General features: G+C 43.2%; 2 protein-coding genes and 2 long non-coding RNA genes across 6 annotated transcripts; 1 reads left to right on the forward strand and 3 right to left on the reverse strand.

Annotated features, from left to right (window-relative positions):
• Positions 1-267: 267 nt before the first annotated feature.
• LOC140702150 (uncharacterized) lies at positions 268-18,951 on the reverse strand. Of its 3 annotated transcripts, none has more exons than XR_013538644.1 (3): positions 18,812-18,951; positions 10,999-14,890; positions 268-8,327 (listed from the first exon to the last, which is right to left on the reverse strand). It is a non-coding gene; the product is annotated as an uncharacterized LOC140702150 (long non-coding RNA). The 3 variants fall into 3 exon arrangements; XR_013538645.1 differs by lacking the exon at positions 18,812-18,951 and adding an exon at positions 15,215-18,801; XR_013538643.1 differs by lacking the exon at positions 18,812-18,951 and having other exon boundaries at positions 10,999-18,801.
• Positions 18,952-19,778: 827 nt separating this feature from the next.
• LOC110083471 (hepatocyte nuclear factor 4-beta) lies at positions 19,779-45,037 on the forward strand. The gene is made up of 10 exons (XM_020801941.3): positions 19,779-19,914; positions 26,665-26,836; positions 29,071-29,165; positions 30,668-30,774; positions 34,827-34,982; positions 36,432-36,519; positions 37,607-37,759; positions 38,647-38,883; positions 39,969-40,088; positions 41,769-45,037. The coding sequence occupies exons 1-10, from the start codon at positions 19,797-19,799 to the stop codon at positions 41,903-41,905; spliced, it is 1,383 nt and encodes a 460-aa protein (XP_020657600.3). The 5' UTR covers positions 19,779-19,796; the 3' UTR covers positions 41,906-45,037.
• ZDHHC7 (zDHHC palmitoyltransferase 7) lies at positions 44,457-67,401 on the reverse strand. The gene is made up of 8 exons (XM_020801939.3): positions 67,059-67,401; positions 58,974-59,055; positions 52,211-52,533; positions 50,864-50,988; positions 49,899-49,995; positions 49,183-49,264; positions 48,248-48,378; positions 44,457-47,361 (listed from the first exon to the last, which is right to left on the reverse strand). The coding sequence occupies exons 3-8, from the start codon at positions 52,514-52,516 to the stop codon at positions 47,185-47,187; spliced, it is 918 nt and encodes a 305-aa protein (XP_020657598.1). The 5' UTR covers positions 52,517-52,533; positions 58,974-59,055; positions 67,059-67,401; the 3' UTR covers positions 44,457-47,184.
• A 29,745-nt stretch (positions 67,402-97,146) lies between these two features.
• LOC140702192 (uncharacterized) lies at positions 97,147-103,925 on the reverse strand. The gene is made up of 3 exons (XR_012081271.2): positions 98,696-103,925; positions 98,062-98,144; positions 97,147-97,860 (listed from the first exon to the last, which is right to left on the reverse strand). It is a non-coding gene; the product is annotated as an uncharacterized LOC140702192 (long non-coding RNA).
• Positions 103,926-144,179: the final 40,254 nt, after the last annotated feature.

Here is a 144,179-nt window from a genome sequence, read left to right on the forward strand (position 1 = left end):
TAATACTTAGTGTTCAACTGAACAAATCAACAGCAAACAAACAACTGTCGGCAGCCAAGGAAAGAGAGGGAAAAAGCACTCGGCAGAGAGGGAGAGCTGTTTTTGAATTCAAAGCTGGAAGGAACAATCAGTTGGTGCTGGACAGGTAATCACTCCAGTCCCCTGCTCCCAGTCACACAAACAACACAGATAGCATGTAAGGCTTCAAAGAAAGCTCCAGTACTTTTAAAGTAACAATCTGTTAATGAAAGAAAGGGGAAATGTGTCTTGGTAATGAAGATCAGGTGAATTTTATTGAGTTGTCAAGTAACACTCAGATTTCTTTCCCTCCAAAGCACATTTGCCTTTCCAGAATCCTTCCTTAACAAGAATAAGAGCTTTCTAAAAAGCCAGTAAAAATAAACTATGTTTATTCCATTCCATTCCATTTTTATACCACCTTTCCATTAAAAACAAAAGTACTCCTTGCTTCCATCAAACATCAGCGAAAACATATGAAACAGCATCACCATTAAAACCACTGCATTATTCAATCAGAATAATTTGGGAAAAAGAGAGAGAAAGAATAAAATGATGTGTTTCCACATCTTTTCTAAAAGCAACAAGAGTGAGGAAGCACTGAAACGGCCAAGGGAGTGCATTCCACAATCCAGGAGCAGCACAGGCCTGTGTAGATGAGGGTGTTTCTGAAAATGGTGCTCTCTTTAATTTGTTTTAAGGTCAAAATGCACAGTGTAGCCCAAGTTCAACAAAGACCAAGCAAATGTTCTAAAAGAATAGTATGTGTTGAGTGGCTACATGGCTGCAGACCGGAGCAGCAGGAAAACTTCACAGATGACATTGGAAAATAAGTGAAGATCCGGTCTCATTATGACTTCTCATCCCCTTGGGTAATTGGTAGCCTGGACTTTCTTTCCTCAAACGTCCCCTCTATTTTTCCAAAAGTCTTTCATTATCTCTATTGTTAAGAATGTGTGAACTTGCTGCATGCTTGGTGTGATGCCTATCAATTCAGAGTAGCCCATAAAACAACCTGCTGCAATGGGTTGTAGGAAACATCAGAGATGATTAAGCACATTTCCAGCTCTTGATTTATTCTCACATCTCTGGCAATGTCCCGGTGATGCCCAACAGATGGCAGCACTCATATTTCTCTTATTCATGAACGCTTTCATGAAACAACCAGGGAGCTTTGACCAAAGATGGAAATCCTCATTCAGAGACCCTTGGCTTTCAAGACAGCTAATGTACACCATTAAAAACAAATAAGAATAATAATGCCATCGTAATAAGAAATACAACCATCACAATAACCAACGACCATCCAAACAGTGTGAAAGGTAAGCTAAAGATGAGTCCTCGCCTCCTTTCCAAAAATATTCCAAAAAGATCAAGAACCAGAGGTGATTAACTCAGGGGAAGAAATAACTTCCTGTGTGGTCATCAAGTACATTTCCACAGCTGATGATATTCTCAGGCAACTGAAATGTAGTAAAGGTAAAGGTAATTTTTGTCCAGTCGTGTCCGACTTTAGGGGGCGGCGCTCATCCCGCTCTTCAAGCCATAAAGCCAGCGTTTGTCCGAAGACAATTTTTCCGTGGTCACATGGCCAGTGTGATTTAGACACGGAACGCTGTTTACCTTCCCACCGAGATGGTACCTATTTATCTACTCGCATTTGCATGCTTTCGAACCACTAGGTTGGCGGGAGCTGGGACAGGCGACGGGAGCTCACTTCGTCGCGTGGATTTGATCTTACGACTGCTTGGTCTTCTGAACCTGCAGCACAGGCTTCTGCGGTTTAGCCCACAGCTTAGTGGCTGGAGAACCAGAGGCTGGGAGTTCGATTCCTCATTGGGCCTTCTTGACAAAGGTTGGACTCATGATCCATAGGCTCTCTTCCAGGTCGGCAGTTCTAAGAAGAAGATGATGATTTTTTTCTAGAAGGCTCAGGAACCTGGAAGTAGGGGTTAATATGAGTCTAACAGAAAACGAACACTAAGAACATTATTTGACGGAAGCATAATCATTGACCAGCTATAACATTGGATGGCATTATTTTGATCTGCAAAATTCTAGATGGGTAATCTTGTATAATTTCCCCTAGTTATCTCTTTGACTTACATCCTGCCTTTCTCCCACTGCTTTTATTTACGTTGTGGGGCTGATGGCGTCATATGGCATACATGAAAGCAACAGAATTTCAGCCGATCAACTTGTGCTAAACGGTGACTTCAGGATGGGCCAAAAAACCCCAGCATGGAATGTTGACGATTTTGTCGCTGTACTGAGACAAGGAGAATGTCGTATGGTTGGGAGGAAAATACAAATCACATCAATATTGAATCCAGTAATTTAGGTCCTAAATTATTTATTAATTATAAAGAAACACAGAATTAAAACTATTTAAAAATAAGTTTAAAAAATACCAGAGAGATTAAGAGAGAGAGAGGAGTTGGTTAACTAATCAACGATCTCTGCTCATTAGTCTGAGTATTTTGGAATGTTTTGCATAACAATTCATGAAAATTAAGCATCTGTAATTCCTAAGAGTCTAAAACTGGCTGAGAAAAACAACTCAAAAATGCTGCCTATTTGACATTGTTTAATATCTTTCGTGGTTTTCTTTTTTTCCTAGAACTGACAAGTCAGGGGTTGGGCAGGAACCATTATTTAAGTGGGCTGAACTGACAGACAAATTATACTTTACAAATAACCGGTCATTAACAGTAGAAATCCACCAGCGTTCCAGAGACGAGATCCTGGCAAACCTTTGTGGCTGGGCAGTCACGCTTGCAAACAAAGCCCATGATTTCTTTCCACTGACCAATCAGAAAACAAAGAAAGTTAAACTAGTAGGGTGAAGAATTTCTGCCGTCATCTTCATGTCTGTCTTTCAGCATTCATGACTTCCATCCTGTAATGAAGCATGGTTCCGATGGCCTAATTCCCCCTACAATATGGATTTCACTTTTTTTGGGGGGGTGGTGGTCTGTAATGTAGAGTCTTCAGATGGAAAACTGATAATCATCACGTGACTAATAGGACCTAAAATTGTTTGAAGGCAGATCTATATCCATCCATCCATCCATCCATCCATCCATCCATCCATCCATCCATCCATCCATCCATCCATCCATCCATCCATCCATCCATCCATCCATCCATCCATCCATCCATCCATCCATCCTGTTGCAGAGGAAAGATCTATCTTTTATGGCCCATTTTCAAGATGGCTATTTATTTTGGGTACTGATGGGAACTAAGCTACCTTTCCTCTTTCCAGAAATTTGTTCCTTGGCAGTAGTTCATTCATCTCCTGTTATAAATGTCCAGCTGTTCCAAAAATTAATCTGGAGACACAGAGTGTGGGGTGTGTGTGAGTGAGGCTGGAAAAGGAGTGCCTAAACAATCCCTCCGCTCCCTCCGTGGGCCTCCAGAGATGAAGGAAGAGCCCCAAGGAGCATCCTTTTGAATGCGTTTGGATTGAAGCTCTTTTGGCAAGGTCTGTGGTGCACAGATCTATACAAATGGTCTTCTTATCTCTGACACAGCGACTCACAAGCCCTCCTGTTTCTAATTGCAGGCTGGCAATTTCCCCAGCTGGGGAAAGAAGAAAACTAATCCGTCTTACAGATGGCTTCCTGATTGAGAGCAGGGAAGTTTGAGGAGAAGAGAGAGAGAGAGAGAGAGAGCTATCTCCGTACAATTAACTACTACCGTTCCTGTTCTTAGCTCCATATAATCTCTCTTCCACTGTGATTTTCAAAGAAATTATCTTCCAGGCAAGGAAGGATAATGCTTCATGATATTGGGAGCCTTTCATTGTTGATCCAGAAGTTGAGGGAGTGCCAAGTGCACAGAGTAAAAGGTGCAGATACCCCAAAAGATGAAGAAAACCCACCACAAACTCTTGAAAGCTCATGTTGTTAATACTGTCTTCCTCCTCTTTTGTACTCTTATCTCTTCCCTCTTTGTAATGCTAATTCAATAAAGAAATTATGACTTCTGTGGATGTTTTTCCTACATTTAACTGTGGGACAAACGTGCCAGTGGCCTTTACTTCTCATGATATATCACCTGACCTACTTCCTTCTCCAGATGTGCCCTCCAGATGTGGTGAAGCATAACTTGCATCCTCCCCAAATGAGCTTTGAAGCCAGGAGTCAGGGTCCCTGCACAGTCAGGTGGGAGAATGCTTCCTGGATGGTACCATTTGAGGTTGGAAGTTGGATTGCTGAAGGCTTCCAGTACATGAAAAATCTGCTTGATGTTGAACTTCACCACAGCAGGACACCCAGATAATGGCATATCTTTACTCTCTGGCAGTGTTCTACACAGATTGCTATAAGCCGCCCAGAGACCTTTGGGTAGTGTGGGCAGCATATAAGTTGAATGAATGAATGAATGAATGAATGAATGAATGAATGAATGAATGAATGAATGAATGAATGAATGAAGGAATGAATGAATGAAGGAAGGAAGGAAGGAAGGAAGGAAGGAAGGAAGGAAGGAATTATTGATGATGATGATGATGATGATGATGATGATGATGATGATGATGATGATGATGATGATGATGATGATGATGATGGAAACTATTGAACCCTATTTTATGATGGAAACATACAGAACTTCTGTGGTTCAAATAGTACTTTCCCAAGACCTGTTGTCACATTAAAAATCATCACATGATCTTCCAAGAGCATCCACATGAATTTTCACGGTGTGGGCAAAGCTGCATAATGGTAAGCCCAGCCTCTTTCAAGGAGGCACAGTTGGGGTATTGAACTCCCAACCTCTGTATATTAAAATAACAAACATACTGAGGATTCTAGGAAGACGTATCCCTTTTGCCCCCTCCATAAACACCTACATTGTTTCCTTAAGGGTATAGAAAAAAAATATCATACATACAATTAAAATGCCAGTAGAAACAATGACACGTATTCCAAGATTCTACTGCTTCCCAGTCTTTGCTGTAGAACAATTCTATTGAAGAAGACTTTGACTGCATGGTTTTGATGTATGTATTTGGCCTTTGGATGTGCACCTGGAGGGGGTGTGAACAGAAAGATGCTGGCTGGATCGCTGAGAGAGTTGGGTACCTGGGTACACAGACAAAAGTTGGGAGTTCAATATCTCACGGTATCTTTTGAGAGAAGAAACAGCCTGTGAGGCTCTGGGGAAGCTGCATGATCCCACAGTGACCTTGGGATATGGGAATAGGAACCCACTTCTGAGTACTCTGTGCCTAGAAAACCCCGTGGAAAGGTCACCATAAGTAAGAATCAATTCGATAGCACAATTATTATCCGCTTGGTTGTCCTGCCGGCAACGAAGTGTATTTTGTTAAATTCCTTTTTATCTTAATTTTGATGCATGTAATTTCAGCAGCCACAAGAAAAGATGAAATCAGATAGGAGGTCAGATTTGGATCTCCTGGACTCATAGCTGTACCCTTTGAGGGAATTTGAAAATGGGCAGAAAGTCATAAATGCTGTACAAAGTGAGAAAAGAAGGACATCATAGAGATAGTGGAGGAAATACTGATAATAGAACTGGGTACCCTTTTTTTATGGAGAATGAACACTCCAGCCATGAGCTCAGGCTTGGGCTGAAAGAGGTTCTCCACCTTCAGTCTAAATCTTTCTATTGTCCCAACACCTTGTTGTTGTTTAGTTGCTTAGTCATGTCCATCTCTTCATGACCCCAGGGACCAGAACACGCCAGGCCCTCCTGTCTTCCACTGCCTCCCAGAGTTGGGTCAAATTCATGTTGGGAGCTTCGATGACACTGTCCATCCATCTTGTCCTCTGTCATCCCCTTCTCCTCTTGCCTTCATACTTTCCCAACATCAGGGTCTTTTCCAGGGAGTCTTCTCTTCTCATGAGATGGTCAAAGTATTGGAGCCTCAGCTTCAGGATCCGTCCTTCCAGTGAGCACTCAGTGTTGATTTCCTTTAGAATGGATAGGTTTGTTCTCCTTGCAGTTCAGGGGACTCTCAAGAGTCTCCTCCAGCACCACAATTCAAAAGCATCAATTCTTCAGCAGTCAGCTTTCTTTATGGTCCAGCTCTCACTTCCGTACATCACTACAAGGAAAAACCATAGCTTTGACTATTCGGACTTTTGTTGGCAAGGTGATGTCTCTGCTTTTTAAGATGCTGTTGAGTTGCTTCACCACCTAGGGTGAAGCAACTCACAACATCTTCCACCCACTGGCTGAATTCACAATTGATTCATCTTCTGGCCACTATAAACGTCCACTGAGGCCGTTCAACTACAAAACCCAGTGCAATCATTCCTACCTTCCCAAGTGACCCAATAGTTAATGGAAGAATTTCCTTTTTCCTGAGCATCAGCAGCTTGCCAAATTACATTCCTACAAACTGTAGGAGTTTGTTAGTGAATGGCATTACTCAACAAAATGCCTTTCTCTTGAAAATATACAAATGAACGGTCATATTCTTGTGGTCTCATGGAAAGTGCTATTAGAACAAGCCGTTTCTCCCACAGCCAAAAGCATACGGTTTCAAAGGAACCGTTCCTTGCCAAAATCCCCTCGGTTCCGGGGGTCTCATCATGCAAAGTGGTTACCATGGGAACAATTCTTTTTCATTATTATGCCTGGAGTTTTTTCTGAACCACTTTAGAAGTGGATATGGTTACAACAGTTTCAGGAGCAACAATGGAAGCTTAGAAAAGAGTAAATCCCTTCCAGATGCTTCTGAAGAGTCCTCTACCTTTCTGGCAAAGGAAAATAATTTTTGGAGGGATTCTTAATCTCCTTCCCACTGGCCTCATCCAGCCACCTGTTATATGGTTATGATTATCATCTTCCTCAGAAGCACATGTTTTAGAAAGGGCTTCTCCTTTAGCATGTTAATGAGAAAATTATGTCGGTGGAGATGTACATTGGGCTTAAGGGATGGCTGGTGAATTAATTTTCTTTTAAAATTCCCAGTGGAATGGATGCCTTTGCAATCATGCTTAGAGTAGGCCCATTAAAATAAGTGGGGTAAATTAGTTATTCTAGAGCTGGAAGAAATGGCGAAGGTCATGTGATTTGCCTTGTGCCAGCCCTGGAATCTGAAGCTAGAGCTTCCCCAACCTCAATTTAAAAACCTCTAACACAGGAGGATCTACTACAGGAGTCCCCAGCCTTGTGTCCCCAGATATTCTTGGACTGAAACTCCCAGAAGCCTCCACCACTAGCTGTGCTGTGCAGGATTTATGGGTGTTGTAGTGCAAGAACATCAGGAGGCCCATGGTTGGGAACTATTGATCTACTACCTTCTAGACCAGTCCACTCTACTGTCAGATAATCTGTAGCACCAGGAAGTCCTCGTAATTTGAGATCATTGGTTTGATCCTGCTTTCTGCAGCAGTGGAAAGTTAATTTGTTCCATTTTCCACAGCTGACAACCTCTTCATATGAACAAGCCATCATTAGTAATACTCAGTTATTTGTTTAAAAGACACAACTGGTGCATTTCAAAGCAAGCAAATAGTCCCCTCCCTCATACCTTTACTGTCTACCTGTTTTGTTTTTTCTAAATAAGAGTGAAACTATACAAGGGAGAAAACATGGCTTGATTCACTGTGTATTCACAGCGTATCGAACTGAGTTTCCCCAGGTGAATAGCTGGAGCTGTCCAGACAATAGTTTGCAGGAGGCAGCAGGGCAAAGGCAAAGCGCTCCAATTACACAGACATCCAACAGCAAAAGCTGCCTTAAGGTGCTAACAAGGTGCTAACTGGCAATGTTTATCCTCTTTCTCTCTTTGTCTATCTAGCTTTCCTAAACACACCCGAAAAGCTCTGTACCAGCACTGAGTCTTTTTAAAGGGTGCCAGTGGAGCAACACACAAAAAAAGATGATTCCCTACTCAAAAAAAGATGCTTCCATGAGCTTTCTTTTTCTTTCTTTCTTTCTTTCCTTCTTTCCTTCTTTCTTTCTTTCTTTCTTTCTTTCTTTATTTATTTATTTATTTATTTATTTATTTATTTATTTATTTATTTATTTATTTGACTCATATGCCACCCACTCTACCCAGAGGTCTCTGGGCAGCTTACAACAATACAATAAAAAGATAAAATAATTAAAATACAATTGGAATAGATACAGTGGTGCCTCGTATTACGATGTTAATTCGTTCCAGCGAAATCGCTGTAGAATGAAAACATCGTAAAGTGAAATTAAAAAGCCCATAGAAACGTATTAAAACCTGTTTGATGCGTTCTGATGGGCTTAAAACTTACCGTCCAGTGAAGATCCTCCATAGGGTGGCCATTTTTGTTGCCTGTCTTGCGAGGAATCTGTTCCTAAACACAGTGGGGAGCCATTTTATTTACCCAGTGGCCATTTTGAAACCGCTGATCAGCTGTTGGAAAATCGTCGTTTTGCGAACAATCGGTTCCTGAAGCAGGGAACCAATCACCGCAAAGCGAAATTCCCCCATAGAAAACATCATTTTGTGATCACAAAAGCGATTGCAAAAAGTTCATCATAATGCAATTTCGTCGTTAAACGAAGTGATCGTAAAGCGATCCAGATCTGCCTTCATTTATGAAAAAGCCCAAAGACTCAGTTCACACAAGCAGCTGGCTTACACAGCTACAGGAATTTTGCTGCTCTCGTTCTGGGCAAATTCAAAGAAATTGCCAACATGATCAACAAGAGTGAATTGGGCTTTTGGAGAATTCCCTGAAAAAAGGTTAAAAGGGGAATCTGCTGTGGATGGATAAAGCAAACATGCTTCAGGCTCAGCAGACCATCTTTTGTAAGGTGCCTTCCTCCCCTTATCTTTTCTAATAAGGCAACCTTGAGACAGCTCATCCCTGTAATCAGACTGTGCAAATATTGCCATGCAGGAACCAAATGTTCTCCTGCAGTGTGGTGTATTTTTAGAGAATGAAGGTTTTCGATGACATCTCCCCCCTTTCTGCTATAGTAATGGATATCTCTATGAATAGCACTCACTATACCCTTTCTTGTAGATGTGGGCTGAAGGACATAGCAAAAAAGAGAGGTCCATTTAGAAAAAGCTCCTGCAAGCTCAAGAGCTGAGAAAAGAGGAAAGGGCTTTCTGAAAGCCTCTACTTCCAGGACTTCCTTCCTATCACATGCCCCTCGGACCTCTTTTTCATTTTTGCTGAGTATCTTTCTCTGCACATGGCCAAATGTACCCTCTATCTATTTTTCCATGACCCTTTTTGGGTTTGCAAGTTCGCAATGTCATAAACGCGATGGACAAGAAAATAGAAGACCTTTAAGACACCACCTACACAGACCTGCGTAAGTTCTGGCTTAATTCTCATCTAAGTTGATGGTCTTTGCTCTATATATTTTTTCTCCGGGCTTCTACATGTGAAGATACATCTCTGGCACTGGAGGAAAATAAAATTGGGTCGTTGTATATGAGGTGGCTTCAAAATCTGGGGACCTCTCTCACTTCCAGCTGATGCTAGGACTCACTGGTTCCATGCAAAGGGGTTGTGTTTGTCTAACATCAGTGTGCCAGAAAAGCAAGGTTGAGGGAAGAGGACTGGAGAAAGAACCAGTGGGTCAGTGAACTTGAGCCCATCATGATCTCCGTGACAAGTAAAAGACCAGCATTGAGACTCATGGAGCTTCTTGTTGCAGAGGCTACAGAAGCAGCAGCGCATGGCCCAGAAATAAGTTCCTTGAGAGGATGAGGCAAGCCTTCTACAAATCCCAGCAACACTAGCTTGAAAAAGCTTTCCACATGCCATTTAGAGGAGGCTCCATGAGCCCAAAAGCCTAGTGGGAGTGGTGTCAACCCCTGTGGTTGTTGGGCACATATTTCCACTTACTGAGATATCCAAAAAATATTTTTGCCCCATCTCAAGGTTGCCAGAAGGGGTGTATGATGCTGCTCCAGTTTAGTTCACATCTGAATAATAGGTTTTGCCCAAAGAGCCTCCTGCCCTTCTGGAGACAATCTGACCCCAACCTTGTCCAAGTCCATGCTGGTATTTGTGCATTTTGTGCCTTACCACTGCGGTGAGAAAAACTGGTATATGGCTGTCACAACTGGGTGACTTCTCTCAGAGACAGGACCATACAGAAGAAGTCTTGGGGTTTTTAAGGTTCTTCTCCTTGGAGTTGACTCCAAGTGTTCTCCTTGTAAGCAGCCAATCCTTTTGATAACCCTTTCCCACTTTTAATTGCACGGTGTCTTACTTTTTTTTTTTAAATGTTTTAAATCCTCCAAGTGCAAAGGAAGTATTGCTTCACCCCATGAGTGTCCCTGGTCCCTTTGCTCTGCCCATAGTCACTTCAGATATGTATAAATAGCCCTGATTTAACTAATGTTTCAGCTGAATAAGGCTGAATACAAGCACATCCCCAGTTGCCACATTAACCCATTAGCTAGGTTTTACAACTGCTGGATAGCTTGGTGGTTTAGATATCTGGCTGCAGAACCAGAGATTGGGACTTCAGTTCCCCACTGTGCCTCATCATCATCTTCAAACTGCAGAGCTGGAAGAGACATGATTTGTATCCTGGGCTCATTTTACCTGGATTCCTCTGAAGCCTATTTTCACAACCTGAGAAACAGCCCTGGTTCCCTTCACAATGCCCCAAGTTGGAACCCATCAGGATTTCTCTTAGGAAGGAGTCCCCCAATCTGAAATCACTAGGATCTGGTCTTACGTGTCAGCCCTGAGATCTCAAAGAATAAAATGACATTGACCTCATTGAGCATCTCTTGATGGTCTTGAATATTCTTACTAAAGTAGATGTGATAAGGTGTGCAAATGCAATTGAAATCTGCTGACTAATGAATGGATCACTGGTGGGTGAAGGGACCCCCATTTTGGGAAGAAAAGTACGGTGGTGCCTCGCTTAATGACGATAATCCGTTCCAGGAAAATCGCCGCTAAGCGAAAACATCATAAAGTGAAATAAAAAAACCCATTGAAACGCACTGAAACCCGTTCAATGCGTTCCAGTGGGGTAAAAACTCACCGTCCAGTGAAGATCCTCCATCCGGTGGCCATTTTCGCTGCCTGTATAGTGAGGAATCCATCCCTAAACACAGCGAGGAGCCATTTTAATTACCCAGCTGCCATTTTGAAGCTGCCGATCAGCTGTTAGAAAACATCGGTTTGCAAAGAATCGGTTCCCGAAGCAGGGAACGGATCATCGCAAAGTGAAATTCACCCATTTAGACCATCATTTTGCGATCACAATTGTGATCGAAAAAAGATCATCATATAGTGGATTCATCGTAATGCGGGGCAATCTTAAAGCAAGGCACCACTATAAAGAATTCAGGGAAAGCTTGAACCCTGTTTTTCCAAAAGATTGAGCTACCACACGTAACCTGCCACGATCACATCTTCTTATCCAGAATCTACAACTTGTTTGCTACGTAGGTTCTGAAAACAGCGTTTCCTCAAAATCCCTTCTCATAAATCGTCTCAAAACAAATTTGTTTTGAATCCTCGGATTAGTTTGCTGTCTAGGAGTCACATTTCTGAGGTTGAGCAACTCATTGTAAGAAGTCATCCACAATATACATCACGATCGCTGGTTGGCGCCGCTTCCCGCCCCATTAGAATCTACACCACCTCTGTCAAATCCTGGCCACGGTCGTACTGCAAATAAATCAAGAACGACACAAAACAAGAACATAATTTTGTTGTCAGCTAATTTATAGCCCATTCTGTACCGAAGCCTCATCAGAAACTATATGTTTTATGACAGCGCTGTGTCAGAAAAACAACCACCCAATAAAGGCCAGGTTTGATCGTGTTTAATAATTAAACATGACATGTCTATTAATGATTATACCATGGGATGGTCAACACAGAAAACCGTGAATTGAAAGGTCCCAGTTTGACAAATCGCTGAGGGTTAAATCATCTTGTTAAGTCTCCACCCTGGTATTCTTGCACTTTATTTACTTAATGACTCTTTTGAACTACTGGCTGAGTGGAGCTCTATGAGTGGCACCTAGTCTGTTAAAACATAAAAGGTAACAATAATGTAATAAAACAAGGAGCAAAGATAGCAGAATATAAAAATGAGACCAAGCCAGAAGTCCAAAATGAAACATAAACCAAAATTAAAATCAGCTGCGGAGTAAGTGCATAAAGAGGCAGAGTGTAATTACAGGAAATATGCATTTTTCTAATGTGTGATTTGACCCTCAAATATGTTGCTTCTACATATTTGAGGGTCAAATAACACACTAGAGAAAGGGGTATTTCCTGTCTTTACATTTTCTGTCCAAGCATGGAATTCCTTCAAAATTCTATGCCTAAGCAGTCTGACCTGCAAATGATACTACCTTGCGGTGGCCAACCACAAAGCAACAGCAATTTAATTTGCAATGTATACAATTGAGCAAGCCTGTGCTGGGATAACTAGATGGCTTTTATCTCTCAAGGGAACTCTGCTTCTAATGACATGCTAAGCTAGACTTTGCACTATCTGTGGGACTGCGGAATGCAGCCCAAGGAGAAAAAAACTAGGTTTACCAACACATCAGATGTGGTGGATATGATGTGCTGGATCAGATGTGGCAGTAAATCTGCTTCTGGACCATACCATTCTAGACACCTTCTGTGTGTGGGGAGCTGACATGGCTGAATGCTCTCCTTACGCATGTGAAAAGTTGATCTCACAGCTGATTGGCACTTTGGGTCAGATTTTGAATTACACCATTATAGTGGTGCCTCGCACAACGAGCGCCCCGTAGAGCGATGAATTCACTCTACAGGGACATTTTTTCAATCGCTAATGTGATCGCAGAGCGACGGCCCCAATGGGCGAAAATCGCAGAGCGAAGGTCGGTAAGCGGTTCGCTTACCGACCTTCGCTTTGCGACCCACCGATCAGCTGTTCCGTGGCTTCAAAATGGCCGCCGGAAGCCCCAAAATGGCCACGCGCAGCATTTTCGTGCCCTTGTTAAGCGAGGGGAGGGCGCGAAAATGGCTGCTGGCCGTAGAGGAACATCTCTGAACGGTGAGTAAAGGAGCCTTTTGGAACGCATTAAACACTGTATTAAACATTGGTATGATGTGCCATCTAGGATCTCATTTCTTATCAATTTAAACTCACCAGACTAGAAATACCAGGGTCCATGAGCCATGGATTTAATGTGGTGTCAAGCTGTTCTAACTATATGCAGTGTACATATTTAAGGTGCATTTTTTTTAAAGTTTAATCTGAGAATCCCCAAGTTTGGCTTCGTTACACAAGGGAAGTTATTTCTAAGAAAGAACCATGGCCGCATATTAATCTCATGTCTCAACACCTCAGTGTATTTGTTTATTTATCAAGCTATGTGGACAGAATATCATACACGGAAAATATGTTAAAATCTGGACCATTTCTGAAATAACTGTACCCACCACATCAGCTCAACAGTGAACTTGAATTGCCTGGTGTTCCTGAAATACACATGGTTTCCATTGATGAGATAAATCTGTCTTTGTTCTCGGAATTATTAATCCTCTGAATTGCATAAGATTATTTTGCTGCTTATTCATTCATCCTGTTTTCCCTACAGAGAGAAAAGTGATATCTTGGCTTTAAATGTAATTGTCTCTATAGCTTATATGGGAAAATAAAATCTATATTCCAAGCAATGGTAAATACTTAATTCGTGGCATCTTCACCACAGCATTCAACACCAGAGTTTTCCTGGCCCAGAAGAGTTTATATGGCTCCGTAAAAGGGTCATGTTGTGGAGCTGAATCCAGTGTTAGTCCTAGCTAAAATAGGCCCATTGAAAGCAATGGAATTCTGTTACTTTTGACCAAAACAGTCCCATTTATCTCAAGGGGTTTAATCTATTTGAGATTAGACCTAGGTTTACCACTTGACTGACAATAATGATAGTGGTGATGATGTTCAAACAGCAGTGGTGGCGGGGGTGGTGATAATGTCCAAACATACGAAGAAAGGAAGAAAGAATGAGAAAAGTTAAATGGTGGATGAAAAAACAATCTGCATTAATCAAAGGGGTTTTAACATGTTTATTCAATTTGTAGTTTGCAAGAACATTAACAAAAATGTAGGCACACAATTTAGCTTTCACACAATCAGGAGAAAACTGTGCGTCAGACCTTAAATGCACATCTACACATTCATAGATATAACATATGCATATAAATACCCATGGATGTAATACCAGAATTTGGGAAAGTTCCTCTTTTTTTCATTGGCAACACTCACTATGCCTAACCAATATGGTCACATTAGCTGGTTGACTGTAAGACTTGTAGTCAAGACGAGAAGGTCTTCCAAGTTCTGAGTGCTGCATACAGAGCTGTATCGTACCATCTACACACATCCTAACATACAGAGAAATGATAGATTTACCATGGCATTTTGCCATTCATATCATGCCTTCACTTTAATGACGGCTTTGCTAGCAATAGGGGAGTTCGAGCAGACATGAGTGGGATCTTTGTGGCTGTGAAGCAACATCTCAGGAATCTCTTCCGGATGAAATACAACGCAGGTCCTCTAAAAAACGATACGATTGAGACAAAGCAACCAATTGCTCAGCCATCTGGTTTGGGTAAATATGTTATGGCTGTCGTTATAAAATTAGACTCTAATGATTTGATTTCACACCAGTAATTACCACCCTGGCACGCTGTTTCTAATTATATGTTTTCCCCAGAGACATCTTTATGGGCTTCTGTATTTATGTGATTCCTTTTATTGAACGACAAACTCCTTGATTAGGGGGTCAGGCTGATTTTCTTCTTCCAGCCATCATCTGCAGAATATAAAGTGCTGTGAACAGGGACGAGAGACTCTCTACGGCATCCACGAAAGGCGGAGAACATGATTCACTAACCTTTTTTGGATCCTATCATTTCCATGTGGCGATCACTATCTGAAACAGAGATTTTCAGAGAGTTCTTAGCTCCCAGCCAGCATGGCCATGACAACCAGATCTTTGAAAGAACTGGGTGCGAGGAATGTAATTACTTTGTACCTTGTTACTAGTTGGATAATGAGTTATGTAACAATAGTAGTTACATTAGTTTGCAGTACAGTGGGACTGCTATATCTGCAAGGTCAATACCCACAGTTTCAGTTAACTGCTGCCTGAAAATATTAAATAAAACTCCCCTAGGAATACGTGTTTCCAAGGTGTATTACCAGAAGTGACCATGAGGGGGAACAAGAGACTATGCTATATATAGTGTTTGCACACCTGTAGTTTTCAGGATCTGCACTGGGGCTTGATTCCCTCCGCTGATACTGCGGTCCTACTGGAGTTATAACAAACATTAATTTGTTGTATGATCACATTTTAGATGCAACAAGTAACACAAAAAATACTGTGATTGATTGATTGATTGATTGATTGATTGATTGATTGATTGATTGATTGATTGATTGATTGATTGATTGAATTAATTTGTACCCTGCCTATCTGGTCCAGCAGAAGTTACTTTCAAAAGTTGCTTTTAAAGTTCATTTTAAGGCACTTTCAAGAGTTTTCCCCTGCAGGTTTTATGCCTTTATCTTATTCATCCAAAGTAGTAAGGGAATTTTACTACTTACTTATGTTTAAAATTTGGGAATCTTAAACGTCCAGAAATCCTGTGGTACTGGGGTTCTGGAAACTGAGTTACAGACAGAAGTAAAGTTGAGTTTGAAGGAGGCCACCGTATGCTAACACATGATGTGTAGCCTCCCAAACTATGGGTATGCATGAATTGCAAAGCAGAGCTGAAAAAGCCAAAGTAAAAAGTTGTAGTAACAAAGAACGGGTGCTTCTATGGCATTGTAGATTTGATCTTTTCTCTCTTTTTTTAACAGATGCATCATCTGCCTTTTTTACGGCTGCATGGCACTGTTGGCTCACATTCAGCTTGTGATCTAGAACAATTCCAAGAGCCGTCTCACTTGTAGTATTAATGAGCCAAGTATCCCCCATCTTGATCCGCCCCCACCACGTGTAGAACCTTGCACTTCTCCCTGTTCGATGTCATTCATTGTTTTCAGCCAAGTGCTCAAGCCTTGATCTCCTTCTTACAAATTCATGACCTTTAAATCCGACTTGGACCAGACAGTTACTCTAAGGAAGGACATCTACAAAAAGAAGATGATTCTCCCCCTTCAGATGGAGCACTGTCCCCTCTAACGGAGGATTACCCCATCCCCACATCACATGTTTGAAAACTAGATGTTTGTGTAGAGATAACATATAAAGGTAAAGGTTCCCCTTGACATTTTTAGTCCAGTTGTGTCCGACTCTAGGGGGTGGCGCTCATCCCGCTTTTCAAGTCATAGAGCCAGCGCCTGTCCGAAGACAGTTTCCATTGTCACGTGGCCAGCATGACTAGGGAACACTGTTTTACCTTCCCACCGAGATGGTACCTATTTATCTACTTGCATTTACATGCTTTTGAACTGCTAGGTTGGCAAGGAGCTGGGACAAAGCGACGGGAGCTCACTCCGTTGCATGGATTCGATCTTACAACTGCTGGTCTTCTGACCCTGCAGCACAGGCTTCTGCGGTTTAGCCCGCAGCACCACCACGTCCCGTAGAGATAACATATGATGACCTCCAAATGTCTGGCTGTAATGTGTAGGTTAGGCCTTGGCTGACCATTAAGCATGGGATGCATGCCAGGGCAAAGTTTTGAAAAGTGATGTTTAGGGTAGGCTTCCCTCTTTGAAGATCCTGAGCCCCCACCCTTGTATTGATTAACATCATGCTAAGATTTAGTCAATAAACTTTTATGGCCTTGAAAGAAGCCACAATGATTGTTTTTAAAGTGTCCAACGTCCTTTATATGTTTACATCTTGGAATGCTTCTGTTATGCTTGCCTATATGCTCCCAGCATTCCTGAGGAAGAACAACTTTTCCGTTGGCTGCTCTGAGTATGGAAACATTTATATCATCTTGAATTGTGAATGTTTCATTCCTGGACAAAATCTAAGTCATGTTGTTGCTGTTTAGTTGATAAGTTATGTCTAACTTTTCGTGACCCCATGGACCAGAGCACGCCAGGCCCTCCTGTCTTCCACTGCCTCCTGGAGTTGGGTCAAATTCATGATGGTTGACATTGTCCAACCATCTCATTTAAGTCATATCCAGTCTAAAAGAACAACCGAGGAGTCATGGGGTCAACAGAACACCCAAAATGCGGTACTGAACAGAAAGCAGTAGACTTATTCTGGGACTTGAGTCCTACTAGCATGGCCATCCTCCTTTCAGGAAGACAGTCCTTCATTTCAATGGATGTTTCAACTTTCTGTTTAATGGCTGTCCATTCTAAGTCCCCCATTGAAAGAAATCAGCAGCCTCAAAGCTACCTTTCTGCTTAGCTGGACACCCAAATCAGCAGGCACATAGGTCACCTGTCAGTGAGAGGCTATCAAGTTCTCTTTCAAATGCAAACATAATTTATAATAAGCCAGATGTTGGGAGTTTGATTCTCTGCTGCGCCTCCTTGACAGGGACTTGATGATGTATAGGGCTCCCTCCAACTCTGCAGTTCTAAGATTATTATTAATTCTGTGTCTGTACATATAAATCAGCATATACCATTTTATGCAAATGAGTGCCTTTCATCATCTTTCTTTTTTGTTGAAGAACAGTGGCTGTTTCATGGAGTAGAGCTCCCTTCTCAAGAAATCCCTCAAGCTCTTTTAAAAACACAGATTTCCTAGTTGGTAGTATCCAAGTTCAGTCAGACTCATGACGAGAGCGGTGAGCAAAATCAGAACTACTAATTAACAGCTAATTGAGCTGATGTTGGAAGCCCTTGGTACATAGTCCAAGGATAAAAAAACATAAACTCTTATCTTTCCAAGCAGTCATTTGTGCTTTGCTTATTCTTTTCAAAGAAATTATTGCACAACTTAATTATGTTATATCTTACACACCACCCATAAAAGTCAGTCAAGTATTCTTATGCAAAGCTAGATTTGGGGGGGTGTCTTTCTTTCCATTTTCATGGTCCCTGGGAGCAGAGCAGTTACAGACAGTCTGGTGTGCTCTCACAGTCCACAAGCGAAAATGAGTAATATGGAGAGCTATTCCCATTGTCTGACACGTTCCCCATCTCAGTTATTTGTAGGTCTGAGAGAGGGACTCTTCTGAGGCTGAGCGTAGGAACCTCCAGCCAAAGGGAATCCAGTTAGAGGACTAAAGGGAGGTCACAAGAAAGAAAAACGAGATGATCTCAAACTTTTCAAAGGCCGGCTTTGGCTCATTCCATTATTTATTTTGTTAAAGGCTTTATTAGGTTAAACGGGGCCTCCCTATTAATGGGGTTGAACGAGAGTTCAGACTATTTCCAAAGAAAGCTGTTGGCAATCCTTTTCCTTTGGCCCTAAACCATCCTTCTGGAGGTGGCCTCTCCTTAGCTATGTCAAGATCTTTCTCTCTGGAAACACTCCTCTACTTCAAAACACAGAGTTCAAATAACAACTTAAATCATTCAGTTTGTCCATCACAGTAATTTTGAAAGTACACTCACACATTACTGTATAGCAGAGAGGTCAAACAACCACTTAACTCATTCAATTTTTCCATCACTGTAATTTTGGTCAAACATCCACAGACTGATGTACAGGTCTCCTTACTTTCAAACTGGCTCAGGTGTAATTGTTGTGAGTTTCATATAAAAAAATTCCACACATACTCTCCATGTAATTTCAAAACTGGTCACTGGCAACATTTGTTCAATAACGGCAATGTATTCCCCCTTGCCTCTTGAGACTAAATCGAAAGGCTAGTCCCAACTAGAGTAGATGCATCGAATGAACAGAATGACAAAGGAATTGACTTACCATTCAACAATGGATTCAGTGGGTCTACTCTATTGACCCCACTGCTTGAATTCTAGTCTTCTTCTTCCATTAATGCGCATGTTGGTAGCACACATGAGCACATGTGAAGATTGGTTTTAAACCGGTAAGGAAGCCTGCAGTTTCCGCCATGTTTATTAGAAGATCAAACAAGGATCAGTAATGGTTTCTGCAGAGGCATCACAAAAACGCTTGAAGAAGTGAGCAACGTGTTGACATAGAGAACAGAATTTTCAGTAGGATATAAGTTCTGGTTTAGGTCCAAAATTACATGGAGTTAGCCCAGACCCACTGGGACTCAGTGGATTTATTCGGAATCTAGACTTGACCCAACTTTAAGCTTCCCAAACATAAATCAATTCAACACCACCTTCCTTGTTTTCTCTGTCTCATTCTGGATCATACATTCAGTAAAGGCCTTTGCATCTCTCAGATTTTGCACACAGCTTCAGTCACTCTTTGCAAGTGTGTTGCTCTCATGTAATTTCCCCTGCTTGACCAAAAATGTCCTTGTCAACCACAGCATGGTGGTACCGGTGGCATTATTATTATTATTTCTTCTCCATAGATGAAGAAGCAAACCACCCTTGTGAAGAAAAAAGCTGCCTCGGAACATCTCTCCCAGCCTGCACTTTTCAAAAATGTTTGCACAACGACTGCCATAAACCACATGCTATTGAACGAGGATGCAATCTTAGTTGGTTTAGACCAGGCCTTATCTTTCATTGTATAATCACCATCCAGGGCATAGACCCATCAGGAAAGAGAGTGAGTGAGCAATAAAGACTAGGTCATTTCTACCTTCCAACCTTCGGATCGTGTTGGGAGGGCGTGTTGGTGGGAAGCTAGGTAATGATTTGTCACGCCGAACGCCTGGAGTAGCCGTCAAACCAATTCTGCTGGAAATGCTAGCTGTGATTGACAGCAGGGTCGCGGGGGGCCTTTCTGCTCTCTGTTGACAGTAATAATGAGGCTTTCTCAAAGCTTGATGGACATGGAAATGCCAGACTACAGTGAGTCCCTTGACTCCTCGTACACCATGTTGGAGTTTGACAGCTTGCGGGTGCTGCCCACAAACTCATCAGGTGAGGAGATATTTCTATCGAGACGCACGTCGGCCTCTGTTACCTTGGTCCAAAAGTTGCCCTCTTGGGTGGACAGGGAAGTGTGGGGTCGAAGGGTGGAAGGCGTCACTTCGGCACCTGTGAACTCTTGAAACTGTTTGGAGTCGGAGAGTTAGGGGGTGATGGCGCTTATAATACAGCTTAGCATTTCATAGTCAATACATGACCTGAATTGAGAAGCATGTAGTGTTATGGTGAAAACCGTAACACGAAATTCTAGGAATGGCTATATTTGCCCCGACATTCCTGCTTTGTAGGGTCTCTCAGTGCAGCCAAATATTTAATAGCATTGATAAGGATAACTATTGTTTCTTAAGCCTGGAAGTATCTGAGCGCAATGTTTGCGATGCATTTATCAAAACAATATCCTGGATCTCCTTGTGTTTATAATATGCTATACAGAAATGAAAGTCAATGCAAGACAGTGGCCAGAAAGCATTTATGAAAGCAGGAAGGAAATCTCACCAAATAGATGCTTTATATGTTCTATTCTGTTCTGAATTATTTTTCCATCAAACTAATTTCTTGGGGGTGGGGGCTAGGGTTTCACTGTTCCTCTTTGTTGTGAACTATCTGATGCTTCTGTTGTATACGTACATTTAAACTTCATGCAGAATTGAAACTAACTGCATCTTTTCCATTCCATGGTCATTTGGCCACAATGTTTATCATTATTCCCTTCTATTACCACCATTTAGCCCTTAAAATGCTATTGAACTTTATCTTGTCTTTAGAATCAGACAGAGGCACAATTTTGCAAATATGAAACCGAAAATAGGTTGTAGGCAAGAAACTCGAAACTGATGTTTCTTTTAGAGGAACATTTCTCTTATCCTTACAGCTAAAAATGTAACTCCTTCTCAAGCAATAGGGGAGGAAACTCAAGAATTATTTCCTTGGAGAAAAAATGGCAATTGTTTTAATACTAGTCTTGGAGAGATTCTTGCTTGTGCTTGATGGATTTTTGCACATTTTGGGGGGAAATGAGCTGTAGTGAAAAATGTGAAAAAGGTTGCCTTCTTGCACAAAGTCACAAGAGCCATAGCAAAGGTTGACTTGATTGTGACATTTATGACTTACGTTGTTAAGTCCTGATCTGACATTCTATCCATGGTACCTCTCTAGTTTCTCATAGGGTTCTTTTTAAGGAAGGAAGGAAGGAAGGAAGGAAGGAAGGAAGGAAGGAAGGAAGGAAGGAAGGAAGGAAGGAATATTCTAAGGTTGTAGTAAATCAGCAACCATTCATTGAACTTCATTGAATGAATGAATGAAAGCTTGATTTTCATCTATGGTTTAAGGTGACTTGATTGATCTGACTATAACACTTTGAGTTTTCAACTTTCATAGACGGGGAATATCATTCTCTCTGTTGAATGAACTGCCCACAGACTCACTGTGATTTTGAAATAAGCCTGTATCCCAACAAAGTTCATGTTGTAGTAACGCTAGGTTTTTTGGAAAGGTGAAGGCTATCTCACCTGGCATTGTCCTGTTTGCTAACTTGTTAATAAGTGAACCAGCCTGTTTAGGAACTAGATGTTTTGAAATTAGCTTGTTTGTCTTAAGCAAGCACCCTCTTGGAAAAAAAAAGAATTGTTGAAACAGCTTTTAAAACATTTGAGTGAAAGCCGGGACATTTCCAATTAGCAAACATATCCAAAAGTAGGAGGTACATTCAAGAATGTGATGATACCTGGCCGTGGAGGAAAATTCCTCTCTCTCTCTCTCTTTTTGGTGCTTAGGGAAAGTTAAGAAAGTTGTTTACTTGAATGGGAAAGGAGTTCACATCTTTGTTGATTTTCAAGCTGATCTTGGGGAAAAAAAGAAAGATATAACTCCATACTCTTCTTTAGCATTTATAGAGTGGGGCTGGGCAGGTATCAGACTAAGGGGATATTATATTTTTTTAAAAAATGAATGCCTTGAGGTCCATCAATCACCTGAAGACTAGTGAAACCTCCTGAGCTCAAGAATTTGGAACCAGTTTTGAATAGGGCTGTGCACATTTCTCCTTAGTCTGTCGTGCAGCTTAGGACTGTGGAGTGTGCCGTGATTCAGACTGGAGCGGCTGATGCCCTCTTCAGTTTTACTTCTGTCTTGGATCGGAATGGATTTGTATATTTTGCAAAGCCAATGAACTGGGAACCCAAATGTTTATAACCCTTTTTATTTTTTGCACACAGGTACAAGGAATTTGGATAGCAAATTTGGTAGTAAACATTCTGAATATTAGACACCAAGCTTTCTGCAATAGACACCTTAGGTTTGCTTGACTAGACTGATTTAGGCCTGGTCTGTTTTATATCTTGGATCGGAATGATTTGTAAATTTGCTTTGCTTCACTGCCAATGGAATCTGTTCCCTTAGCTTTCATATGCTGTAAGCTTTGCATAAAAAGATCTCAATCAGGCCAATTTGGTTTCAAATTTGTGATTTGCTCAAATCCTGAATACTCAGTTTTGAGTATCAGAACTGAACACAGCCCACATTTCCTCCAAACAATATATGTATGGCTCCCGAGCTACCCTGAAGTTTCATCATTTTCACTGCACGACAATAGGCAGCATTTATGTTATTGTGATGCTTGCTATTGTTAAATAATTGGGGCTTAGAAACCATAGGAAATCTACAGATCACTCCACAATCTAACAGTAGATCCAGATGGTCTGTGTTCTGCCCACTTCTGCAAGTATTCACAAGTTCTTTGTCCCTCTGGGGCAAGGGATAAATTAAAACTTCACTGTTGTAATTGAGAAATGGGACAGGAGAGGGAAGAATGACTAGAGTTTGGAAATAACTCAGTAAAAATTCATTTTCTACTCTCAGTATTTTTTTCCAGCAGTGCCTTAACAATTTGTTAATCCAAATGACAAATGACAATATTTTATCATTTCTTGCTTTTCTAAGTCATCGTGGTAATTGCATGCAATTCTTAGAGAAAATTGGTGTTTTTATGATTTACCTAATTGACAAACAAATGAATTAAATTACAGAGACTTAAAGATTAATACACTGAAATGTACCAATGAAAGGTTCATGTATTGGTGCTACTGCGAACAGTTCCAAGCTCTGAGGAATAACCCACAGGCTGGAAAAAGAGCAGTGATGCTTGGAACAAGTGGTCTGGAGCAGTGGTGGGAGGCAATAGGCAGAACAATAGCCCAGCTGTTTCTCCCTCCTGACTTTATTAGATCTACATGCAGATTGGTAATCTTAGGCTTCCTTCCTCTTTCCCTCTCTAAGGATCACTCCCCATTTCTTCTTTTTGCTTCATTTTTGTTACAGAGGCAAATTTGTAGACGTGGAAGCCCACACTAGGGCCTCCTGCAACCAAGTTCAAGAACCTTTCCTGTGCACTATCTTAAATAATTTTTCTACCTTCCTTCTTATTAATTGGTTTCAATATGATTACTGTCCCAAGATCTGCGCTAGGCCTCTGTTAGTAAGAATACCAAAGAATCTTATTAGAAATTTATGTCTGAACAAAATTAAGGCAAGGATCACAAAATTGGTGGAAGGAACTGAGCTAATTTTGTCAGCTTCGCTTTCTGCCTTCCCTCTAAAGGTCTGTCCAAGTACTTAGCCAGTTAAGCTGGAAAGTGCAAGACAAATCTCATTAAATAGCAGTGTTTTAAATTGATAAAAAAAAGAGATGTTGTTGACGTGGTGGGGCGTTTGAGGGAACGGCATCTCTTATCATGATAGAGATCACCAACACTCTGTCAGCGGGGTGTCTGTGACATTGACACAGACGTATTCTCCACAGCCTGCTCCAGGTCATTGGCTGAAGAAACAAACTCATTTAATTTCTTCCCAGATGCAACATATCACAGTTCGAGCACTGGGAAACTATGTTACCTCTGAAACGAAAGCACACTGCAGAATGAAAGCTATGGGATCTCATTTTGTGTAACACATGTACCACGTCTGTTCACTGGGAAACACTCATTCCAGTGGAAGCATACTCTCTTGGAGGAAATCAAAACATGGTTCACTGCAATGACTAGGAATATAAAGAATGCTCACTAGGAACAACCCGTAGAAAGAGCAGTGATGCATTCATTCAACAAGTGGTCTGAACCAGTGATGGGAGGCAACAGCCACTGCAATAGCCCAGCTGTTTTTCCCTCCTGTCTTTTCTAGATCTATATGCAGATTGGTAATCTTTTTTTGCAATAAATGAATAAACATATCTTTCCTACCATTGGATTTTGGTATTCTAACGAATAATCAGAAACAGACTGAATCACACCCAGTATACTCAGTATGGTAACACACCCAGAACTTAGGGAAGTTATTGTTTTTGGACGAAAATGCCCAAATTTTGAGCTAGCAAGGCCAATGGGAGTTGTAGTCCAAAGCAGTTGCAAGGTATATTGTTGTGAACAGGACTACACTAAAGCAGTGTTTTTTATTTCTCCTTTACTTTCCAAATGGAGGCTTTCAAACTTGAGAAATATTCCTTCTCAAGTCATATTCCTGTATTTATTTTTCTTTGGGTACAGTTTTAGCTGCTCTTGTCTTCCTCTCCTCTATAACCATTTGCACCTACCTCAAATCATATTTTCCTCCAAGTTGCTCTTTTTTTATTACTTTTCTACTTGGCTGCAAGAGTGCATTAATTGGAATTGCTCGGACATCTGGCTTGTAAATAGACCTTATGACAATGTTCCTTTGCTTATCCTAGTATTTCATCCATCTCAAAAGTTCAGCGCGACCCTTAGAGGAAATGTCATTCAAGGTCGCAGCTGCGGTCTAACCCATGGGTGGTCACCGGTATGACCAAGTTAAACAATGAATGCTTATTGTAAAGAAATGGTCCAAGAAACCAACAGGAATTATTTTGGAATTTACAGAGCAGATGACGAAGGCTTGTCCAGAGAGCCAGGAAATCTTATTGCTTTTGGTCTTGCTGGCTGGGAGATTCTGGGCATTGTAGTCCCAAACAATAACTTTTCCAAATTCTAGGTAGGTCACCATATTGGGTATATTCCATGGCCTGGTGCCATCACTCAAGCAGCATTGACTGATGTTGCCAGGGGATTATACATCATAACAAAGATTCAGTTATAGAATGAGTTGATGGGATGCAAAGAGAAACAGGAAATTGACTTAGAGCTACCATTTTCACCAGTTCCTCTATATTCTTGATACCATAACATTTCCCCCAAAGAATAATTCAATTTTGAAGATGAAAACTAAGGTGTTCCTCAGCAGTCTGAGTACGGGCAGCTTTCTCTCTGTTGGGTGGACATCAACAGTGAAGCTCTCACTGTTGTATACTGGTGTACAAGGTGTCACATTATGGCATTCAAAACTGGGTGGAATACTCATCCACGGAGGGGAGCATACTAGCTCTGCTCTCTCTTGATCACTTCTTATGCTTCCTTGAGCAAGGCAGTGAGTCTGACAAGGGACAGCCTCTGTTATCTATAAAGCCTCTTCATAATGCTGGGAAATCGGACTCCCGGCTCATGTGGGCTGCTTCCATCCTTAGAGAGCTCTCCTTCCAACGCATCACCTTCCACACACAGGATGGGAAACAACACTAGAGATGGGGAGCAAGCTAGATTGCTCACATCCAGTGTCATAGCCATGGTGGAGCAACCAGGGCTTCACCTCCTGGGACCATGGCAAAGGCATGCTGTACCAGATTTCCAAGACAGCTTCAGCAACCTGATAGATCAATTTAGGAAAAGACAGGTGTAGACCAGGTAGAGAGAACTGAGGACAAATCCCTGTAATACCAGGCCTTAGTGAGGTGGTGGAGGGAAGGTGTATCTGCACCTCTGTAGACCAGGCTCCAGAGGAGAAGAAGGAAGCCTTCAGCAGATGTTATTTGGAAGTTGAGTCATGGCAACTGGACTTCTTTCTTATTAGGTTGAAATGTTTTGCTACTCATCCAAGTAGCTTCTTCATTCCTCAGACTGAAGAAGCTCCTTGGAGGAGTAGCGAAATGTTTCAAACTAATAAGAAAGAAGTTCAGTTGGCATGACTCAGATTTCAGATAACATCACCTGGACGACTGAGAATCTTCACAGATATTCAGCAGATGTTGTTTCTATTTGCAACCAGTAGACCTGGCTTTCTCTTGCCACTGTGCAGAGCAGGTGTAATTGGCCCCAAAAAGACCACACCTCCAGGTTGGACGTCTATGGATGTGTCCCGTCAGAGGGCTGGTCGAACCAGGCCAAGGGTTAGGAGTTCAATTCCTCTCTATACCCGGTAGGAGACGAACAAGCCTGTGTCGTCTTGGCCAAGCTGGACGAGTGTCCCTAGAAAGAAGTAAATGGGCAACCCTTCTGAATTTTACAGACACACAGACACACAGACACACACAAACAGACACACACACACACACACACACACACACACACACACACACACACACACAGAGGGAGAGGGAGAGGGAGAGCGAGGCCATGTGAATTCTGCTTTCAAATCAAATCAAAACAAAATGGAAGACTTTACTTAGCCTGCTTTGGCTTAGATGGCTAATTAGCTTGTTCCATCAGTTTACAAGGACTGGACCTATTTTTGGACTATAAATCCCAGAATCCACAGCTAGCATGGCCATTAGTCAAGCTGACTGTGGAACTGGGATTTACAACCCAGCTCCCCACTCCCAAACCCATGAAACATTTCCCATTGTCTTCCCAGACAGGCCTTGACCTTATCAACACCCGGATTACTGCATTTTTCTCTTTCCAGATGCCATCGCTTCCGAGTTGGGCAACAGCACTTTGCTCCTGAATGGGGTCCATTCATTATGTGCCATCTGTGGTGATCGAGCAACTGGGAAGCATTATGGGGCTTCCAGCTGTGATGGCTGCAAAGGGTTCTTCAGAAGGAGTGTCCGCAAGAATCATGTCTATTCGTGCAGGTAACTCTATGGTTTGGAAGGGAATGCTGGGAAATCTCACAGATTTCCCAGGCAGAGGTCTTAAGCATCCACAGTGACCACCAGTGTGGTGGTAATGGCCTCTTTCATCTGCAGCCTTTGCTCTGGCTTAACCATTATTATTATCATGTGCCATCAAGTCAGCTCTGATTTATGGTGATCCTTTTTTTTTCCTAGATAGAATACACAGAAGTGGTTTACTGATCCCTTCTGGGTGTATCCTAGGACTGTGCAGTTGCCCAAGGCAATATATATATAATAATATAGATATCTAGTACAGTGGTGCCTCGCTTAACGATTGCCCCACATTACGACAAAATCGCTGTATGACGATCTTTTTGCGATCGCAATTGTGATCGCAAAACAATGGTCTAAACAGAGTTTTTCCACTTTGCGATGATCGGTTCCCTGCTTCGGGAACTGATTCTTCGCAAAACAATGTTTTTTTAACAGCTGATCGGCGGTTTCAAAATGGCCATCAGGTGCTTAAAATGGCTCCCTGCTGTGTTTAGGGACAGATTCCTCGCCAGGGCCGGACTGGCCATCTGGCAATTCTGGCAAATGCCAGAACGGCCGGTGGTCAGAAGGGCCGGTTCCTGCCTCAGCGCAGGGCCATGCTGAGCCCCCCTCCCCAAAAGAGAGTGAGCAAGCGAGAGAGTGAAAGGGAGTCTTCCCTCCCCGCCCCCTTGCCTTGCCTCCTCCTCTTCCTCCTCCTTCCTCCTCCCGCCCCCTCCAGCTGGGGCGTCCACCCAACCTCCCCACCCGGCCCAAGAGCGTACCCGCGCCCGAGGGGGGGGCAATGCCGAGGCCCGGCTCCTAGTGCGGCGGCGAAGGCGGGCTCCGGGCGGCGGAGGTGGCGGCCATGGGGACGCGGCCACTCCGCCTCCCTCCCGCGGAACCGGCGGCGGCGCGCTTTGTTCGAGGCTAGCGCGGGCAGCCGAGACGCCGCGGCTTCCCGGCCCTGCCTGCCCACCGGCTGCTCTCGGGCCGCGGCTGGTGCTGGTGGCCGGCCGGAGGGTCTGGCCGGCGCATCCCCCGCCCCGCTCGCTCGCTCGCTTCCTCGCCCTGGCAGAGCGGGAGCGGCGGCAGGAGAAGGAGGAGGAGGCAGCCTCACCTCGGATCCTCCCCCACCGCCCCCCCGGCCCAGCCCGGCCAGGCCCGCTGCCCGGGCGCCCAGGTGGCCGAGAGCACACGGTGCCTGGACTTGTCACCTTCGCCGGGCGCCCTTGGCCTCTGCAAAGGGAAGCGCGCCGCTGGGGGACGGGAGAGGGAGCGGGCGCCTCGGCCGGCCTTCCCCAGGCGGGCGGGCGAGGAGGGAAAGCCAGGGGGGGCGGAGAGGGGAGGAGGAGGAGGAAGGGGGCGAGGACGGGGAAAAGAGCAGAGGGGGGGACTGGAAGAGGTGAGGAGGGCCGATCGGAAACTGGAAGCCGAGAAAGCCTCTCCTCCCGGGCAGGGGTGGCCATGCTGCCTCCCAGGAAAGCCCCTCTGACGAGGCTGGGCTGAAGTTTCGTCGGCAAGCCCAGCCTCGACCGGAGGGATCCTGACCCGGTCCCGGGAAGATCAACTTTCCTGGCCAGTTTTTTTTTAAAATGAAAATTTCCTCATCAGAGCTGGGCTACGCTGTCTTTGTTTCACCGTCCCCAGAGAATGTCACAACCCCGCTTTAGATACGAGTTGCCTTCTTATCCTGCTCCTTAGGATGCGCTGCGGCAGAAAAGATACACTCCTCTTGCACAGGGAGGTTCTGTTTATTCATTTCGTTCATATCCTCGGCTCCCTCCCAAGTTTTATCCTCCTCCCTACAGCCCTGTGAGGTAGGCCAGGCTGATGGCGAGAGCACCTCGCTCAAAATCCCCCCGGTGCATTTCAGGGGTCCATAGGGCCAATCCTGGCCCAAAGCCAGGTGGGCCTGTGTGCTCTAAATGCCAGGGCCGATTTTTGGTCCCAGTCCGGCCCTGTTCCTCGCTATACAGGCAGCGAAAATGGCCGCCGTATGGAGGATCTTTGCTGGACGGTGAGTTTTTACCCCATTGGAACACATTGAACGGGTTTCAATGCATTTCAATGGGGTTTTTAATTTTGTTTTATGATGTTTTCGCTTAACGGCGATTTTCCTGGAACGGAGGTTGAGAGTTCGATTCACCATTGTTCATCTCAGAAGAGGCAGCCTGTGTGGCTGTGGGCAAGTTGCACAGTAATTCTCTCTTCTTCTACAGGTTCAGCCGACAATGTGTGATAGACAAGGACAAGAGGAACCAGTGTCGATATTGCCGGCTGAAGAAATGTTTCCGAGCCGGAATGAAAAAAGAAGGTAAGGGACTTTGGGATTTACAACCCAACCAATGCCAGCTTCAGAGTCCCAGGTGCTGTGTTGTATAGATACTTGGAATTGTTAGCTGTCCATTGGGAATGGGTGAGTCTTTATGAGTCACGCTGAGTTCCACATCAGCAGATTCAGATGGCAACACTGAATCAGAGATTGCTTTTATTGAAAATAATAGTGTCTTTGGTCTAACCAAAACTGGTGGAAGTTTCTCTCCAGCCTATATGGAGGGCATTAAGTATGGGGTCCTAGATCAAATCAAGCCTGAACTTTCTCTTGGGTGTGTGGATGGGAGATGAAACTGAGGCTGCTGTACCTTGAGCAGTCCATGAGAAGTCAAGACTCGCCGAGGGGACAATGATGTCAGGAAAAGATGAAGGCAGGGGGAAAAGAGGAAGACCAAATGTGAGATGGCCTGACCACAACTTTGAGTTTGCAAGAGATGAACAGGGCCATCGAGGACAGGGCGTTTTGGAGGTTACTCATTTGTAAAGTCACCCAAATTTGGAGGGGACATGATGGCCTGCAACAACAAGGAGTGCAGGATTTTTCAACTCATCAACCGAGCACCCTAAATATTAAACTGCAACCAAACCCTCACCATTTCCCCCCAAAGTGTCTCCTTCCAGGGAAAGTTTTGGAAAGTTACTGATTTGCTGCCTTTGACGTGGGAGTAACTGTGCTGCAATCGATATTGATTCTCCCTCTCAACCTGCTGTGGTCTCAAATTCCTGCCCCCGTCCCACCCCCTTGCCCTCTGTAATGGTGCCAGAAAGAGACATTGTTGGGCGCAAAACTAGGCCAATTGGTTGGATGCCATTGCACTGCGCAAGCTTTAGGACATGGAAGGCATTCCGAGGTTTTCCAGGACTTCATTGCAGAAGGCTCACCAAAGTTTGGATAAGGCAGGGTTTGCTCCAGGAAATTTCCAGGGCTTCTCTTTGTATTCAATTTCCCACTCTGCTTGTTTGCATCAGGAAAAAAAGGGATATGTTTGCTTCTCACTCTGCAATCAAAATAGATCAAACATGCCAAAACTCAACTCTAGCACAGAAGGTAATCTTCTTCTTTTCTGTGTAGCTACAGAGATTTAAGCATATGACTCAGCATGAACCTGGGTCAATGTTCTCTCTGCCTTCCTCCCCATGTGCACAAATGGAGCAATGTGTAAACTCTTGTTTCCACTGAGTTTCCGTATGATTGGCTGCACAAACTCCATGAGGAATCTCAATGAGCCCATTCACACACACACACACTGCTGAACTCCCAAGGCCACTTACACTGGAGAGGTGAATTGAGGCTCTGTCTGTCTTGGATTAAGGTCCTGAGCAGGGCCTATGTGCATAAAATCTAGCATGTGCAGGCCTTCCTAACCCATTTGATTAAAAAAGGTCACCTCATTTCATCCCCATCAGTCCTAATTCCACTACAACATGATACAAGCCAAGCATTTATCTGATGTGCTGCTGTTTCTCTCTCTCTCTTGTAAGCTGTGCAGAATGAGCGTGACAGGATAAGTATCCGGCGAAGCAGCTATGAGGACAACGGGGCCCTCTCCATCACTGTTCTGACCCAAGCAGAAGCAATGGCACAGCAGGTAGATGAGCACAATTGTCTTGTCTGAACAACCTCTGACAATTGGAAGGGTGGTAAGGAATTTTGCCAGGTCTCAGGGTGCTGGTTGAAGCATCTGCTAATTGTTTCATTGGCTCCACAGCTGGGGAAACAAATCTCCAGGTGACTGGTGCTGAGGGAGAAGAAAATCTGGGGCTTTAAAGTTTAGAGACCCACTGGGACCTCTTGCCACCCATTCTCAGCTGGTGCCTCAAAGCTGAGTCCACTGGCTCAACTTTCCATGTGCATTCCACTTGTGTAGTGTCACCAAGTCAAAAAGCCAGGAGAGAAGGAGACTCAGGACACAGCTGACCAGTGTATGTACTGGAGTCCACCGTGTCATTTGGAGCAAAGCAGGGAGTAAAGCACCAGCATGGAGACTTTCCAGCCTTCTTGTTGCACAAGCACCCACCCATATTACCACACTTATGTATGTTGTTTTGCAATGGTTAACAGGGCAATTGCAAAATGACATCACAAACATCCTAATTCTGTAATACCACAAGGATGTCACAGGGCCCCACCTTCTGAAATCTTACAGACTGCTCCCTCCTCTCAAATAGTCTTCAATGTAACTCCAGTAGCTTTACCAGTTCCTTTACTTTGTCTTTCCAATTTTGAGTGGCAAAACATGGGGATTTTGGGGGTGTATGTCTTTGTGGGACATGTCTTCTGGGACGTGGTGGCGCTGTGGGCTAAACCGCAGAAGCCTGTGTACTGTAAGGTCTGTAGATCTTCAGCTGTAAGATTGAATCCACATGACGGAGTGAGCGCCCGTCGCTTGTCCCAGCTCCCGCCAACCTAGCGGTTCGAAAGCATGCAAATGCAAGTAGATAAATAGGGACCATCTCGGTGGGAAGGTAACAGCATTCTGTGTCTAAGTCGCACTGGCCATGTGACCACGGAAGATTGTCTTCGGACAAAACGCTGGCTCTATGGCTTGGAAACGGGGATGAGCACCGCCCCCTAGAGTCGAACACGACTGGACAAAAATTGTCAAAGGGTACCTTTACCTTTACCTATGTCTTTGTGACTTGTTTAGCTAGTGAAAATTTATTCCCCTCTGCCGCACTTCTCATCCAGCATCCTTACCTGCCCACTGCTCACTGTGTTGTCTTCCGGTGCAGTACATTAATCCATCCAGCTTGGAATTTCTTTTCTTGGTTTTAAACTGGCTCTTCTTTGACAAAGTTCTTCAGTGAGAGGTTCTGAAATATTATAAGGCCCTGAGTAAGGAAAGGCCAATACTAGAGGGGCAGAGAAAGGAGAATGACTTCATGAATGGGCAAGTTTGAGTATGAGACTGAATGTACGTGCTTTTAAGAACCGTACTGTTGTTTTTGTCTTGAAAACAGTGACTTTTAAAGAAACTGATTATGTAAACAACTGAAATTAGGTGATTGAAATTGTACAGGTGTACTCTCTAGGTTTTCTATCTACACATTTCACTTACATCAGTGGGGGAAAAAAGCTGGGTATAGCTATTTTGACTTTCCCATTGAAGTCAATGGGGAGGTATTGATGATCCAGCTTCCCGAATTCAGACAGATTTGAGATGTAGACTGAATTGAATGAGATCTAGATTTCTCAGAACTGAACTGGGATCTGGCTCGATTCAGCCTCTGAATGGAATCCAAGGATCCACACACAACCCTCCTCACAGCCCAACAGCTGAAGGGAATGGAGAAGAGTTGTCCCGCATCACGTTTTTGAAACTGAGCTTGGAAGTAGGCCTGGAAGCACAGGATGTCCTGTGCCTCCCAAAGAACCGTTCCAAGGGAATGTCACCATCAACCGTGCCAAAAGCCTAGGACTGACTGAGCAGAAATAGTGTGGTCCTCTCCTCCTCCTCCCTGCCTTGGCAAAGGCCATCCATCCAGACAACCAGAACCCATTCAGTCCCACAACAAGGCCAGAATGGAGATTAAAATGTGTGTAGATCATCAGTCCTGTCATAGACAATGGGGCCATCCCACCGAACACCTGTTGGGTACCTTTTCTAACTCTAGTTTAGTGAAGCAGAGCTTTGGAAAAAGATTCCCCAATGTGCCTTAGAGGAGAAGGGGGAACCTGTGTCACTTTGGACAAACTGCTAGGTCTCAAGGCACCTAAGAAGAAGGGATGGGTAAATAACATCCAAGTACTTTACAGCTAAAGAGACATGGTGGCACTGCGGGTTAAACCGCAGAAACCTCTGGGCTGCAATGTCAGAAGACCTGCAGTCGTAAGATCGAATCCACGCAACGGAGTGAGCTCCCGTCGCTTGTCCCAGCTCCTGCCAACCTAGCAGTTCGAAAGCATGTAAATGTGAGTAGATAAATAGGTACCACCTCGGTGGGAAGGTAACAGCGTTCTGTGTCTTGTCACGCTGGCCACGTGACCACGAAGGATTGTCTGTGGACAAACGCTGGCTCTACGGCTTGGAGACTGGGATGAGCACTGCACCCTAGAGTCAGACACGACTGGATTAAATGTCAAGGGGAACCTTTACCTTTACCTTTACTTTATAGCTAGGAAGACTGGAAAGGATCATCATAAGTCAGAACCAACTTGCTCCCAAGTACTTATTGTTATTATTAATAATAACAAAATAATACTCATGTGCTGTCAAGTCAATTCTGACTTATGGCAACTCTTTTAAGGATTTTCCAGAGAGAGAAAAAATACTCAGACGTGGCTTACCATTCCCTTCTTCTGGGGCCACCCTGCCCAAGGCCACCCAAATCAGCTTTCTCCTAGGAGGCACAGTGAGGAATTGAACTCCCAACCACAGCCAGAGACCTAAACCACAGGGCTGACTGAGATCAAAATAGCCAAACACTTGTAAATAAATGTCTCTCTGTGTGTATGTTTATCAAATACTCCTTAAGCATCTGTGTTTTTTAAAATCAATTCTTGCTAGAGTTTTCCTTTTTTAATTTCTATATATCACGGTTCCTAACTGTAACATTTGTTGATAAAACAGTTGTGATCTATTGCCACCTGCTGGAAGAAGCATAATTTCCCATTTGGGCATTATAATGGTGAATAAAGCTAAATGGCGTGATTTATATATATAAAATCATATAATCACCATCATCTTAGACCTGCAGAGCTAGAAGGGCCCCTATGGATTTTTTAGTCTAGTGTCTGTCAAGAAGACACAGTGGGGAATTGAACTCCCAACCTCTCACTCCACAACTAGAGACCTAAATCATGGGAGCTGAAATGTGGGAAGAAGGGAAAATGTAATACATTGAAGTGGAGCAGCTACCTAGTTTAAAGCAGCCTTCCCTAACCTGTTGTCCTTCCAATATGACTACAACTCCCATCATCCATAGCAAGCATAGTCACTGGTGACCCCAACCTCAATATAAGCCAACCATGTTGGCTACAAAAAAAAAGGTCAAATTCTATTTTAGGGTTCATTAACAGAAGTATAGTTTCCAAATCCTATAAGGTGCTAGTTCCCCTCTATTCAGCACTGGTTAGGTCTCACCTTGAGTCTTGTGTCCACTTTTGGACACCACACTTCAAGAAGGATGCTGACAAATTGCAACAAATTAGAGGAGAGAAACAAGGATGATCAGGGGGCTGGAAACCAAACCCTATGAGGAAAGACTGAAAAAATTGGGCATGTTTAGCCTTGAGAAAAGAAGACAGAGGGGTGATATGATAACACTTTTCAGATATTTGAAAGGCTGTCATACAGAGGAGGGTCAAGATCTGTTCTTCATCATCTCTGACTGCAAGGCACACAACAATGGGCTCAAGTTACAGGAAGCCATATTTCAGTTGAATATCAGGAAAAACTTCCTAACTGTTAGAGCAGTACAACAGTGGAACCAATTATCTCGAGAGGTGGTGAGTGCTCCAACACTGGAGGCACTCAAGAGAAAATTAGACAACCATCCGTCAGATACTCCTTGATTTTTATTCCAGCACTGAGCAGGGGGTTGGACTTGATGGCCTTATGGGCCCCTTCCAACATGATTCTATGATTCTGTGAATCTTTGAAGCTGAAGGATGCCGACGTCCTGGCCTTTTATCTTGCAGTATTCAGCTCTCCGTCCTGTGCACAGCGCAGACATTGCCATGAAGAAGATTGCAACCATCAGTGATGTGTCCGAATCCATGAAACAGCAGCTCTTGGTCCTGGTTGAGTGGGCCAAATACATCCCAGCCTTCTGTGAGCTTCCTCTGGATGACCAGGTGAACAAGCCCCCCCCCCCCGGTTTGCGTAGGTGGACTTTCACACATCCAGCGCATGGATGCGTTGAGAGCTAGGCTTTCCTTCTGTAGAGCAGTGGCTGTGCTGATATTGAATGAAGTTCGAAGGTAATGATTTTGGCTGGCTAGATCAGCTTTTCACGGTGCGAGAGCAGCTGCCCCTGCCTAGCTTAGGGGCAATGGGCAGGGACTCCTCAGCCATTGTCTCCATGAATGTGAGACTCCTAGAGGGGCTCAAACTTGGTTTCATAAGGGTTCAGGAGCAAAGAAAGAAGGGGCACCAGTCTTTTCCTGTCCTGACAGCCCATTGAGGGAATAACTTTCCATCACTAATTCTCCTGGCAACTCAGTCTCTGCCTCCTCACTATGGCTTTAACACAGTCCCAAGCCACCCAATGCTCTTGAAGGTCAACTTATGTGGGCAGCTGCTTGTTAGTGTCTGTGTTCCTCTGGTCCTTCTGAAAATGCCACTGCTGCATCTCCAGCACCTTCTCTGGATTCGGACGGGGACTGGGGACCCTGCTGGATGCCAAGGCTTTCACAGACCGGTGGGGCAAGGAGGCAAAGCTGGAGGTCTAAAGATGGGTGCTCCTCCTCCATTCCCTCTTCCCTTGGTGATGGAGACCTCCACCGGAACCTCATCCCAGGGGTTCTCTACATCTATGTAGTCCATGTCCCCTGACTTGCTAAATTTGGGGTCCAGCTCCCCAGCCGCTTTGCCCACAATTCCTCCGTCCATTTCCCCCTCCTGCTCTTCATCTCCCTCCTTTATCCCCACCAACCATCTGCTAGCTGCTGTCCTGTCTCTGCATGAGACCCAGGTCTCAAACTTCCCATGGGCCTTCTAGGGGGCACGGGGCAAGGGCAGATGCCCCACCAGGGGTGCCCATCATGACCCCCTCACACCTTCCTTTAATCCCGGTAAACCTGAGTTTCCCCTCATCCGGTACTAGGAATTTTGGTTTAAGGTTGGTTTTCCGAGCAGCGTTGTAAACCCCCATTTGATCCTGGTAAGCAAACTGACCCTAAGCCAGATCAACTGAGGAGCACTGCTTTGGAGAAACAAGCCTTAGAGCTCCCAAATAGCCATGTAAGGGAATAAGAGAAGGCATGGAGAAGAACTGCGCAGCTCACCTGATTTCCCCAATTGCACCCTTGTCTTGTATACCCTATTTCCAGAGTGGGCCAAATGCATACTACCCAATGTTACAGCATGACGTTTCTTACCAGTGGCTATTTGCTACATCTGAGGGGGGCTACAGTCCAACAACATCTGTAAGGCTGCACATGGCCTGGGTCCAGGCTTTGGATCCAGCACTGAAAATAAGACTCATCCAAACCACATTCTCTGGTATGCATCAGAATACAGCTCCCTTCGCTCCTGAAATAGTTAAATCCTTTTCTTCTCCTTTTCTCTCCGGTGATTGACAGGTTGCCTTACTAAGAGCTCATGCCGGAGAACACCTACTTCTGGGAGTTGCAAAGCGATCTATACCATACACCGATTTTCTGTTATTAGGTAAAAACAGTAATATGAAGTTTTGTTATGTGGAAGACCAAGCGCCCTGTGTTCCCGTCCTATTTTAGATACATTATGTCAATCCATTAGCATGTTAATATTTGCCTTTCTTGCTGCTATTATAGAATTAGAGCCGGAAAGACTCCTCAAAACAGTATTGCTTAACTCCCTGCAGTAAACTATAGCCATTTATAGATCCAATCTTAACAACAAAGTTAAGAAGTGCTCAGCGAGATGGGAAGAAAATCTCCTCTAGTCCAGCAACCTGTTTTCCAAGATGCTGGATGTTCCTGCCAGATGTTTCTTGGAAAACCCAAGCAAAGTTTGAAGACCATAACCCCTTTTCTTTCTTCTGGTATTCATTTGCCCGGGCCCTTTGAAAAATGGAGCTTACGTCATCAAATATTCCTGCTGACAAAGTCATCCTTTGTGTGTTCATGTAATGGGGGGGGAGGGACATTTGGCTCTCCAGATGTTTTAGGTTATGACTCCCAGTGTTCCTTGCCATTGGCCACATTGGCTGGGGCAAAAGAGTCCAAAACATCTGGAAGATGCATGGTTCTCCCCCACTATATAACCATGTTTTATAACTAAGTGTCTTGCCACGAATTACATTAGAGCCAGGGTTTCAAATGCTGGATCTCAAGGAGAGTCACATGAAATTAAAAAGTAGAGGTAAAAGATGTTATCGAACTAAGGCACAATGAAACACATTACAATATTAAAATAACACTGAATTAAAAGCCACTCTAAAAAACATGTAAGCAGAACGTATAGCACCTTCCCTTAAAAAAAAAAAAAAACCTTTACCAAGCATTCCTAATAAACTAAGTGCCCGGAAATTTTCGTTATTGTGTTTGCTCTTTTCTGCAGCTCTGCTACTTCTGTTCCATAAAATGGGATGACCAGAACTGTGTGTTTCTTTTCCACAAGCGGTTGGCAAAAATGTTGGCATCAAATTTAAAAGTCTGCTCACTGTTATGCTGATAAAATTGGCCCATTTAAAACAAACACCAAACCTGGAGCAATGTCTGGACACTGGTCAACAAGCTCAGCCTAAAACCTTCTCATTTCTCTTCTCCTCCAGGAAATGACTTCATTATCCCCATGCAATGCCCAGAGCTTGAAATTGCCCGTGTGGCTACGAGGATCCTAGATGAACTAGTGAAACCTTTGCGAGAAATCCAGATCGATGAGAACGAATATGCCTGCCTTAAAGCCATTGTATTCTTTGACCCAGGTATGGAGTGGGAGGTTCTCTCGTTTCATTTGTGAAACCCTACAGACATGGCTAGCCTTTAGGGTCAGTTTTGTGGTTGTGATCTCTTGCCTTGTTCAGATGTCGATTGAAAAGACGGATGCAGGAGACAGAGGCCAGAATCCATGTTTTGGGATTATTTATTTTGCATTTAAATGGGATCCGGGTAGCCCTACTTTGTCAAAATACTCTCGAAGCCCATAAAATTGAAAAAAGAAGCAAAATGCTTCAAACTGGAAACAGAACTTTGAAAAGTAGAAATGGCTCCTTCTCTGATAATTTTCACATTTTCAGTGATCCCTGATGGGCCCTAGGTGTTGAAAAATGTTCCTACTATTGACTGTTCAAAGCAGCCTATTCTGACTCAAATATGATACATTCCTGCCCAAATCCTTCTAAAATGCTTTTAAAAAGCCCTTCCAAAGTAACTTTTGACAGTAGTACAGTGGTGCCTCACAAGACAATTGCCTCGCGGGACGATTAATCTGCAAGATGATTAGTTTTTGTGATTGAAGGTTTCCTATGGACGATTTTCGCAAGACAACGATTTTTCCCCATTGGAACACATTAAATAGATTTCAACGCATTCCAATGGGGAATCGCATTTCACTAGATGACGTTTTCTATGGACGATTTTTGCAAGCTGATGATTTTTCCATTGGAATGCATTAAATGGATTTCAATGCATTCCAATGGGGAACTGCATTTCGCAAGACGATGTTTTCGCAAGACAGCGTTTTTCGCAGAACGAATTAACATCGTCTTGCAAGGCACCACTGTATATTTATCATGCCCCAAAGTAATGTTGTTCCTCTTCATTATGTTACTTTGAAATGTACTGACCTTAGCCACCTTCTTTTTCCTGCCAGATTGCAAAGGCTTGAGTGAAGCCGGAAAGGTGAAAAACATGCGTTTCCAGGTCCAGGTGAACCTTGAAGATTACATCAATGACCGGCAGTACGACTCCCGAGGGAGGTTCAGTGACATTCTCCTGCTCCTACCCCCACTTCAAAGCATCACTTGGCAAATGATTGAACAGGTCCAGTTTGTCAAGCTCTTTGGAGTGGCCAGAATTGACAGCCTGCTTCAGGAGATGCTTCTAGGAGGTACAAAACGGTGTAGGAAGGGGATCTGTCTTTCTTCTTCAAGCACCTTAAAGATACAGAGAAAATTGGTGCAGGCGACAACTGGAAGATTAGAGGAATCTCTCTGTCTTTTCTAGTTTTGTGCAGACACCGTGCGGCATGTAAAGACGTAGGCAGGGCTAGACTAAAACGAGTTCCAAAGCCATGGAGTGGATCTAAATAAAAGATGAGTGGTGTACGCTGCATGCAGAAAGAAAGCTTACTGAAAATGGCCAGCTAATTCTGCTTCCTTCTGTTGTGGGGCATTTTTAAAGCCTCATTTTCATTGGTTGATACATAGAGGCACCCCAACGAGTAAAATCAGTGGGGGGGCGGAAGATGTCACATCACATTATTTTGGACACAATATCCTGCCAAACACCAAAGTTTGCTGGGATTTTAGTACACATTTTTTTCCCTCCAGGTGAATTGGAAATGTGAGTTTATTGCTTACGACCACAAAGACAACATATCTCGTTTAAGGGCTGCAAATTGAAAGGGTACTCTCAAGAGAGGCAGGATACAATGCCCCTAAATGGAATCCTAAATGATGCATTATTTTAACACAGAGACATTGCAATGGCACCCACTGGCTGAAATTCTGTTCTGCAAATCACAAACATATACGCAGTCAGGATAGTTAAAATACCTGATGGCCCAGAATCTTATTATTTATGCCTATTGGCATAAATCAAAGTGCATAAATCTCATGCTGCTCATGAAGATGCCAACGCTTGCGTTTCTTGTCATGCACCATGTCAGGAAACTAGAGTACAACAATAAATGCAAAGGCTGACCTCTTAAGGGGTGGCAATTCACCATCAAAGTTTGTGCCACTTGATTTACACTGGCAGGTGTAAGTAACAGGATTTTGGCCATAGCGCTAAACTGCTATAATGGTCTAGTGTAGTATGCAATCGAATGTGCAACAGAGCAGGAATGAGCTTGGGGCTGGGCAAATGAAACCCTGGTTGGAATTAAGTGTGATCAATTTGCAAATGAGTGGTCAACCTTAGTTTTGTGCTTGCTGACAGCTGAATGAGTTGGCTTGCTTTCTTTTTATGCAGGAACATCCATGGAAGTGCCACAGTACCCATCAGGGCCTTCTGGCCTCAGCATAGAATCTCTTCCAGGACACATTGTGCTACCCAGCAACATCAGTTCTGTAATTCACACTGTTTCAGTCTGTAAGTGCCCGGTTTCCCAGTTGTTTTGCTAGGGAAATGAGTTGAAATGTTAGCCTTTTTGGGTTAGGGCAAGCTTCCTCTTGACATCCAAATAATCAAATTCAAGTATGCAAATATTGGAACACTTCTGAAACTGAGAATCGAACACACAGATGGTAGGGCACTTCCCACACTGTCATCAGGCTTTAGAATCCAGGTCTTTGATATATTAGAAGAGATGGCAAATACAAGACAGATGCTTGTACCCAGATGTGAAGAGCCAGATGCACATTTCCCAAAATGTACCTATTGTAAAAAAGAAGGTTGAGCTCCCAGAAACTATAGATGCTGAGGTTCAGATTTTGGCATCTTGTGTTCAAAGGATCTTGGGCAAGGAGGCTAGGAATCACATACATGTGCAAGCGCCCGTGCACACACACACACAGAGTGAAACACACATCACACCCGGTGGTGTGATTCAATAGAAGGCAGATTTATATATCCATGGGAGACTGAAGAGTTTGTGTTTCTGTTAAATCCAATTGACAGCCACAGCAAGAGTAGAATCAATAGGACTTACACAACTATTTATTTATAATACCCCATTCTTTCTATGACACTGTTCTAGCTGGATGTCACAATTGGTTTTAGCCAAATGGATCATGTAGTTGTTGTTTAGTCGTTTAGTCGTGTCTGACTTTGTGACCCCATGGACCAGAGCACGCCAGGCCCTCTTGTCTTCCACTGCTTCCCGGAGTTTGGTCAAAATCATGTTGGTTGCTTCAATGACACTGTCCAACCATCTCGTCCTCTATCCTCCCCTTCTCCTCTTGCCTTCATCCTTTCCCAACATCAGGGTCTTTTCCAGGGAGTCTTCTCTTCTCATCAGATGGCCAAAGTATTGGAGCCTCAGCTTCAGGATCTGTCCTTCCAGGGAGCACTCAGGGTTTTGATTTCCTTCAAAATGGATAGGTTTGTTCTCTTTGCAGTCCAGGGGACTCTCAAGAGTCTCCTCCAGCAAATGGATCATAGCTCTGTGAATTTCCAGTGTCGGGAGCTCTACAATCCATGTAGTCAAAAGATGGGGTATTTTTGCAAGCCAAATTATGTTTTTCCCCATCCATTTCATCATCAAACTACTGTGAAGAGGAGTAAACATCAGGGTTTTTAAATCTGTTTTTGATCTATTTCCTGAAAAACATAGCTAGCCTTTTATCACACCATACTGAGAATGCCACTGAGGGCACAGCTTGAAAGTAACCAGTAAGAAATATTTATAATTGTATACCATCAAGTCACTTCTGACTTAGGGTGACCCTTTCCAGGATTTTCAAGGTGGAGGTTACTCAAAAGTGGCTTAGCATTCCTTGTTCCGGGGGTGCCCTGGGACTGTGCAACTTGCCCAAGGCTACACAGGCTGGCTTTTCTTCCAGAAAGCACAGTGGGGGGAAATTGAACTCACAGCCTCTGGCTTGGCAGCTAGATACCTACCCCAAGAGCTATCCAAAACCAGTGTCAAAAGTGTGGAATATGGATGGGCTCCTCAGATCACATGGGGGGGCATTCCATGAGGCCTGGAAGGCACAACATCATCCTTGAGGGGTGTTGCACACTTTGAAATCCCCCTGGTGTGGATCATATATAAATGACATCCCATGAAGCAGGGTTGATTGTACTCTTCTGCTCTTTTCTTCTCTGCAGCTTCTCCTGAAACATCCCTTCCTTCTCCTTCCACCAGTACTGGCAGTGAAGACTACAAGATGGGTCCAGCCCCTGGATCTGAAGTGCCTACACCACTTTTGCCTCAAGCAATTATACCTAAACAGGAGATTCTTTAAAGAAAGAAAAAAAGCCAAGCTCAAGACAATCAACCATAAAACTTTCCCAGCCTTTAAGTCCAAACAGCCTGGTTCTCCCATCGCCAAGGGCTTTCAACTGTCAAAACGGAATCGTTCAGCAAACATTTGAGAACTTACCCACCGCCATTGTCCATTTCCTCTCCCAACTTCTGTGTCAATGGGGATCAAGTAGAACGCATACACAGAGACTGTTCTCTCTGCTGTGATTCCATCTTCTTTGTTATGCTTTGTGTGTTCCCAACAATGCCCGTATATGTGCAGATTAGGACCCAAACAGTAGGCAGACCCAAACACATACATAACATTGCTTCCTGTGTGAGCTGATTTGCATCCTAGGTTTCTCTGCTGCCCTTCAGTTCTAAGCAGCCCCTGGGAGATTCCATAAACCCAGTGAATGAATCACTGAGTCCTGCTGCCAAAGTCCCAATTGGCTCTAAAACCCTCAAGTAGAATCCACAGGAAGAGATCCCCTGACATTATTAGCATAATAGACAAGAGGTATCATTTCTAGCTCTTTTGCAATTGCTAGGGAGCATGCTGTACATCAAAACTTGGCAGCGTGTGGTTTATTTTCTGTTACACTCCCATCTGTTGTGTCGTTATTGAAGCAGAAGGCAAGGCCGGTTTGGCGAGAATCCAAAACAAGGGGATTGGTTCCACACAGATAAAAGAGCCATTTTGACTGATGTGCACCCAATGCTATTTCTTGTGATTTATGGGGTTTCTCTTCTATTTCCCCACCCCCCTTTTTATTTGGACAGCATACTATCGGAACCTGTCAACTTGTTTTTATCATTTTTAAAAGCTGTCAGTATGTGAAAATAGGTATATGTGCTTAAGATAAATAAACCAATACATAATGGGGTAAACATGTATGATTAGTACTTCAGCATTCCTACTTCTTTTTGTACCCTTAGCGTGTCTTTGTACTGGTATCACGTGTGCATCTCAGATCATGCGGTGTATTAGTTTAGAATGACTGGTCTAAATACAGTGGCTCCTCGCTAGAGTTACCCCATATGACAGTTTTTTCACTAGACATTGAATCGCTATAGCAATTTGCAAAACAGTGATTGGGGGGATTTCGCTGGACAATGTTTGCTCCTTGCTTTGCAAAGCGATTTTCGCTAGACAATGATTTTGACAGCTCTCTCCGCACTCACAAAACGGGTGTTTTCGAGATCTAAGCTTCGCAAGACAGCTATTTAAACAGCTGATCGGCGGTTCGCAAAGCGGCTTCCCTATGGCCGATCTTTGCTAGACAACCATGATTCTTCCCCATTGGAATGTATTAAACAGGTTTCAATGCCTTCCAATGGGGAAATGCTTTTCGCTAGACAATGATTTCGCTAAACAGCGATTTCAGTGGAACGGATTATCATCATCTAGCGAGGCACCACTCTACACCTATTAGTTCCAATGGAAGTAGACCCACTGGTTCAATAAGCTGTAAGTAGCAAAGGGATGTATTTGGCTTTCTGTCACTATAGGGCAACCATTTACAGCCTTTTGAGGCAGGATTTTGCCAGTGTTACTTTCTCCACTGTCTGATTTGCTCATAAATTTGTCTGCTCACAAATAAGTTCACCAGTGACAATCATACATTTAATTCTAACACCAGCAGCGAACACATCTAAATAGACCATAGAGTTACAACCCTTTAAAAATTCACTGCTTGGGATAGGGAGTCACTGTCTGCTATCACTAATAGTAAGAGACTAAGTCTTATAATGTGACAGAATACCAGGGTCAGTAGTGGAAGAGAAGGTGCAGTGAACATAGATCTTGCTAATTGGTTTTTTTTTTGGGGGGGGGCGCTGGGGCTGGGCAGCAACTACAAAAGAAACAGGAGAGGAAGTGATAAACTGCATGAAACAAGATGGCTTGACAAAGCTTAGCCAAGATTGAAATTCAACTTTCCTCTGTTGGAAGAAATACTTGTAAAAGGAAACATCAGGTGGGTATTTTAATATTGCAAAAAACAAAACAAATATAGGACACCCACTCCCACGTCTGTGGACTCAGCATCCCCCCGATTCATTTACCAAATGACCTGAAAATGGCTAAATTAAAAAAAAACAGAAATACATATTTATACATATTTCCAGAGTGTAGAGAACTGGCCACTAGAGGCCATGAAGTGTGTAATGTTCTATACCTCTGTGTTTTCTGGCATCCATTGGGCATCTATTGGTGGTGGTGGGGGGCAGCAGGGGCAGTTTGGAAACATCCCCCTGCAGATACCACAGACGGACTGTACGCAATGGCAAAGAGACAGATGCGTTCTTAGTTCATGCATCTCCATGCGGTAGGTTCAAGCCTTCTCCACTTTTGATGCCAACCAAATGTTTTGGATGACAACTCCCGCCAATCCTCATCACCTGGATTTTCTGGGACTTGAAATTCCAAAGATCTGGAGGCCACTAGGTTGGAGGAAGCTGGATTTGAGAACTTTCATTTGCTTGCTTGTTGAGGTACTGTACATCTCTGATACCCTACCTAACCATGAAGTTAAAACACCCAACAGGACTTCAATTAATTACTTTATTTTACATTTAAAAAATTACAACAGAACAAGGATTTGAAAAGCCAGGAAATTCCGTTTTCATACGCACCACACACACACATACATACACGCACTTGCTAAGTCACACACAGGTTTAGCTGCTTTTAAAGGGATTCATGGAGTTCCAGCAGTACAGTTCCTTGGAGAGCATTATGTACGAAGATTCAGTGATAAAGGCAGCAGATACAGTTTGATTTCCAAATAAGGGGAAGGCGCAAACCAGAAACGGCAAAGAATCTCCTTGAGCTTGCTGCATTTTAAACTTTGCTTTATTCATCCGCTTTTGAGGTTTTTAGTTCCTGTTTAGCAGTTCCTCCAATAATACGTATCCAGGCTCAAAGGAACTGTGAATATATGCATAAGAACGAACTGCAGAATTTTGTTCCAGGGCTAAGAACGAACTGCAAATATCCACCAAGGAAGGCATTATCTGCGTAGACTTTTGTTTCTGAAAGGTGTCTTGATCCGCACATCCAAATATAAGAGTCGTAAGGAATTTAAATTTACATTGACATGTAGTGGTAAACTTGCAGGCTGGAATCCCAAAGGCAGGCATCCAAAGAAACAGAGAAACATGGACACGTGGTGGAGAGCTTGGTATTTTTGTCCTGCTGTTGTTCCTGTTGTGGAAGAAATCAGCCAAACAGCAGTGTATCTCTTGGGCAGAAGAGAGCGTTGGGGTAGAACTCCCAAAATTTGAGCCGAGCCCAGAATGCATTCCCCATAGACATACAATGGATACCAATGAGGTTTTATTTGGGATTCCAGTCACGGAATGGATGATTCTTGAGCACGCATGTACTATGGTGTAAAGAGCAAGAGCCCTGGAATGTTTAAGGCAAGATTCAAAACAGGAGTGTTTTTCGTTTTGAGTATATACGTGCTCAAGGTTTGCACTGAATCTCCCCTTGAATGATGTTAAAAGAAGGTAAGGTGAGAAGGACAAGAGAACCAGTTTAAGATGGTCTCGCTACTGAGCACATTGTTCACTTAAATATCCTTAAATCTCTCACATACCTGGAGGTTTCACTATCTGTACTGGCAGTAAAACAAGGTTTTATGGAATTCATTTTTCTGCCATGGAAGTTGCTTCCGTTCTTAAGACGAGAACAAATCACTTTTCCTTTTCTGATTGTTGCCAACTGTTTTATAATCCTCCTTATCCATATCTTTACCAGCCGAGTACTGTGCTCCATGTTTCTGAAGAAATCTCCAACTCCATATCTGATAATGCCAAACCAATGTAGCTCAATAGAACAGTTAATATGGCATGGCTGAAAGGAGATCCTGTGAAAAATTGGTTTCAGAATGCTAAATCCATTCCAATATCATCAGGAGGGGCCCACGCTTATGTGGGACAGTAGGGTGCACAGAACAACCCTCTCTCTACGAGAGCTGTGCGGAGGGCTTCAACTGGGGAGACAGTGCCATGTCAGAATTGCTTTGTGCAACCTGTGGTACCTCTGCTGCCAAAAGGAACCCAGTATATTTTATCCGTGTGTATGCACTTTGCATGCACAAGGAAGCATCTGTGAAGCGCCACAGTTACTAGCCTCCGGAATCTGCAAGGCTAATTTCTAAAGAGTGTGTTTATAATCTCAGCACAAGCCATTCTTTCTCCCAAAAGAAAGTGTTTTAAGATCTTTTCAGGTCACTGACTAAAATCTTTTCAACACATCTTGTTTAGAACAACAACAGCAAGTTCGTGGAGGTTACCGTGGAGTAAGAGTGTCTTTGCTGGCTTGTGCCATGAAATGCAAGAAGCACCGGAGACTATTTGCTGGATTTACAGCCTTCCCATCTGCAACACACTCATTCCACAGGAAACACCTGTCTTTGGTCCCTCGTTTACTTTACAAAAGGACCAAAGACACACTTAAGTGGCAAAGTATGAGTTCCCATATAGATAGTTATTATTAGCAAAACTGAAGCAAAAATCTAGCCGAGACTATAGGCTTGGAATCTGTTGCACAGTTAGCATTCTAAAATGTAACCTTAAAAAAAGAAATACTGTACTTTCACAAGGCTAAGGAATTGTTTTTATCAATTATCAGTCTCCTTGTATGCTTTTTGGTTATCTATCCATTAATCATAAGCCTACAGAGATATTCGGATGCAGAAATATAGCTCAGGGGATTCTGTAAACAAATTGAACCATTGCATGAGCACTGACTAAAATCTATCGGATCAAAAGAGGATTGGCTTTGGCCGGCCATTTCCAGCCTTTGTACTTCTGTATCATGATTGACATCTGTGCCTCAACAATCTTACATATATAAAAAAGCAGAGATCAACTCTTACAAAAAAAAAATAGAAATAAAAGAGCACACATATTCAATAAACAGGATTCGAGAAAAAAATAAATGCATAATTAGTCCTCTAAAGTAATAAATTACAGTAGTAATTATGATATTTTGGCTTCTTTAGTGTGACCATCCACATCTCTTAGTTTTTTTCTCTTTCTTTGTTATCTTGCTCAAAAGCCATGTGTGATAGTATCCGCTTTATGCTTCTGAGAGTTAATGAGATGCCTGTTACTATAAATGTATAAAACTCTGCTTGCTACAAGCAAAATGTTTCACGTGTCAATCTCTGTTGGTCACAGGTTACATGCGGGCAGCGCTTCTCCCCCTGGCACCCAATAAATACAATATACTACTTCTTTTGTGAGTTCCAGCATGATTAGGCAGGCTCAAACAGAAAACTCAGGACCTCCTTTCTTGGCTCTTAGCATAAGCCGTCTGATTCGAAATCCAGCAAAAGGATTTATCCACAGCAGGGAAGGCTGGCCCCCAAAGACCGATTTCATTCCTTCCCAGCGTAGCCTCCTCTCCCACGTGGGTTTCTCACTCTTCAGCCTTTCGATCTCCTGTAAATACGTTTATTTAGATATAAATTTAGAAAAACAAAAAACAAAAAAACCCTATTTATTTATTATTGTCCTTTTCTCCCCACAGAGGACCTAAGGCAATTCATAATGTGATTTTAAAAAATCCCCGCACAGATTAAAAAGCACAGTGACTTACAATATTCAGATAGAGTTCAATGGACTATAGCATAAAAACAAACCTTAGCACGCAGGGGCACATGGCTAACAGACCAAGTGCCCCCCAAAGGATGTGATGGTACCTATCATGGCCCCCTCCTTTCTATTGTCCTAGCTGCAATCTCTACCATTTTTTTTGCCAGTACTGAGTCTGCCTTCCACTGCTGATCACCTTGTCCACATCAGCCAATCACCCCTGCGATCAATCAGCCTCTCACCATCTTTCTAAGGAAGGAAGCTGCTGCTGTTGAGGACACTCAGTTGTTGTTAATAATAATAATCTTGGAACTGCAGAGGTGGAAGGGACCCTATGGATCATTCAGTCCAGCCCCTGTCAAGGAGGCAGAGTGGGGGATTGAACTCCCAGCCTCTGGCTCTGCAGGGAGATGCCTAAACCACTGAGTTATCCAATAGTGGGTTTCCCGAGGGCTTTATTGACCGCTGCCCTCTACATGTGCTACCAGGATAAAAACCCAGACATCAGGTTTACATCAAGAGAAGGATCAGGGTAGGACACCTTAAGGTAATGAAGTAGCGTGTCTGAACCCCGAAAATGCTGAGTCCTGAGCAGCCAAGCTATGGGTGGCTGCATGTATACAGAAAAAGACACAGAGACACACACAGGTGTATGTGGATGCGTATAAATGTATTCCGTGACGCAACACGAACCACAGTTCTCAGGGCCAATATCGCCATGCACAACTCTTACCGTTTCATCATTGCATATTGAGTGGATCTGGGTGCCAAACATTACTGCAGTGAAAGTAAGGAACAGAAAACCTTCAAGGCACAAGAAGATCAGCAAGATTACGGTTACAGGTGGAGAAAAGTCGCTGCATTCTGGAAGAGAGAGGAGGGAGATGAGAATATTGAATCTGAACCATGTCAGAAGGGAACAATTAAGTGACAGTCCCAATGTAATCAGCAAAGCAAAACATATAGGACCAAATGGCGCTTGATGATTGACATTCAAAGCCCAGGCGGAATGACCAAGGCACACAAATTAGTAGGAAAACTGTTTGCCTGTGAGGAGCCAACATGCAGAAGTCTAGATAGATGGCTTGTTGCAAGATTCAATGTGCTAGAATTTAAAGTGACATGGCAGACCTTATCATTCACACCAACAACAGTTTCTGACTAAGAGGAACATCTTCCTTCATACAAATTCTCCTGACCTTAATAATAATCATCTGCTGTCAAGTCAATTCTGATTGATGGTGAGCCTGTCCAGAGTAACTGGGAAGAGATAGTTATTGAGATGGGAGAGTCTTTTCAGTTGTTGTTCCTTTGTAATCCCCTCCCCAAAAAGGTCCAGAATACATCTTCTTAACTGATATCTTAATTGAAGGCGAATGAATGCCCTCCTTTACTTAAGAAGGCTTCCATATTCTGCTGTTTTCACTCTTTCAATAGCCCTTGGTTTTATTTCACTGCTCTGCTGTCTATTTGTTGCTCCTGCTTGCTTTTGAAATTGATTTTTTCCCTCCTAAATAAGCACATCGTTTCATTTTTATGTGGTCGTTTCTTTTATAGTTTGGTTCTATGGTGCCTGTTTATACCAACATAAAAGCGACAGAGATAGCATTAAAAATAAATGCATAAATTACATGCCGTATTACTAAGGCTACTCAAACAGCTGCTTACCAATCCACTGTCCTCTGACACAGGAGAAGAACTGAAAACCACACAGGATGAGGGAATGAGCTGAAATCAGAGCTATGTACATCTGTGAAGTGAGAGAAAGATTTAGGAGTCAGTTCTCCAAGGCAATGAGCCCATGACTCAGACGCAATATTGAATGTTTCTGCTCAGTGCTTATATATTTCATGCCAGGACTATATCCGTTCACACCCGCACATACAGTGTGTCCATGCACTCACATAACCTATGTGGTATTTTTTTAAAAAAGAACAAAAAACATCTTTCAGAGGGGAAAACCATGACACATCACAAAATACTTTGAAAAATTCCTCTGAGGTTTGTAAGAACAGCTTTGCTAGGCTAGATCCATGCTTTACCTGATCCAAGAGCACATTTCCAACAACAGCACATGAAATGGAGTGAGAAAGATCACAAGCAACAAATGACAAAAACAGCAGAGTCCTGAATTTTGCCTCTCCACAAGTACCAAATATCAAAAGGTTCACTTCCCTCTGCCTGCCCTTGCGTAAGTACTGAAAGAGCATGAGATTTATATTGATTCTCGCCCTAACACCACTGAAAGCCTACACTATGGATTGTGTTACCCATCCCTCTGAAGCAATGCATTCCGCATGTTCCCAACTGACAGACGAAAATCCCAACACTTGTTTAACTAGAGTCATTTAAACCCAAGTAATAGAGAAATCTTTCCTACTCACAGTAAAAAGCACAAAAAACCTCTGGTTCCTTTCTCCTACACAGTTATTAACCCATGGGCAGTGATGGTCCATCTTCCGAATACATCGCTTGCAAATACTGGTGGAGCAAAAAAAGAAGAAACAGCAGAAGTGGTGCTGTATGCTGTGGACCTTTTGCCCCGTGTGACAGAAAAGATTCCATCTTCTCCTAGGAGCTCATGACCATCGGAAGGTAGGTTCAACCCTTTGGCTTGTTCTTTTGTTATTTAGAACACAAGGGGCTCCAAGGTCCTCAAACTAACTTAACCGTCCAGATGACATCTTGGGACCTGACTATATTTGTTTCCTACACACTGACATGAGTATAAGTGACTATTGTACAGTGATGCCTCGCTTAATGATTACCTCGTTAAACGACAAATCTGCTTGACGATTAGATTTTTGCAATGTTCTAATGGGAAAAAACGCTTTACGATGATCGGTTCCTTGCTTCGGGAACCAATTTTTCGCTTTATGACGATTAAAACAGCTGATTGTTGGGTTTCCAAAATGGCCACTACTGTGCAAAATGGGTCCCTGCTGTTTTTAGGATGGATTTTTCGCTATACAGGGAGCAGAAAATGGCTGCCCTATGGAGGATCTTCACTGGACGAGCAGGTATTTTGCCCATTGAAACGCATTGAACGGTTTTCAATGCATTTCAATGGGCTTTTAAATTTTGCTTGACAACAATTTTGCTCTACAGCAATTTCGCTGGAACGGATTAACATCGTCAAGCGAGGCACCACTGTATTGCTTTTATTGTTCACGAATATCAAAGCAGCACTGTTTCTTTAAAATACACGAACCGCACAAGGTTGTGAGCATGAGAATTGTATTTGTATCTCTCCTGTAAATTACCACACTATTCTCCATCTGCCTGCATGGTGCGGTTTGGCCCCTTGGAGTCTAGGTGGAGAACAATACAAAGGCAGCAACACACATACCTGCAATGGTGGGCACGTTCTGGTTTAATGCTGCAGCACTTTGGACACTTGTAGATCACCTCACCTGGTTTCAGCTGCAAACTCTCCATGTATTCTTTTGTTGCGTTTCCTTTTGGAACAGCCCCCTAAGGCATGAGAGAAGGAAAGAAAGACAAGGTTCAGCCGCTGGGCACTTCAGGATTCATTTGCAAAGCCCCAGTGATGGGCACAGCATCTTACTCTCAAGAGCCTAACATGACGAATCCGCTATTTCTGTTCTGGCAGAAGAGAAGATGCAAGAAGAAGACTGTATAAGAATGAAGCCAGAGATAGACATTTTGTTTCCGTACAGAGGGCTGAAGAGTACACGCTTCAAGCGAAAGGTGGGCTTAATTACACATTGTAAAGCATTGGCTATTTGAATGAGATGATGATGATGATGATGATGACAATGACAACAACAACAACAATCTTTGAACGGCAGAGCTGGAATGGACTCTATGGATCACTGAGTCCACCCCCTGTGGGGAATCGAACTCCCAGCCTCTGGCTCTGCAGCCAAAGACCTAAGCCACTGAGCTATCTAGCTGTTGCAAACTTATCTGTGATGCTACAAAACAGAGATGAAAGTGTACATTTATTTTGTTCTCACAAGTGAGAATGAAATATTTCAGATTTTCTCTCTCTCTCTCTGCTGGGTAAGATAAACAACCTTTCTGTGATTTTTTCTTTTTCTTTTGCATTTCAACACCTTTTTGTAAAAAACAACAACACTGTAATGTTTTATTACATAAAAGTCTTTACACAAAATACATTTAAAAAAAAAAATGGAAAGTTTTCATGCATACAAAAACAGACACGCTAATGCTAGTATCCTCTTGCTTTTTCAGCCTGTGTGGCATGATCTGTTCTGTTCACGGTTTCTCTTCCTCCACTGGTCGTGCAAAAGGGATTTCATTAACCCTTTGTGCAAGGAAAAAAATCCCAATTTTTTCCAATGGGGGAATCTCCAGTTGGTGCAGCTGCAAACTAGAGATCACTAGGACAAACATGAAACACTTTGCTGCAAAATATTTTAACAGAAAGGCATTTTTGCCAAGTCTGCCACAAATCACCCAACTAACCAATTTATTCACCCATCCTGCTAGTCTTTCTGCTCTCATGCAAGTGTGAAAAATCACACTTTTGTTTTTTTGGACAGGGGTCTAAGTATATTGAGACATCCTTTGATGTCTAAAACAAGAAAACTCATAAGCATTCATGACATCTTTATAGAGAAGCGCCAAAAGACGCTACCTAGAAATCCTTCGGTGACACTTTTATGCATGTGAGATGGGCACCCCAATGGCAGGGAACGCGGCTACTCACAGGGTCAGTCAGCATCGTTCTCAGGTGAGAGGACAAGGCAAGGATTGCCAAGCAGTTGAAAAGAACCCCATTGATGAGCGAGTACCAAAAATCTTTGGAAGGCAGCAGCATGACGAACGTCACTACGAAATCCGCATAGATGACGAGGAGCCAGGTCATCACAGCACAGACCATCCCACAGCTGTCTCGGATGAACCAGACTCTGTCAGCCATGTCCGACTCAGAGGATGATGAATCGTAGCTGTCATTTTCAGCAAGCAGCGGGTGATGCTCGACATCCCGGAACCTGTGCCCAGATGACTGCATGATTTTCTGGACTGGCCCTGCAGGGAAAGAGTGAAGGAGCGGAGCTGTGACAACAGATGTCAGCTTCCATTATCATGGGGATAACCTACATGGAAGGCAGAGGTTAAAGTCCCATAATGACTCTTTTCAAGGAACAGGATGTTAGCAAGACATTCTGGCTCCTTTTGTACGTTATTCACTCCAGCTGGCCACGTTTTTCCTCTCCAATTTCTTTCTCACATGCAAACGTATTATGGCTGCATGGATAGATATGATATTAGCCCAAGGGGCCATAACTCAGATTTCTTCAAGGACCTTGTTTATTTTTACTGACTCTACAGAGGAGCTCAACATGACTACAGATCATAGAACACATCTGCCAATATTGCTCGTTGCATGTATGTATATATATATGTATTTTAATTTACGTTCCATGACATTCACCACCTTTAACTCTCACCAGTCCACAAAAGGACCATATTGGTTCTCCTCTGGCACTCAGCTACATCAATATTTCCTTTTTATTATGCTTTAAATCTACCCGGACATTTTATTATGCTTTAAAAATACCCGTTGACATTTTTCCTTTTTTCTGTTTTCTCTCTGCATTATCATGTATCTACCATATTTTTCACACCATAAGACGCACTTTTTCCCCACAAAACAGGGGGGTGGAAAGTCTGTGCATCTTATAGAGCGAAGAAAACAGATTATATTTTCCTGTTTTCTTCTCCTAAAAAATTGCTGTGTCTTATGGAAAAGTGCGTCTTATGGAGCGAAAAATACGGTATATCATGTTTGTTATTCCACTTTGCTTTTTCCTTATCCGCTAGTCTTTCTGGATAGTCAGCTACCTTTCCCCCACTTCTTCACCTCACAATACACCATTCTCCATGCACTCTTCCTTCCCAGTTGCCCTCTACCTCCACTCAACCTTTACTACACCAACAGGACAACATACAGACCTTTCACTTTCCCAGCCATTAACAACTGTGAAATCATCTTAGGTTGCAATCATATGCACATTTACAATGAAGTAAGTCCCAGTCAACACAATATGGTTTGTTTCTGAGCAAATATATGTACAATTGTGCTGCTAGATGCAAATGGGCTATCGTTGTTGTTAAGTCGTTTAGTCATGTCCGACGCTTCGTGACCCCATGGACCAGAGCACGCCAGGCCCTCCTGTCTTCCATTGCCTCCCGGAGTTTGGTCAAATTCATGTTGGTAGCTTCAGTGACACTGTCCAACCATTGTCCACATGGGCTATACAACATAACAAAGGCTGGACAAAAAATTGCATCCATTCTACCGTGTACTGAGAGAGAAGAGCAGTGAAAACATAGTAGTTCCCTTCTCAATTACATTTTCAAGGGTTATGTGAGATGTGATTATTCTTTCCCAAATAGGCAAGAAAACATCACAAGGTGTGGATATTTGGTAAATAAAAGGCTACAACTGACATATGGGTTTCATATGCAAACCGACGCTGACTTTGTTAAAGTGTTCATGCAGGACAAGGAAACGAGGCCTCTATCAGACAGAATTTTCATTCTTCAACAAGGTTAATTTCTATTTGGCATGGGTTTATTAAATTCAAGATTTTTAAGTTATTTATAAGTCTGATCAATATTAAATGTCACAGAACATATGGCACATTTAGGTTGATGGGACAAATACTAGCACTAACAGCCATAAGCAGTCAATCCTTCTTGTGTTAACTTTGAAGCAAGGTCCACTGAATTCAGTGAGATGTACTCCAGCAATCATGAATTCATTTGCATCACATTTTTAAAATACAAGGGACCAGATAATCAAAAGTTTAAGTAATTTAGAGAATGCTGGTAACATATTATGAGAATACATTAGACACAGTACAATATAGTGGGAGAAATGATTGAATTACAATCTAAGACACTGTCAGTTAAGTTCCTCACTGCTATTACCTCCGTGATCTAGCAGTCACTCATCATGCCAGCAAAACCGTCTCACGATCCTTCTTTAATACCGTTATTAACAGTATAGGAGCAGGGTGGATTTGATTTAAATCAAGATTTAAATTTTTTTAAAAAATCATTTTTAAAAATCTAAATTGGGATTTAAGTTGCGATTTAAATCAATTTGATTTTTTTCACTCTTTATAGGAGTTTTTTACTTTTCTTTTTTCTTTTTGAAGGCCACAACACCAATCCTATTGCAGAAAAAAACAAGGATGTCAAGTCTGTTGAACATCCAAAAGCACTATACAGATCATTCTAGTCAGAGGACAAATTCAAAATAGGCTTCTGTGCAAGGCGGAGGAGGAACAGGAGAGAAAGCAATTGATTCCATATGCTGCTGGCAAGCAGAGACGGTTGTTCCAAGCGCACACAGCAAAAAAAGTCTCAATTTACACAATGACTCAGCAAAAAGGACACAGCAACTACTTAGCGCTGCACCACAGAAAGATCTCTGCAAGGGGTTGTGGCTCAGCGCTTTCAGCTAGCAATTCAATCTTGGGAGCAGATGTTCACTCTGCTGCTCATATATTCTGGGATTTCAAAACTGATAGCAGGTGGGGAAAAGTTGTCTTCCTCCCATCTTATGAGAGCAGACTGTTCTGGTCATGAGACACTGTTTCTGTGGGATTTATATATTAGTATACAGCATAAATTGGCCTAAATTAAGCTAATTCTAGTCATGTGCTTAAGTCTCCCATGGGAAACACTGGAGAATTAAAGTCTCCCTATTTTAAAATTCCTGCGTTTGCTCAGAAAGCATTATACCCACCACACGTTGAAAAATAGCTCTGATACCTGCTTTGTGTTTGGGTGAGAAGTGGTTATCTGATGAAAAAAGGAGTCAGCTTCTGGGATTTTCTCTTGTTTGCTATCACTTTGTGAATGGTAGTGAACCCAAGAGGGTATCTTGTAGACCATCTTGACTGGTGCCATGGATGTTGTCAACATTACTTTTGCTATGTAAACCTTTGCATCCTTTTTCCTGTTGGCAAGATGGGTGTGATATTGTGCAGCAATACTGGGCTGTTTCCTGGCTTTTTGAATCATAGGTACAGAAGCACAATATCTCACATTCATAAACCAGAGGGGTTTTTTTTTTTTGAAGAACTGAATACTATATGTTGCTTTATAACTTTATACAACCCAAGAATGCAGGAAGCTACCTTATAGAGTCAAATCACTGATTTAGCTAGCTCAGGACAGCATATGGTATAGCTTGAAAAAGTGACAAGGAGTCTGGTGAAACCTTTAGGTTTTATTTGGCACATGCTTACATGGATTGCAGCCACTTCTTCAGATGCATTGAGGCAAGGCTTATGCCAAATAAAATTTTCTGGTTTTTACTGTGCCATGAAACTCATTGTTCTTTTTGCTGCAACAGCCTAACAGCACTTCTGTCTTTTCCCCAACTCCCTGCCAAGAGCCTGAAAAGTTGATTATTTTTTAGACCTATTAGTAACCATGAGCAATCAGCACAGGTCCCAGAACCACTCCATGCCTGAAAAAAGGGGCACAAGGATTATGACTGCTCTACTCTATTCCCGTCTGGTGGGTCTCTGACCTGATCCTTGCCTAGGTCCATGATGGCATTGGTACAGTTCTAGCTCTTTGTGAACACCTCCCATTCCCATGTACAGAGGAATGCAAACAGCAAGGCCAGAATGGTGCTGGCAGGCTAGAAGGAGACCCTTGGCAGCTGCTGCTTCCTCCGTTTCCCCCCCCCCCAACCTCTAGCAGAAAGCCCCAACCAGTTTTCTAAGAGAGGAGCCAGAAAGGGAGCGAGGAACTGACTTTGAAACAAGAATGGGCACAGGCTTCTTGTTAAAAGGATAAAGGAGGGAACCTACTTTTCTCCACTTACCCTCTTTTCTCCCTTCCACCCTTCTTATTCCTTAGATCTGAGGTTAGTAACACTGTGGCCACAAACTCTGATAATTTAACCAATGATTCTGTAGCAGGAAAGTAATACTCAAAGCATCACACATGTGGATCACATAACAACGTTTAACAGATAAGACAGTGATGCAGCTTTATCATATGTCCCTGTAGACTTTAAAATGAACATTTGTATTATATTTGGATTTCTTTTCTAAAAATTAATTTTAAATTCTCACTTTTAAAAAGCCATACAGCATAATTGAAAATTTTAAATATTAAATTTGGTTTTTAACTTATTTTAATCTATCTTGAATTTCTCATTTTGTCTTCATGGACCACACAACTGCTCTCTCAATACATGAATGTTTTGTTGTTGGGTTTTTTTTTTTGGTTTTTCTTTAACTTTGCTGGTGGGAACCAGATGCTCAGTGAACTACTTTTGGTACCCGGAATGGAAGTATAATGAGCTTCATTTAGTTACATATAGTCTAATTAAACCAAAATTATAGCTAGTCACAGGATGGAGGGTGTCGTGATCCTCCAACTATTGTATTTAAAAAATCAAAGTATTATTAGCACACTGCAGCAGAACTGCAGGAATGGCATGAAATACTAGAAGCACTTTCAGTCTAAAAAATCTCAATTGATTCAGAGCTTTTAAGAATCATCTTGGAGAGTTAAACTGAAAGGACAACATGGATTTGGCAATATTTGAGCAAATACTTTTGCTGTTTTCCACACAAATGGTACCTCCCTTTCTCTACGAGCATCAAAATGTAACACAGCTTCACATGGATACATATTTACCGATTTGTGCATTATCACTGCCATGTTGCTGTTATTGTTATCACACGATACAGTAACAATGGACACAAACCAAGTTAGCCAAAATACTGTACAATCAAACAGTATGTTAGGCAGTCCTTGCTAAACCTCTACTGCTGTTATGAAACAGCAAACTACTGTTTCAAAGCAGTGAAGCATGATGTAGATGAAGAACTGAGTTCAGAGTTTAATTCAATGAACAGGTCTCCATGTCAAAATTATAGTTCTCTTCTTCCAAATGTACCAGACAAGTTGCAAGATCGACAGAGAAGGGGGGGGGGAGATTGCATAAGTGCTTGTAACTTGCTAGATGCTAACTTTCTCAAACATAAGAGGGGAAAAAAACAACATTCAAGCATTACTCCTTGGAAGCAGAACAGTTTATACAAAAACACTACTTCCAAACCACAGTTCTTTCAGTGTTTCCCAACCTTGGGTAACCAGGTGTTCTTGGACTGCAACTCCCAGAAGCCTTCACTACTATCAGAGATGGCCAGGATTACTGGGAGTTGCAGTCCAAGAGCACCTAGGTTACCCAAGGCTGGGAACCACTGTTTTAGATGAATCACAATGGTTTTTCTCTGTCTTCTAAAATCCTTCTGTGTCTTACTATAATGTAACCAAGTGAAGCCTAAGCTCTGGATATATTTAGCACTTAAGATAGTTCTTCAAGGTGTTCATAGCACTTCATATACATTATCTTTTTATAACCTCTTACAACAACCTGAAAGGGAGGTCAAGAACACTTTGATCCATCACAGATCAAGGTGTCTCATTGAATAAGCAAGTTTTATAATTTGTACCACAAAGACATAAGCATAGCTCACAAAAATGATGATGTGCTCGAAGTTTGGAGGGCTCACAGCGTGAACAGCTCAACTTGCCACAATTTAACACAGAAGAAAAAAAAAGACTGATCTAGTCAGCATGCTAGGAATCACAGAATTTTTGAAGACCACCCATTAAAAGTTTCTTCACAATGAAAACAAAGCCATGGCATAGACGGGTTGTGGTCCATTGTCTGTTCCAAAACAGAACCAAATTGCCAAGTGCAAATCTACTGTTGCAACCACATTGATGTACAGTGGTGCCTCGCTTAATGAGGATAACCCGTTCCAGCAAAATCACTGTAGAGCGAAATAAAAAAGCCCATTGAAATGCACTGAAAACCCTTCAATGCATTCCAATGGGCTGAAAACTCACCGTCCAGCGAAGATCCTCCATAGGGGCGGCCATTTTCGGTGCCTGTAAAGCGAGGAATCTGTCCTAGAAAACAGCAGGGGGCCATTTTGTACACCCGGTGGCCATTTTGAAACCCGACGATCAGCTGTTTTTAGATTGTCGTAATGCGAAAATCGGTTCCCGAGGCAGGGAACCGATCATCGTGAAGCGGATTTTTTCCATTTAAACCATCGTTTTGCGATTGCATTTGCAATCGCAAAAACCTAATCGTCAAACGATTTCCTTGTTAAGCGAGGCAATAGTTAAGCGAGGCACCACTGTAACATGAAAAAAGAACTATATCCTTTTTAAAAGTCACTTCACAGAAACAGCTTGTCAGGTGGAGGAGACACCCTGCCATGACAACTTGAGCAGTTGTGACTTGTTTCAAGGCGCAGCAACATTGGCAACTGTTTTATTTTTTTAACAGTCCAAAAGAAAGTTTACTCTGAGACCCAAGCACATAACTGTAGACGCACAGGCATTTACATGTTTGTGTTCCTTTTTGTGCCTCCAAGGACAGGCTGGGTGAAAAATCCAGAACAAACACATACCTGACAAGGAGTGGGAGCGTTAGTCTGACATCTTGCTGTTCCTTAGGGCTTGTACGATGCACAAAGTCATATTTGATGTGACCTGCACAGACATAATAGAGCTATTCATTAATTATAATCATGGCATCAATGATATAACACACACAGAGAGAGGTAATCATCTGTGATGGAAGTACTGCACACCCACAGAATGTGAAAGCCGGTGTTAATTTGAACAGAATTTCCATTCTGACCTCTAATTTGCTTATTAAGTTCAAACATCTACATTTCTCCTTTCTCTCTGGGGGGAAAATGGGGGGAGGGACTTTTCATTTTTGTAAACAGAGGTTGCTGCTATGGATAGATGCTATCTGCCATCAGCTGCTTCGGGAAATCTCAAACCATTTGCCCTACCCATCTGTTTCACTCTGTTGTCCAGCTGTCTACTGCCTTTCCTTGTATCTCCCACCCCCACCCTACCACCAGACAGTGATTTCACAACTGAGAAACACAAATAATAGAAACTGTACTTGGAGATGCCTTTGAAGACTGGATGGAAACGTTAACCGATGCAGGATATTGTAGCTAAACTGACTTGGAATATAATCTTGACAGGTTCAGAACATTTATTGTCTATGTCTCTGGGTTCAAGAGACTGTTGTTGACTTTCACAAGGCACCCGGGTCTTGGATATGCTCCCTATCATCATGGTCTCCCTTCTGGATACATGACTTCTGGAAGCAAAAGGTGGTTCAGAGAACTAAAACATGACTCTACAGCACATCTGAAATATTAACCAGGGCTAAAGCAATGTGCCATGGGTAGCATCAAAGCTTGGGAAGTTATAACCAAACCTCTGGTACCAAGTCTTGTCTGAATTTGGAAGCTGGTTAGTCCCTGAATGGGAGACTCACAGGGAGTCCAAGCTAAGGATAGGAAAGAATCTTGCTTAAAACCCAGGGGTATTACTGCCGGTGATATTTGACCACACTGGGTCAGATGGTCTAAGGGTCTGGCTCAGTATAAAGCACTGCTCTATGTGCCTTTCTGGAATACAACTCCCCAAATCCCCAGCCAGGAGGCGATGATACTGCCTGGGGAATTCTAGGAAATGTAATCCAAAAATTAACTTTTCCAAGCTCTGGTTGACATGACCGAAGATTAAATGTTGTGCCTCCATCAGGTTTTCATGTCAAGCACTTAATTAGCTAGAATAGTGGTATAAAACAGGGAAGCTTGACATGACATTAAAAAAAAATCTGGGATTGTTTCTTCCATTGTTTTTTTTAAGTAAATAGTGAGTATCTCCGGGGTTAATGGAAACATGGGAGGGGAAGCTTGTATTGAGAAAACAGTTCAGGGAGGGGTTAAACCACACCAGTCCCACATTGCCATAGTGATGTAACTCCACTCCACCGCTCACTGCTGTTACATACTTATCGAAGCTACAGTGGAGTCAATTGCACATTTCCTGCCTTATCTGGTTGCACCTTCAGCTATCAATGGGATACACTTCCTGAAATCTAAGGTATTTACCGTTATTCCTCTGCTTCCCAAAAGGGCCCCTCCTACCAAAATATGATTACATTAATGCAAAAGACACTTGAATGCAGATACTGGTCACTCTCCATCCTAACTAAGCAAGCAAATGGTTAGACACTTTTAAAAATGTATATATCACTGGAAACTGGCTCTGCTCATTCCAAAATCAGCATCCGCTCTCCCAGAAGAAGGCAAGCTTCTGGGAAAAGAGTCCTCCTCTAGTTCAGGAGAGACTCTTCTGTGGGAAAGCAGCAGTAGCAGCTGCAGGAGGCTCGGATCTACCTCTAAGTGCCCAATTAACCCCCTCTTGATTATTTGTTCCAAGTATTCCACTCTCAAGGTCACAGTTGCTCTCCTAGAGCTAACGGTTGGATTGTCTGTAACTGAATATTCAGTATAATCCTAATGTTACATATTTTCCACGGAAGCTTCCCTTTCAGATGACCAGCTGTACTTTAGGAAAACCAAATCTGATTTAAAAACTGTTACACTAGATTTCACATTTGTTTTACTTGCATTTTTATTTTTACAACACATAATTGTAAGATGCTTTCATTTTTACACCTCCTTCCATCCATAAAAAAACAGCATCCAGAATCAATCCTTTAAGAGGAAGTGGGCAAATGCCACTCCCCTGTTCCGTCCCTAAAGATGTCCAATGGAAAAAAAAAAAACACTTCCTGAACCCTGCATTTCCATTGCAGTGGTTAATTTTTAAAATTCTTTGCAGGGTCCCAACAGTGGTTCCCAACTGCAGGTAACCCAGGTGTTCTTGGCCTGCAGAAACCCCAGCCAACACAGCTAGTGGTGAAGGGTTCTGGGAGTTGCAGTCCAAGAACATCTGTAGACTCAAGGTTGGGAACTACTGATTTAGAACAACACCTAGGCATTTTTGGTAGCCGATGCAGCCACCGGAGGTCATGGGCAGAAAACTGGCCACAGAACTCACTGACGTTGGCCTTCTCTGTTTTAAGATGAGCCTTTGCTGCTCACAAATAAGGAGGATGGCTGTTCTAGCTGGAAAGGTGGAAGAGGGCTACTGGTCTCCTAAGTGGTGCGTGAGCCGCACCATCGTATACGATATCATTACATCATGGAAGGTTGACAAATTCTATACAGCGGTGCCTCACTTAACGATGATAATCCATTCCAGGAAAATCATCATTAAGTGAAAACATCGTAAAGCGAAATAAAAAACCCCACTGAAACGCATTGAAACCCGTTCAGTGCATTCCAATGGGGTAAAAACTCAGTGAAGATCCTCCATACGGTGGCCATTTTTGCTGCCTGTATAATGAGGAATCTGTCCCTAAACACAGCAGGGGGCCATTTTAATTACCCGGTGGCCATTTTGAAACTGCCGATCAGCTGTTAGAAAAACATCGTTTTGCGAAGAATCGGTTCCCGAAGCAGGGAACCGATCATCGCAAAGCGAAATTCCCCCATTTAGACCATTGTTTTGTGATCACAATTGCGATCGCAAAAAGATCATCGTAAAGCAGATTCATCATAATGTGGGGCAATCGTAAAGCAAGGTACCAGTGTATAGACTTGGGAGCCTGCTTCACGTTCTCAACCCCTTTGGGTAGCAAATCCCAGCTACACTGTGTAAGACCTTGATGCCAAAGAGCCCATTCACCTCCAATCCTCTTGGTGGGGGGAGGAAAGCAGCTCTGATTAAAGGAGTCAATTAAGAACCTGCGGTGGTCAAGATCTGAATGCAGACATACTTAGAAGGACTCGACTGTCAAATAGAAAAGCCTCAGCATATCCCACGAACCAAGCGGAAACAACCATGCAACGACAAAACTAATTTCTGAAATAACTCTCAATTGTTCACCAACCTCTTCCTACACATTCTTAGACTGAACAAATTCTGACTCTGACCAAGATCACACAGATACAGTCTTTTTTGTTCCATAATTTTCTTCCACAATAACAATAACAACATTGCCTCAAGTCTATTCTGACTTACTGTGACCTTTGCCAGGGTTTTAAACCCATATAATTGTTTTGTGCCAACACGGTTTGGGCGGAAAGTCCTGCCTGAGACTCTAGAAAAACCAGTCCACTCACAGGAAAACAAGACTGGATTAAATGAACCCATGCACTTCAGTATAAGACTGCTTTGTGTGATTCTTTTTAAAGAGGTATCGCTACCAGCCTCTTTATGAACACTAAAAAGAAATTTCAAAGAATGCTGTGCTTCAAGTGTACATTCCAAAGTACTGGAAGTTGGAACCAAAGCAAGAACACTCATCACAATTTATTAAATTGGTTACTCCGAAACATCAGCCAGATTACTGAATTTTGCTATTGAAGGGACCCCCTATATATTTTATTCTATCAAGGATCTTACCACACTAACAATGTAAGAGCAAGTTATATCAACTGTACAGCCATCACAGTACTTTGCAGTGGTTCCCAACCTTGGGTAGCCCAGGTGTTTGTGGAGGTGTTCTTGGGCTACACCTCCAAGAAACCCTGGCCAGCACAGCAGGTGATGAAGGTTTCTGGGAAATGCAGTCCAAGGACAAATGGGCTACCCATGTTTGGGAACCACTGGTGTATTGAATCGAGTTTCAAATTCAGACTCAAGAAATGTGGGTTCAAATGACAACTTAAACATGGAAACTTGGGGGTGGCAATGAACAAAAATCATCCCTTAGGTATCTCACATACAGTACCTTGGAAAACCTTCTAAGGTCACCATAAGTTGGAATCAGTTTGGCAGCACATAATATATATACTGTCTGAGGGTGCAACTACACTGAGATATGCTTCTCCAATTACTGTGGGTTTAGCACAATGCAAATTGATTCAAGATTTCCCAGCTACGCAATGATACTGTAGCACACTTTTCTCCTAGGATTTGTTTCTTTCTGAATACCTTTTGGAAGGTTGCTTATTTTAAGTCACTCTACACTGCGCTCGTTTTTGACCCATTTTCAGCTGTGTGGATGGCTGTGCCATTGTATTTCAGGGTGAGGCATTCTGTGCTGAAGCCTTGGTGATGTGTTTGAGACGGTGACAGATGCTGTCCCATGAGGAAATCAGCAACTATGCCTGCTTTTCATGCTGTTTCCTTTTTAATTTTTTTTTAATTATTATTTTTAAATAACTTGACTTTAGAATTTCATCATATAGGTACTAGAGTCTTTCTGTCTGCAAAAATAATGTAGTGCTATGCTAGTTACAAATTAACTCTGGACAAGGTTGTTATGGACAAGATCAGAATGCAGGTGGAACAGGACAGACCCCAGTCTATTCATGGTGATTTAAAGAGTGGTGTCATCATCTGCACCAAATCAACCTGGTTTAATTGAGGTTGCCCCATGAGGATGAGGACAGTCACATAAAGAGCATTGATTAATATAATATACTCCAACGTAACTCTCAGATTATTAGGACAACACACCCTAAATTAACTTATCTGGGCCTGAAATAAGAATTCAAATATTCTTTCCTTCTAAAATGTTGTGCACATTTGACTTTAATGGTTTTGCTCTCTGCTTTCAAAGTTTACATTAACAGCTCTTCAGAAAGTGCAACGTTTCTATAATAATGTTTCATTAAAAGAATTGTATCACAATTTCTTTCCTCACCACATTGTAATACCTGTATGTTGATGATACTAAAAAAAGGGAGAAAAAAACCCAGAGCTGTCTCATTTTTGTGGTAGTTCCACTGTCATCATGTTCTCAGATACTATGATCAAAGGACTCTTCTTCATTACCAAGAGCCATATGTGGCTTATTTGGCTCCTCTGCCCTAAATTTTAGGATTAAGGCACTTCTCTGCTCACTCTGTTAGCTGCTCTAGCCAAGAGTCCAAACTCTACATTGAAGTACAGCACGGCAGAACTTAGCTAGCGTTTTCAAGTTCTGCTTAGAAGTTATGCACAAGCTCCCTCTCCACTGATAGTCAAAGCTTACTTCCAAGTTCATACTTATTCTATATTGTATTTAAGTGATCTCGGATGGCAATGCCTTGAGAACAAAGATTGTTCTGAAAAGGGTGGGTAGGGAAGTGGGAACTCAGGAGAAAGACGTGTGTTTTGCATGCAGGAGGTTATTATATTCTGCCTCATGCCTTGGAAACTATTGAACAGACTAATAATTCCCAACCATGGGTACCCACATGTTCTTGGACCACAATTCCCAGAAATACTGGTTAGCACAGTTAGTGGTGAAGGCTTCTGGGAATTTTAGTCCAAGGGCATCTGGGAATCCAAGGCTGTGAACTACTGGAATAGATAGTTTGAATCTAGATCAACTATCATTATGGCTCGATATAATGCAGATTTAAGGGTGATGATTTTTTAAAACCAGGATAAATGAATTAAATCAATCACAGCATCCCTTAATTTCTTCATATTATAGAGAAAACAGCAGGGGAAAAAAGCATGAAGTGGAGGTTGTGCACGGTGAAAGATTTCACTGGCGACATAATCTGGGGAGAAACAAAAAACAAAGAAAGAAAAAGCTAATTGTCCAAGACACTGTGATGATTAAATGTGGCTTTCTGTCAAACTGGATCTCACAAATGCAGATGCCATAGAGACCTGGCTGCAGAAAGATCTGCTCTCTTTTTACACAACCTGATCATTCAACCTTTCTGGAAATCTCCTCCTGGTGCCTATGAATCAGAAACATTTTTTGCCCCCCTTCCCAACCCCAATCTACAGGTATCTCTACTCCAGAGAGAACGGTATAAGTCCTCATATGAAGCGGTGATGGGAAAAAAGCATGATGGAATAATTTCAGTCTACAGAGAGACAAGTTCATATTTCTCAGTAAGGTGGTACGCCTATGTCAATTCAAGGTGCAGAGTAGAACTCACGCGATCAAAAGCAAACAAGTCAAAACACAATTCGCTCTAAAAACCTCTTACTAACCACCACCATCAAAACAGTGTATCTGAAACTAGGAAAGGAGCCTGTTTTCAGAACATGTTCTGGCCTTTTCATTTCATTAGCTAATCCACTCGCCAAAGTGATGACAATTTCACATGCCAATTTCATTTGCCAAGGGATAATTCCATTCACCAAGTGACAATTTGGCCTTCAGATTCAAGCAACAGTTAGCACAGGAGCCCAAGCCCAATTCTTTTTTTCTGCTTGCATTCTCACTTAAAAGCCTACAGTCGAAAAGCAGATTTTCCCAGGGCTCTGGCCTAAGTGATGGTACAGTTTTTGCTATGTGATGGTGGCATTGTCTTGAACTCTGTTGGACTTTCTTTCAAGTATTTATTTATTTATTTATTTATTTATTTAATTTATATCCCGCCTATCTAGTCCAATGGACTACTCTAGGCGGCCAACAACAAATATAAAATACAATAAAATAAAACAACAGATTACAGAAGAATTAGAATAAAGAAACAATAAAAGGGAAAAGAAAATCAAAGATAATCTGGTGAGAAGGCCTGCCGAAACATCCAGGTTTTTAATAGATTCTTAAAGGTGCCCAGTGAAGTAGACGTTCACAGCACAAGAAAGATGTTTGGAAAGCGGAGGGGTGGGTGGGTGGGAAGCAAGAGTAACAGAAGAAGTTAAATGTACAAACAATGGCAGAGGCGGATGGGCTGATCCAGATTCAAATGCTCACACAGTCATGAAGCTCAGTGGGCACCCTTGAGCAAATTGCTCTCTGATCATATAGACCTCGCAATTAGCCATGGCTGTATGAGAGAAGAGAGAACCATATACGCCGTGTTGAGTTCCCCAGAAGGAAGATTAGGATTGAATACTTAAAAAAGAACAAACAGAAGAAACAGAGTCTTCTTTGAAAGGACTACATGCAGCCAAGGTCGCCCAACGAGTCTTGTTCCAAGACTCTTAACCACTGGAAATGTTGGCTCACTGGTCATGTGAGGACCTGGCTCAGGTTATTCTAACCTCCCAACCTCCCACTCCCTCCCTCTGTATGGACCTACCACCCTTGGCATCCCAGCCAGCATGCTAGATGAAGATGATGGCCGTTCTTATAGCAAATCTATAGGGCAGCCCATCCGGAGGGAGGGCAGCATAATCTAAAGCAGGGGTTCCCCAACCTTGGGCCCTCCAGATGTTCTTGGACTTCAACTCCCAGAAATCCTGTCCAGCAGAGATGGTGGTGGTGGTGAAGGATTCTGGGAGTTGTAGTCCAAGAACATCTGGAGGCCCCAAGGTTGGGGACCACTGGTGTAAAGGAGGGGGAGAAACAGGCGCTTGGGGAAAGTACAGGACTTACAGAGACATAGAGATGGGCAAACGCAGGCTGCCTTGATGCTCCAGGACTCCAACACCCATGATCCCCTACTACTGAAACAGCAAGAGCTGATGATGGAAGTTGGGGACCAAAGGAAACCCCTGGGAGGTTCCCCCCCCCCCCCCCGCCTTTGATTCAGAAGGGAAGGCAGGAAGGAGTGGCCTGAAGTGGGAGGCGCCAAGGACAGCCGCGAAAAGGGAGGAGCCCCCCGAAGGGGGCGGGGCTTTATGGAGAGGGCGCGGCTCCTCTCGTGGGCGTGGCTAGCTCCAGCTCCTCCCCCTCCCTCCCTTCTCGCCCCCCCTCAGAGACTCACCTCAGGGTTCTGCCGACCACAAGGCCGGTCAAAGAGGAGGCGGAGGGAGAGGAGGGCGGCGGCGGCGGCCACGGGAACGGCTTCGCATGCCGGCGCCCGGCCCATCCCGGCCGGGGGGGAGGGAGGCTGGGTGGGGGGAGGACGAGCCGTTCCGACGCGAGGCTCGCCGAGGAAAGAAGGACGGAAAGGCCGCCCCGGGTGGAGGTGGTGGTGGTGAGGAAGAGCCGCCGCCGCCGCCGCCGCCGTGAGGGGGCAGAGCGAGCGCGAGCTCAGGAAGGCAGCCCGTGAGGCGCCGCGCATGCGCCCCGCCGCGCGGCTCAGGCCCGGCCCCCGCCAGGCGGCGAAGGGAGGCGTCCGTCGCGTCGCCTGCGCGTCTGGCGGTGCATCCCAAAGGGGGTGCGGAGAAGAAGGAGGAGGACAGCCACCCTACAAGAAGGGCTCTCGTTCGACTCCTAAAATTGGGGGGGGGATTAATTGGATCTTCGCTTTCCAATACATATAGCTAAGAGGAGCCGGACAAGAGATGATCAAGGCTTTGCAAATAAAAGCGGCTTTTCGTTTTTCTCGTGGCTCCTTTCCGACCTTGAGGGGCTGCAGCCCCGCAGCGGGAAGGGTCGAATGGGAGCCGGACGTGCTTTCCCCCCCTCTGCCCAGCGTTGGTCTCCTTGCTGCCCGACCCAGGGCAACTTCCAAGGTCCTTTTTGGCTCCTCTTTGCAGGATCGCAGCCCAAGCAGGCTTGTTGGGGGCTCCGCAAGCTTTGCCTCCCCACGCCTGGTCTGGAAGCCCGGTGGCCCTCTTGGTGCATTGAGTGGCAGGATTAGGAAAAACTCCCTCAAGTGTCAGGATGTTCCACTGGAACCCAGACCAAGATCAGGGGAGAGCTTTGCGGATGAACTGGACTGCCAGGAAGAGGAAGCAAGTGGGTCCTAGAGCAATTCAAGCCTGAAAACTCTCTCTCTCTCTGGAGGCAGCCATGTGGAAACTGAGAAGGCAGGATTATTTGGAAAAGGCCATAATGCTAGGGAAAGGTGGAAGGCAGCAGGAAAAGAGGAAGCCTGAATACAGGATGGATGGACTCCTTAAAAGAAGCCACAGGCTTGAGTTCTTCAGGAGCTGAGGACAGGACATGTTGGAAATTGCTCGTTCATGGGGTCGCCCTAAGTCAAGAGGCAACTTGAAGGCATATAGCAACACAAACGTTATGGAGGAAAATGCTAAGTGTGGTTCCCTTCGGGGCAGAACTAGGCAAAGTAAATTTTTGGAGTAACAGCAGAGGAAGTTGTCATCCAGAAAAGTCACTGTGCCAAGTGTCATCCTTGGGCATGTGCAGAGTATCTTTTCATAAGGGTCCATATCTAGGTGTTGGGGGTGAGAAACCATGGAAACAAGACCAAGCTGTTTTTTTTTAAAAAAAATTACACATCATTGAAAAACCTTTTAGATCTTTCAGCAGCTTGCACTTTGAACAACAAAATTGCAATAAAGATACAGCAGAGCATCATAATGCAGTAATACAGTGGTGCCTCGCTTGTCGACGATAATTGGTTCCGTTGAAATTGCTGTTAAACGAAATCCTCGTCAAGCGAAACGAAAAAGCCCATTGAAATGCATTGAAAACCGTTTCAATGTGTTCCAATGGGCTAAATACCTCAGCATCCGTGAAGATCCTCCATAGGGGCAGCTGTTTTTGGTGTCTGTAAAGCGAGGAATCCGTCCTAAATCACAGCGGGGAGCCATTTTGCACAGTGGGCGGCTATTTTAGAGCCACCAATCAGCTGTTTCAAAATGTCGTCTAGCGAAAAATCAGTTCCCAAAGCAGGGAACCAATCATCGTTAAGCGATTTTTCCCTATTAGAACATCGTTTTGCAATCACAAAAGCGATCGCAAAAACTTCATCGTCAAGCGGTTTCATCATTTAATGAGATAATCGTTAAGCGAGGCACCACTGTACGTACAACACAATAACAGCCTTACAAATCCCACTGAAGTTGCCGTTCTGTAGCTTATTCCTCATATGAGAAAAGAGCAAAAGAAAACCCTTTCTATTTTCTGATGGAGAAAATGGGGAATTTAAAACTGTAGCTGCTTGGGGAGGGGGGGCTAGCTTGCAGTTTGAGAAGCAACGAACAATTTATAAGCAATTTGGCTTCAGTTCTGTTGACCACACATACATTTCATGACCCATCTTGGATTTGTACTTTTTAATGTGCGAGAAGTCTGATGTCAGGAAAAGGCATGCCTAAATGATGCATGATTAGAAGTGAGCAGGTGAGCTTGGGTGCCCCCAAAGGGTCTACTTCCACTGGCGTTGCTAAACCTAGGTGGAGGGCATGCGGTGGAAGAAGGACAAAGTGGGGAAAAGACCCCCCAGGAAATCTCCAAGAAGGAGAATGTGAGGAAGATGGAAGAACTGCTGGGAGCAGTTGATGAGAAAGAAGACGGGAAGGAATGAAGTAGAAGAGTGGTGGGATGGCTCTGGAGTGGAGAAGAGCCAGAGTTTGCAGCAGCCAACTATATTCCCACATCACGGAAAGGGATCGCCTTGGAGGATCTGAAGGAGCCCAGCAAAGCTGAGGCTGGGCAGTGAGCTGATGGAGACACTAGGAAGAAGGGTCCAGCCAGCTGGGAAGACTCGCCCTCCCCCACCAACTCAGCAACATGGTTTACACCTTGAATGGCTGTTCAGATTTTTGTCTCAGTTGAATAAGGACATCTAGGAAGGGAGGCTAAAGATTTATAGACTTTAAGAAGGATTTGGACTGTAAAGGTGAGAGGATGATGGAGGACCCCAGTGAAGACGATCCTGTGCGGGGAACTGAATGGGGGAGAGACAGGGTAAATAATTAGTAATAACATGTGCTGCATATATACTGCCCCATAGTGCTTAAAACACTCTCTGGGCATACAGTTTAATTATGCAGGCTACACATTGCACCCGTCCCGTGAGCTGATTACGACCTTGGAAAGACTGAAGGTTGAGTCAACTTTAGGATCAAACTCCCGTCTTGAGCAGAGTCTTGATTGCAGTATTGCAGCTTAACCACTGTGCCACCACATTCTAATAAATGTTTGCTTGTTTGAATACTGACTCTGGGCCTTCTTTGTATTGACGGGCAACACAGGGGTACCATTTGTGGTTCCCATCTCTCCAGAGGAGACACGCTAGAAATTACTGTTTATTAATGCTTATCTACCACCTACATCTTAGAAACTTTGGGAAGTGTACGAAGTCACCCAAACAAACACTGGTTTTCTTCAGAGCAACCCTGAGGGTTAGGTTAGGATGAGAGAGTGCAACTGGCCAGGTTTGGCCTGTGGGCTTTGTATAAAACTCAGGTTTTGAACCCAGAACTCCGTTTCAAGTATAAAGAGCAACCAAAGAAGAAGAAGAAACTGTTACAGATCTAATCAAGAAATGCAGAAAGATCAATGGTGAGCAGGAGCATGTATCCAATTTCCTAACATCTCTGCACGTCATCTTCCTGTGGGTTTACTCGAAAGCAAGGCCCACTGTGTTCAAAGGGCTTTTCTTCCATCCAGCAACAGGCTCAAGAATTCATCCATTCTGTCTTTCCAACAATCTGTGGATTTCATATGTCCGCCAGGTGGTGCATTTAATCTATACGCGGGGCTGTCCTGGAAAGAAAACTCTCAGAGAAGGCCTGATTTCAAGGTCTCCTGGACTTCGCTCAAAACATGCAGTAATCGTGTATCTGTGCACTATAGTACTTCAGATAATGTTTACGTCATCAGTATTTTAAAAAGTATTTTAAAAAACTAAAAATATGTTTGAAAACTCTCTTACTTAAACTCTCCTCTGTGTGTGTAAGGAAAGCTACCATCTTAGATAAATGGTTAAGTTTTAAAAAAGAGAGACCATTTCTTTGATCAATTATTGTTCTGTATGCCTTATTTCAATTTTTCCCCATATGAAAATGTACCCATTTTAAATCTAAATACTTATGTTTTCTAGGGGTCTAGCTCAGGGAATCTGAAGACAGTATTATGTTTCTTAAATTAACTTGCCTCTGAGAATGGACCCCAAGACTGCATATAAAGCAGATGCAGAATAATGGAGAATTATTCTGCAGTGGCACCCACCTATTTCCAGGATGAATACCTTCCTTACTGCCTTACTTCTTAAAACACTGATAAACCTCAGCAACTAGTGTTCGATGGAACACGGCTGCATGGCTCAGCTGTGGTCCAGATGTTTCCAAATATCTTCACATCTGTTTCTTTCGAATTGGCTGCCCTTTTACTGAGAATAATTATCATTCTGCTTAACGTCTCTCTTTCGCTACCACACATGGAGTGATTTTTTTAAAAAAGAAGAAAGAATAGTAGGAACAGTAGAAGAAAAGCAAATTGAAATGCTCAGTGGATGGAAGCAATTGTCTTATGAGTAAAGATGGGAATTGGGGGGGGCTCTGTGGCTTCGGAAATTGCAAATCAAGGAGGATATGACACATCTTATGGCCGGAACACTTTGGGGAGAGGGGGAAGTGTGTGCAATGATGATTGTGCAAGTGCTTTGTGCCCTCTGGTGAGGCATCTGTTCTGCCAACAGTCCACTATGAATTACATGATGGAACAGTCTTGCTAGCACTGTTTCCCCAACAGCATTCTTGTTTCTAAACCAGTGGTTCCCAACCTTGGGTTCCCAGATGTTCTTAGTCTAAAACTCCTAGAAATCTTGGCCAGCACAGCGAGTGGCGAAGGCTTCTGGGAGTTTTAGTCCAAGAATATCTGGGAACATTGGTCCAATTAAGCTGTGGAATTCATTGCCACAAGATAACAGCAGTGGTTGGCATTCTAGAGCTTAAGAAAGGGATCAAGACAAATTTGGGGAAATTGGGACCATCAACAGATACTGGTCTGCAGCTCCGGACCCTTAGTCTAAGGGGCAACTTTGTCTATCAGTTCTTGGGGAACATGAATTGAAGAGTGATTTCCTCCCCCCCCCCCCCATATTGTGCTTGTGGGCTTCTCTCAACCAATTGGTTGGTCACTGTGAGAACAGAAAGGTGCCCTGCAAATGCCTTTGGTCTAATCCAGCTCTTGATGTCATTGTTTTCATTGTTGTACCACTCTAACAGTCAAGAAGTTTTTCCTGATACTCAGCTGAAACCTGACTTTCTGTAGCTTCAGCCCATTATTATGTGTCCTGCACTCTGGGATGATCGAGAACAGATCCTGCCCCTCCTTTCAAGCCTTTGAAAAGTACTATCCTGTCTCCCCTCAGTCTTCACCTCTCAAGGCTAAACAGGCCCGGTTCTTTCAATTTTTCCTCCTAGGGCTTGGTTTCCGGACCCCTGATCATATTTTTTGCCCTCCTCTGAACTGGCTCCAGTTTGTTGGCATCCTTCTTAATGTCCAGTATTGAGAAGCAAAATCACCTGCCAACTATGGCAGTGAGGAAGAAGGCTGATTGAGAAGTGGTGTGGGACATTGATTTTGGGGCCAAAGCATCCATCCCAAGAAGTATCCTCTCTAGCTAACATTAGAGACAGGATCTAAAATGCTGTGGGTGCCCCTGAGAAAATAAAGTCCAAAGGAAGAGCTGTCTGAGATGCCTGGAGCAGAACAATCTCCTTTAAATTCTCTCCAGATAGCTCAGTGGTTTAAGGCATCTGGCTGTGGTGCCAGAGGTTGGGAGTTTGATTCCTCACTGTGCCCCCTTGATAGGGGCTGGACTGGATGATCTGTAGGGCCCCTTCCAACTCTGCAGTTTTAAGATTCTAAAACTCTTTTCTGCTTGCACCAGTCACCCACCTGAATTGTTTGTGGAAGATATTACTCAGCCTTTAAGTCTGATTCCCTCTCCTAGAATTTTGTCTGGAAGCACACAGCATTCTTACACAAAACGGCTCCCCCACATTGTGTCCAAATCACACCTCTGCAGTGGAAAATTTTTTATGTATTCCGAAGTCAAAACTACGTTAAGGAACAGCTCTTGAGGTTCGGGATGTTCTTCCAAAGACTCCTTCACAAAATGTCTTTACTCAACCAGGAAATGATAGGAGCTGTAAAATTGCATTTTTCTCACCTCGTTAGTGGTTGCTTTGAGATTTTCCTTCCTTGTTTCCGCCCCTTGGCATAGCTTGATCTCTGAATACTGGGCCCTGGTGGTTTGGGTGCCAGACTTGGAAGGGTGAACCTATCCTGCACTTCAACCCTGTGGGTGGGTGGCCTTAAGTGCCCACGTTTTGCTTTCCTGATTACCAGAAATCCATTTATTGCAGCTATTGGGCAGGATTTATTCCAGTCATTTATTGTGACATTTTTCTTAGTTAAGGAAGCATTTTTGGGTCAAAAAAGGAAGGAAGGAAGAGCCAATCAAATATTTTAGAGTTTAGAGTTTTCACAGTTTATATACTATATAAAGAGATTTTAAAGCTCTTTCTGTGTCCTTCCAGATGAAGAGGTCCTTAGAATATTAGTAACAAATGTTTCCCTTTGGATGTATGTAGATCTTCTATTCTGCACACTGGATTCGGATAAATGCCAAAACGTGGCATTTGTGGCAGCTTGGGTCTGCCACAGATCAAAGCAAAGAATGTTTACAACAGATCATTCTGGTAAGATATAATTGAGGCTTTAAAAAAAAGCCCTCCCCCTTGAAAAAGATGTGAGATGATGGAAATGTGGGAAAGAGAAAGAGAAAGCGACAATACATTATCAGGAAGACTTGGGAGTGCGAAGAAAGAGTCTGACAGTGTTGCACACCCGCCACGACAACTTCAGTGCATTCCAGGGTATCTTTGTGTCGCAAGGCTGCAGCTATTTTTTGGTCAAATAGGACCTAGACTCTGGTCTAAGTTATTCCCTTTTCAAATCCTCTCTTTCTAAAAATGTAATTGGGAGTGTGTGTGTGTACGTGTAGTGGGTGCTTGCATTCTCATATGGGTTTTGAGTGCTTAGTGTAGAATCACAGTTTGCTTGAGGGGCTGTCTTTCCTTTCTTTTCTCCCTTTGGTTCCTTCTAGATGCAGAGATGCCAAAGGCCCTGAAATACAGAAGGCTGACTTCAGAATGGCATTGCCTTGTATTGGAATACAAAGAAGGAGATTGGTAGCCGAAGCAGCAGCTTGACGTAGTGCTCTATAGCCCTCCCCTCAACTTGCTTAATCTCCAGTACTAAGGCCTCCTGGCTCCTGAACTAGTAAGACTGAGAAGTCAGCAGAAGCTTAAAAAAGAAAGTAGAAAGAAAAGAAAAAAGCAAAGTGTGCTGCTTATATACCGCCCCATAGCACTTCAAGCACTCTCTGGGTTGTTTACAAGTTAATTATGCAGGATATACATTGCCCTCCCAGCAAGTTGGGTACTCATTTTACCGACCTCGGAAGGATAGAAGGCTGAGTCAACCTTGAGCCGGCTACCTGGGATTTGAACCCCAGGTAGTGAGCACAGTTTTGGCTGCAATACAGCAGTTTAACCACTGCGCCACAAGAAGCAAACCTTGGAGGCAGCTGGCCTGATACCTGAAAAAGTGTATGTCTGCAACACAACACACTGAATCCTATGTTTAAGGTCTAGTTTGCCCTCCAAATTCATGGCTCTGTGCAATTTCTCCCTCCAGTTAAAGCTTTCTGCATTTCCCCATTTGAGCAAGGGGGAGGACGGTTTTCCAGGTATTAAACATGCAGGATACGTGGGACTCGTTAGCTTGGGAAGGCAGCCTCTCTAGGAGAAGGAAAACTCCAATTCCAAACCTCCACTACCTTGTGGCTATATCCACTGATGGAAAAGGCTTCAGGAGTGAACCTTGAGGCAAAATCTGGAGCCGGAGTCCCAAAGGCAGTTCGTGTCGCTCTGCCAACTCCTGCAATGTTGCTGGAACCAGTTGTATTGGCTCTTGCCTTTCCATTGGACTGTTTCAGTGACGTGGAGAGGGGGGATTTGCTGCTTGGGTAACAGCCTATCCTCCATATTCTTTTACCCAGGCTTCGTGCTCTGGAGAGGACACTCCAACTTCGCATACAGCATCGAAGTCCTCCATACAGAGCACGGCACCACAGTCTCTCGAGACTGAAGGATGCCTATGAAATATGCACAAATACTGGCATAGGAATGGATCAGATGAGAGGAACTGCCAGATAGCTCAGTGGCTTAGGTCTCGGGTTGTGGAGCCAGAGGTTTGGGAGTTCAATTCCCCACTGTGCCTCTTTGAGAGGGGCTGGACTCGATGACTGATAGAGTCCCTTCCAGCTCTACAGTTCAAAGATTATTAGTTCAAAGTATCTCCTAGAGGGCCAGCATCAAATCCAGTCCTGTTCCTTGTGTCCTGTTTGGACCTAGATTAGGTGATAGGGTGGAGGTACACTCCTATTTTAACTCTGTAACTAGTTTTCTATGATGTGGGAGGATGATGGCAGAAGCAATTGAAAAATGCAGGAGAGCTATGAGAGTGATCATGGTGTCATCTGGAAACAGCTTATCGTGTTTCTTCACAGAATCATGGAGTTGGAAGGGGCCTTTAAAGCCATTGAGTCCAAACCCTTGCTCAGTGCAGAAATCAAAGCAGATTTGACAGATTGTCCAATTGTCTCTTGAATGCCCTCAGTTTTGGAGTGCTCACCACCTCCTGATGTACCTTACAGGATCTGGAGACTGTACTGTTAACGCATCCTAAAATTACATTGGCCTTTTTTTTGCAGCCACATCGCACTGTTGGCTCATATTCAGCCTTTGATCTGCAAAAATTCCAAGATCCTTCTCACTCGTAGTATTACTTCGCCAAGTATCCTCCATTCTGTAACTGTTCATTTGTTTCCCCCCTGCTCCGACAGCTGTAGAACTTTGCATTTATCCCTCTTAATTTTGATTTCAGCAGCCTTTGACCCTTTTAAGCCTTTAAGAAGCTCTTTGACCTATTGAAAATCTGATTCCCTCCCACCATTATTTTTAAAACAAATCTTCTTCCAGGAAAAGCCCATGCTGTAAATTGGAATAATTTTCACAGATTAGGGGACAATCTGTGATAAATAGTGTTATCAAGCAAGTGTCATTTGCTTGATAACACAATGTCATTGGCTTGATAACACAACAGTGTTGTCAAGCAACTGGCACTGAGCAGCTATTCCATATTTTCCTCCCCAAGAGATGTTTTTAGCAATAGAGAGAAGAGGAGGTGGGAAATGATGGGAGGACCACAAAAGGAAGATATAATTATTAGGTCTCCCTGCAAAATCTGATGGAAACTAGGCATCAAAACCTCTTCTGGGAGAGGCCAAAAAAAACCTAGGATTACACTTTCTTTGATGGATGCTTCTTCTTAAAGGATAATTCCCTCCCTAGCATTTTGGAAGATTCAGGGTGACCTCTAGCGGCTGGAAAGAATGACAAATGCCCTTTTATTTGCTCCAGAAGGGAAAGAAACAGGGGAATGAATGGCAGGATTGGTACTTGAGAAAGCTTAGGGAGGCAAAAAATTCTGAGAAAATTCGCCATCCTTGATAAGACCGGCTATCTTGACATGTGAAGGCAACCTGCCAAGTCAAGTCCTCGAGTTAAGGCTATCTCAAAGACAGAATCTCCCTTAGTGAGCCTGCTTGAGTGTTGATATCATTAGGAGTGTTGATATCATTAGGAGAGGTCTTTCTCTTTATTTATTTAATAAATACTTAAGTTACAAGTACTTTTAAGTTACTTGGTCCCGCTGCTTCACAGGTACGTCTGATGGGGACACAGGTGAGGACCTTCTCTGTCGCTACTCGCAGACTCTGGAACTCCCTCCCACTGGAGGCTAAGCTGGTCCACTCTTTGCTCTCCTTCCATAAGCAGGCAAAGACCGTTCTCTTCATGCAGGCTTTTCCTTAGTCACTGGCTGTCTGAGAGCGGTTTTAAAATGGAGTTGTTTGTATTTTTGTTGCTTTTACATCTTTTTAGTAATGCTTTTACCTAACATTTAGTCTGTTTATTTAATTCTTTTTAGTATTTGAATAATTTACTGTTTCTAGCTTTTAATCCCGTGTTTTGAGTGATGCAAGCTGCCTCGGGTCCTTTCTTAGGAGAAAGGTGGTGTAAACATATTTGAAATAAATAAATAAATAAACAGGTCATTCATCCTCATCTTCAGCATGAAAACGGGACAAGAAGCCCTTTATCTGTTGCTTTGGTTTGCCCAATTTGTGCAAAATGCTTCTGTGCAAACCTGGGGTCTTTTTCCTTACTGAGGCAAAGCACACATGCACCCCAAATACACACGGATGGATGTGCTGAATGACCAAGAAGACACAAGCAAACAACTTCCTCCCTTTGATTCTTAGAAGCGCATTCAGCAAGGCAGCATCAATTTTAATTTTTTTGTGCAAATTGGGGACAATGAACAAAAATGATTCTTGCCAAAGTGAGAACCATTGTTGGTGCTAGCAGAAAATACCTCCTCATCTCACCAGTGAGAAACCATTTCTGGTTTCTCATTCCTGTATGTGTGAATGAGACTGGTGAGGAACGCAATGAGGATATAACGTAAAGCAAAAACATTAAACAAGCAACCTATTTTGAGTAAAAACAAGAGTAAATGTAGAATACAGAAGCTTCTTAGCAGTTAGAAAGAATGTAAAAATGCAAGTAGATAAATAGGTACCACCTCGGTGGGAAGGTAACGGCATTCCGTGTCTAGTTGCATGCTGGGCACATGACCACGGAAACTGTTTATGGACAAATGCTGGCTCTATGGCTTGGAGACAGGGATCAGCACCACGCCCTAGAGTCAGACAAGATTGGACTAAATACCAAGGGGAACCTTTACAGAAGCTTCTACCATTGGCAAACATGCTGAAAAAGGAAACTCACTATCAGCTTCCCATTGGAGAAGAACTAAGAAACTGGAGGATTTCCTTGAAGAAGGGGGAAGTGACTTGAGGGCTACAACCGATTGATTACAGGATACCAAGAGAGGCCATGAAGCTCAATCAGTCTCTCTTCTTTGCTGCTCCCCAGTGTTTTCTCAAAATACAGTGCCTTTCTGCACTTATCGCAGCAGCCATCTTCCAGCAGAAAAACTGGAGAGAGCCAGCCTGACTTCCCTGATAGAGCATTCCAGAACCTAGGAACAGTTAGGGATTTGGGGGGGGGGGGACATTCCTAGATATTCTTTGGAAGGTGATGAGACTGAAAGATCTCCTAAAAATATGACGACTGAGGCAGGCCGTTGTGAGAGGATCAGATGGGACTTAGGGTTGATCTCATAGAGCTCTACTACTTTATTTCTTCCGGATTTAGTGTTTTCTTTTACTGAGTTGCCTTCCTTTCATTGACAACACTCGAGGAGGTCGCCCTTTTTAAGGCATAAGGGAGTATATTTGGCCATCAGTTATGCTAGCAGTAAAAAGAGGCACTTTGAGGGATTCTGCATGGAGGAGATATATTTGATGCTATAAAAAGTGGGGTGGCGGTGGTGGGGAGCATCATTTTTAACATAGTTACACAAGGTAAAGCAGTCAGCACAAATCCAGTGCAACTGAAGTTCATCCTAACGCAGCCATAAAGTTTCACGACGGGCCTTAAATCACTGAGGAGGAGAAGCATTCGAATCTTTGCTCAAGCTCTGAAACTGTCAAGCGTTCTTGCCGGCTCAGATTTCCCTCGGGGCCCATTTGTGTAAGAAACGTTTAAAATCCAGTCATAAATGATGGTTGAAGAGGGAAAGTCCTTGGCTTTATTTATAAGGGTGTATGTGTGTGTGTGTGTGTGTGCAGATCTGGAAAGTACAATTTTGTTAACAAGTGGTCTTTCCCTCCTTTGGTTACAGATGAGATTCAACTCTGGAGGTCGTAGTTAGGTGTGTCCTCCTAAGGGCTGTTCTGCTACTATAAAATAGCTTAGCATTCTGACATTTGCAGTCGATGCCATCAAGGAACACCTGGCCAACCATGGAAGGAGGATCGTGAAGAACAGTCCCCAAGATCTGCTTCTCTACCACCAGAAAGACTGCTTGGGAAGACGTGTTAAGCATCAACCTTTCCTAGATCATCTTAGAACTGGAAGGGACCCTGTAGATCATCAAGTCCAACTTCTGTTAAGGAGGCACGGTGGGGGTTCAAGCTCCCAACCTTTGGCTCCACAGCCAGATGGCTAAAGCACTGGGCTATCCAGTCTTTGATTGCTATTGCTCTGATGCTAAAGACTAGGAGCAGAGGCACCTTGTTGACCAGGAAAGGGGGGGTTGCCTCACCCCAAAATTTTGGGAGGTTCCCCCCAACCCCAAACAGGATCCATCATGAGCTGGGAGCCTTCCAAAGAGGTTACAGTGAATCTTGGAATGTCTGCCCTTTTCATGCCCTTTGCTTTAGCGACACACTTCAGACCCAGTCCTAAAGGGCAGACAGTTGTGCTGATCCGAGTTGGAAAAGTTACTTTCTTTCTTTCTTTTTTTAACAGAAGCCTCCAGAATCACCCTGGCTATATTACTTCAGATTTGGCTGATACCTTTATTAAAACCAGCCCATATTTGCTTTTTTGTTAGTCCTAAGGAAGCTGTCCGTTCAGTGTTGATTTTGGATTTCCCCTTCCGATGAATCAACAATGGCTGACTTTGCTTTTAGATTCTTATTTGTGATAACTCGTCAAAATAAGTCATTTCTTTTGCTTCCTACATTGTTTTTGTTTCATGGTTAAGGTAGCTGCCAATGTCCAAAGGATGGGATAGCTTGTTTATTAAGTGGTCCAATCTGAGTAGTGGGGAGAAGGGATACATACACAGAAGAGCAACATTAGTCACTCAATTACTTGATCTTTTAATAATCTTTAAGGTTTGGGCATAGAATCATAGAATCATGGGGTTGGAAGGGGCCTATGGTCCAACCCTCTGCTCAATGCAGGAATACAAACCAAAGCAGATCGGACACATGTTTGTCCAGTTTGCTCTTGAATGCTTCCAATTTTGGAGCGCTCACCACTTCCCAAGGTAATTGGTTCTATTGTTGTACTGCTCTAGCAGTTAAGAAGTTTTTCCTGATATTCAGCTGAAATCTGGCTAGCTGTAACTTAAGCTCATTGTACGTGGCTTGTACTCAGAGATGACTGAGAACAGATCCTGCTCCTCTTCTGTATGACCACCTTTCAAGTCTTTGAAAAGAGCTATAACCTCTCTCTCTTCACTCTTCTTTTCTCAAGGCTAAACATGCTCAGTACTTTCAATCTTTCTTCACGGGGCTTGTTTTCCAGTCCTCTGATCACCCTTGTTGCCTTCCTCTGAATTTGCTCCAGTTTGTTGGCATCCTTCTTAAAGTGTGGCTTTCAGAATTGGACACAGTACTGTAGATGAGACCTAACCAGTGTTGACTAGTGGGGAACTAGTACTTCACAGGATTTGGTGACTATATACTTCTGCTAATGCATGATTGGGAAAGTTCAGGAGTATCGGTGGGATGGGCCCTTCTTAATTAAAAGCAGAGCCAACCTAAGAAGTAAACACCATGGGATTATTCTCTAATGTCTCTGACAGCTCCACAACTTAGACATTCAGAGCAGTTGTTGACTTGTTTGTTTTGTTTTGTTTTTGGTGTTTGGTATGTGGTGGTGCTGCGGGCTAAACCGCAGAAGCCTTTGTGTGCTGCAGGGTCAGAAGACCAGCAGTCGTAAGATCGAATCCATGCGACGGAGGGAGCTCCCGTCGCTTCTCCCAGCTCCTGCCAACCTAGCAGTTCGAAAGTGTGTGAAAATGCAAGTAGATAAATAGGTACCATCTCGGTGAGAAGGTAAACAGCGTTCCGTATATAGCCGCGCTGGCCACGTGACAACGGAAACTGTCTTCGGACAAAAGCTGGCTCTACGGCTTGGAAACGGGGATGAGCACTGCCTCCTAGAGTCAAACACGACTGACTAAAATGTCAAGGGGAACCTTTACCTTTACCTTACCAAACAACAGACTTGATTTTGCAAACATAACAGCTTTAAAGAATGTACATTTGGAAGGACTGCATGGGATCATCCAAAGATGAAGATAGCCATCTTGTCTCTTTTCATCCAATATGTGTGTCCTTTTGTGACTTGTTTCATGTGGCAGTTTCTAATCCTGCCAAAAGATGGTGCTCTTTCATAGGGTTGAGAAGAAACCAGCAAGCCATGACAATCAAAGTCTTCTGGTGGCATAGGACATTCCTATGATACTACTGCTGACCCAGCCTGGCTTTGAAGGCCACCAGAGAATGACATCCTTCTACAGCCTTCCTAATAAGGCTGTTTATGTATTCGCGAATGCTTTCACAGCCGGGATCGAATGGTTGTTGTGGGTTTTTCTGGCTCTTTGGCCGTGTTCTGAAGGTTGTTCTTCCTAATATTTCACCAATCTCTGCGGCTGGCATCTTCAGAGGACAGCACTCTGTGTCCTCTGAAGATGCCAGCCACAGCGACTGGCGAAACGTTAGGAAGAACAACCTTCAGAACACGGCCAAAGAGCCCGAAAAACCCACAACAACCAAGCCTGTTTTTCTTGCTCTGCACCATCCTGACAGGGACATTTTGTCCAACGTTCAAACTTGAACCTCCAACTTTGCAATGAAGACATGATGCTGTGCGTTGAGTTCACAGCAGACGGGTTGAGAAAATATTTTTCTTTCTTCTGGACATTCTGGTTAGCCCTGCAATTTGCTTATGACCTGCCAACCGGTGGCAAAGCATCTGGGTTTGATGCCCATCATGTGTGTAGCTGGGCAAGGCAGAAATGGTCAGAGATAGACCTCCTGTCATTCATACAAGGTTATAAGGGGGTTGGGAAGGGGGAGAGAATGCACGCTTCAAGCCAGGAAATGGATGTCCAGTCTCCGAGGGACCATATCACACTGTTTCTGTATTGGCTTTGGAGTCCATTCAAGGGTTTGGTTTTAAACTGCGCCATCATCCCTCGTCCCTTCCCACATTCTGTTGAAAATCATATACAATTGCAGGAGCTACATAGCAGAATGACCAGGGGGGCTTTGCTAACATATTTTCAATGGACTTTTGCCTTTGAAACGATCTTTTCTTTATTGAACAGATAATGTTGGAAGTTTGCTGAGTCTTGGGTTTAGCTCAAAGGCAATCTCTTGCTGTGCGGAGATGAGAACATAAATCGTATATTTATTTGAATTTGGGGTGGAGCAACATTTTGAATTGGAATGCCTAGTATTGGCCTTCAAGAAACTGCATTTGCTTGGATAATTATGATAAACGCGGGCTTTGAGCCGAGATGCTCTCTTAATCATGATGATCCTTTCTGTGCTTTGAACCTGTAAAAATAAAAACGGTGGGATGGTAAAAATCTCCAAGCCTTTGTTTTCTTTAGTTCCTCTAGGTTCAGGCTGTTTAAGATCAAGGGAGAAACCAGGAATGCTTGGATATGAATCCATAGGTAGAGTCAATGGAACCAGGTTATGACCAGAATGGAGTCATATATTGTTCTTTTCAGTTAAAAATAAAAGGTTACATTTTTTTCCAGATAATATTTTCACTGGATTGGCACAGTCACTGATGGGGTGGAAGGACAATCAGCCAGATTATCCACCATTTGCTTCAAAGGCTTTGTTATCATTGTGGGCATTTTGAAGGGTGAAAACAATAAATAAATAAAGCCTCTCCATCCATCCATCCTTTTCCTGGTGTTTGAGAACTTGCCTTGCACCCAATGAGATTCAAGCCCTTGCTCCTCTCGCCCAACCTAATGGCACCTACTAGCAACAGCTTGTTGGAGCTTCAGGTGGGATTATTTCCCAGTCCTACCTAGTGATACTGTGGGTTGAACCAGTGATAGAACATGCACTCTGTCACTGGTCTGGACCCCCTGTCCTGATGAGCAAAACCTGTGGCCTTGTTTACAAAGCTGTAACTGCTTAAGGCTGGCTAGCCAATGCTTCAGTGATGCCTTGAAGCAGCTCAGAAAGATGGGGTGGGCCAAGGGCAACCCTTTGCAGGTGTGATCCCTCCAGAAGCTCTGTGTGTGTGTGTGTGTGTGTGTGTGTGTGTGTGTGTGTGTGTGTGTGTGTGTGTGTGTGTGAGAGAGAGAGAGAGAGAGAGAGAGAGAGAGAGAGAGAGAGATTTGGAAGACCTTCCTGGAGTCCTCTAACTCAGTGGTCCCCAACCTCTGGCCTCCAGTTGTTCTTGGACTACAACTCCCAGAACCCTTCATGACCACCTCTGCTGGCCAGGATTTCTGGGAGTTGAAGTCCAAGAAGATCTGGAGGCCCAAGGTTGGGGACCACTGCTCTAAGTCTTCCCTAGTCAGGAAAAAAATCCCAATTGTTTTAAAGCTTCTCCCACCTTGCCCACTTCAGAGGCATCCACAAATAGCAATTTTTGCATGTGGGAGGTCATGGACATCCCAAAACCCTCCAGATTGGGAAAAAGAGAGAGAGAGAGAGACAGAGAGAGAGACAGAGAGACAGACACCTCTGGTCACTTCTTGCTTTTATTCCCCCACCTCCACTTCCCTGGTATGGCCTGTGGAGAGGGCAGTGGACAAAAATGTGGTGCTCAGTCCCACAAACGTCGTCCACCCTTGCCACACAAGCTGTGGCTCTAGGTTGTGATGGAGGAGATGTTTGTGCTGTCCAGAATTTTTCTACGAAGGAATCTAATTCCCGTGTCTCATTCCAAGCAGGCTTTCAAAATGAATCCATTCAGCAAAGTTCACACTTTCCTTAGTTTTTGTGCTCCCTCCCCCAGTCCCCCAAATGCATAGATTAGGCTACATGGGGCTCACTCAACTTAAAAGAAATGTATATGAAAAAAATGGATGCATATTGGGAAGTATTACAAGAATAGCCTTGCATAGCTTTCTCATGTGGTGCATCCTCAGTCCTGTCGGCTGGAGCAACCCACAAAAATTGAGAAATACTAGATAAGAGAATGGTATGCCTCCACCCACCCAGTCTGTTCATGGGTTCTAGAGTCTGGGTATGTTGATTTTTTGAGGCAGATCTCTCAGAATTTTCCAGCCAACATGGACATTAGAAGTTTGTAACTGGTTAGGTCTAACTGTGCAACATCCATTCCATCCAACTCTGTCTTCATTCTACTTTGCCCAGAACTTGGGGAAGTTAGTTTTTGAATGGTATCCAGAATCTCTTTACCAGCTAGTGCTTGGCTTCTGGAATGGCAATCTCCAAAATTCTAGATTTGCAAGCTCTGATGACCCTAAAAGTCAGTAATTGAGAAAATACCAAAAGACTTCCAGACAGAGGTCAGAGTTGAGCTGGTAGTTCTAACTAGAAAAGGCCCATTGAATCAACTGCTGAAGTAAGCACCTCAGTGAACCTAATTCATTCCATGAGTCTTCTCTAGCAGAGACAAGTAATTGGATGTTGGCTTGTGTTGTGCTCCTGGATTGTGGCCACAATAACCCCTCCAATATGGTTTGTCTAGCGTTTGAGAATTGTCCTGTCCCAACCTCAGACTTTTCTCATTTGGCTGTGAAAGAAATCTCCCAGGAAATGGCCTCCAAGTTTTATTTTTAGCAGGGAAGCTGATTTATCAGTCCATTATTATTTGGCCCTCGCATTCAAGAAGAAGAGACTGCTTTTGACAAACACAACAATGGCGTGTTTTTTTTATTTTACGAGAACTGAAGTTCACCGCGTTGCTGTTGAAAATGTGAATTCCCCCTTGCAACGGACAGACAGAGAATCTTACTTATAGCGTTGTCAGGAATGTTCCGTGTATTTTTACATTTTCGTTTGGGTTGCCTGTTTATGCTCTCGTTCCCTCTTGCTTTTAGGCTGAAAAGGCAAGAGGGAACTCAGCAGGCGATTTTCCTGTTGTTAAATGACTGTCTATAATCAAAGGGAAACAACCCGTCCTCCCTTTATTTTCTTTTTTGGAAGCAGATAAGATAGGAGAGGTTATTAATCACGGATTTCAATGACCATGGTGGGAATTTGAAGCTGGGGACGGCAAGCTCCAGCTTTTATACGAAACTTGTCAACATGTACTAGACGGTCCAGATGAGGTCCAGAGGGAGCCTTAAAGCCTCGGCCTGCATCTGGTGTGCAATAAAAGAGCCATTGGCCTCAATGATGTCATCCTTGCGTTTTTATTTTTACATAAAAACAGCACCACCGTTCCTCTTGAGAGGGGCAGGTGGGGACTGAAGTCTTGTATAATGTTTGAGAACGGGATGGGCATTATTATGCACCGCGAGAGCATCTACACGTGACTCTCACACCTGCTTGATACCGACTTGCAAGCCATCATTTCATTTGCGCATGAAAATCTACATGGACACTTGTGATGAAAATCGAATCCTTGTGTTGTGGCAATACTTGTGATGAGTAAATGGATAGCCTGTCATTGTCTCTTCTTTTGATTTATTTGTGTATTTGATTTCTCTACTGCCTCATTAGTGCAAGCACTGCTCTGAGCAGCTTACAAGTTAAAAACTTTAAAATCCCACAGACCTCACATGACTGTATGGACAGCTATTTAAAAAATCATACAACAAAAAGGAAAGAGAGAATAGGGGAAAAAAATTAAAATTTTAACAGCATCCAGGAGACTCAGTTGTTGAAGGAAGCTTTGGTTAGTTCTGATTTCAACAGTTTCCTGCACCTAAAGAGGGAATGAGCCTGTCGTACCTCCTATATTTATTTATTTTACTTATTTATTTCTTAAATTATATACTTCCTCATTAGTGTTGTGCTCCACTCTGGGCGGCTTGCAGTCGGCAAAAACACAATAAAGAGAAGTCAGATGAAAACAGCATAAACCACACTCAAACAACAGCACCAAGAGGCAGAAATTGCGAAATAAAAAAAAAGACACGGGCATATAAACGAGCAAGACAACACAGGAACACCTTAAACAAGGTGGCCGAAAAAGGCCTCTCTCTATAGCAATGTTTTTAAGAGTCTCTTAAATGTTGGGAAGGAGGTTGCCAGATGCAACTCCACTGGCAATTTGTTCCAAAGTGTTAGTGCCACAGCAAAGAAGGCCCTGCCTCTAAGGATGATTTCCTGGTTTCCCATGGAGTGGCAACCCAAAGGATCATGGTTTGGAAGGACCTAGTCAAATTGGTAGGTAACCTTGGGAAAAAGATGCTCTGACAAGTATGATAGATGGTAACCTATATGATTTAGCTAATGCCCACATAGCCATATAGTCCCAAGAGACATTCCAGCTTCACCATGTCCTTGGAATCTCTTGCTCCCCCTTTTTTTTTTAAAAAAATGGAACTTCTTGCATTGCTTGTTATATTGAAGCAGCCTAATGACTTGTTGCTCCCAAAGAAGTTTATTGTGCTTTGTGTCCTTAACGTGTAGCGTTGGCTTTACTGGCTAGAAAAATATCTGGAGGTGTCTGTCCTGGCGAATTCTATTGCACCTTTGAAAATACTTACGAAAAAGGAGGCAAAAGAAGAAACAAAATAATGCTTGCCGGTTGGCTACGGTTGATAAGAAAATCTTCTGCTAAAATGGCTGTGAGGATTTCTCAAAATGCCTTTAAAGGGTAACTTTCGAAAGTCACTAGGAAATGACGCTGGTTATACCAAAATAATTTGGTAACTACTTTTTAATGTTATATTTGAAATACAACTTAATTACTCTCTCGACACCCAAAAAACATAACTGGTCACAAGTAACTGAGTTGCCTAAAACGTACTTCTTTTATTTTAAAAAATGTGGAGGGAATAGTTTTGCTACAGAGAAACCTACAGTTGACTCCGTTCTCTACCTGTAGACCAATGAGGTATAAATGATGCAGACCAGGAAGAAGTGACCCTGTCTGCTCGGCTGCTCCAGAGGGGTAGACCCGTTATCTATCCGGCCATCTCTCTCTAATCGATCATGCCGAAAGGCTGACACATTCCAGCCTTGAGCCAGCCAGAATTCCTGCCCTCGTTGACAATCCCATATTCTTCCTTTTTTGCATAAAATTTACAACCTCCTGAAGCCCCTCTGCACGATAGACCTCCCAAGCTTTGATTCCTCGCTGCGTTTGGGGTATTTTTAATGCATCTTGGCCCCCACAGCTGCTAACAGATTGAAAGAATTACACTTCGCATTAGGTGTTAATGCTTCTGACATTTGCTGGCCTGTTGTAAGAAATTTATGTACCAGCCAGCTGCCCGTAGCCTTGCAGCTGAACTGGGGCTTCCCTCCATCCTTCTGAACCGTCCTCATGTTCATACATTTGCTCACTTACTCGACATAATACATTGTTGAGGAGGGCACATCCTGTACTTCTTGGAAGTCAACCTTTTGTCTTTCCCCTTTTTCTGTTCTTCTCTCCTCCTCCCATCTTTTTTTTTTAAGGAAGAGCCCAAAAGACAGCAAAAAGATTTTTCAGTATGTACCCAATCATTAGGGATAGGACTGTCTGAAATGGCAGCCCCCATTAAATGCATCTTGGGTGCACATGCTTTGCCGAGACAGTCCTTTTGCCCCCATCTTGTAGGCACAGCTGAAGAAACACATAAAAACCTTCTGAAGTGTCTGAAAAATTGGCCAACAGGTGGTTTCAAGCCTTGGCATCTTTCACCTCACTGAGCAGGCATGGAGAACTTCTGTAGCACCTCTAAGGGTCTCCAGAAGAACAAATCACTGAAATGCAACAGAGCTGTGTGGTCAATACAAAATACAAATACAAGATTAGGTGATACCTTTATAGACCACTTAAAAAAAATAAAAGAATCATCATACAATCTGCAAGCTTTCCTGAATCAGGACTATCCACTTCATCAGGCATCTACCAGTGTGAAGTCCAAAAGTTTGTGGCAAAATGGATTTTTCCAGAAAAGTTAGAAATGTCAATTTGAAAGAAAGGCTAAATGGGAAGGTGTGTGTGTGTGTGTGTGTTCCAATCCACAGCTGTAACTTTGAAACAACAGCCCTAATGTAGCCTGCCTCTCCCCTGATTTACATCTAAGAAAGACATAACTGGCAAAATCCAGCTTGCCAAGAACTTTTGGACTTTACATCTAAGAGCAACTTTCTTCCATATGGATTTTGGCAAGATGTTCTATTGTTAGTGAGGTCGTGGTCATGACGGATGGCGAGGCAAGACTTGTCCGCTTCCCATCACTTCTGTTCCTCATTCCTTCCTTTTGAGATTGTTGATCTAGCAACCTGAGTGGCGATTCTCAGTGGGAGGTGTGATGGAAATAAGTGGGATGGCTGTTACACTCCCAGAGGTGGGTCACTCTTTAAGTCCTTCAACTCTTTGGTCTTGTAGGAGTGTTCAAGGGAGAACTGGCAGTTCACAAAGCTTGAAAGGGTTTGAAGACATATATATATATACTGTATTTAGAAACACCCTCTCCAGAGAGAGAGAGACAGAGAGACAGAGAGAAAGAATACATTTGCCATCACCCTGCCTGTCACCTCTTCCTTCACTCAACTCAAGACTGCTTTGCCTAGAGCAGCTGGTGATACAGAATTTGTGGAGGCAGTAATTTTCTGTCTGCCTTTTAGTCTGAACTTCGCAGGAGCTAGCCAAGGTGCTGAAAGCCATTACCAAAATAGGGCTCAACACATTGGGTGGCTCCTGCAAAGTTCAGAGTAATTGCCAGGTTCACCTTCCCCAGATACCTGGAAGCATCTGCCACCCCTACTTCCACATCACCCATCACAAATGGCACCAGCGGTCCCTGGTCGCAAAGTGGATTCACACGTAGTGGATCACAAGTGACCCTGTGAATTTTTTAAATAGTTGATGGTGCTTTTTTATTTCCTCTTTGTCCCTGAGTCAGAAATCACACATGCATTTTAAAGTGCTTTAGTTATCACCTTCTCTCCCTTCTTGCAATGAAATCCTGTGCTCCTGCTCTGTTTAGTGTGTATGTGTGGGGAAATGAGCCATCGATCAACAGGACATCATGTAAAATGCTCTGTGGAAGTTCTGGCTTCAATAAACACTTTTTCTAGTGCAGTAGGATCTATCCCAAGGTGAAATCGATAAGGTTATGAGACGTTTATCCTGCAATCCCTCTGGTTTTGCTCTCCATTGAAGCAGACAATGTTCTTCTTTCATCTTTTTGGTGTTAAGGGTTGAGTGGTTCCACGGTTAGAGTGTTGAATGTGGGACATCAGGATTCCAATTCCCATTTGCCCATGGAAACGAAGCCTCTTCTACCAGGCTGGCTTTGAATAGCAATCAATGGGCTCTTTCTTCTCAGAACAGTCCATGTTAGCCGCCAATCAACAGCTAATCTCTGTGAGCAGCCACTGGCTTGCACCAGGGAAAGACAAGATGGGTGACCTCCCAGCACCATGGTTATTTGGACACCTCCCCTCCCACACTCACCCTCTGCGATAGTCCATCCCCCTCCCTGTTATCATACTTAAGGCCCTGGACCTCGCTGATTTTCCTCTTCCCTCCTCAACGCTCTTTCCTTTTGGACCATGCTGATTAGCTGGCAAACCATAATTTGAAACCGTAAGCTGCTGTGATGTTGCAAATGTAGCAAGTCAATTAGTAGGAGAGAAACACATAGTGCGCCAAAAATTTAGTTTAGGATTGGGCCCCAATGTCTACTTTGAGGTTTGAGTAGTAAATACATTAGGTGTTTTAAAGGAACCACTGAACCTTTAACTCCCTGGGAGAAACAAAGTCAATCTGCACTTGGCATGTCTTTCTGGCTCCTTATTATTCCAGGTGGCTAGGTGTTGGAATTAATTGTCCCTGGTTTTTTCCCCTTTTTTCCTCCCCCCCACCCCCACTGTAGCTTTGACAATTGCCAAAATTTTCCTATCAGCGCGTGACCTATTCTGTTCTCACAGGGTGGGCAGTAGAGAAGGTGGTCGCTCTGCAGGTTTTCAAGCTTCTGAACGTCTCCCAATTATCTCCAATCAGCATGCCCTCCTGCAGATAGCAAACCCCTGGCAGGAAAGGTGATGAGTGAGAAAATAGGTAACGGACAGCAGCCGGGAGAAAACAAACCGGCTGCAGAGGAAAACAGTAGAGACCGATAGGGTGTTTAGACTTGCAAGTAGGCGGTTTCTATGCCTGGATATTCCAGACATCTGCAAAGCACATTGTGAAGGGCTTTTCCCCTCAACCGCCTCTTTTTTTGAGTTTTGTTTTTTAAAAGGAGTCCGCCAAGCAGAGTCTTATGTCTTTGGGGAAGAGGGCTCGAGAACCACACGGCACTTGAAGATGGATGGATGGATGGATGGATAAATACACTATATACAACTTTCTGGAGGGGCTCATCTAGCAGAGTCACGGACCGTGGAGGAACCGTGTTTGGCCCTCGGCGGGGTGTCTAAGCACAGACTTTCCCTAGATGTGGGGAGAAGGCAGAGGTCTGTGTGTGTGTAAGAGAGGTGGGGACAACCTAGACAAAGCTGTTTGCCCGCAAGGTTGTTTCGCAAGCTGAATACCTCTTGCAGCATTTATATATAGCCACCAAATGTATAGTTACCATGGTGGCCGATCAAGTGCCCTCTCCGGTTTTTATAAATTGTTCTGGTGCCATCGGGTTTTTTTTTTTTAAATGCTGTTCATGATTTCAGTCGCTTTGTGTGTTTTTTCTTCTACTCTGTTTTAACTTCTTGTTAAACCACCCAGAATATTGCTTTTGCACTAAGGGGGCCGTATCCAAATAAAGTAAAATAAAAAGGGGCAATGATCGATGGATGTAAATGCAGAGAGAAAAGGGCTTCGCCAACTTTTGAAGCTGATTCTTCAGGCCATGAAAGTGTGAAGAGGGGATATTTTGAGAGGGAGAGCCGAAGCTGAGGCAAGAGAACGCAACCCATCAATGTCGCTTTGTCCTGGGACTTCGTTTATTCATTTTAATTCATTTCTTATACATCTATACAGCCTGATTAGTGAAAAACGCTACTCCAGGTGGTGTAGTCCTAACCCATTCGGAGGAGATGCCCGATGCCAGGTCACCACCTGGATGCCCACTTCAGGCCCTTCCTAGTTTGCTTCCCAGATTTACCTGGAGAATCATGATGTAGCAAATTCTCTGGAAATAAAACACAGTGACCTGAAGCCATGGAGAGAAGTTGGCAGTCAGTGACCACAATACAGTGGTGCCTCGCTTAATGATTACCTCGTGAAATGACAAATCCGCTTTATGATGAGTTTTTTGCAATTGCAAAATGATGTTTAGATAGGGAAATTTCGCTTGGCGATGATCGGTTCCCTGCTTCAGGAACCGATTTTTCGCTAGATGATGATTTTAAAACAGGTGATCGGTGGCCCTAAAATGGCCACCTGCTGTGAAAAATGGCTCCCCACTGTGCTTTAGGAGGGATTTCTCACTTTACAGGCACCGAAAATGGCCGCCCCTATGGAGGATCTTAGCTGAACTCTGAGGTATTTAACCCATTGGAATACATTGAACCAGTTTTCAATGCATTTCAATGGGCTTTTTCATTTCGCTTGACAAGGATTTTGCTTAACAGCAATTTCAACTGAACGAATTATCCTCGCCAAGCGAGGCACCACTGTGTGGGCTTTAAAAAAATGTCTGAGAGTCTGTCCACCTGTGAAACTTGCTATGATCCAGACGGTGCTTTAAAGGTCCTTACCTTCAGGACAATCTATTTTAACTCTTGGTGCTCATTGGTGAAGGCGGAACAAGAAGCTATTTTGCATCTCAGTGAATGGTCTCCAAAAGATTTGGGCCAGTTCTTAAAGAGGAAAGATGGGCTGTTTTAAGTAGAAACACAAACAGATATGGTCCCCCCCCCCCATGCCAAACAGGGCTATCAGGAAACCTGGACAGTTTCAATCTCAGCACAAATATGCTTTCTAGGATCCCATTGCATGGCTTCTGTCATCCACAACAGCCCAGAGGCAGAAATGTGGCTTTTTTGGGGGCTACAGCTGGACTCTTTTGGACTACAACTTCCAGAATCCCTGTAATTCCAGAATCCTGGGGACTATTGTCAAAAAGAGTAAGCTGTCTAAACTCTGTCCATCGTCTGCCTCAGTTTAACAAAGTCGTGCTGAAATTAAGAAGGAAAAGAAGAACAGCAAGCCTGTGGTCACCACCTTCTCACATCCCATTCATTTGTTTCCTCTCCTAATTGGATCTGAAAAAAGGCTACAGAACAAAACAAGATAAAGCAAAAGGCTCTCTTGTGAATGCCGGTGCTACTTTGCAAGAGAAGAGTGCTCCTACCCCCTAAAAACAGAAGGTGGCGCTGTTATGTATCTCATGAGGCCATGTTAACGATGGTTGGCATGCATTAAAAGTTTCTAAACTCTGCCCCCTTTTTCTGCACATTTGAGAAAAGAAGAGTCTAGGGGAAATTGGCGGGGAGGGGGGGGAAGAGAGAGTTTCTGCTCTACTGATCCCTTGCTAAGGGCTTGTTGTGAAAGTGCATTCAGATCTACAGTAGGCTTTGTTAAAGCCTTTGAATAAGCTCTGCAAATTTTCTTTCCCAAAGGTATAATAAATCCCCGTCCTCCTTCCCACAGCTTCTGGCCACTGAAGCAGGAGTCCTTGCTTAAAAACTCAAATGGCCGTCTCATAAAATGGAGGAGGGGGTAATTACCTGTTTCCTACAGCACTATTCGAACAGCCTTTAAATTAGACACATATCTGAAAATTATAAGCAACAGTAAAATACTGTTCCATTTGGAGAACTATTACTATTACTGTTACTGTTACTATTACTATTACTATTCAAAAACACAAGGCACAGTTAATCAAAATGATAAAAAACATTGACTGGTATTATATAACAGATACAAGTGTTAATAAAAATCCTAAGTATCTGTTAAATATTGGCACAGTATGTATGCTGTTCCTAATATTGCTGTTTTTTTGTAGTTCTGATGGTGTGATTTCTGCAGTCTGCAACTGCTTATAGCACTGTGTGAAATTTCTTGATATTGTTCCCAAAGCCCCAATGACTATGGGGACTGCTGAAGTGTGTTTCATCCACAAGCAAGATGTTTCGATTGCCAGGTCCCTGTATTTTGTTAGTTTTTCCAATTCTTTCTTCTTGTTGTTATTATTTATTTATTTATCGAGCTTATATGTCGCCCATTTAGACCTAGTCTACTCTGGGCAGCTCACAAACCGCAGAATAAAAACAATTAATATCAAATAACAATTTGCAACATTTACACAGGACAAAGTAGATAAAGATAGAGATCTTATTGTTTTTGTTGTTGTTACATTCTCAAACATAAAGGGTCTCATTGGGCAAACTGGTTTCCAGTTCGGTATAAGCATCAAGAGCTGCAGAGAAGGAAGTTGAAAATTTGAAGGGTCCAGAATTCAACCCACTGTAGATCCATACCTTACTCTGACCCCAGGGGGTATTGTTAGGAATTAACCAGCCGTCGTTTGCTGATTGGAAAAGCTGCACTTTATTCAAAACAAAGATACCTGGGAGAACAACAGGAAAGTGGCTTATGTATTATTCAAGACTGATAGGATTCATGTGTCAGTGTGTGTGTGTGTGTGTGTGTGTGTGTGTGTGTGTGTGTGTGTGTGTGTGTGTGTGTGTGTGTGTGTGTGTCTGTGCGCGTGCATGAGATGTGCTAGAAATGCAAAAGGTGAGAGCAGGTCATTATATAAAGATCTCCCTCTTTTAACCATGAGCTATTTACAATGTCTCTTTTGCCTGTCCGATAGATCCAACATCCCCAACAGATATGAAGCATCTTATATAATATAATATAATAATCCTAGAACTGCAGAGCTGGAAGGGACCCTGTGGCTCATCAAAGTCCAGTTCCTCTCAAGGAGGCACGATGGGGAATTGAACTCCCAACCTCTGGCTCCATAGCCAGATGACTTAAACCACTGAGCTATCCAGTAGTTCTTAAAGTTATTTGACACTATGGTTGCCCTTTAAGCAGCTCCACTTTCCCTCAAAGTTCGGGGCCAAAACCTCAGACCAGGAGTGAAGCACTGTGATGTCAAAAGCTCAGCTCCTTATGATCTTGTGCAACAAGAAAGCTCATGAGTCCCGGTGCTAGCACATCATTTTCTGCTCAGTTGCAATGGCTGAGACAGCCTGTATTTGTCTCTTTCCCTTACTCAATATTTTCATGTGCTGACATGCTGCCTGCACAATAGACCCAAGCAAACACCATGGATGGATGGATGGATGGATGGATGGATGGATGGATGGATGGATGGATGGATGGATGGATGGATGGATGGATGGATGGATGGATGGATGGATGGATGGATGGCACTTTTAGTCCACCTAACTTAGTGATAGTCTACCCAGGGCAGTTTGTATACTGAAGCAGAACACACAACAACTAAAACAATAAAAAGAGTGAGTACACAAAACCACAGACTAAACAAAAACAGAAAATTGCTCACGGTAGCTTAAGTGAACCAAATTATATACACCATAACATAATAAACAAAATGTCCAGTAGGATAATAAAATAATCTATAGTAGCAGTCACATGAAGGTTTCAAAAATTCACCTGGGATGTTGCCAAAAGCTTCCTTAAATAGTTCTCTCTTTTTAAACTGATCTTCTAAAGATCTGTAGGGAGAAGGCCTGTGTAATTTCTGGTGGAAGTATATTTCACAGCAAGGGGGCCACTACTGAAAAAGCCTGGAGCTTAGTATTATTTTTCTTTATTTGCCTCAGGGTAGGCACCCTCAGTAATGCCACCCGAGAGAAATGGGCAGGACAGGTAGATACTCTTGCACTAGATTCAACTCTTGGTATGGGATTATTCTCTCAATCCACACAGGATTCTTTTTTGATTCTAGGGGCAAGTCCCCGCACTAATTCCCATGCTCAGAAAACAACACAATAGAGCTATGCTATTTTCCCGGACATGACAACACTTTTTAGGTGGATACATCAGTGAAAACCCTTTCTCCAGCCATGAGGAAACACAAACTCTTTGTTCATAGGCAATGTTGTTGCAACACTGCAATGCAGATGGTTATGTTATAGTTAGAGTTACAAAGATGCTATGGTTAAAATATCCAGGGGCTAGACAATACCAGCTGGCTGGATAGCTCAGGGGATAGCTCTGGCTGTAGACCCAGAGGCTGGGAGTTCGATTCCCCAGTGTGCATTCTGGAAGAACCAGCCTGGAGTGGCCTTGGGCCAGCTGCACAGTCCTAGGAGGCCCTAGAAAAAGGGAATGGAAAAACCACTTCTGAATACCCTCTACTTAGAAAACTCTAGAAAGGGTCTCCATAATTCAGAATTGACTTGATGGAACACAATTATTATTATTAGACAACATGGGGAAAACCACCGCCTTTCTCTCTTGAGTTTTGGAATCTCCCCTAGTAGAACACGGGCTTTCTAGACGTTCTGAATGAACACCCATCTCAGCTCCTTCATCAGCCCCCTTGACTAGGCAGGTGCCACAGTGTCCAAATGGTGCACCCTCACCAACACATTTTCGACGGGGATGTTGTTTGCTTTTCACTTCGCCTCCCAGAGACTCAACATTTGGCAGAAGGCAAGGTGTGAAGCAAAACATCGGCCAGCCATGACACTTGGTAATAAAGAAGTGACAAACACATTTTTAAGTTTCAGGGTGTTGGTTTTTTGGGGTGGGGGTGGGGAGTGGTCAAATAGGGTGGAAGGAATATCCACCATGGTAGGCATGTTTAACAGCATCGCCTCTAACATGAATATAATATTTTGTCACGCATGCAACGGCTTTCTCCATTTTGTGGGTCATCTGCCACACATTTGGTCACATGGCAGGCTGCATGATTGATTGCACAGCCAGTACACAACCCTTGCCTGGTGGGTATTCCACAGGATGGCAACAACAGTTTGCGTGAGGGCCATTCCATGTATTGTAGGTTCAGCAGGATGCTAGCCAAAATAATTAATATCTCACACCCCATAAGGAACTTTATGATACCCCTGGAGGTTTTTTTTAATTGCCTGTTTATCTATCTAACATTTTCAGATTACTTCCCTGCAGGAAACATTTTCAGAAAACACATCAGAGAAGAAAGAAAACAAAATAAAAACCAAACACACAGACACACAGACAGACACACATACACACAAGAGGCAAAAAATGTTGCGGCACCTTAACGACGAACTGCTATATTTTCATGTGAAGGTAGCAAGGTTACTTCCATAGACATAAAAGAAAATGTTGTTCAGAAAATATTATATTGCAGCTAGATAGTGTTGCACAGGCTATACAAAAAAGGTAGCAATGATTTCTATCCAACTGTTGAGAAAGAGAGAGAGAATGAGTGAATAAATGATGAAGAAATCAGGGCAGCTCCTCAAAATTTCAGAGGGAATGCTGCATACTAGGTCACAAACTGAATATGCATTAAATACAACTGCCAAGGTTACTGCCCACCTTGGAAGAGCTAAGCCATAGAGGGTACTTCTGAAAAACAAGCAGTGGCATCCAGGTTGGCATAAAATAAATTCCAAATTCCATATTGGCCAAGTTGCCATTTGCCACCCATTTTAATCCACATTTACTTTGGGAGCAGTTGAGGGACCTCTCTATTGGACTTCGGGCACCATGATGTAGGGAAGTAGATCCTTATCTTGTTCTCATGTACAGGAGCAAGAAACTCAAAAGCTTTTGCCCTCATTTGCAAGGGGATGACATCTTTTCTATCAGTCTCAATGAGAGTATACACACAAAAGTTATGCAGGCTACAGAAAAGAAAAACAAAGACTTAGAATTCTTAGAATGAGAAGCATTGGATGGTTTGTTTGAGTCATTCTAAGCCATCACCCAGTTCTCCTGTTCCTCTGCTATCTCTCTTTGTGGTTATGGGCTTTCCTTCTCAAGTGAAAGGATACTAGTGTTGCACAGAGACAAGTTGCAGAGGCCTTAATGGAGGAAAAAGGATTCTTTATTCATATCCCTTATTGTGTAAAGACAGGCTAAAGAGTTGAAAGGGAGAAATGTGGTGAATATTCTTCATATCACTAGGTGTTTATACAGGTGCTTATACAGTTCCATGGACTGTTGTTGCAAAAATACAAGGGAAAGCTTCCCATCTGCAAGTAACCAAAGTACTGTGGCACCTCGCAAGATGATTTTAATTCATTCCGCGAAAATCGCTGTCTTGCGAAAAAATCATCTCGCGAGAGTCCCTCGCAAGACGAATGAAATTTATTTGTCTTGTGAAACATTGGTCACACACGAGAAAAAAAGTCTTGCGAAGCATGGTCATAGAAAAAACCATCTTGCGAGGTGCCACAAGGATCACTAAAACCAATCCTAGCCGCCTAGAGTGGACTGGTAGCCCAGATAGGTTGGGTATAAATAAAATAAAATAAAATAAAATAAAATAAAATAAAATAAAATAAATCATCTTGCGGTTTTTTGTCCCCCGAGGCAATTGTCTTGTGAGGCACCACTGTATATTTGTTTGTTATTCGCTCATTACATGTTGCTGCTGCCAGGGAAAGGTGGATCAAAGTGTCTTTGCCTTCCATTCAATGAGAAATAAACCAGCCCAGTTTTCTCCCTTGTTTTATCTTCTGAAATGCTTTCCCACTCACCCTTGCCTCTCCATTTAACTAGGGACTTGGGGACATACCTACCAGAGGGCACTTGGGGCTTCTACGTTCCTCCTCTGACAATTGTTTTTGTTTAGTCGAGAAGTCTTTTCCGACTCTTTGTGACTCCATGGACCAGAGCACGCCAGGCCCTCCTGTCTTCCACTGCCTCCTGGAGTTCGGTCAAATTCATCTTGCTCGCTTCGATGACCCTGTCCAACCATCTCATCCTCTGTCGTCCCCTTCTTCTCTTGCCTTCACACTTTCCCAACATCAGGGTCTTTTTCTCACACAATAGTGAAATCATTTTTGGAATTGTATTTTATTTATTTGTGGTTCCCCCCCCCCCCACTCAGTTGGGATGGCCTTCAGTGGCTTGCGATTCCCACCTTTCTGGAACGGCCGTGGGATTTATTTTGGGAGCCTGTGGAAAGGTCAAAAAGGCCAGAGGTCAAAAGCGGTCATTAAACATCTTTCACATTTTCTCTTTCGAAGGCTTTCCCCTAAAGGAGGAGAACATCTCCCTTCCTTGCCATATAACGCTTTGTGGTTTTACATCCCTTGCCTTGTCACATTTTATCTCTGTCACTCCCCTCCTCTCCCTTGTTTTGACTCTATTTGTTACCTTTCATCTCTGGCATTATTTCCCTCAGCGGATGCCTGTGTTTCTTCCTTCTGTATTTCTTACAGCTCTCCGAAGCCGGGACTCTACCGAAAACAGATACAAAAGGGGTGAAAAAAATTTGCTGAGACTTCTGGAGGTCCATTCCTGTGTTAGGGCAGCCGGGAGTCAAGCGGGCGTCTTTCACCCCCCACTAGACATATGTTTCCATACAATCAACCTCCCCCTCCTTCTTGTTAAGGATGTCACTTCAGGTTCACACAAAAGGCCCGTCTTCTCTGTTGCGTTATCTTCAAGAAAATCTCAATGACTTTGTCGTCTGTTGGCTGAACTCAGTGAAAAAAAAAATAGAGCCTTGTTTAGCTCCCAGGTATAAGCTGCTAAACCCACTGTACTGTATATATACAGTTGGACTAAACAGTGTTCTATATAGGTTGCTTATGTTTCTTGTAACCCAGCACTGAGCACTGGAATTAAAATGCTGCTTCTTCCCATTGGTGAGAACGATGCTTTGTAACTTATCCCTCTCAAGTGTCCCTGACTTGAACCCCATTTTTTTACACAGCTCCACTGTCCTCCACAACCCCTTTGTCAAGCTTTGGATTTTTATTTTGCACACACCCACCGCACTCCTCACCTTCTGAATTTTGCCTGAGACGGTGGTGCCTACGCAGAATGCTCTGAAACATAGCTTGACCAGCCTCTGAAACATCTGACCCCATCTTTGCTGTCCTTCTGCAAGCAGACGAAGACCTTTCTCTCCAGGCAAGCTTCCCTTTAGATGAATGGTTGACCCAGGAGATTTTTTTAAAAAGAGATTATTTTATTCTGAAAACGTTTCTCTTTAGGCAGGGTTTTCATTATATGCCTGGCTGGCCAAGTGGATTTTTAAAAAGAGATTATTTTCTTCTGCTGTTTTTGCTTCCGCTTTTAACATTGATTTCCTTGATGACTTCTAATATAATATGTGTGCAATGCTTTTTTTTAGTTTGCAATAATTCTTATTTTAGCTTTTAACTTTGTTTCTTTTAATACTATTAACTGCTTCAGATCCTTTAGGGGAAAGGTGGCATATACATATTTCAAACGAACAAACAAACATTTAATTGCTTCCCAAGTTTGTGTTCCACTTTTCTGAAAATAAATCAAAGTCTCTCTCTCTCTCTCTCTGCGTGTGTGTGATGTTTTATTTTTCCGAAGGGCTCATAGTGTTGGATATGAGACAGACAGTTTTAGAGGGAACGAATGACACCACCAAAATGAAAAAAATATGCCCTTTTAAAATATGTTGAATATTGACAGGGACGTTGAATATTGAGTATTTAATCTAACATGTTGATCTGCAAGATATAAGGTTAACAATGCTGCCAGCTGCTATTTTCTACAGAGGATCCCCCTCCATTTGCAAAAAAAGAAAAGGCAAAAAAAAAAAACAACCCCACCATGACTACGTAGCCTATAAAATGCTGTTTCATTTTCTACTTTTATACAATGTGTTGGCAGTGTCTTTCATTGCATCTTTTTGCTTGAGATCCTTCACTTCCCATTACTGGGGTAGTTCAAGAACTTATGTCTCGGTTTCGCCCACAAAAACCTCTCCAGTAACTAAGACCGGCTCCCGAGGCTTCTGTAGTAAGTCTCCAGCCTCAGACATGATGTGGGTTAACTACTGAAAAGAAGATTTTCAGGACAGGCATATGGGCTGGATATGAGGCCTCAACTTAGTAGAATAAGAAGGAGACCCCCAAAGCAACAAAATGGCTAGCCAAGATTTGAGGCATGAGATCCTCTGAAAAAAACTAAGCCAACATCCACATTTTCATGCCTACCGGTTGTGCGGCAATGGACAAATAAATACCTGCCTTTGACAGAGATCTGTGTTGCCCGCCCCTTTCTTTGTCTTTTTAAAAATGCTGTTGCCCAGATATGTTTGAACCATTCCCCCATTTAATGGTGCCCTGAAAGACTCTCAGCATAAAGGAATAACAGTTCTGGGCTTTAATCGATAGACGGGCAGCTTGAAATGCTTCTGTGGCAGAAAAGAGATGCAGATTTTTCTTTTAAAAAAGAAAGACATCAAAGCATGAAAAGTATTTTCTCTTTAATTTCCTGGCCTGACAGTGCCAACTAAATAATTGTCTAAAAAGCAAACATCTTGTCAGATTTTCATGTGCTGTGAAACTTCCACTGTGTCATCCACAGCGGTATATTATAGATGGATATGATAGGTGCATGTTGCTATTATGCATTTTTGGGTCAGCTTTACTGAAATGCAGTCATGCAGAAATGCATTTCCATTGAAGTGGGGTAATAAGTCAGTTATGATGATGATGAACCTGAACCGAGGCATCTTAATATGCTGCATGAACCATCATGAACAAAGCCTTCTTTAATATGCTCACACTGCTTGCATGCAAATCGATCTCCAGCCTCATCACTTCCTTATATATCTGTCCCTCCTTTCTCCTCAAAAGGACCATGATTTGCCCTTCCCAGATGAAAATGTTGGTTGGAACATGATTCTCTTTCAGACAGCAGACATCTCTGAATCTTCTGTTGCAGAGTTTTGAATTTTGGTTAAATTCCTCTGTAGCTGTGCAGGGATTCACAGAGCAAAACAGCTTCAAAACCCCCACAGAGTAGTTCACCCTCTTTTCTCATCAACTGGCACTTACAGTCTCACTCTGAGATATTTGAAGTTTCATTTACTTACAGTGAACAGATAACAGCAAAATTGACAAGCATGACTGCTTTGAGCAATGGGCCTGAATTGACTCATTGACTTTGAACAGACTGACTGGCTCCAACAGACAAAAGAGAGAGGGGGAAATTCTCTTAGCAGAGACGTGTGGCTCTCTTTCAATTCAGAGGCAGGGGGGTTAGTGCAGAATAGATGGACAGTCACTGAAACCCGGAAAGATCCCTCCCAGCCACACCTACTAAAAGCTGCATGCAAGGTTGAAAAAACAAAACTCCAACATTTTTCAAATGCAGTAAAATATAAGACTGTATGTACAATATTATGTATACTAAGGGAAAATGTTTCCAGGCATGTGCATGTGTGGCCATCATTCTATGGAAAACATGTTTTTTAATGGAAAATTACAAAATGGGTTTTTAATGGAGCAAACTGTATAATAAAAATGCATTTTAAGGGGAAGTAATCACAGATCAACAGTAGAACACATGGAAAGCAGGCAGAGGTAGATTTCTTTAGATCTAATCATCTTGTTAATTAGATTTGCCGTTGTTGTATCAGTTTGCCAGACAAGATCGTATCTCAGTTGCAACCAAAGTATCACTTCATCAATGCAGACTGGGAGTTTAGAAACGGGAGCTCTCGTGAGACGGGCAGCAGAGAAGATGTAACAACTGTTGATCAGTTTTGAGGACTCCTACAGAAGAAGAGCCCTAGCAGGTGAGACTAATGGTCCAGTCTGTAGAACACCTTGTGTCTCATAGTAGCCAATCAAACAGAACATGGAAACGTTACCTGTCTGAACTCTTTCAATCCAATGCATCAGGAAAACAGGACACAAAAGCAACCATACTTTCTTCCTATTGCTTTTGGGTAGCTGGTCATGAGTGTCAAGCGGACTCTTGACTTGGAGTGTACATCTAGATGTTGTGATTTCCACTGACAGAGTCACCATCCATGAAGGTGTCTAGCCATGCTTTGAGGGATCACACAGATGCTGCCCCATCATCCTGCGGTACAGAATTCTGTAAGATAATGGAGGGCTTTCCTTTTCCATTGTCTCAAATCTCTCACCAATCAGCCTGCCAAAAAAACTCAACAATGACTGTTCTGAGTTCTAACATCACCAAAGAAGGAGAAACATCTGTACTCTGTGTAAAAACCATCTTAAATGTCTGCTTGACAAATGGAAATTATGCAAAACTGGGCTCTCTTGGATGTGACAATACTAAGAAATACCACAGAACCCTAGGTAGAAGACTGGAGAGCCATCGCAGACAGTCACAATTGACAACTGTGAGGTGGATGGGCCAAGGGTACAACTCAATGCAAGGCTTTGCATATTGCTAACTATGGGCACACTCCTTGGAGGAACCCATCGGCTTCTCAGAAGACACATCAGCTCAGAAACAGTTGCATTGCTTGTACGTTCAAAGGCCCACCAAAAACCTCGGGTTCGCACACAGTTCAACACACGTAGCAACATGCCACAACCCTCGCACAAAAGCCATTGGCAGGATGTCCAAAAAGCATCAAACATTTGCTGACAAATTAATTCTTCCCTGCAATGTAATAATTGAGGATTAAAACAATGTCTATATCTGTAACCTTATTTCTTCTGGAAGGAGATTAATTTGTTGCTAAGGCAGATCTTGAATTTCCTTTGATGTCTTTGAGCACACATGGAAGACCGCAAACGGCTTGGCTCTTTCGCTGACCTGGAAAAAATGTAGCACTCTTTTTTTTTTGCCCCCTCCTTGTTTTCCCGATGGATCATCTTCAGGGATGGGTGGACTTTAAAGACACTGAGGGACCTGAAGGTGCTTCTGAAACCATAATGGGGACATGAAAACTTTCACTTCTTTGAGATGGGCTATTCCACGGATCCTGAGAAACCCTGGGGTTATTTTGAAACCAATCAAGGCCTTCTGGGTGTTAAGAATAACAGAGAAGCTTTCCTGAAAGATGGATGGCTCCCACCTTGACCCATCCATGATGTGCTGTTCGGCATGTCATTGAGTGCCTACTCAATTTCTTCACAGAGACAAGGGAAATACTAGAGGTGACAAATCTTCTTCAGTTCTTCTGTCTCTCCTCCTCCTTCTTCTTGTTTTTCATGATAAAATGCTAGAACTGGGTCATAACTTCGTTATGTTTTTAAAAAAATTCTCTGGAAGGGAGATCCTGGCTGCCTTGTTAGACTTCAACCCAAAATGGAGGTCACAGGCAGGAAGAATGGTGCATAGTGGTCAGGTTACATTTTGTGGGGTATAGAATCCATGACTTTTCTCTGCTTCTGTGGATGAAAGCCGGACAGACGTTGGGTGAGTGCTCCATTGCCTTTAGTTTAAGATTAAACAACAATAACAATAAAACCACAAAAATCCTTAGATTCTTGAAATGCCAGTTATAAATTCTCCCTTTTCTTGTTATTGTTACGAACTTTCAAATCATCTCCAACATATGGCAGTCCCATGAATGAGTATTTTCCAAAATGTCCCATCCTCAACAGCCCTGCTCAGCTTCTACAAACCCAAGCCCGTAGCTCCCTTTAGGGAGTCCATCTACGTCCTATTTGGTCTTCCTCTTTTCTTGCTGCCTCCAACCTTTCCCAGCATTACTATATTTTCAAAAGAATTCCGCGCCCACCAGTGGAGGTGGGGCTAGGAAGTGCCAAACACCTGCCTGGCTGATAAACAAACCAGCACAAACCACCAGGACTGATATCTCGTGCCCATCTCTCTTCACAATTGGTCACATGATGGATTGCACAGCCAGGACATGGCAGAACACACAAAAGGCAGTATACACAACTGTGCCCATCATTTGCGTGCTTCTCCATTTGTGCTCAGTGATTTCAGCAGACGTCTAGGCATGGGTGGGAAATTTGTTACAAATTAGTAAAGGTAAAGGTTCCCCTTGATCTTTAGTCCAGTCGTGTCCGACTCTAGGGTATGGTGCTCATCCCCATTTCCAAGCCGTAGAGCCTGCATTTGTCCATAGACAGTTTCCATGGTCACATGGCCAACACGACTAGGCACAGAACACCATTCCTTCCCACCGTGGTGGTACCTATTTATCTACTTGCATTTACATGCTTTCGAACTGCTAGGTTGGCGAGGAGAAGGGACAAGCGACGGGAGCTCACTCCATCGCGTGGATTCGATCTTACAACAGCTGGTCTTCTGACTTTGCAGCACAGAGGATTCTGCGGTTTAACCCGCAGCGCCACCACGTCCCTAATTTATAAATTTGTAATTTATAAATTTGTAAATTTATTAGAAATTATTACATTAAGCAAGTTTTTATTAAAACAGGTATTGAGCTCGCCTACCTTTGATTCCCAGTCTCTGCAAATACTCAGGGAAGAGGGCATCACTTTATTCTCCATATCCTACCTGAGGGTAGGACAAGAACCAATGGGTGGAAGATAGGCTGCTGGAAAAAAAGAAGAAAAAAAGTAAAGGGAAGAGGGAGATCCAGCCTGGAAATAAAGGAGGTATTTCCTGATGGTGAAAATGATTAAGCAGGGGAACAGCTTGCCTCCCGATGTTGTGGGTGCCCCATTGCTGGAGGTTTTCAAGAAAAGATTGGGCAGCCATCTGTCCAGGATGGTATGAGGTCTGGGATGGTATGAGGTCTCCTTCCTTGGGCAGGGGGTTGGACTAGATGACCTCCAAGGTCACTTCCAACCCTATGACAATTCTATGATTCTATGATCATGACTTAGAAATGCAATAAAATACAACAAAAACAACCACTTTAAGCTCAAGAAAATAAAGACATCATGCATGAAAGGGGAAATAAACATCTCCAGATAAATAAACAAAATAAATAAATAACCCACCTCTTTCGTAAAACAAATGACTGACTAATTTTGGAAAGCGTTCACCACATAGTGATATACCATCAAAAAGGGTGCGGTTCTAGCCTCCAAAAGCAAAAATGTCTCCACCCTTAGGTGCAACTACAGAGAAGACTGTTATCTCTTGCACCCACCAAATATAAATCCACCATATATCAAGCATGGAGAAGGCCCTCTTTGTCAGAATAAGGCCTTTGTTTCATGAAATGTGCACCATAACAAAGATTACATTCCTCTCATTGCTCATCTACCCCCCCCCCCCAAAAGGCAAAGATCCCGCTCAGAATCTATGTGAAGGTTGTGGAAATAAATGTGGATTAATCCATCTGTGGAATAAACAAAGGAAAAAATGTGTAGTCTGCTGGTATAAACAGGAAGTTCTGACAGCCTCGCTTTTTAATAACGTGCTTATTGCTTTAGTGAATAAAAGAGGAGTTGATGGCGCGGGTCACAGGCTGAAAATATCTCTGTGGGCTTTAATATTATATTGTAAACAAATGTCAGTCACCAAATATGCCCCCCAGCTCCCCACCAAGATAAAATAATTCCCTTATTTGGATAGAAACATATTTGATATGAAGAACAATAGCTTTTGAATTATTTTGGCAGGGAGAGGCCGATGGGCCAAGCTTTGTTTTGGACTCTGAAAAGAGGAACATGTGAGGTGAACCGGCAGGTTTTGCTGTTCAAATGCTGACCACTGGTTTTGAAAAATTAAGTTGCTCGTTCCGGTAACGGCCAGTACTTTTAAGGTGCCTGCCTGAAGAGCTATGAAATCCACAGACAACAAAGTGTGGGTCTTTCCAGTCCCCTTGTCTCTCACATCTTGGTTCAAAAGAGTGGATTGGGGCCACCTGCGTGAAGACACGTCTAGAAAATCTCCACCAAGCTTGACTTGATGGGACGATACTGTTTTTTTTATTCGTTCATAGTAGTTTGATGCCTTTCTTCTGTTTCATACTTTCATTTGGATTTCTCTAGAGAGGCCAGACATGATGTCTTAGTCACCACCATCACCACTGTTATCATCATCATCATTATCATCTTACAACTGCAGAGCTGGAAGAGACCCTATGGATCATCGACTCAAAGCAGCAGTGGGGAATTGAGCTCCCATCTCTGGCTTCACACCTAAACCACTGAGCTATCCAGAAGTTCTCCTTCTTCCCCCCCCAAACAGAATTTTAATTTTACTTCCCCTTCCAACTGCAGGGGGCATTTCCTCCCTCCCTCAATATCCCAGTCCATTAGTCAAAAAAAAGACGCCAACCACACAATCAAAAAGAAGACTGCTGCCACCACACATATTTTCCCCCTATAAGAGAGAAGCCCAAGAGTCCCCCAAAACATAGACAGGATGGAGGGATGTGAAAACCTGCCAGAGGAGGTGGGGCAGTGAAGCCCAGATGCTGCCTCTGAGTGGGCACCCAACAGAGGAGGTGGGGCCAAGAAGTCCCAAACACTGTGTTCAGCCATGCCTATCTCTAACCAATATCTTATGGTTAGTAGAGGGGGGGGGAAAGTAATCAGGGGTCCAAAAGATTCATGGCAGAAGTCTGTGCCAGGGCTGTTTGGGGTGAGTTCAAAGGAAGATTGCAAATAATATGTGTGTGCTCACCCCAGGGAAGTTGGTAGGTCTTAGGGTCTGAGTCAAAGTTCTTGATGCCAAGTCTTGAGTCTCAGACCCCAAGTCTGAGTCTCTATTAAAAAAAATAAGCTCCTCTGCTCCAGAAAAACAGGAGGGGTGGGTGGGTTCCGAGTCACGAGTTGAGTCCAAGTCATGGGGGGAGGGGCAACGAGTTGAATCCAGATTGAGTCACTGGTGCAGCTCAAGTCTGACTTGACAGTGAGTCCCGTGACCTGAGTCTCCATTGTTGGTGCTACCTAGCTGCAGATACTGCTCACACTATGTTCTTGTTTCTTCTGGTTGTGTTCTACTCAAGAGCAGCTTGCAGTCCACAACAAAAGGGTTGCCCTCTCACCCTTCCAAAAAAATCATGGAGAAGTGTTTCTGGTTATGAGTCACCTACGGTTTCACTTCCTCCTTTTCTCTCTTGTCCCATTTCTATCTCTACATCCTCACGAGACTCATGAAAACCTCTTTTTAAGCCTCCCATACAGTGAGGTCAATCAGTCGTGCACACTACTGGGAGTTCAAAGAGTCAAAATCCATCTCTTGGAAGAAAGGGAGGAAGACCTTAATGAGAACTAGAATCTCTGAGAGAATTTAGTGAAAGTAAAATCAGTGGAAAAATCAATGTAGAGTAGAATTACAGAGATGAAAAACCCCTCACAGGTTAATCTCAGCCTACGTTCCACTGATACACATAGTGAACTCTGTTACAGTGGTGCCTCGCTAGACGATGATAATCCGTTCCACTGAAATCGCTGTTTAGCGAAATCATTGTCTAATGAAAAACATTTCCCCATTGGAATGCATTGAAACCTGTTTAATGCGTTCCAGTGGGGAAGAATCGTCGTTGTCTAGCGAAGATCGGCCATAGGAAAGCCGCTTTGCGAACCGCCGATCAGCTGTTTAAATCGCTGTCTTGCAAAGCTTAGGTCCTGAAAACACCTGTTTTGTGAGCACGGAAGGAGCTGTCAAAATCGTTGTCTAGCGAAAATCGGTTTGCGAAGCAGGGACCAAACATTGTCCAGCGAAATTCCCTCCTAGGAATCACTGTTTTGTGAATCGCTAAGGTGATCGCAAAAAGCCGATGTCTAGCGAAAAAACTGTCATGTGGGGTAACTGTCTAGCGAGACAGCACTGTACTAGATTTTAGGTGTGGAATAACATTCTCAGCACATAAGGAGAGACTATAGGAGAGGCCATAAGTATTATTTGTAGTCCTACATTTTTATAATTGAACAGCTGAGAAGCCATGAATTATTCCTAGTTCTTTTTTAAAAATGAGGGAACTAAGTCTTGGAGGTACACCCCCAGCCCTCAAATCCTGTCATTCTACATAGAAACATGCCGTCCAATGAGCATTTTAATTATGATCCTCATAAATGTTTCTTCCTGTAAAACACTAATTTATAGATAGCCAAATAACGGGCTGATGTTTTTCCTAACATTATTCTCTGAAACGGGATACACATTTGAAGAGATACTGGTTAACACGAAAAAGATAGGCTGCTGGGGAAAAAAAGGAGAAAAAAAAGTAAAGGAAAAAAAGTTGAATTATGTGTGTGCTGTGTATTATGCCATGCAAATATAGCTCTTTTTAAAAAATTTGAAAAATTGGCAAAATCAAATCCTGCCATGTGGGCCAAGTCACTCAAGGGAATGTATTGTGGTTATGCAGATCTAAACAGCAGCTTGCTGGGTTTCAACCACTTTTTAAATTGAAAAATAAAGAAAACATATTATCCCATTTGAAAACTTGCAGCTCTTCTGTTATCCCATGTGCTCTGCAATATGGAACAGCTTTACCAGGGTGGCTGGAAATCAAATGCTACCGTATTTTTCGCTCCATAAGACGCACCAATTTTTTAGGAGAAGAAAACAGGAAAATATAATCTGTTTTCTTCACTTCATAAGATGCACAGACTTTCCACCCCCTGTTTTTTGGGGAAAAAGTGCATCTTATGGTGCGAAAAATATAGTAATTTCCTGGTCTTCTGCTGCTACGAGTATCCAAGCTTTAAAAACCACCTTGTGTACAAAACAAAAGAAAATCAGACTTTATCCTCTTCCATCATCCATGCCTTGAGACCAAAGAAGCCTACCTATCCTTTGCCATTTTTCCCCCACCCTCTGAGACCTGGTAGCCCTAACCCTCATACATCCTGCCTGCCCGGGTCTGGCCCATGTGTCTATTACAGCAGTGGTCCCCAACCTTGGGCTTCCAGATGTTCTTGGACTACAACTCCCAGAAGCCAACGCCACCACCTCTGCTGGCCAGGATTTCTGGGAGTTGAAGTCCAAGAACATCTGGAGGCCCAAGGTTGGGAACCACTGTATTACAGGAGACATTCTACAAATGTGCCACTCTGCCTGCTCATCCTGTTAGCCGAATAATTTCCAGCCATTTTGAAACATCTCTCTCTCTGCTCCTTCCAGACCTCTTCTCTCCTAAGCTGCTGAAGGTGAGGTTTTCATACCCTGAAAAATGATACTGAAAGTGGCTCTAAAGGCCACTATTCCCTAAGTGACTTCTTCATAACAAACCCGTGAGATATCTTTTGCTGAGAAACAGTGGTAGGTTCAAAGCAAAGCTTAGTTACAAGCACATAATTCTGGGCAACTAGGTCACTGGTAGTTAAAATTTTGCTTTTGAGGTGTGAGCGGGTGACACTTGATTTATACCTATTTACTTTCAAAAGTTGCATTTAAGGATATTTAAAGTAATTTTAGAGATATATTGAAAGGATTTTATCTCATTTTATGCCACCCTCTTGTCAGTCCTAAACGACAAGCAATTTTTTTTTGGTTTTCTTTTGCATTTTTACAAAGGTGCAATCTCAGAAGCTGACACTAGAGGGAAACAGAGTGTTTGGGCCTTCTGCAAGAACAACACAAAACACTATAAAGACACTAAACTAACTTGCACAACCAAAGCAATAGTAACACAATTAGTTCTTTTTTAAAAAAGCAAATTTTGGGAACTCTGGTTTAGGATCAGCAGGGAACTTCATGGTTGAAAGGGGCCTGATCCTTCATCTTAGAAATTCTCTCCTCACCTTGAGATTTTATTGAGTTATTTATGTTCTGTCTCAGGAGGCTCTGTGCATTATTTAAAAGCTGTCCACGTACTTCTGCAAATACACAAGCCTTCAGTAACTATCAATGGACACAGGCAGATAAATGCTCATATGATGAATCATGATCGAACAAAGCATGGGGATGCTGAACATTTTCCAGAAGGGGAAAAACGGTCATCATGTCTGGTCAAGACTGGCCTCATCTCAGTGAAAGTGAATGGCATGAAGCCATTTTCTGTTCATTTCATCGGCCTCTTGGGAGAAAAAAACCATGAAGCATTTGTACATTGTGCAAAATGTACACACACTCAAGCTCACAGAGAGAGGAAGACAGAGGGAGGAGAGAAAAATATACACAACCTCAGCGTTTAATCAGGTAAACCAAAGTTTAATCAGTTGACCTACCAGGACGTTGGCAAGTCTTTGGGTTCAAGTTTGAGTTCTCGGTACCAAGTCCTGAGTCTCAAGCCCCAAGTTCCTATTGAAAACAAGCATGTTTCCCTAGAAAAAAAGGAGGGGTTGGTGGTTTTAAATTATGAGTTGAATCTGAGTCATTGAAAAAAACCCTCAAGTCAAGTCTGAGTCCCCGGTGTGACTTAAGTTTGACTTGACAGCAGGTCCCTTTACTTGTGTCCCCATCCCTTCCTATATATATATTTCAAGAGACCTTTGGCTCTCTTTTAAATCCATCAATCGATCCATCCATCCATCCATCCATCCATCCATCCATCCATCCATCCATTCATTATTTTGTTTCTGAAATAGAAAATCACATGGGGACAAGGAGGTGGCCCTTTGGAGATCCGGAGGTCTTGAAGAACGATGCTCACTGTTACCTGGCACAGATTGTCCATTTGTAGGTGTGAAGCAGAAGCTAGCACCTGCAAGAGTTTTGAAAGGTGAGATCCTGACAGTAGCCTGACCTCTTTTCCAGCTAATCTCTTCTGCTGCCAATATCACACTCATGCATGCTCTCTCCTCCTTGGCTAAAAGTTCCCCCTGTCATCTTCTCTCTGTTCAGTTCCAAAACTGGTCTTTATGCCTTTGTTTAGTGATTCCGCTGGGAACGACTGTTATCCATCTCTTCATGATCCCAAGCAATCTCGGATCAGATCCTTCACTTACAAGCTGGCCCATTTCTCTAGTGATCCTGGCAACCGTTCTTGTTCTTGAAGGATGGGATCCAAGCCGTCCCTTTGAAGTTGGCAAACTATGGCCGGAGCCAGGCCTCCCCGCTGATCCTTTTGCACGCTTTCTCCACGGGAGTCCAAAGCTACAGGGAAGGGTTAGCTATTGTGTCAGGCTGTCTGCCAGCATCACTCGGGACTTTATTATTGAACCGTGGAGTTGGGACCATCCAGCAAGAGAGGGAAAGAGGGCAGGCAATCAAAATGCCTTCATCTTCTAAGAATATCAGATTGCAGGTTATGATACTTACCTGTTCTTTATTGACTCAGTACTTGGAAACTGAGAGGGGCAAAAAAAAATGGATTTGTTTGAAATGTAGTGCTGGAGGAGAGCTTTGTGGATGCTCTAGACTGCCAGAAAGACAAATAAGTGGGTCCTCGCTCAAATCAAGCCTGAACGATCTCTGGAGGCAATTACATTGCAGCTGAGACTGTCCTACTTTGGGGACATCGTGAGAAGGCAGGATTCTCTGGAAAAGACAATAACGCTGGGAAAAGTGGAAGGCAGCAGGAAAAGAGGAAGACCCAATAGGAGATCTGTCAACTCCCCATAAGAAGCCACAGGCTTGAGTTTGCAGGAGCTGAGCAGGGGTGTAAAGGACAGGACATTTTGGAAATCACTCATTCATGGGGTTGCCATAAGTTGGGGGCAACCTGACTGCACAACCACCACCACGACCTGGATGTAATGGAAATATTTGGTGGATCGAGAGCATTGGAAATAATGAGAAAATCTGGAAACAAGATCTGTCCCCCCCCCTTTTTTTTGGCACAATGGGGCCCAGAATTCTCTGAACCAGCATACCCACTGGCCATCCTGCCTTTGGCATTCTGGGAGTTGTAGGCCAAATAAGGGACTTTCCCAGGGTCTGATAGAGAGAAATCCACGAGAACCCTTATAACTGTACAGAGGCATTGAAATGCCATCTCTGCCTCCTCTGTGGCCTAGGAAGGTGAAGGTTAAGGTAAAGGTTCCCCTTCACAATTGTTGGCCAGTTGTGTTCGACTCTAGGGGGCAGTGCTCATCCCCGTTTCCAAGCCATAGACCCAGCGTTTTGTCCAAAGACAATCTTCCGTGGTCACATGGCCAGTGCGACTTAGACACGGAATGCTGTTACCTTCCCACCGAGGTGGTCCCTATTGATCTACTTGCATTTGCATGCTTTTGAACTGCTAGGTTGGCGGGAGCTGGGACAAGCGACGGGTGCTCACTCCATTGCGTGGATTCGATCTTACGACTGCTGGTCTTCTGACCCTGCAGCACAGGCTTCTGCGGTTTAGCCCGCAGCGCCACCATGTCCCTAAGGTGAAGGTACAGAGTATTAAATTCAATGTTAGGTGTAAGATTGTAGTTTACTCAGAAACTGGAAAGCTGCTTTAAAAAAAAATGGAATTCATCCTTGTTACCCATTACAGTGCTGGACAAATAACTGGTCATTATTACTCCTTCAAAAGTAAGTAAAACTTGTACTTTTTACACCAGAATGGGCAAATTTGAGCTACAGTTCACCTTTTCCCCTTTTGCCAGAAAAGAGAGGTTGGGTGAAGGGCTGTTGTCGGGGGAGTCACAAATACAGCTGGAGGGAGTTGTAGCCCTGTGGCTGCACTGTGCCTTCTGTGCACCATGCCTGCCACCTATGAACTTTACTTTGGAAAAGTAGTTTCATTACATTCTCATTGCCCAAGAAAGTAACTAGTTACAGGCAAGACAGTTACTTGGAACTTCCTGTTACCAGCTTTTTTCTTTATCCTTACAAAATGCAAAACCTGGGCAGCACTGAAAATAGAACCCATGCATGCAATACACATGTCTCAAGATGCTATAACATGACACTTATTTTTCAGAGTTGTAGCTGTGTAAGGTTACAAAAGAAAAAAAAAGTTGTGGCACTTCAAAGACTAACTTTTCTATTTTAATGTAAGCATTCATGGAATATGTGGAATGATGTTTGTTGTTCAACTGTCACAGACAACGATGTGGTTTTGAACTGACAGCTAACCGGGCTTTTTGGCTTATAAAATGCAAAATAAAAGTGAAGATGATCTAAATAGAACTCATGCATGGAGGAAACAGGCCCCAAGATGTTAATTGCTCAAATGCCCAATGCAGTTTGGCTTGTTATTTTAAGGCCCTTGAGGGAGTCGAAGAAGAAAAACCCTCTGCAGAAATGTCTATTGAAATAGAAAGTTACCCACTGGTGACTTAAATGTGTGAACAGACTTGCCTACCCTCTACCTCTTAGCTCCCTAACCAGCATCGAATGAGGACAAAACTTAAATAGCAGAACAAAGAACAAAGGCTTTGGAGAGAGAAAAAGAAAAGGGAGTGAGGAGGAAAATGGAAAAGGGAAAAGATCCAACAATGAGTTCACAAAGAACCAGGATCTATGAGATCTAGAAAAACAGCCATGTTCAAAACCTGGAAAACAGTTTAAATCAAGCGAGCTTTTGTGACCGGGTCATAAAAGTGATGCGTCATCACGTGGGATCCAGGGACCACACATCTTGGGAGTTCAGATACAATCAGAAAGGATGATTTCCGAAACGTCATTCTGTGGTTACTCTAAGGGAGGCACTGGAAAGAAACCTTTGGTCCTATCTATTTTCAGCTCTCTGGGGGAGAACCATCTACACAATCCTTTAAAGTGGAAGCCAGCCCGAATGCTACTGAGTGGGTGACACAAATGCACAAGCATTGTTACAAATACCACACATGACGACATGAATGTAAGATATCCGGTGCAGTGGATCCAGTTGGGATTCAAGAAGTCTGGATTCAAATCCTCACTCAGCCGTGGAAATTCACTAGGGAAGTGGAACTGGTAAGGCCACTCCTTAAATATCCCGTAAATGAGTCAGTTCCAACTTGATGGCACATACCAAAAATATGACTACACACACACACACACACACACACACACACACATACACACACACACACACACACATTCACGAAGAAGGAAAATAGTGTCAATCGCTTGGGGATTAATAAGAGCATCTTTGATGTAAATGAATTTAAGCTCTATTAATCCCCCAGCAAATTTGGCCACTGGCCCTCCTAACTGGTGCATCATGGAAAATGCACTCCAGAAAAGTAACTTTCCCGCCAGGTTCTGAATACACTGGAATTGGAAAGAAATGGATATGGATCTCCAAGAAGCTGATAGCTCACCGGAAGGCTTGGGGACAATTAGCAGTCTCTCAGTCTACCTCTCTGGGATGTTGTGAAGGTGTAACAGAGAGAGGGAAAGATCTCTGTGTGTGACACTGAGTTCCTTAGAAAAAGGACATGAGAAAAGTTGGATAACTGCTAACAGTGGCAGTTACCCAATAACCAGAACAATATGGTTAGAACATTTTAGATAGGGAGGTTCCTTAATGTGTAAAATGCTGTATGTCTCTCTATTTTGGCCACAACTTGACTCACCCCGCCTGTTGCAAAGGGCTTGCTTTCGGTTCGTGATTTGTCGTCAGAAGGTAAACATGGGCTTCATTTACAAGCCTACTTGCTTAGAAGGAAGTGTTTTTCACTATTAAAATGATGTTCTAATAGGGAAAAATCACTTAACGATGATTGGTTCCTTGCTTCGGGAACCGATTTTTCACTAGACAATGATTTTAAAACAACTGATAGCGGCTCTAAAATGGCTGCCCGCTGTGCAAAATGGCTCCCTCCTGTGATTTAGGATGGATTCCTCATTTTACAGGCACCGAAAATGGCCACCCCTATGGAGGGTCTTCGCTGGACGCTGAGGTATTTAGCCCATTGGAATGCATTGAACCGGTTTCAATGCATTTCAATAGGTTTTTTCATTTCGCTTGATGAGGATTTCGCTTAACAGTGCTTTCAATGGAATGAATAATCCTCGTCAAGTGAGGCACCACTGTACGGGCATTGCACAACCTAAGATTCCACTCTTTCTCAGATCCTCTCTCTGCTTCCTAGCACTCTTAACCCCACTGGTCACAAATGGTCACAGACTACAAGGACATCCCTTAAAGTCTATGGCAATCCCAAAACGTGTTCAGTTCCAAGCTGCTGCTGGTGGGGATATGTGCCCAAGCTATGGGGAAATGCATCATCCTTAGGTTCATTTTTCACACTGGCTCCAACATGGAAACAGATGTTCTAAAGAGGAGGTCAAAGTCATGTAACCTTCCATCCCTCCAAACAGAATTTTGAGTAAACAGCAACATTTATGCATGCGTGCGTGCGTGTGTGTGTGTGTGTGTGTGTGTGTGTGTGTGTGTGTGTGTGTGTGTGTGTGTGTGTGTGTGTGTGTGTGTACACAGGGTCTTTAGGTTTACTTCCTCATGTGAATCAGTTGATTTGACAGTAATAATGTGTCTGTTACAAAGCAGACTGAAAGCCTAGATTATTTTCTAGAATGCATCACACTCTGTGTACATCAACATAAATTAATAATCTCACTTGTTCTGAAAAGATGAACGTTCTTTAAAATGTTTTGGACACCATGGCCGGGTGATTTAAGGGCCCTACGAATGTTTGCCTTGGAACGAAACCTTATTTCTAATTCTCAGGTCTTCAACCGTCTGTCAGCATTGCTATGACCTGCCAATTTTCACACCTTAACCAAAGATTTATTCCCAATAAAAGTCACAGAGAAAGGAAATATCCTTTTATATACACAACCATTCCATTCTTCATGAGCTGCTGCTGCTGCGGCTGCTGCCACCAGGATTCTGCCCCCACCTCTCCAAAATCGAAAGATTCTCTCCGTTATGTGCAGAATTGAACTTTGGCTCTCCAAAAGAAATCACACAAAAAACAAGAAAGGGAAAAAACAGACTTTTGCATCTCTTCTACTGGCCTTCTCTTTCCCTCCTCGCCAGGTGAGGTTTTCCAGAAAACACTTTTGTTGAGGGGGGGAGGGATCTCAGATTTTTCTCATCCTTCCAGAAAAATGAGTCTCCTTTGCAGAATTGTTCTCCAGATATTTTCCACCATTTTTGTGGCATTTCCTCCCTACGATGCCCTGGAACAATGGGCTGAAGATGTGAAGGTTTGCCAGCATGTGTCTGTTTCTGTCATTCCAGAAGGAGAGAGAGAGAGAATTATTATCAGTGTTAATGGCCACTCCACCCTTAAGAAACTGTTAAGCCATATACATTCAGTGAAACATTTTGTGTCCACAAATTATGTGGAGAATTTTAATGGTCCATTAAGAATTGTAGGTAGACATTTACAGAGCCCTCTCTTTCTCATTCCTTACCTGTACGAAAGCCAGGATGGACAGCACTTTTGATTGGCTGGCCTTTGTGTCAGTCAGCACACTGTACCCTCCATCTTTTGGTGGTTGGGCAGAAGGCTGGCTGGGCAGCCTATGTGTTCAGTCCTGAAGCCCTGTTGTCAAGGTAAAGGTAAAGGTTCCCCTTGACAATTGTTGTCCAGTCGTGTTCGACTCTAGGGGGCAGTGCTCATCCCCGTTTCCAAGCCATAGAGCCAGCATTTTGTCTGAAGACAATCTTCCGTGGTCACATGGCCAGTGCGACTTAGACACGGAACGCTGGTACCTTCCCACCGAGGTGGTCCCTATTGATCTACTTGCATTTGCATGCTTTCGAACCGCTAGGTTGGCGGGAGCTGGGACAAGCGATGGGAGCTCACTCCGTTGCGTGGATTCGATCTTACGACTGCTGGTCTTCTGACCCTGCAGCACAGGCTTCTGCAGTTTAGCCCGCAGCGCCACCACGTTCCTTGTTTCCAAATCATACAGAAAGAAGCCTACTAACAACTGTCCAGAAGTAAACAGTGACATCCAAAACAATCTCTCTCTCTCTCTCTCTCTTTCTTTGTGTGTGTGTGTGTGTGTGTGCGCGCGCGCGTGTGCATGCACGTGCGTGTGCGTGTGCATGTTTGTGTGTCATTTTGGAAGGGAGTGTTGGTTACAGATTAGATCTGCTTTGGATTAGATTCCTGCATTGAGCAGTAGGTTGGACTTGATGACCTTATAATCCCCTTCCAACTCAATTATTCTATGATTCTATATGAGGAGAGAAAGAGAGTTAAATAAATTCATAATCTAGTAGTGGATCTTTATTAAAAATAATAATTATTGTTATTCTTACACCAGAACACAGACAGAGTTCTAACTCCTGTCCTTTGAAGATGCCAGCCACAGAGACTGGCAAAACGTTAGGAAGAAAAACCTTCGGAACATGGCCAAACAGCCTGAAAAAAATTACAACCATCGGATCCCAGCCGTGAAAGCCTTCAAGAATACATATTATTTTGTTCCTTCACAACTATTACTTATTATTTATTTAAAATATTTCTCTCCCGCCTTTCTCCTTGAAAAGGACTGCTCTTCCCTGCTATGATAGCAGCCGAACTGCACAAGACCAAAATACCCCATCGGAGCTTAAGAATTTCCTTGACACTTTACAAGACTGATGCAAAACCATTTTTCATTAGCCCCCAGAGTGAATGGCCCAAGGCCAAAGACTCATGTGTTTTTATGAGCACTGACTTTCCATTTAAGCCGGAGTGTCTGTTCTCCTCCAGAACAGGCCTGGCTTTGCCTCAATCTTTGCACCTTATAAAGCCCCACCGTGACCCGACACGAGCCGCTTGTATAAAGCCCCTTCAGCATCTCGGATAATGAAGAGTAAATAACAGAGCAAAGCTTCGCAGCCTTCTCGCCAGCTCTGAAGGAATAAAACAACTTCACCGACCAGCATTCTTTAATCCTCAGCACCACTGCGGCCTCCTTTATTGGGTATTATATTGAGCCAGCGTAAATCCAACCCTTGTAATAGGGTCGATGTTTTGCCAGCAGGTGTTGGGTGGATATGATCTGAGGATCTATTTTTTCAATACAGGGTAAAGCAGAGCACCCACTGTGCTGATGCGGGAGCTCAGTTCTTAACTTTCGCCCCCCCTTTGCTCGGTTTTCATCTGTCTCACAGTGTTGCTCTCTCCCCACCCACCAAAATGAACCTTCTGGCCAAAGAAAAGCAAAAGGAAAGGTTGAGATCCTCACTGTTTCCTGGAGTGTGTCTATTATCTTTCTATCACCTTTCTATGTCTATTATCTTTCCAAGGAAGAATCTCCACCCAATTAATATCTACCCTCTTAAAATTCTTTGTTGCTGTTGTTTAGTCATTATGTCGTGTCCGACTCTTCATGACCCCATGGACCAGAGCACGCCAGGCCCTCCTGTCTTCCACTGCCTCCTGGAGTTGGGTCAAATTCATACTGGTCGCTTCGATGACACTGTCCAGCCATCTCGTCCTCTGTCGTCCCCTTCTCCTCTTGCCCTCACACTTTCCCAATATCAGGGTCTTTTCCAAGGAGTCTTCTCTTCTCATGAGATGGCCAAAGTATTGGAGCCTCAGCTTCAGGATCTGTCCTTCCAGTGAGCACTCAGGGTTGATTTCCTTCAGAATGGATAGGATTGCTCTCCTTGCAGTCCAGGGGACTCTCAAGAGTCTCCTCCAGCACCACAATTCAAAAGCATCATTTCTTCGGCGGTCAGACTTCTTTATGGCTGTTGTGGGTTTTTCGGGCTCTTTGGCCATGTTTTGAAGGTTGTTCTTCCTGACGTTTCATCAGTCTCTGTGGCTGGCATCTTCAGAGGACTGGAGTAGAAAAACCCACAACAACCATTAGATCCCGGCCATGAAAACGTTCACGAAGACTTCTTAAATTTTTTAAGCCTGTGAAATCTTCCTTTTAGATAACAACTGAAGTGAACCACAACCCAAAACAAAACCTGCCGAAACAGGCGGTTGGTGGTTCACATCATGATTCCATTTTTCCGGTTCATGCCCATCTCTGTACTTGAGCTCAAGGTTGATTTGTTGGATGACCGCCCTGTTGTCCTTGCACTGCCTTTGCTTTCCATCAGAGGGCAGCAAAAACAGATTGTGAGCCCAGAGTCAAATCAAGTTGGTGAAATCGAATCTGATTTCAGGGATTATAATGCCATCTTTTGGATTTGGTAATTCTTGACCCGCAGCCCGGACCTCAAGAGGCAATCATTGCCCCATCAGACACAGAATCTGCCCCGCCGATTCCTTGCATTGCCCTGGAACTGGCTTACTGCTTATCAAAGTCTGGCCGGTTGTACTTCTCACCTGAGCCTTTTAAACCCTCCAGAAACAGGAACCTGAAGAGCCATGTCCCTTCTTTGTCACATCCTCTGTACTCTAAACTTTGTACAGTGGGGTCTCGACTTACGAACGGCTCGACATACAAACGTTTCGACTTACGAACTGCTCTCATAGGAATATATGGACTTGACTTACGAACTTAGATTCGAGTTACGAACTCTTTTTTTCCTTTTTTAAAAAGCTAAATCCATCTTAGGTTAAAAGAAAAAAATATCCCCCTCTAGTGGCAGAAGGTGGAATAGCAGCTTCCCATTAGTTTCTATGGACGAAAAGAGCAGATATGGATTAAATGGTTTTCAATGCATTCCTATGGGAAATGCAGATTCGACTTAAGAACTTTTCGACCTGAGAACTGCCTTCCAATACGGATTAAGTTCGTAAGTCGAGACCCCACTGTAAGTGAAGCTCTGGAGTCATGTGGTTGCAGCACTAGGGCCGGCTCTACCAGGAGGCAAAGTAAAGCAACTGCCTTAGGCAGCAAATGTTACAGGTTAGTAACATCAGTGCCTTGGCTGTTACACCTCGGTCACAGACTTCCCTTAGAGGACAGGACTGTGATTTTCTTTTTGCCATGCCATGGCCATGTGATGGCCCCACTATGCTAAGAAGTAGTGGGAAATACTATCCGATGTGATTATTGTTATAATTACATGCCCAGTCCACTCATGTCTCATGGAGTCCATAGGTTGACTGCTGTCATTATTAATCTGATTATCTCTGTTCAACACTTAGGATTTTTTTAATTCCCCGGCTGGTTCAAAAAAATTTGAGTAGCTCAAACAATAACTTCAACATGCAATCTCACAAAATGAGAAAAACACTCCAAAAAACGAGAGGAGAGACCAAAAACAGAAGCAGCATCAACAACCAAAGTTGGTAAGATTTTGCAGACATTGGAGGAAAAAAAATACAGCATCATGGTAAGAACTGGGTGAGTTTCTTGCGGGAAAATTTTCCCTTGTGTGGAGGCCACCGCTGACAGGTGGTCTTCTTGGGTGTCACCTCCCTCACCTTTGAAAAGGTGGAAAAATCGTGGACACCTCCAGCTACATCTTCAATGTCCAGGCAGGCTGAAATGAGGCAAAGCAGTGCTGTTAATACATGTTTGACTACAATTCCCATTAATCTTAGTCAGCATGGCCACTGACATCCAGCTGAAGAAAGCTGTCCTAAAGTTTGTAATCCTTTAAAGCTAAGCACCAACAGTTTGAGTTTCAAAAGTCTCAGAACACTAACGGTGCTGTTTAAACTCTAGCTGGATGTGGTTCTGATGTCTGGTCTCCACTTAACAACAGAGCACTGCATTCCGCATTATTTGGAGCTTCTGAACAGTCTTGATAGGTGGACCCATAAATAATGTTTTACAGCAGTCTAACCTGGAGGCTACTAGCCCATGGGTGACTGTGGAGAGAGAATGTGTTTCAGGCTGGAACAGAAGAAGTGGTTGTTGATCAAGTTTATTTTTCTTTCAAAGATCATTTAGAAAGATCATATACAGTGGACCCTCTACTTATGGAATTAATCCGTATTGGAATGGTGGCTGTAGGTCGAAAAGTCTGTAGGTCGAGTCTCCATTGACCTACAATGCATTGAAAATTGATTAATCTGTAACTGGACGTTTTTTGTTCCATTTTTGTTCCATTTGGGTTTTTTTCTGGTCTGTAGGTGGATTCTCCGGCTGCAAGTCGAACCTAAATTTTGCAGCCAGAGAAGTCTGTAACTTGAAAAGTCTGTAAGTCAAGCTGTCTGTAAGTCGAGGGTCCACTGTAGAAATTATCTATATCTGTAGAGTGCCACTTAGAAGCTGCCATCTGAGCTCTGAAAAATTGGGTCTACTGTCCAAAGTCAACACGTGCCCGTATGGGATGACAGCGTTGACATCCAAAGTTTGAACACTTCTTCCTATCAGGGGTTCAAGGAAGAGTTTGATTCTGTGCATCTATTATCTTGCATGGATAATTTTGAATAGTGACGGGAACAAATGGGGAAAACAGTGGTTCGTGATTGTTTGTGGTTCATCGCAATTCACGAACTACAAACCGTGAACTTTCACAAACTTTCCAATGAACATTTCCATTTTGTGTTTCGTGCCACTTGGGACTTCTGGAGTGGTAGAACGGCCCCCGTGTGAATTACAGATGCCAAACTCACTGCAAGTCTTTGGCTACATCTCTTCCCCACCCCTCAAAAGCTGGCAAAGATTGGATTTGGGATGTCTGAATTATAGCCTATGTACAAATCATCAATGCCACTATTAGTTCATCATTTCACTTCATTTTGGGCAGGTGCGTTTCTCAGAAGTTCCCTGAAATAAACCACAAAATGGCCTGATTTGTGGGGGTTCCTTTGCTTCATGGTTTGCTTCATGCCCATTTCTAATCTTGAATTCTGAGACACCCCAGGATTCTGCTGCCAGAGAAGACATAAGCAGAAATATGGGCCATTGCCAGCTACTTAACAATCCTTTCCGATGTTTGCTGTTGTCCAACCGAGTTACAAATTAATTCGTGAAGGAGGGCCCCAGAAAGTGCTTTTGAATCTTATCTCTGCCTGGGAAACAAAATATTTGAATTGCTGTGTGTCCTTTCGTTGTCGTCCAACAAAGAATCTTTGATGGCAGTAAATTGGATGATTACACTTTCAGATATATGTTCCGTGCAAGAACATCATCAACATATAGGGTTTTTTTTTCCCTCATTAAAAAAAAATCCATCTAATTAAGATTATTGCTTCACATTTCTTCCCTACAGGCAGGGTGTTCTCATGAGGCAACTCTACAGGTTGTTTGAAATTTTGGGCCTCTTTCCCAGCCATCTCATTTTATGCAGCCAGTTTCCTGAGCTTGCTGACAGAGCCGTCTGGATAGACCCCGGCCTGCATTCCAGGCAGTTTTTGCTCCAAGTCAGTTTCACCAGGCCCAGTTTCAAACAAACACAGACAGACCACCACAATCCAAAGCACAACGCAGGAGCTGGCACTGCAGGCCTGTGAGATATTAAGCATAAATCATTTGTGGCTAATTCAGACACATGTGGGCGTCGAGAGAGACTTTGCCGGTCTGGTGTGTCGCACGGGGAGGTGGAGCAAAGGGGTGGCTGAAAATTGTAAAAGTAGCGGTTAAAGCAGGCTGTAGTTCAACAAAACAAGAACCCAGTTCTATAGAATCCAGAGATGTGGGAACCATTCTGAAGACAGACAGACAGACAGACAGACAGACAGACAGATAGATAGATAGATAGATAGATAGATAGATAGATAGATAGATAGATAGATAGATAGATAGATAGACAGACAGATAGACGGACGGACGGACGGACGGACGGACGGACGGACGGATGGATCGGTAGGTAGGTAGGTAGGTAGGTAGGTAGGTAGGTAGGTAGGTAGGTAGGTAGGTAGGTAGGTAGGTAGGTAGGTAGGTAGGTAGGTAGGTAGGTAGATATAAAATACTGAAAAGAATGGAATGCTCACTTTCGTGTGCCACCTCAATTCAACAGGTTGAGTAGCGAGGACCGAGTTGTACACCTGCCTACCATATACCTGTTCATGACGGGGAGTCTTTTGGAAAAAAAAGAATTGCTAACCTTAATTCAGCAGCATAAACAGGCTTACATATACAGTCTTTGAAAGTCAGATACAGGACAGCTAAGGATTCTGTGCCTGGATTGCAATTACACGTCTCCCTTTGACAACACCGGGGTTAGGTGTGCAGGACTCCCATGCAGTTCAAAATCCATGTAATTAAAAATCTTATCCCCCCCCCCAAAAAAAAAAATTTACAAAGTATAAACAGTTGATTCACAGAGAGAAAGAGAGGAGGAGGAAGAGGAGGGGAGAGAATTCTCTCTCTTGGGGTTCTCTTGACAATCCTTTCTACATAGTACCATGTAGTAGTAGGCATCCTTCAGTCTCAAGAGACTATGGTAACATGCTCTGAATAGAGGTCTTGGAACAATGTCTAGTGTGGCTGAGGAGGCCAGTTCGAGAGTGACAATCCCTTCCACACTGAGGACAAATACAATCTGTCCCCTGTCCAGCTCCCTGGTTTTGCTGGTTTTGGGACTGCCTCTTTGCCTCGGCCTGCTGGACAAGGGTCTCTTCAAATTGGGAGAGGCCGTGATGCAATGTCTGCCTCCAGGCTGAAAGCTCAGATGTCAGGGTTTCCCATCTGTTGGGGTCCATTCCTAAGGCCTTCAGATCCCGCTTGCAGATGTCCTTGTATCGCAGCTGTGGTCTCCCTCTGGGGCAATTTCCCTGCACTAATTCTCCATTCAGGAGATCTTTTGGAATCTGATCATCAGCCATTCTCATGACATGCCCAAGCCAACGTAGACGTCCCTGTTTCAGTAATGTATACATGCTAACTATTCCAGCTCGTTTCAGGACTACACTATTTGGAACTTTACTGCCAAGTGATGCCAAAAATGTGTCGGAGACAAGTCCTTAGGACTCCTTGATCTAGAGGCTGAATTAGAAATGTTGTGTTTTGGGGAAAGTAGACCACTTTGATGCCTTGAATTCATGAGGTACTGGATGACCAGGGCAACAGTATTTATTGAATGTTTACTCATTGATTTTTTTTAAAAAAATATATATTTATTGAAAATAAGTATATAACCAAAACTATGCTGTTCAAACCTATGGAATCCAAAGGAGGAGTATAGATGAGACAGTTAGCATTATATTAGAAATGAAACACCTTTATGAGGCAAAAGAATTTTTTTTAATCCTCCTATAAGTGCCCCTCATCCCCACATTTTGTTTTCTTGCTTGGTCATTGGGAAGTGAGAGGGGGCTTCCTGTTGGTTGCTCAGGTGTGGAGCTCTGAAGGAACTACATGCCTGTAAGGAAAATGTATTTCCATAATGTGTAATTTGCCCCTGGGGATGTTCCCATTTAGCCTTCTCCCACGTTCAGACTGTTTTAACACTTCCTTCCTATTCAGTAAGAAGCTTGCAAATTTTGCGAAGTTCCAATCCAGAAACAAAAGTGCTCATTGAGTCCCGGGACAAAGTCAAGCTAGTCATTACCTTTGATTGCATCCTGGGGAATTCCCCCGACCGAATCATAAAAAGGACAAAAATGTGTCCACCGTACTCTGCTTTTAGAGTTCGGTAAGCTGAGGATCAAAGCAAGAAGGGCTCTTTTAAAAAAAGAACTGCTACAAAGTGAGACCATTAAAAGCTGCCTAATGTTGGAGCAAGCCACGATGTAGGACAGTCCCTTCCCCAAACAATCAGAGGAGCCGATGTAGTCAACAGGGAACAGCCTCGTTCCCATGTCAAAAGTGGGGATTTCAGATGAAGCAATTGCATTCCAATGTGGCGGCCTCATGCATAAGACAGCTATGGCGTTCGGCACATTCTCTCCCCCCCCCCGCCTTGGCAATTTCCCTTATGTGGAAGTGAATGTCTTTCCTAGCCATTCATTTCAATCTGCCGTCACTGAGGTCCATCTATCTTTTTTTTTTTTGCCAGCTCTATTCTTGCTGCAGACTGCCTTGTATGGTTTCATTGATACGGTGGCGCAGTGTGACACTGAAACGCTAACATTGGTTCTTGCAGTCTAGATGAATCCGTTGAGGAGATGCATTGCATGGTCATGGGAATAATTATTTTCCAGCATTACCACCCAAGAATGTCCTTTATATTCTTCGTTTTCTCCCGGACCTGTTCATTCTACTTGCTTTTCACCTTGATATTGGTCTTACCATCTCACCCATCTGAAAAGGGTTCGATTTCTACAGCTTCATCCTTCTTCTTTTCATCCATCCCATCCAGGCATTATTCACACCCTTACCTTCTCCCATCCAATCTCAAAGATGCTTTCATTCTCATACCTTTAAAGGACGCTGTAAAAGCCAAAGGTGTTTATTTCCAAATTGACACTGCGATGGCAGTCATTTTTGCCAACGGCCAATGCAAAACCATTCAACTTAAGATGTGTTTAGTAGAGATGGGTACCAATTTAAAAAATGAATTGCAAAATAAATTGCTGATTCATCAATTCATATGGAGGTGTGGACTTTACATTTACACTCAGCACAACATATGAAAACTTAGCTTTGATGAAAACAGCAGTGCAGGGTGGCAAGAAACCACTACAGGGAATATACATTTTTATAATGTTTTAATAATTCATCGATGATGATATAATTCATAACTGTTTATTATTATTATTCAGAAATACCAGGCACAGTCAATCAAAATTATAAAACCATTGACTAGTGTTCTATGACATAAGTTTTAACCAAAAACCTAAGTATTTGTTCCATATTGGCACAATATGTACGCTGTTCTTTATATTGCTGTTTTTTATAGCTCTGATGGTGTTGTTTCTGAGATCTGCAACTGTTTATAATACTGTGTGAAGTTTCTTGATATTGTTCCCAATACCCCTATGACAGTGGGGACCACTGAGATATGTCTCATTGACAAGCAAGGTTCTTTTAATTGCCAGCTCTCTGAATTTTGTTAGTTTTTCCAAATCTTTATCTTCAACTCTGGCATCTCCTAGAATTGCAATGTCAATTATCCAGACATTTCTTCATTGTTTTCTTATTCACCCTAGTCTTTCCCAATAATCAGCAATGAGATATCTTGAGCTGATGACCTAAGTCACCAAAGAACACAATGTCATACAGGTTGGTAATTATATTGCTTTATTTTATATTAACTTTTCCTTTAAGTGATAATTTGAATAATTATGTAGTTTAATGTTGCACAGTTGTAACTATATGTATTGTAATTGTATGTATGTTGGCTATTGTGTTGTATTAATTGTTGCTTAGGAATATGTATCTCTGTCTGTCTGTTTGTGCATCCATCTGTCTGCCCATGAATGAGCTGTGGGACTCTAGCTCAATAGGAGAATGCACCTTATGCTCAGAGAAAATCCCAGTTTAATCTGGTGTATAAAGACACACACACACACACAGAGTTCAGTCTTCAACTTCCACTTTCTTCAGCTGCTATGGAATACATCAAAGGTTACTATAGCTAATATTATTGCAGTTTAGAGACCAGAGATAAAACAACTGGAAAGGACAGTCTTCAATATACTACACAACCTTTTCTGTGTCTAGAGGAGTGTGCACAATTTTGTCACATATTGGGAAGCCTTGCCTCGGTCTTACCCATTTTGATGCAGTGAGACAGTCAGCTAAGGATTTTCTAATTTCTGTCAGAGATCTCATCTCTAGCACAAGATGGAGAAAGCAAGTGCCCTTCCAGATGGGTCATGTTTTCTGCCTTTTGCTTAAAACATCTCAGAGCAAAGCTAGTGCTTTCCCCTTTGTCAAGACAAGTGGACAGACAGGCGCAGACATGCCCAACGCAGAAAAGGACAGGTTAATTGACATCCAATGCTATTGTATATGGTTGTTCATATAAGATGGCAACCCCGGCCACATTTTCCAGTAAATTACATTTTACAGAAATGAAGCACTGTCAGCCTCAAAATAATGCAATTTCCCCCCCTCGTGCGGGTAGAAACTATTCTGGTTGTCTCAAAACCAGGAGATAATTTTTGTGCTTTCTCATTCGCCGTGTAAAGATACAACCAGGTCAAGATTTACATCTCTAGCTCAAAGTTTAAGATTTAACGTTTGTTCCTTAGAGCCGGTCTTCTTTCAGGTTGTGTCGTGTGATGACGCAAGGGTCCCGTTGGCTTGTGCTTTCCGTTTCAACCCTGAGAGGAAGCCGGGACTTCATTTCCTGGTTTAAAGGGTTATCAGGGCGGTGCAGGGTTACACAGTGCAATGAGCTGAACACTGGGAAAAGACAGACCCGAGTCGCCTCCTGCAGAGGAAAAACCTTAAAGTTTAGGATATTTCCCATTTCCTGCCTGTAGCTCATAAAGATAGGAGCTGCGCCTTAGAGGAGGCAAATAAAAACCTAACTCCTTCCCCAGTTTGATCTAGAGGAGAAGAGACAGGAAATCTTTGGCAATTGTGCTATAAACCTCTGACAGTTGTGTAAGGTGATGTGAGGGGCATGAACCAAAAGCTGAGCACTTTCAGGGCTCATTGATTTCACAAGACAAGGGTGGCCCTCTCCATATGTTCTTGTTTTCTCCTCAGACTTGATTTCTTTGCATCTCATAAATGGGGCAAAAAGCCAACCCAAAATCATAGGATGTTTTAAACGTTTTGGTATTTAACAAAATAATGCGTGTAACACGCACGCTAAATAAAAGGCAGCCTTTTCTTCTTTCAGTCCTGTCAGTGGATTCTATGCATAACCTCTTTCAGAGATATTATGAAAAAGTCTAAATTGAAGGCTGCTCATGAATGTGAGGCCTGGGCCAAATGCCTTCCCTCCGATAAGCCCTATTCCTGCCTGTTACACAGATGTTAAAAGTGAGGAGCCCACTCCTGAAAAAAGGGAAGTGGCCATTATCCCCCCTACCCTGGAATAATGACACAAGACAGTATTATGGAATAAACACGGGCCACACTTTATTAATATTCACTAATTCTTTCTATAAAGGAGGGTCCTACGGTAGTGCAGTATCAGGTTCTACAGAGGGCTCTCAACGGACCCCTAACCAATATACGGTGGTGCCTCGCTTAACAGTTATCTTGTTAAATGATGAATCCACTTGATGCTGAGGTTTTTGTGATCGCTTTTGCGATCGCAAAACGATGTTTTAATGGGCAAAATTCGCTTCCCGGCAATCGGTTGCCTGCTTTGGGAATTGATTCTTTGCATTACGACGATCAAAACAGCCAATCGTCGGGTTTCAAAATGGCCGCCCGCTGTGTAAAATGGCTCCCCACTGTGCTTTAGGATGGATTTTTCACTGCACAGGCATCGGAAAATGGCTGCCCTATGGAGGATCTTCGCTGGACACTGAGGTATTTCGCCCACTGGAACGCATTGAACCGGTTTTCAATGCATTTCAATGTGCTTTTTTATTTCGCTTGACGAGGATTTTGCTCTACAGCGATTTTGCTGGAACGGATTATCTTCATCAAGCAAGGCACCACTCTAATGGGAAAGTCCCGTTCCCCAAGTTCCCATGGTCGTGAAGACAGCGAGAACCCGGCCGGCCCAGATTTGACCACCCCTGGACCTCAAGCCCCCTCCTCATTGTTGACTGTTGGTCCAGGAGTGGCTACAGTGCATCCCCCCCCTCGAGCACTATATTTGCATGATCTGCAGCACTGGGACTTCAGATGAGCTACACATTACCTGTGGTTGTTATGGGACTCACCGAAACCTGTTGTGTCCTCACTACCTGGCTGTGTGACCAGTTAAATTTAATTAATATGCCCGAGGCCCTTGACCAGTGTGGGATAGGTGAAAAATCCCCACTTCCAAGAGCCAATCAGGATGCGGGTCAAAAATTCCTATCCGGCCCCCAAAAGGTGACCAGTACAACTCACCCTGGTATATAGGGTGGGTGGGAGGGTTGCCAGAAAAGAAGATGATGAAATAACCTCCACCACCCCTCCTGTTTCATCTACGCGAGGCCAGCGTGTCTCACGCTATCCTGGAAGGAGGATAATGGCAGTCCACGCTGGCGAAGGGATCTTGCCAGTGGACCGAACGTTCTATTTCAACATGGAAGATCCCGTGGTTAAATACTTTGAGATCCAAAGAGACAGTTACTCAAAGGATCCAACTCCAGTGGGTAAAACTACTTATTTTGGTCTTTCTCCTGCATTCATTTCCTTTTCAGATCTTGGGGTCTTTCCATCTTTAATATGAAGAAATCTGTGAATTTTGGTAAAATTCCGACAGAAAAGGACTGGTGCCAAAAATTCCTTCTCAGACTTGCAAAAGGATGCAAATAAGCTTACTTTTAGCTAACTAAATCAGAATCTTAGAAGTTGCTTATATGATTGCACATCAGCAGTTGCATCAGCATCCTGCATCCCGTTCTGGCTGGCTTCTCCCCCCCGCCCCCCAGCAAACAGTCACACAGTGGTGGCAAAATCAGGCTGACAACCTGTGCCCAACCGGTCCAGTGAAAAACAGCCTACCAGAAAAATCAGGCAAGCTGCTGGATGTTTGTTTTTATGCCCTTCGCATAATTTTGACTTGAATGGTTTGTTTTGCTCCTCTCTCTCTCTCTCTCTCTCTCTCTCTCTCTCTCCACTAGGTAGGGATGCTTTCTCCCTGCCCCACAGTCTGTGCTGTTGGGTTGGCCTTGACAGTCTGGATGGTTGAACACAAAACCTAGTTCGGCCTTGAAAAGCGGGGAGGTTTTTCGACGTGCATTCCTTGGTCAACCCTCCCTCCACTTAGCAGAAAGAATGCCAGCTCAGAGCAGACCGAAAAAGCTGCTCATCTTCTCCTTTCTGCAGCTGCCTTGTCCCAAGCCAGCCACAAGTGAGCAGCTCGAATGATCGACTTTCCGAAAGTGCTTGCCTTTACTCATCTGATCGTGTTTGCTCTTTGCATTCTTGTGGGAACGAAGGACCAACCTTTCAGGCCAAACCTCCCTATTCATTGGCAGGCACCAGAAAAGGTCTGATCCTTTCCATCAGCTGGGCCCTTTTATAGAGAGCTGTTGCGCAGTCCCGAGGTGCTGCAGACATGGAAAACTCATCACCACCTTCAGAAATGTTAGCTTGGACCACCTTTTTTTTAAATAGCCTGACCATAAAAGGTTGCCGGGGGGGGGCATGTTAAGCCACCCAGTCTTGTTTCCTTTGCTGACCTTTGCTCTCCTAATGGAGGAAAGGAGCTTCCCTGCTTGGATGCAAAAGAATATAGGGTTCAACAGGTTGCAACGGGACAATACCCCACTCCATCAGCAGCCCGTCAAATGCGGTGGATTAGAAATATCCCTTCGGACTGGAAGAAACCAGCCTCTTTCATTGCCATGGCGTAAGAAGTGTCTGTAGGCCTTTTATTCAACAACAAAAACAGGAAAGCTGCAAATAGTTTCCAAAAAAACACAATGAGGCGTCTTAAGGGGGAGAAGGGGTAAAGAATGGGTTCCTCATACTGGGCCTTATTTCAAGTGTCTGAAATGATTCCTACAGAATGAGTTGAATTTGCAACCAGTTGCATTCCGCCAGGAATGATTTAGCTACAATTGGTATATCAAAACGAATTTTTTTAAAAATACTAGCACAAATGTATAACTGAGAGAAAATGGGAGGGAGGCAGGCAGGGACAGACTGACTGACTAACCGATTTTGGCCCCAAATGGTAAAATCACACATTTTTAACACAGCTCAGCCAAACTGGAAAAATGCTCAGTATATTTTTCAAAAAGTCATTCACATTTAAACAAAAATGATGAGGAATGGATTTAAGATGCTCCTCTTTGGGGAAATAATTTCCAGCATGCTCTGTGTGTGTGCAACTAAGCCGTAGACCAGATGTGGGAAATGTGGATTTCCAGATGCTGTTGGACTGTGATTCCCATCATCCCTCACCATTGGCTACACTAGCTCAGACTGATAGGAGTTGCAGACCAAGAACATCTGGAAGACCACATGTTCCTCAGCTTTGTCCTGTGGCAAAGTTGACTGGACATTTATGCTTGTCTCAAATATAACTTTGGATGTTCCACATGCTACCTTTGGCCAGATCTCCTGAGAAATGTAAATTGTTTTTTGTGATGTATAAAAGAATAATCATCAACTCCCTACATAAATCACATCCCTAGATTACATCAGGGACGGCCAATTTGGTATTCTCCAGATGTTTTGGATTACAGGTCCTGCAATCCTGGACCAGTGTCCACATTGTCCAGGCCATGTGGAATCTGTGGTCCAAAAAAGTCTAGAGGGCAGAAGATGGCTCACCGTAACCATCCATTGAAGCTTGCTAAGTATTGTGTTGAACCCACTAGTACACCACACTGAACTTTGGACTCAGAAGAAAGAAACACATATCCAAATTCATAGTGGCCCAGACACTTGGAGCTCTTGATTTTCCTGCACCTGTTTATAAGGACATAATAAGAGATATGCAGAACATTAAATCACTGAGCAGTGGGAGATTCTCTCTTGCCTTCTCTGATTTTCTCACTTTGGCTGCCGTCCATGTGAGGAAGGGTGGAGAATCTCTGAACCTAAGTCAGGAGATGGTCACACCCCTTCTCCAGAAAACCTGGTGGTTCTCCAGCTTTTCTATGGATTCTCCTCTTTTTTTTAAGGGTAGCATCCTATTGCTGGATTCCCAGTGTGGTATACTGGATAGAGTGACAGACTAGGAATCTGGAGAACAGGGTTTGAATTCCCACTTGGCCATGGAAATGCACTGGAGGAGTGGAACTGGTCAAATCACTCCTTAAAATAATCTCACATACCTTGAAAGGCTTATTAGGGTTGCCGTAAATCATTTCCAACTTGATGGCACAGAACACACATATCCTATTGCTAGTCTCAGCTAAGAGTAGATAAATTTAATCACTTGTGAAATCAAAACTTATATTAATGCTTATGCAAATCCCACGGCTTTAAAAGAATAAGTCTAGAGCAATTTGTGCTCTTTCTCTGCATATGTTCGTAAATTCACTCTTTCACCCTGGAACTACATAAATCTGGCCATCCTGCTACAATCAGGACCTCACACAAATCAGCCTGAAACAGGTTGATTTGGTTTGGAATGTGTGATTTGTCCAATACCACTGCATAGGTAAAGGCAAAGGTTCCCCTTGACATTTTGTCCAGTTGTGTCCAACTCTAGGGCGTGGTGCTCATCCCCATTTCCCAAGTCGTAGAGCCAGCGTTTGTCCAAAGACAGCTTCTGTGGTTGCGTGGCCAGCGCGACTAGACACAGAACGCCATTACCTTCCCACCAAGGTGGTACCTATTTATCTACTTGCATTTACATGCTTTCGAACTGCTAGTGGATTCGATCTTACGACTGCTGGTCTTCTGACCTTGCAGCACAGAGGCTTCTGCAGCTTAACCCACAACGCCACCACTGCATAGGCCTAGTTTTAAAAAAAAATAAATTGTTTTCTTACTTTTTCATGGAAAAGTCTATTATGTTTGATGCATTTTTATTCCTCTGTGACTTCTTCATTTTTCCTTAAAATGAAATGTTCAGTTTTATGAACCTACTTGGCTATAACCTGTATTAGTTTGCCAAATTAATTTGACTGACTGATTGATTACACTGCTATATTGATATAAAATGGTGTGTTTTACACTATAATCCACTTGGAGAAGATTGTGGTCTTGACAGGTGGTTAAGAAATACACTCAAGAATGCAGTGATAAGTAGTACCTCCCTTAATGGTTAGCAAAAACACAAGACTTAACATACACCTGAATTTGCTTGTTGACCAGAACAGATAAAAGGAGAGGCTTAGTGATGGGGGTTCCGGTAGGTAAAAGGTATAAGTGCATGAAACCCTGAAGTTCAATTTCACTTCTAGGCACTGTATTTTATTGCTAGGAAAATATTTTCTCAGCTGCTTTTGTGCAAAGGTGCTGAAGAGTAGCTGGTAACGTCATGTAACGCCATGTGCTTTTGACCATGAGATAGCTCACAGATCGATTTGCGTGTATGCACTCTTCCTCTCAAAAGAGACACGCTTCACAGTTGACCAAATACAGAATGCCAGTTCTCAGATTTGGCCAAGTTGGTTCTTCTCCCATGGAAGATTGCATGCTTTTTTCATGGAGTGCGTATTCATAATTTCACCACAATATGATCTGATGAAAGTATGAATCTTAACAGCAACGATGTGATTAGGACGCTGTTTTCTATCCTATGTTGATATGCCATGGAATGTGCATGTATATCCCAACTGCAGAAGTGGAAGTGTCAGAAACAGGAAACTTGTCATGACCATGAGGAAGCCTGTTTACTTGTAGAAAAGGATCAGGATGCCCCACATAAATCATAGGAACAGAAGATATCCTTCATGCTGCATAGGGAGGGGCGAACACGAGAAGACGAGGCATTTGTCCCATAAAAACTCAGATTGGCCTACAATATGATATGATAACGATGGGGGATGTGACAGAAACTGTAGTGGGAGGATGGTCTTTGAGAAAAGATGTGAAGAAGAGAAAGGGGGATGTTTTGAAAGACAATTTCAGGTATAAAGGGCAGTGTGTGAGAAAGAGCACTATCGTCTGAGAGACAGAAGATGCTAACTTTCAGTTAATTTTAAGAAAATAGTCCGGCATTCTTTTCCCATTTACAAAAAATTGACAAATCCCTTTGTGTACAAGATGGGAAGAACTTGAGATTTTTGAAATGATTGCTGGACAAATTTGCATCTATACCTTCCAAACAGCATGTGCAAATGTTCTGTCAATTGGTAATGCCTTCTTCTAGGGTGGGTTCCCTTTTTCTTCATGGTTCCCTTTTTAAAATGATGCCATCCTAAAAAAAGAGGTGAGAGGATTTTTCTTTAAGTTTTTTCGTAAGGAGACAAAAGCTCTACTGAGCAACCGGCAGGTAAAGTACAATCGGCATCTCCTTCCATGACTTAAAAATTAATATAGACATCCTTGGGTTTTCCATTGAGTATCCCCAAATCATCTTGGGCATGTATACTTATAAATCAGGCCCACTGAGCTCCGTGGGGCTTGCTTCCAAATAAAAGTCCCTGAAAGATCAGCAAAGCTGATGGAAGGGAAATGTTTCTCTTCAAATGACTGGGATTGCTTGATAAATTTTGAATCAAATTGTTTTTTCTCATCCGTTCTAGAATCTTTGCACAACCTGGATGGTCATTTTCTATTTACAGTGAGTTTTTGTTTTATGTTGTTCTTGGGTTTGTTTCATTTTTTTTCCCAATTGTCATTTTGGTTCCAGATAAAAACATTTTAAAAATCGGGACAATGATATAGGCCCTGTAGAGCTCGGTGGTTTAGAGTCTCGGGCTGCAAATCCAGAAGCTGGGAGTTCATTTCCCCACGACGTCTCCTTGACGGGGGCTGGATGTGGTGATCCACTTTTTATTAAGGCCACGTTCCATCTCATGCTTCTATAGGGACACCTATACTCAAGTCTGGGCCTATGGTTTGAAAGAGGTAATTTGTAAGCAGGTTTTAAAAAAGACTCTTTACTTCCTCTGTCTAAAGCTCTATGTTGTATTTTTTTAAAAAGTCTTTCCTGTGGCTTCTCAAGGGAAAATAAGGTCACTTCCTCCACCTCTGCCTTCCTATCTGAACGGTGATCCATATGGCCCATTGACCTCTGCACCATTTATGTTCAGAGGCTGATTTACATGAAACATCTGCCTCTTCTTGGTGGGTACTGGCTTTGTTCTTAGCAAAAGGACCCAGCCCACCCCGAGACAAGGGATTCTGTCTACTGAGTTGATCGCTAGTGCTCTTTCAAAGGGAAGTCACAATCAGACCTTATGCTCTGGCTTCAGACTTCCTGTTCCTGGTTGACTTATCACATTGTGGCTTCTGCCTGGCTTGAGTTTCCTCTTGGGTCTGCTATGAAAGAGCCTTCATCCTGTATCCTTACTCCTCCATCCTGGTGCTAAGACACAGATTTTTCACTGAAAAAGCACGCCAAATTCGGATCATGTCTGTTTTGGGTTTATTATTGCCAAAGGGCAGCACCTATGTTAAAATAAGTTGAATAATTGAGAATGGTAAAGAGGTGTGCAGAGTTTTCTGACTTCTCCAAAAAATGGTGTTCATCAAGTCCTAATTTTTTTTTAAAAAAAAGAAAGCTAAAAAGGGGTCAAACTTGATGGTTTTGCTGTTTCAATTCATGCACGTGGCTGTCTCATTTTGCCCAGGACTCATTATAAACAATAACCACATGCCATCAAGTCAGTTTTGACTTTCATGGTAACCCTTTTCAAAGTTTTTCAGGTAAGGAATACTCAGAAGTAGTTTACCATTCCCTTCTTCTGGGACTGTGCAGCTTACCTAAGGCCACACAGGCTGACTCTACTCAGAAGAGGCACTATCGGGAATTGAACCCCCAGCCTCTGACATTGCAGTCAGATACCTAGGTCACTCAGCTAAACAGTCAGACAGGACTCATTATACATGATATAAAATATCTTCTGCACCATCTCAAAAAATCTCATGCATTGGGCTAATGAATCCCATCCTCCCATTTTAGGTTTCCACTCCACATTCATTCTTCTCTTTGTACCCTCTCATCTTTCACCTTGTATAGATTTTGACCATGCACATCTGTTAATACACGATACAATCAAAGGCAAGGTCGTGACCATGACAGTCTTCATGCACTCGTTAGACCCCACCTTGAGTATTGTATCCAGGACACCACACTCCAAGAAGGGTGCTGACAAATTGGAACAAGTTCAGAGGAGGGCAACAAGGATGATCAGGGGGCTGGAAACCAAGCCCTATGAGGAGAGATTGAAGGAACTGGGCATGCTTAGCCATTAAAAAAGAAGACTGATGGGAGATATGACAGCACTCTTCAAATATCTGAAAGGTAGTCGTACAGAGAAGGGGCAAGATCTGTTTTCGATCACCCCAGAATGTAGGACACACAACAGTGGGCTCAAGTACAGGAAGCCAGATTTCGACTGAGTATCAGGAAAAACTTCCTAACTGTTAGAGCAGTACAACAATGGAAACCAATGACCTCAGGAAGTGGTGAGTGCTCCAACACTGGAGGCATTCAAGAGAAACCTAGACAACCACCTGGCAGATATATGATTTGTATTCCTGCATCAAGCAGGGGGTTGGACCTGATGGCCTTATAGGCCCCTTCCAACTTCACTATTCTATGAGTCTAGGATTCTATCTCAATGGATGACCTTCAAAGGTCCAGTGGCCCAAATTGATCACGGCACTATGTGGCACATTCTTGGAAATGCAGAAAGTTCTTTGATACCAGATCAGATTATTTTTTCAGCTAAACCACTGTTGTCTGCTCCACTTGGCGTTGACCTTTCACAGATAGTTCTTTCCTCCGCCATCCTGTAGTTTAACTTAAAAAACATGCTCCCCCATATTCAAACTCAGGATAGAACCGGGAACTTTCTGCACACAAGCAGTTTGCCCCAATAAGTCTGGTGTGCAATCTGGCACACTGAACTATGTGTTACTTGTCTCCCATTCTCTAATATAATCACAGCTGGAGCATTCTAAATATATTGTTCTGAGTGACAGCTTGAAAACTCAGCCTCCAGAACTTTACCAAAGAAAGAAGGGGAGGCGGTTTTGAAAGCTCTTCTGTGTAACACAGCAGTACAAGCTGTTTTCTTATGATCTTAACATAATGATTGTTGTTGGCTCCGGAATGACCACTAAAGGGAATACATAAATCAGAAGGCCTTTAAGCCTTGCAGCTCAAGACCTATCCATCTTTCACCCATCACTTACTCTTTGGGAAGCTCAAGCCACCTTTCTGTTACCGCTTCTGGTCTCTGGAAAGGATTCTCGTCCCTCTCCAAAGTTCAGCCTCATTGACAATTCTGGTTCTTCTTATTTTCTCTGTGCATCTGTGAGTAGAGAGAGTAAGACTTGGTACTGTCTCCTGGAACAAAAGGTGGCCCGTGGAATTAGTGCAAGTCGTGGATGTGGCAAGTACCCTTTCAAAGTCTGTGCCAAGGACCGATGGCATTGAAGGTTACATCAGCCACCTGAAACATGTCGTGAAGTTCTAAAAATTTAATAGTAAGTAGAGAAATGGGATATGTTTTGAATTTGGAGAAGGAAATGTGAGGGCCAGAGCTTTAGTTCTTGTATGCGTGAGTCCTTTGTCCTGATATCCACAGCTGCTTGCTTTCACCATCCTGAGCACCAGGAATAAAAGCTCTGACAGGTGTCAATGGAAGTGTTTCATCTGCTGCTAAGTGTAGCATGGGGAAGGGATCTTTTGTGTCAATTGAAGCTGGGGAGGAAAGGCTGAAATCTCTTTCTCCCCATATCTCTGTATCGCTGGGGGTGATCTTGGATCTGTCTCTGAGTCTGGATGCCCAGGTTTGGGCTGTGGCCAGGTGTGCACCAGCTGTGCTCATTTCTTGAGAGGTCTGATTTTGGCCATGGTGACACACGCCATAGTGACATCCCAGCTGAATCCTTGTAAAACACCCTTTGTTCTTGTTTAGTCCGACTCTTTGTGACCCCACGGACCAGAGCACGCCAGGCCCTCCTGTCTTCCACTGCCTCCCCAAGTTGGGTTAAATTCATGTTGGTCGCTTCGGTGACACTGTTCAACCATCTTGTCCTCTGTCGTCCCCTTCTCCTCTTGCCTTCACACTCTACATGGGGCTATCGATGGAAAGTGTCAGGAGACGTCTGCAGTTCTAAAAACACAGCAGCCTGGGATGACACAGCCTCCTGCCACAGCAGCTCCACCGGCTGCCAATCCATTCCCAGGCAAAATTCAAAGTGATGGTTCTCACCTAGAAAGCCCTAAGCGGCTTGGGCCCAAGCTGTCTCAAGGATCACATCTCCCTTGATGAGCCTAAGATAATCAGGAGAGGCCCTTTTAAAGGTGGGGCAAAAATATTTAAAATAAATAAATGACATTTAAGGACCCTCAGTGTAGTCCCAGATGGGTGGGGGCCACAGTCAGCCAGGGTGTTGTTGAGTTGCAACTGTCTTCAGCTCTTGCCAGCATAGGAACTGGGGAGGGATCATGTAATGAGCGGAGAGCTGCATGTTGCCTACCCTACACCAATGGAACAGCTAGAAGAAGAAGGAGAGAAAGAAGAGAGGAGGGGAGTGATACATACAGTCCTGCTGTGATACACATACTGATCACATTGGACTTGTGCCCTGCCAACTTTAGACTTGGCCCCTGCCTCCCACTTACCCCTGGATCCATCCCCCTGGGCTTTTCCTGTAAGTCATGCCAAACATGTTCTTTGCCCCCATCTTCAATGCTCCTCCAACTCATCATTTGCTTACTTCAGGCTCAACCTAATGCTTTGCCACCCTCTGGATGATGCCGAGCCTTTTCTGGAATGTTGTGGAGCTTCAGATGTTTTCCGTCTCTTGGTGGAGGGGACTATACCACCCAGAATCCCCACCAGCGGAAGAAATGGTCACTTTGGATGGCAGATTCTGAGAGCCATCATACAAATCAAGAGATTTCCCCCATTTCTGGCCTAACACTGACAGGTGGATCATAATGTCACAGAGGAAGGCTTATACAATGTTGTAGTTCACCTTCCTTCAAAGCGAAAAGGTAGAACCTGTCCATTGTCTTCTTTTCCTGTAGGTGGAAAGAAACTACAAAGCTGAAGACGGTTGGTTTCTTAATCATGAAGTTTTCCGTGCATCTTTATGACTTGGGTTCTTCACCATCTATGTCCACAATTTCGCCTTTGTAGTACTCAAAGCTGTGGGCTCCCTCATCCATGTCCTAACATAAAAATCTTGGACTTCTTTCAAGGAAAACAACGAGGAAAACATCACCCTCCCACCCCTGAAGATTTATCTGCTGCCCAGAAATCAACATTACGTTTGCTCCGAGTTTCAAAATATGGTGGAAAAATATCTGAGGCTGTTTCTCCGATTAATAACAGCCGTCAATCTGAACAAATTAATGTGTCCAAGGCCCCTGCTCTGTGCTATCTCACTACCCTTTCATCCTCCTGTTCACGGCTGGTGGCCCTCAAATATGCTTTCACTCCACATTTCCCCCCACCCCCCAAAACAACGTTTGGAAGGAAAAGCAATTACGTTATTAAAAGTTTAATTGCTTTCCTGCATGTCATTTTGAACGGCTAAGGGGAGCTGAGAACAAATGACCCACTTTCCACCCCAGAAATCAGATCAACACCCGTGGAAGCAAAAAAAGGAGGCATGGCCCTTACCCGCACTTTCCACAGAAGCCCGTTTCGATGTAGGCACAAGGCCATCTTTCTATATCTGATCAATTTATGTTTAATGTTGTACCTGTTTCTAGCCCTGAAGTTTAACATGCATTTGACTGAACAAGTCAAAGGTAAAGAAGAACAGCAGCGGATTAGTGGGATGATAAACAATGTCTTCTCTCACACACAACAGATGTGATTACAGAAAACATTGAAGTATTAGAGGAAAATATATACTGACTTCAAGAGAACGACGTATGTTCTTAAGAACACCTTTCCCATCTGTCAGAAGGTAATGCAGCATGAAAGAAATTGAACATTTGTGGTTTTCAAACTTGTGTGTGTGTGTGTGTGTGTGTGTGTGTGTGTGTACACACATTTATAAATTTATGCTATAGTGTACACAGCATAACACACACACACACTATCTATCTATCTATCTATCTATCTATCTATCTATCTATCTATCTATCTATCTATCTATCTATCTATCTATCTATCTATCTATCTATCTATCTATCTATCTATCTATCTATCTATCTACCTACCTACCTACCTACCTACCTACCTATCTATCTATCTATCTATCTATCTATCTATCTATCTATCTATCTATCTATCTATCTATCTATCTATCTAATCTGTATATGTGTGTGTGTGTGTGTGTGTGTGTGTGTGTGTGTGTGTGTGTTTGTGTGTGTGTGTGTGTGTATGTATATGTATTTATACTGCAAGGAGAACAAACCTATCCATTTTGCAGAAAATCAACCCTGAGTGCCCACTGGAAGGACAGATCCTGAAACGGAGGCTCCAATACTTTGGCCATCTCATGAGAAGAGAAGGCTCCTTGGAAAAGACCCTGATGTTGGGAAATTGTGGGGGCAAGAGGAGAAGGGGACGACAGAGGATGAGATGATTGGACAGTGTCACCGAAGCGACCAACATGGATTTGACTCAACTCCGGGAGGCAGTGGAAGATAGGAGGGCCTGGCATGCTCTGGTCCATGGGGTCACAAAGAGTCGGAAAAGGCTTAATGACTAAACAACAACAATAAATGTATTTATTTATGCCATAAATAAATAATTTATAAATAAAGAAGACTTGCTAAATTCCTCATTCATGATGGGTTTAGGGTATTGCAACATAACAAAACCTCTCAGCAGGGAACTTGGATGCATCATGAAAATTCCTTACCTTCACTGCAAGGAGACTGAGACCCAGATGTTTCTTTCACCGTCATCATCTCCTTCGTTTCTGCAAAACACCTCTGGTTATTATAACCTGTGTTTTGTGCCTTTGGAAAGCAAACAGAGAAATCCAACAAGCGCAGAAGGACCACTTGGCAATCTAAAAGGCACAAACCACTCATCCAAGCTTTCTAATTCTTAAACACAGCAAAGTAATAGTGATAACGGTATTGTACGATTTGCATTATTTGTGCAAAAAATTGTTCTGGCAAATGCTAATCCTGTTAAGATGGAGAGGAAACATTTTGCCTTCTTGCAAGTAGGGAGAAAAATGCTGTTTGCATGCAAATTCATGGCACTGAGACAAGTTATGTAATAATGCATATTTGCTGGCAGGCAGAGCTTGAAACTGCCTAGTTACAAGAAATGTAATTGCACGTAACTACTTTTGTGTAGAAATGTAATTAGAAGTTACAAATAAGTTGTTTATAATTAACTACTTTGTGGTAACCAGTAGTTACATATCTGAGCAATTAGACTTGCAAACAAAGCCCAGGTTTACCTCCTGACGACTAATCACAGAACAAGAAAAAGGCTAGTTTATAGGATGTGGAAACGTTGATGCTAGGTCAACCAGATGTCTTTCTGACTTCAAGTAGTTCTGCATCTGAATGCAGAGCTTAGCTTCTCATTCCTGCTTAACTCATAGGTAATGAATTCAGGCCCACAAGAATCAATGGAGCTTATATAATTGAAAACTCAACCCTTCAGTAATTGACTCAGTGCATCTATTCTAGGTGGCACTGTCACTGAGAATTAGCCTTACCACAACTATTAAAGTAGTCTTCACCTTTTTACTCTGAGAAGCAAAATATATGCTCAGACTGTAGATATGAAGTGGAAGGAAGGGTTATTTCTGAGTTTCTGGTCCTTCAGATCTCGGTGAACATATGAAGTGTGTCTTTGTCATCTGCCTTTCTCCATTCTTTTAACGGCATTGCACTGCTGTCCCTTGGCTTATCCTCAGATCATGAATTTGACCCATGAGATGAATGTTGCCCCTCTGTGAAAGCTGTATTTGCATTGCCAAATCTACAGTTTTCAGTGGTACATCTTGCCTCTTATGAGCATTGCTAAACCCATCATAGGAGAATCGGGCTGATGGGATGGCAGTCATTGGAACGGGCAATCATTTTTCCCATTTTTTTTGTTGCTGTTTAGTCATTAAATCGTGTCCGACTCTTTGTGACCCCATGGACCAGAGCACACCAGGCCCTCCTGTCTTCCACTGCCTCCCGGAGTTGGGTCAAAGTCATGTTGGTCGCTTCGATGCCACTGTCCATCCATCTCATCCTCTGTCGTCCCCTTCTCCTCTTGCTCTCACTCTTTCCCAACATCAGGGTCTTTTCCAGGGAGTCTTCTCTTCTCATGGGATGGCCAAAGTACTGGAGCCTCAGTTTCAGGATCTGTCCTTTCATTTTCCATTCCACATACATTCTTTTTGGGAGGAGGAGGTTTCTGGAAATGGCACCCAAGCAAAAAGGGTATCACCTTCTATCGGGAGAAATGGGGAGAGGAAGGAGAAACAGGATGATAAACACTGGGAAAGAAACCCAACAAACTCCAAGCAGAAAACAGAATTATGTGTCTATTTATATACATGAATCCAAACAAACATTTGGAAGACAGGAGAAAAAAATTGTGAATAACTGTGAACTCAGTTACTTGCCAGATAACTAAGCAATGGAAATGAAAATAATATGGACCCAATGTAAAAGAGATACAGAACCATTACCCAAGTCTTAATTATGATATATATGAATCACATCCTACTTGAGCTTGGAAAGCTACTTTTTATAAATAGTGCATCCCATTACTTGCCACAATATTTGAGAAATAATTTGGTGGCATTACTTATTGTACTTTTTTTAAAAAAAATGCATTCATTGCATTCTTTATTACTTTATGTTACTTAGCAAAAAACCCACAAAACCCAGCAATTTAGGAATTAATGAGAACAACATAAAACATGAGAAAAAAAACATGATTTTGGCCTAAATCCAGTCACTCTTCAAAGTAGAATAGACCCACTGAAACCTGTTGCTGAATGATAAATCAACATTGATTTTGATTCCATAGATTCTAGGGTCTACTCCATAGACCTTTAGCCTTTGCAACCACAACGGGTTTCCCAAAATATTTACCAAGATGGACTTTGTCCAGTCCATTGGTCTGGGTTAATTTTTCGGTGCAGTTTTGGATCTGCCTAGACTTCCCCCGGGAGGCAGTGGAAGACAGGAGGGCCTGGCGTGCTCTGGTCCATGGGGTCACGAAGAGTCGGACACGACTGAATGACTAAACAACAACAGACTTCCCCCAAACTTTGTGGGATCATTGGTCCTCTGTGAAACTGGGAAAATAACATTTTTCTTCCCATAATCCCCTCATACCCATTCTGAGGTGGGAGGAAATATATGTGTGGACAAAAGGGACAGACATTTTTCTAAAACTAGGCTGCTTCTGCATTCTGCTATTTAAGATATAATTCAGCTGGAAAGGTGGGGGGTGAGAAATTTCTATATGGAGAGAGAGAGAGAGAGCAAGTAGCAGCTGATTTTGGGTCTGTCGCTGATGCCATGTGTCCGACTTGTGTGCCTCACAAGGAAAGTCCTTCTAAAATGTGTCAGCCTCTCTGCCTAGTCCCTGAATGTTTTCTCAGCCACAACGGGCCTTACTTTTCTCTTTTCTCTGCTGCTTTGGTGCTGTGGTTTCTCTCTCACTGTTGCCATTGAACTGTAACCTTGTCTAGTTTCCAGAGGCTTTCTTGGGGTGAAAATATGTTGTCTAGGGGAAAAGTTATCTTTTTTTTCCCGGCTGGGGAAAAAAAAAACTCTGCAGAGAGAAAAGGGGTAAAATTGCCATTCCGGGAAGCCCTGTTCCCAAGGGCATCATTCTCCATCGAAACTTGACACTGAGTATCCCGTGTCTTGTTTTGCACCAACCCAACGTTTTAACACTGTTTTGTTTTTTCAGCAATGGACGTGAACTTTGAGCCATGTCTTCTTTCATTCTGGTGCAGTCTCTGGAAGTTCCATATTTCCCCCCCAGAAGCTGCAGAAAAAAGCAATTTAGTTTAAGGGTGATTAAGTCCAGATCGAAACCGTTTTGTGGAGGAGGGCAGTTGGCATAGATTGTCTCTGAGGTCCCTTTAATTCTATAATTATAAGTCTATAATTTTTGATCTGGTGGTGAATCACAGTCTCATTTCTGCCAGCTTACACACTGAACCCAGGTGTTTATCCCTCGCTTGTTGACTCCCTGTTGCTTCTTCCTTGTTTTCCTTACGGAGACGGCACAGAGTCAACCTCAGACCATCCCGGGCAGAGTCTGGGTGGAAAAATGATTCACAATAGGAAATGAGTTGGAAGAAGTCAGTAAAGAGAGGAAGTAGCCTGGTCCACGGCGGTCTTGAGTCTAATATTTCAAAGTTTCCCCCTGCTTTGAAATTATTAGACCACCAAAAAAGTGACAGGCTGCCAAAAGTGACTGTAAAAGGTAATAATTGTTAATAACTTGGCCTCGGCTTGCTCATTTGCGCAGCGTGGGTTTGGCAGGGAGTAAAGACAACATTGTAAGCAAATAAGAGACCCAAACGCCTGGCATGTAATATTGTTAACCACATCATAACTAAATATTAAACTGGAGGTTGCAATTCAGTTTACAGTATAAATAAAGACCACTGCAGCTGCTTTGCAGAAATTCACATGAGTCAGCCTCAGAAACTGTTAATTGTAACCAGGGGCAAAGGTTTGTGAGGGGGGGGAAAGGCTAGGGAGGGAGCTTAAGTATATCTCTTAACCTGCATTCAGATATTTAATTGACAAATCACAATAAGCTTTATGTTTGTAGTCGTAATTGACAAATATTGGAAGGTCCATTACCTCATCCCCCCACCCCCTCTAGTAGTATGAGTTTCCAGGCGCTTGACATGGTAATCTATGATTAATCTGTGGAATGGTAATACAAGAGGAGCCTGATGGCACAGTGGTTAAATGGCACAAAAAGTTAAATGTAAAGGTTCCCCTTGACAATTTGTCCAGTCGTGTCCAACTCTAGGCGGCGGTGCTCATCTCCATTTCCAACCCATAGAGCTAGCGTTTGTCCGCAGACAATCCTCCGTGGTCACATGGGCAGCGTGACTAGACACAGAACGCCATTTACCTTCCCACCAAGGTGGTACCTATTTATCTACTTGCATTTTTGCATTTTGCATGCTTTCGAACATCTGGGTTGGCGGGAGCTGGGACAAGTGACGGGGGCTCACTCCATCATGTGGATTCGATCTTACGACTTCAGGTCTTCTGACCTTGCAGCACAGAGGCTTCTGTGGTTTAACCCACAGAGCCACTACATGCAGTCAAAACTCTGACATGACCTGAGCATGATCCCAATGGGTTCAGGTAGCCGGCTCAAGGTTGACTCAACCTTTCATCCTTCCAAAGTTGGCAGACTGGGTACCCAGCTTGCTGGGGGCAGGGGGCAATGCGTAGTCTGCATAATTAAATTGTAAGCTGCCCAGCGAGTGCTTTAAGTGCTATGGGGTGGTATATAAGCAATCATACTTTGCATTCCCGAAGA

The sequence above is a fragment of the Pogona vitticeps genome, chromosome 10 (genome assembly GCF_051106095.1).
Source record: "Pogona vitticeps strain Pit_001003342236 chromosome 10, PviZW2.1, whole genome shotgun sequence".
Taxonomy (NCBI): Eukaryota; Metazoa; Chordata; class Lepidosauria; order Squamata; family Agamidae; genus Pogona; species Pogona vitticeps.

Bases quoted from the DNA above. Each gene is read 5' to 3' on its own strand.
- LOC110083471 (XM_020801941.3), top strand. From the start codon at position 19,797: ATGAGGCTTTCTCAAAGCTTGATGGACATGGAAATGCCAGACTACAGT. The intron at 26,837-29,070 runs GTAACTCTATGG...CTTCTTCTACAG, and splicing joins AATCATGTCTATTCGTGCAG to GTTCAGCCGACAATGTGTGA. The intron at 36,520-37,606 runs GTAAAAACAGTA...CTTCTCCTCCAG, and splicing joins CACCGATTTTCTGTTATTAG to GAAATGACTTCATTATCCCC.
- ZDHHC7 (XM_020801939.3), bottom strand. From the start codon at position 52,516: ATGCAGTCATCTGGGCACAGGTTCCGGGATGTCGAGCATCACCCGCTG. The intron at 49,265-49,898 runs GTGAGTAGGAAA...CTCACTTCACAG, and splicing joins GGTTTTTTGTGCTTTTTACT to ATGTACATAGCTCTGATTTC. The intron at 48,379-49,182 runs GTAAGCAGCTGT...TCTCTCTTCCAG, and splicing joins TGTCAGAGGACAGTGGATTG to AATGCAGCGACTTTTCTCCA.